The sequence below is a fragment of the Symphalangus syndactylus genome, chromosome 21 (assembly GCF_028878055.3).
Source record: "Symphalangus syndactylus isolate Jambi chromosome 21, NHGRI_mSymSyn1-v2.1_pri, whole genome shotgun sequence".
In the NCBI taxonomy this organism is placed as follows: Eukaryota; Metazoa; Chordata; class Mammalia; order Primates; family Hylobatidae; genus Symphalangus; species Symphalangus syndactylus.
Window position 1 is genome coordinate 17,903,282 of NC_072443.2, and position 144,179 is coordinate 18,047,460.

The 144,179-nt window shown below is 35.5% G+C and overlaps 1 long non-coding RNA gene across 1 annotated transcript; it reads left to right on the top strand.

Moving 5' to 3' along the window:
* The first annotated feature begins 28,509 nt into the window (after positions 1 to 28,509).
* LOC134735468 (uncharacterized) lies at positions 28,510 to 91,813 on the top strand. Its single transcript, XR_010118606.1, has 3 exons — positions 28,510 to 28,903; positions 59,173 to 59,294; positions 91,678 to 91,813. It is a non-coding gene; the product is annotated as an uncharacterized lncRNA (long non-coding RNA).
* The last annotated feature ends 52,366 nt before the right edge of the window (positions 91,814 to 144,179 follow it).

Genomic DNA, 144,179 nt, shown 5'->3' on the forward strand with positions numbered 1-144,179 from the left:
TCCCTTTTAAAACTGAATGCTTTTAACAGCACCCAAGTCACCAAGCAGCACCTCTTTGCTGCTTAGAAGTTTTTTCAGCCAGATACCCTAAATCATTGCTCTCTAGTTCAAAATTCCACAAATCTCTAGGGCAGGGGCAAAATGACTCCAGTCTCTTTATTAAAACATAACAGGGGCCACCTTTACTCCAGTTCCCAAGAAGTTTCTCATCTCCATCTGAGACCACCTCAACCTGGATTTCATTGTCCATAGCATTATTAGCATTTTGGTCAAAGCCATTCAACAAATCTCTAGGGAGTTCTGAACTTTCCCACATTTTCCTGTCTTTTCCTCAGCCTTCCAAACTGTTCCAACCTCTGACTGTTACCCAGTTCCAAAGTTGCTTCCACATTTTTGGCTATCTTTTCAGGAGTGCCCCATTCTACTAGTACCAATTTACTGTATTAGTCTGTTTTCATGCTGCTGAAAGACATACCTGAGACTGGGCAATTTACTAAAGAAAGAGATTTATTGGACTTACAGTTCTACATGGCTGGAGAGGCCTCACAATTATAGGTGAAGGTGAAAGGCATGTCTCACATGGTGGCAGAAAAGAGAAGAGAGTTTGTGCAGGGAAACTCCCCTTTTTAAAACTATCAGATCTCGTGAGACTTATAAGTGATCACGAGAACAGTATGGGAAAGACCTGTCCCCATGATTAAATTACCTCCTACAGGGTGTCTCCTACAACATATGGGAATTCAAGATGAGATTTGGGTTAGGACACAGCCAAACCATGTTATTACTCAATGATAAAACATGGAATCGTGTCTTTTGTAGCAACATGGATTGAATTGGAGGCCATTATCTTAAGTGAAAGAAGTCAGAAACAGAGACAAATACCACATGTTCTCAGTTATAAATGGGAGCCAAATAATGTGTCCACATGAACATAGAGTGTGGAATAATAGACATTGGAGACTCAGGTGGGTGAAGTGGTGCTAGAAGCCAATGATGAGAAATTACTTACACAACCTACATGACTCAAGTGCTGAATACCCTAATAGCCCTGATGTCACACTGTGCAATATATACCTGTAACAAAATTATACAAGTATTTCATACATTTATAGAAATGAAAAAGTAACAAAAGTAATATACATGAATTTATTTTGGATTTCAATGATTGTTTTCATTCATTTTTAAAACACTGTTTCTTAGGAAAATATGATTATGAATTTATTCCTTATGCCAGAAATAACTAACTCATGGGTATCATCTTACATAAATTTCATAAAACATAATTGTCTACTTTAAGTATAGCTACTTTTCTTACACATACAGTACACTTTGTGAGGGTGTTTGCCTTGTGAACCTATGAAGTAATTCTGAAAACTTTGTATAATTAAAACTTTCTAGATGCCTACTTTAAAAAGCATACTATAAATATTTTATATAACATTTCCCCTTTTCTAGCAATGAATTTCACCCACAGAGATATGATTGGAAGAATGCATGGGTAAGCATGAGCATTGGGACGGTACACACTGTAATGGATATGTAGGGATTTATAAATAACCATGTGGGAGCTCTGAATAGAGATGAATTGAAAAACAATCCTGCTTTGTGCTAGCCAACATGAACTATGGCCCAAACAACTAAAAGAAAGACAATATTTATAGTTTTGCTGACCCCAAACTGATATATAACAGAAAATTACTGCTAAATATGATGTAGGCAGAAGCTACCTATAATTTTTTTCAATTGCTTTTTGCTGAAAAATGTCTGTTTTCTCAGATTAAAAACTTAACCCTCAAAATAGTTTTAAAAATCCAGTCCCAATAAATTTTGATTATTACCTGCTAAAGTTTATGAACTCTAACATGGCATTTCATCGCTCATCTTTATTTTTAAAATGGTTATCTTGCAGTCATCTGATTTTTTTATCATTATTATACTTTAAGTTTTAGGGTACATGTGCACAATGTGCAGGTTTGTTACATATGTATCCATGTGCCATGTTGGTGTGCTGCACCCATTAACTCGTCATTTAGCATTAGGTATATCTCCTAATGCTGTCCCTCCCCCCTCCCCCCACCCCACAACAGTCCCCCGAGTGTGATGTTCCCCTTCCTGTGTCCATGTGTTCTCATTGTTCAATTCCCACCTAGGAGTGAGAACATGCAGTGTTTGGTTTTTTGTCCTTGCGATAGTTTACTGAGAATGATGGTTTCCAGTTTCATCCATGTCCCTACAAAGGACATGAACTCATCATTTTTTATGGCTGCATAGTATTCCATGGTGTATATGTGCCACATTTTCTTAATCCAGTCTATCGTTGTTGGACATTTGGGTTGGTTCCAACTCTTTGCTATTGTGAAAAGTGCCGCAATAAATAAAGTGTGCATATGTCTTTATAGCAGCATGATTTATAGACCTTTGGGTATATACCCAGTAATGGGATGGCTGGGTCAAATGGTACTTCTAGCTCTAGATCCCCGAGGAATCGCCACACTGACTTCCACAATGTTTGAACTAGTTGACAGTCCCACCAACAGTGTAAAAGTGTTCCTATTTCTCCACATCCTCTCCAGCACCTGTTGTTTCCTGACTTTTTAATGATGGCCATTCTAACTGGTGTGAGATGGTATCTCATTGTGGTTTTGATTTGCATTTCTCTGATGGCCAGTGATGATGAGCATTTTTTCATGTGTTTTTTGGCTGCATAAATGTCTTCTATTGAGAAGTGTCTGTTCATGTCCTTTGCCCACTTTTTGATGGGGTTGTTTGTCTTTTTCTTGTAAATTTGTTAGAGTTCATTGTAGATTCTGGATATTAGCCTTTTGTCAGATGAGTAGGTTGTGAAAATTTTCTCCCATTCTGTAGGTTGCCTGTTCACTCTGATGGTAGTTTCTTTTGCTGTGCAAAAGCTCTTTAGTTTAATTAGATCTCATTTGTCAACTTTGGCTTTTGTTGCCATTGCTTTTGGTGTTTTAGACATGAATTCCTTGCCCATGCCTGTGTCCTGAATGGTATTGCCTAGATTTTCTTCTAGGGTTTTTATGGTTTTAGGTTTAACATGTAAGTCTTTAATCCATCTTGAATTAATTTTTGTATAAGGTTTAAGGAAGGGGTCCAGTTTCAGCTTTCCACATGTGGCTAGCCAGTTTTCCCAGCACCATTTATTAAATAGGGAATCCTTTCCCCATTTCTTGTTTTTGTCAGGTTTGTCAAAGATCAGATAGTTGTAGATATGTGGCATTATTTCTGAGGGCTCTGTTCTGATGCATTGATCTATGTCTCTGTTGTGGTACCAGTACCATGTTGTTTTGGTTACTGTAGCCTTGTAGTATAGTTTGAAGTCAGGTAGCATGATGCCTCCAGCTTTGTTCTTTTGGCTTAGGATTGACTTGGTGATGCGGGCTCTTTTTTGGTTCCATATGAACTTTAAAGTAGTTTTTTCCAATTCTGTGAAGAAAGTCATTGGTAGCTTGATGGGGATGGCATTGAATCTATAAATTACCTTGGGCAGTATGGCCATTTTCACGATATTGATTCTTCCAACCCATGAACATGGAGTGTTCTTTCATTTGTTTGTATCCTCTTTTATTTCATTGAGCAGTGGTTTGTAGTTCTCCTTGAAGAGGTCCTTCACAACCGTTGTAAGTTGGATTCCTAGGTATTGGATTCTCTTTGACGCAATTGTGAATGGGAGTTCACTCATGATTTGGCTTTCTGTCTGTGATTGGTGTACAAGAATGCTTGTGATTTTTGTACATTGATTTTGTATCCTGAGACTTTGCTGAAGTTGCTTATTAGCTTAAGGTGATTTTGGGCTGAGACAATGGCGTTTTCTAGATATACAATCGTGTCATCTGCAAACAGGGACAATTTGACTTCCTCTTTTCCTAATTGAATGCTCTTTATTTCCTTCTCCTGCCTGATTGCCCTGGCCAGAACTTCCAGCACTATGTTGAATGGGAGTGGTGAGAGAGGGCATCTGTCTCTTGTGCCAGTTTTCAAAGGGAATGATTCCAGTTTTTGCCCATTCAGTATGATATTGGCCGTGGGTTTGTCATAGATAGCTCTTATGATTTTGAGATACGTCCCATCAATACCTAATTTATTGAGAGTTTTTAGCATGAAGTGTTGTTGAATTTTGTCAAAGGCCTTTTCTGCATCTATTGAGATAATCATGTGGTTTTTGTCTTTGGTTCTGTTTATATGCTGGATTACATTTATTGATTTGCGTATGTTGAACCAGCCTTGCATCCCAGGAATGAAGCCCACTTGATCATGGTGTATAAGCTTTTTGATGTGCTGCTGGATTTGGTTTGCCAGTATTTTATTGAGGATGTTTGCATCAATGTTCATCAAGGATATTGGTCTGAAATTCTCTTTTTTGGTTGTGTCTCTGCAGACTTTGGTATCAGGATGATGCTGGCCTCATAAAATGAGTTAGGGAGGATTCCCTCTTCTTCTATCAATTGGAATATTTTCAGAAGGAATGGTACTAGTTCCTCCTTGTACCTCTGGTAGAATTCGGCTGTGAATCCATCAGGTCCTGGACTCTTTTTGGTTGGTAAGTTATTGATTATTGCTGCAATTTCAGAGCCTGTCATTGGTCTATTCAGAGATTCAACTTCTTCCTGTTTTAGTCTTGGGAGGGTGTATTTGTTGAGGAATTTATCCACTTCTTCTAGATTTTCTAGTTTATTTGCATAGAGGTGTTTGTAGTATTCTCTGATGGTAGATTGTACTTCTGTGGGATCAGTGGTGATATCCCCTTTTTCATTTTTATTGTGTCTATTTGATTCTTCTCTCTTTTCTTCTTTATTATTCTTGCTAGCAGTCTGTCAATTTTGTTGATCTTTTCAAAAAACCACCTCCTGGATTCATTAATTTTTTGAAGGATTTTTTGTGTCTCTATTTCCTTCAGTTCTGCTCTGATTTTAGTTGGCCTTCTGCTAGCTTTTAAATGTGTTTGCTCTTGCTTTTCTAGTTTTTCTAATTGTGATGTTAGGGTGTCGACTTTGGATATTTTCCTGCTTTCTCTTGTGGGCATTTAGTGCTATAAGTGTCCCTCTACATGCTGCTTTGAATGTGTCCCAGAGATTCTGGTATGTTGTGTCTTTGTTCTCATTGGTTTCAAAGAACATCTTTATTTCTGCCTTCATTTCATTATGTACCCAGTAGTCATTCAGGAGCAGGTTGTTCAGTTTCCATGTAGTTGAGTGGTTTTGAGTGAGTTTCTTAATCCTGAGTTCTAGTTTGATTGCACTGTGGTCTGAGAGACAGTTTGTTATAATTTCTGTTCTTCTGTATTTGCTGAGGAGTGCTTTACTTCCAACGATGTGGTCAATTTTGGAATAGGTGTGTTGTGGTGCTGGAAAAAATGTATATTCTGTTGATTTCAGGTGGAGAGTTCTGTAGATGTCTATTAGGTCTACTTGGTGCAGAGCTGAGTTCAATTCCTGGGTATCCTTGTTAACTTTCTGTCTCGTTGATCTGTCTAATGTTGACAGTGGGGTGATAAAATCTCCCATTATTATTGTGTGGGTGTCTAAGTCTCTTTGTACGTCACTCAAGACTTGCTTTATGAATCTGGGTGCTCCTGTATTGGGTGCATATATATTTAGGATAGTTAGCTCTTCTTGTTGAATTGATCCCTTTACCATTATGTAATGGCCTTCTTTGTCTCTTTTGATCTTTGTTGGTTTAAAGTCTATTTTATCAGAGACTAGGATTGCAACCCCTGCCTGTTTTTGTTTTCCATTTGCTTGATAGATCTTCCTCCATCCCTTTATTTTGAGATTATGTGTGTCTCTGCACGTGAGATGGGTTTCCTGAATACAGCACACTGATGGGTCTTGACTCCTTATCCAGTTTGCCAGTCTGTGTCTTTTAATTGGAGCATTTAGCCCATTTATGTTTAACGTTAATAGTGTTATGTGTGAATTTGGTCCTGTCATTATGATGTTAGCTGGTTATTTTGCTCATTAGTTGATGCAGTTTCTTCCTAGCCTCGATGGTCTTTACAATTTGGCATGTTTTTGCAGTGGCTGGTACCGGTTGTTCCTTTCCATGTGTAGTGCTTCCTTCAGAAGCTCTTTTAGGGCAGGCCTGGTGGTGACAAAATCTCTCAGCATTTGCTTGTCTGTAAAGGATTTTATTTCTCCTTCACTTTTGAAGCTTAGTTTGGCTGGATATGAAATTCTGGGTTGAAAATTCTTTTCTTTAAGAATGTTGAATATCGGCCCCCACTCTCTTCTGGCTTGTAGAGTTTCTGCCGAGAGATCAGCTATTAGTCTGATGGGCTTCCCTTTGTGGGTAACCCGACCTTTCTCTCTGGCCACCCTTAACATTTGTTCCTTCATTTCAACTTTGGTGAATCTGACAATTATGTGTCTTGGAATTGCTCTTCTCGAGGAGTATCTTTGTGGCGTTCTCTGTATTTCCTGAATGTGAATGTTTGCCTGCCTTACTAGATTGGGGAAGTTCTCCAATATCTTGCAGAGTGTTTTCCAACTTGGTTCCATTCTCCCCATCACTTTCAGGTACACCAATCAGACATAGGTTTGGTCTTTCCTCATAGTCCCATATTTCTTGGAGGCTTTGTTCATTTCTTTTTATTCTTTTTTCTCTAAACTTCCCTTCTTGCTTCATTTCATTCATTTCATCTTCCATCACTGATACCCTTTCTTCCAGTTGATTGCATTGGCTACTGAGGCTTCTGTATTCTTCACGTAGTTCTCGAAACTTGGCTTTCAGCTCCATCAGCTCCTTTAAGCACTTCTCTGCATTGGTCATTTTAGTTATACATTCATCTAATTTTTTTTCAAAGTTTTTATCTTCTTTGCCATTGGTTTGAATTTCCTCCCGTAGCTCGGGGTAGCTTGATCGTCTGAAGCCTTCTTCTCTCAACTCGTCAAAGTAATTCTCCGTCCAGCTTTGTTCCGTTGCTGGTGAGGAACTCCGTTCCTTTGGAGGAGGAGAGGCACTCTGCTATTTAGAGTTTCCAGTTTTTCTGCTCTGTTTCCTCCCCATCTTTATAGGTTTTTCTACTTTTGGTCTTTGATGATGGTGATGTACAGATGGGTTTTTGGTGTGGGTGTCCTTTCTGTTTGTTGGTTTTCCTTCTACCAGACAGGACCCTCAGCTGCAGGTCTGTTGGAGTTTGCTAGAGGTCCACTCCAGACCCTGTTTGCCTGGGTGTCAGCAGCGGTGGCTGCAGAACAGTGGATTTTCGTGAACCGCAAATTCAGCTGTCTGATCATTCCTCTGGAAGTTTTGTCTCAGAGGAGTACCCGGCTGAGTGAGGTGTCAGTTTGTCCCTACTAGGGGGTACCTCCCAGTTAGGCTGCTTGGGGTTCAGGGTCCCACTTTAGGAGGCAGTCTGCCTGTTCTCAGATCTCCAGCTGCATACTGGGAGAACCACTACTCTCTTCAAAGCTGTCAGACAGGGACATTTAAGTCTGTGGAGGTTCCTGCTGACTTTTTGTTTGCCTGTGCCCTGCCCCCAGAGGTGGAGCCTACAGAGGCAGGCAGGCCTCCTTGAGCTGTAGTGGACTCAACCCAGTTCAAGCTTCCTGGCTTTGTTTACCTAAGCAAGCCTGGGCAATGCAGGGCACCCCTCCCCAAGCCTTGCTGCTGCCTTGCAGTTTGATCTCAGACTGCTGTGTTAGCAATCAGTGAGACTCCGTGGGCATAGGACCCTCCGAGCCAGGTGCGGGACACAATCTCCTGGTGTGCCATTTTCCAAGCCCATTGGAAAAGCGCAGTATTAGGGTGGGAGTGACCCAATTTTCCAGGTGCCATCTGTCACCCCTTTCTTTGACTAGGAAAGGGAACTCTCTGACCCCTTGCACTTTCCGAGTGAGGCAATGCCTCGCCCTGCTTCAGCTTGTGCACGGTGTGCTGCACCAACTGTCCTGCACCCACTATTGGCACTCCCTAGTGAGACGAACCCGGTACCTCAGATGGAAATGCAGAAATACCCATCTTCTGCATCACTCACGCTGGGAGCTGTAGACCGGAGCTGTTCCTATTCGGCCATCTTGGCTCCAGCCAGCTTTTTTTTTTAATGAAGTAAGTTTAGGATACTCTTGTTTATTGTTTATCTAGGCTATGCTTTTAAAGTAAATGACTCATTTGTCATTTGAGACCATTTTTAAGCAAGCTAGATTTCAATAATAACAAAAAGCCATTATAGCTAAATTTATTTTTATTTTTTCTTCCTAGTATGCATCATGATGCATGAACTAACCAGATTAATTATCATAGTACAGTATAGAATTTGTCCTTAATGGGTAGACTTCTATAGACCCAGAAGTAGATTGATTCTATGATCTAAAAAAATCTATATGTGAAGAAAAATGCATGAAGGAATTTGCATACTCAACTCAGTCAGCTTTTTATCTTAAGTCTGTAAGGATCTACCACTTGGGATGGAATTTGTTTACCTTAGGGAAACATCTCATGAGTAAATAGTGATTATAAAGTATCATTTAATATGTTATCAATAAATTAAGAGATCTCCCCCAGAGTCCCCAGGTAACAGGTTACATAAAAAGCAATCAATGAGATGTAAACTCATTTGTAAATTTGGAAAATTGACATCTGCTCTGTAACTGGGTTAAAATGAATCAGGGAATAATGTCATTGAGTAAAAGGAGAAAGAAAATAGTACAGATGTTAGTACCAACATTGAGAGTTAAGCCTACAATTCAGAGGGATCTAGCTGACAACTTTCTAGCTGTGTGACACTGGTCAAGTTTCTAAACCTCCCTGAGCTCAACTCCTCTTAGATATAAAACTTAGCTAATAAAATTCTTCTCATTGTGTTGCTACAAGACATAAATGAGGAGTACTTAGATAAGTCTTGGTACACAGTTTGTACTCAATAAATCGAAGTTGTAATTACTATTGTAATTGTTATTAGTATAACATATTAGAGTTGGACATTTTGAAAAAATGAACATTGAACATTTTTTTCACTGTACCTCTAATGATATTCACCATTTCTGACAATGGATAAGTAATTTCAAAGATGAATTTTACAAACATTTTTTTGTCTATGGAGAGTGACTATTCTTTACCTACTTTTTAAAAATCTTATTATTTTACTCTCAGTGGCACTGTTGTCATAGCTTCTTGGATCTCTCTGCTTCCTCTTTTAACCTGTTTGTTCTCTAAAGCGACGGCTTTTTAAAAATTCTTCAATGGCATTCATTACTATGAGGGTAAAGGCAACTCTGTTTATCACAGTGACAAGGCATCCCAGCCTCACATCTTACTTGGTCCCTGCCCCAGGACCGTGCACTTCCTCTGTCTGGAAATCTCTTCCCTCCCACAAACTTTAATCTGAAACCCTAAGGACCACTGTACATGGCTGTGTGCTTAGTGTAACTTCAGTATCTTTAACATCTTCTCCTAAACTCTATATTCTGAAAGTTTTATTTGAAAATATTTATTCGCTGATATTTTTGACAGGAAAGAATTAAAGCCCTCAAACTGTCTTTTCAAGATTACATATTTGATCACATAGGACGCTAGGATTTTCAATTCTTCAGACTCAACATCCATTCCACTCCATCATTTTAGGCAAACTTTAGTTCCTTTTACGCCATATGTCAGAAAGTAAATTTCTATAATCAGTCCCCATATGCTATCAATGAATTTAACAAGTTTTATTTCAGACTTTTTCTGAAGTAAGTTTTATTTCAGACTTTTTCTGAAGGTCTACTTCTGTACACCTGATTATAATTTTTATTCTCCACTCCAGGTCTAACCCAGGAACCGTTTAATCAATTCCCTCCCCACATCCCAAATTTACATCAGTGCCTACCACATCATGCTTCTGGAATAATCTTTCTAGCTTCCAGATCTAATATTGTCTCTCTCTTACTCTTAAAAAACTGAAAGTTTTTTCAAGAAGTACAACATTATCTTCTATCTACAGTTTTAGGGGTAACTAGATAACTCGCTGTATCTCCACTCTCTCCCACCTGACTGCACTAAAGGGCAGGAATTGTATATTGCTCAGTTTTGAACGAACCCACCCCCCTGTAAGTACACACTCAACCAGCCAGCCTCTAGCAACGTGGCACCTACTGAATATTGCTGTTGATAAACTTCATGATCACATAGCACTGTGACGTAAACCATGTTGCTATAGTCAAATTCTAAGGATAAATTTAATGCATATTTAAAAATGGTTCTTTTGTAGGATGTTAGCCTTTAGAAAAAGATATGTATAATCTTAATTCTCATATGAGCTGTAACTCACACTTTTCAAAGAAGCAAACTGAGAATTGTGAACAAAAGAGAAGAAACAGCCTGAACAGGAGCAATTCCTGTGTCCTTTGTCTGAGAAAAAATAGGGAATAAAGCATCAGACAAAATGCCATTTTCAAACAGCAGGTTGAGTCAGAATAAATGAATAATTTAAGGAAACTTATTTTCTGGCTTTAATATCTTTAGTAAAGCATTAAGGTCTGGGCACCCCTCCCCACTCTCCACTGCTGTCCTCACTCACCTTCAACAACAATGGTCAACATCAAAGTGATTTGCTGCTGGGCATTTCAGCATATTAATATGACATTCTAATTAATCCAAACAAGAAGTCTGGTTGCTTTCAGAAGCTAATGATCAGAGGAAAGCCATGATTAGTCATGTCAGGTTAAAAAATTTCATCAGTCTCACCCTTTCTTACATTACCAAATTGTCAGAAAGTGACAGTCCTTGAAAAAGATGACAGCTGTTTACCACTATTTCAGATAGAATCAAAACAAATCCAAACAGCACAAAACAGATAAAGGGAGATGAAGTAAAGGAGCAAGAGTAAAAAAACGAGAAGAAAGGGATTATTTAGCTACTACTTTCCATCATGTAGTAGCAGCTTTCCATTCCAAGTAGAAAAGTCTAAGACATCCAGAAGTTCTCTTCAGCAGTTGGTGACATTGCACCATATGCTCATCTTTCGAGCCTTTTCCTATCACTGGGGTGTAGGACGGAACTAGCCAATCACACCAAATGTGCCTTTCAGAAGGAAGTCAACTAGTTCGCCATGATACAAGCATAACATAATTAAAAGATGATGAGATTGATATAAGTAATTTTCAAATTATACTTAAAAATGTATAGCAAGATTTTATTCAATGATACTTTTGGTAAATATTTTTAAATATGAAAGTTTCATATTTCTTCCTAAGAAATAAAAAAGTTGACATGTGTTACATGGAATGCATAATTTTATTGTGCTAACTGAATTGTTAAGATTTGAAAATGTATTTTTATGTTTTGGCACATTTGGCATTCTAAAATGGTGAACATTAAAGAAATTGATAGTGACATTCACAGAGCAGTACTTAGTTTCTTACAAATTATTTATAGAAGTACATGTGGTGGATGCTAAGAAAGACCCCGTGTACAGTCACGTAATATAAACAAAATTAATTTTTACTACCCAAAATTCCGTTGGAAAAAACGTACTGAAAATAAAATGCAAAACATCTCCATCTAAAGAGCAAACGACTTCCCTTTTAAAGCAGCTTGAAATCACTCCTAACTAGCTCAAAATCAGGAATCACATTACCTAGGATGTCTTGATCCAACTTCTTACAATGAAGATGTCCTCACATAGTTGCAGAATACTCCCTAGTTCAGCAAGTGCTGCCAACAGTCAGCATGTTTAATTTATGGTGGAGAATGGCAACTGTGGTGGTTTTTATAAAATAGCCTCCACAAAGTTTTTAGAACTTTTTTCCTTTTATCAATGGTCTATGTTGCCTACCCACGGAAATCTCAGCAGACTTGGGCTGGCTGAGAAGAAAGTGACACAGCCTGTCACCTGAGGCTCAGTCATAAAAGGCCATGCAGCTTCCAACTGGTTATCCTGGAATGTTTGCTCCCGGAGTGGTTTGTCTCGGGTATGTGCTACTGGGACACAACTGTCATGCTGTAGGAAGCCCAAACCACACAAAGAGAATACATATAGGTGTTCCTGTTTATAGTTCTAGCCTTTGAGTGATTCCAACCTAGGGTCCAGACAAGTTAATGAAGACAACTCTAGACAATTCCACCTACTTAGGTCTTCCCAGCTGAGGCCCCAGAGTTTGTGGGCAGATTAGCCTTCCTCTCTGTACCCCATCTACACCCCTGACCCTCAGAACCATGAGCATCCTAAAATGTTTGCTATTTTATGCCACAAATTTTAAGGTGGCTAATATACATGAATAGATAACCAGGAAACAAAAAACTAATTATCAAGGTAGTTTTATATACTAAATCTGTGTATTTAGAATCCTACATATACTTCATTTAATCTTTACCACAACCTAAGAGACAGATATTTTTAATCTGCTTACACATGGAAAATTGAACTTCAAAGAAGTTAAGCAACTTTCCTGAGAGCATTCTACTTTTAAGTGGCAAGGTTGCAATTACTCATGTCTGAAGTCTATTTTTAAAATGTTATTGAGTTTTTCCAGTCATGTTTATAAAAACTAAAAAAAGAAATGGTCTTCCTAAGTGGTTATTTTAATGTTTCTCAAGCTCAGTATTCCAGATATTGTCAAACATGATTCAAATTAACATCCCATCATTTCAATGAAAAAGCACTTTTACATAACATGATCTGAAAGAAGGGGCAGTTGCTGAGTTCATATTTTAATTAGTCTGATGTCTGACTCTTTCAGTGGATACTTAAACACACTTCTTGAAAAGATGAGTGCATGAACCAGTTCATGTTAACCTTAGAGTTCTTTGAGGAATGTTCTAGCAGATTGCTTGATACTTTCAAAGAAGCGTGCAATAATCTTTCATGATCATATTTGCTTTATCCTGCTCTATTGATTGTAAGATGAGAGTGACAGATATTTATTTCTTTCATTACTTCAAACCAGTAAAATATTTTATTTAAGTGAATACTTAATATTTTTTGATAATGCCTTAAACAAGAAAGTATAGAATGGAGATGCAGAATGAATCAGCATTATTGAGCCATTTCTTCAAAGTGAACTTGAAATTACTGCACAGCAAGAATAGGTGTCTTCCAAATCTCAGAGAAGTGCTACAAGGTTAAAAATGGTAAGACACAGGAAACATTTTTAATGTTTTGGAAGTTAAAATGCTGTTTGTAATAATGTCTCTTATTATCATCATTAAAATATTGCCATCTTTAAAGAAATGATATTAACGTGTTTGTTGAAGACTTTTTTTGATGTTTCTATAATACTAAAAATCAGATAAGTAAAGACAAAAGATTGTAAGCCTCTACAAGTAGTTCAATACATCTTATATTATCATTGCTTAATTATTAGGTTAATGATGCTTTTAAGTGAAAAATATCTTCAGGGAGTCATGGAGGCTAGGAAGGTTAAGCACTTAACTGACAGAAACCTGCCCCTTCATCTCAGATTTATCATGACCCAATCTCATATTGATTTCATTTCATCATGGATTACCTTAGCTTTATAAGATTTCATAGGGGGAAATTTTTCTATAAAGGTATGGGCAAAACATTATTAAAAGACATTTGGACTATATAGGAAAATTCTTAAAAGACACAATTCTGTTACAGAAATATGCAGTTAACAGATGTCTTCTGAAGACCTTTTGCTAATTACAAGTACTACTTGCAAATATAATCCATCAAACTAACAGAGATTAACACATTAATTAAGTAGCTGCAGCTATTTTTAAAAAGTATTTCTGGTTTTAGTTTTTTCTTTGAAAATTACCTACAGTCTAATTGGGGACCCAGATACTAAGCAATCACTCGAACTTCGTTGAGAACAAAGCTTAGAATCCAGCTACATATTGCTGTAAGTGTGTATTTAATAGGACCATTTTACTCATTAAATGAAGTGAGTGGATGTTTACTAAGAAATTGCTATGCTGAATTAAAATGCTGCTTCATCTGTCAGGGCTGAGATTAACTTTACTAATTAAAGCGTTTGAAATTCTTGGGGCACTACCATTTGAGGGTAAACGACGCTGAAAGCCTGTTTTTCTGCTCGTCAAAGTCCTTCCTCCCTGAATCTCATCTCCTTTCTGGGGATCAGTCTTTTCTTAAGATGATTTAAAGAAGAAAATATGATCTGTCCTTAAGATAAATCTTACTCTACACACTACAACTGTATCCCAACTGGCAAGGCCACAAACTCGTGAAATCATACTCATTTAATGAAAACAGGTCTCGTACATCAAGCATCCAGGCCTGGTGAAACTTTGCCATGCTGGGGTTCATTTTTTTTTTTTTTTGAGACAGAGTCTCGCTTTGTCGCCCAGGCTGGAGTGCAGTGGCGTGATCTCGGCTCACTGCAACCTCCACCTCCCGGTTCAAGCTATTCTCCTGCCTCAGCCTCCAGAGTATCTGGGACTACAGGTGGCCACCACCTCGCCCAGCTAATTTTTTTGTATTTTTAGTAGAGATGGGGTTTCACTGTGTTACCCAGGATGGTCTCAATCTCCTGACCTCGTGATCCACCTGCCTCGGCCTCCCAAAGTGCTGGGATTACAGGCGTGAGCCACCGCGCCCAGCCTAATTTCTTACAATCTTTCTACCTGAGAAGGAAGATCAATGCTACATGTCTTGTCTCCAGTGCTCTTTCTCTTCATTCCTTATTTCTAACTAATGACTCTACTTCACAAGTGCTTGAGAACCACCCATAGTTCATCACATCTACTACCACACGAGAACACACTTTCCCCAAAGAAGTTGCAGTATCTATAGAACCATAACTTTTAAAACAATTGAACAGCAATTTGAATTTCCTTCACAGCTGGATTTTTGGATTAAAGTATCCTCAATCAGGATATTCTAGTTTCTCTCAAGATAATGGGTCATATTTGCTTCATATATATGTAAAGAAATGATTGATTTTTACACTTTTCATAAAACCAAGGAATGCTATTTCTTACATTTGAATTTGTGTCCACCTCTTGCTAAACTGAAATAATATATGGCTGTTAAATAGTTGTTTCTGCTCCAGGTACCACTCAACATGGTTCAAAAATTTCAAGGTTGTTAGAGCCAGGACACACTTTGCTATTTACAAAATAATGAATTCTGAATTCTAACAGTGAGGAGGCAAAACTGATGAGCATATTAAAAATTGAGTTCTATGTGGCAATACACCAAGTTACAAAGTACAACTCTGAACTGTAGACTTTTAAGTTACTGTTTGCGTATACGGTTTTTGCATATTGACGGTGGGAGAAATATAAATCAAAATATTAGCTTAGATCATTCATTCTTTACATATTTTTATTTAGACCCCGTAGATAGAAAGATGAATAAGACATTCTTAAGAGTTGATTGGTGGAGAGTTATGTAAATAAAGAAGTATATCAAAAGATCTTTATAGAGTGAGAATGGTATTTCATAGGGGCATTTTACTCATCAAGTATAGAGGTTATGCTGAGTGTACCCAGGTGAGAGCTGATCATTTAACTTGGAACCAAAATTTAAAGGTCATAATAAATTAATTGAGGAAATGTTTTTAGGTGAAATATACATTTTTAAATATGACTGAGTCCTTTTGTAATTATCAACAGTTTAACATTAAGTGCCTCTTTGGTACACTCTTTCTTAATTCTTCACCAGCTTTCCCTGCCACCTGCTACGCATTACGGTTCCCCCAACTACCTTTTGTGCCCTATAAAATGAAACTCATCTTAATTTTACTATGAATAAAACATAATAAGCAGGATGAATCAGCCACCAGAAGCTCACATAATATATTCCAGGAACAAATTATAGTGACATTTGTTTAATAAACTCCTTTTATATCCATGAACTGGCTTGTCTTCATTGAAAGTAAACATTCAAAGCCACTGTGATTGAACTAAAAAGTCAGAGTAACATTTTTGTACTCTCCCAATTTATTCTTGATTAATGACTAAGGTATTAGGTTTCATTTCTTCTCAGTTCCAATAAAAATTAACTTTAGTTACTGCTAATGCCTTTTCATAAAATGTAAAATACTGATTACTAATGATTTTCTTGTGTTGTGTAATTTAAAAAAATAAGATTTAATTTTCCCAGTAATAAGCAGACTTTAAAAATTTTTTTCCACATAAGTTTATCATTCAAAATTTCAGAACTTGCTATAATTGCCCCCAAAAAGTCTCGATGTCACCTCCTCTGAAAACTATTTTAGGCAGAATAGATGGGCCAATCTGAGTCACAAGCAATAACTGTGTCTTGTAACTCTACGTACTATTATCCAGAGATTCTGCTCTGCCACAATGGTGTCTAGAAGAGCAGAAACTCCTTCCTCTGGTGTTCCGTTTAATTAAGAGGGCTCCACGTTGCAGATGAGCTCCCAGTGTTAATTTAGTCAAATTCTTTGAATTCACTTGGCGTTAATTTCCCCAGTACACACCCTGCCAGTAGGATGGTTGGACTAGAAGGGATTGTGGTGTCATTTGTTTTGCATATATCAAACTAAAATTTCTTCTCCATCCAGCTTTTGTGGCAGAGAATTTGTTAACAAATTTGTTCTTTTCCAATTTCTACAATCGGTTCCCTAAGACAACTTATTTTCCTTTGCTCCCAATTGGCCTTGGTCAAGTATCATAGCCTATGTCATCAGCTAAGTTATAGTAACTGTAACCTAAAAAGACACAACAGGTCGTGAGCCCGGGTGGCCATCCCCTCCCTGTGTAAATCTGTGGGCACAAACAGAAATGTGCTCTTACTGAATACAGCATAATCCTATACGTTCTACAAATGTTCTCACTTATTCAGGGAATTATTGACGTTTTGTGGCCTAACACAGCAGTAATTTTCATAATTATGCTATGAATACTTAGGAAATATAGATCCTATAAAGTACAGATTTTACTATATAGCTACTTGATCGTTCTTACTGGTGTTATTATTCCAGGATCATTTCTACTTTATTTACGGGACTTTTTACTTTGTCAGAGGCGATTTCAAGTCTCTCTGTACGGTCATGCTTATTTCACTTTGTATTTCTTGAATTTGTCCAAATTTTATGTATTTCTACAGTATCTTATTTGGGACATAAAGATTTCTAAATATTATATATTTATTATAAATTGTATCTTTCAATATTAAGATTTCCTAACTCTGACACTACAATTTCAATTCCTAGTTTCTTCTCTTGTTTCTTTCCCAGGTTATATTTTTTGCTGTCATTTTACTTTCTGCTTTAGGTACTCTCACTGGGTCTATAGTATACACTTGCTGTGTGTTGTGTGTGCTTTTGTGTTTTCATAACACACTTTAATGATCTGTTTTTCATGTTTTCCCCCAATTTTTGGTTGTAATAGGTATTTTTTCAATTTCTGACATGAAGGTTTTTTCCCCTATTTTTAATAGTTTCTATTTCATTTGACTCCATATTTGTCATATTTTTTATTGCTATGTCATATTTTTTGCTATTTCCCAGTAATTTTAAAAGATTATAGGATTTTAAATATAATTTTAATAATTTTACACTTTTCAATCATATGTTTAAATGCACATTTCTCAGTTTCGTCATACGAATGATCATTATTTGTAAAGTGAAGAAAGCTTATATATACACCTCTTCTTTGCCCCTTAATCGGGTCTAAATACATACTGAAGTCTTGACCACAGATTATTGAGCCTGTCAACTTACGTCCTGTTTTATACCTCTAAGTATAATTTTTCTTTGAAAAGGGACTTAATTCTACTTACCAATACAATATTAACATCAGTACTTTCATCCTAACACATTTATTGTGAGTTATTTATTTTGTGCTGTCAAAATAAAGTCATCTTCTAGTGGACACTTTGAGGGAGAGGGGTACATGGGTAATAGATTTCCAGATATTTTTTTTTTAATTAAGCAATGTTTTTCCACGATCTGGGAATATATAAATGTCAACTGCACTTGGCATAGACTATTTCGTTCTCATATTAAGACTTTGTCAACATCTTTTGATTTGTCTTTTGACATCAAGTATTCTGAAATGAAGCCTAATAAACAATCACTCTGACAAATTTTAGGAAATTTATTAAGTATCACAGTTTAAGAGAGAATCTTAAAAACATTTAGGGAGAAGCATGAGGTCATTAACAAAGGTTTCCACATCCCACTTTTGCTTTCTCACGTATCCAAGTGAATAGTATGTGGTCATTATTTTTGGAGTTTGTATGAGATTGTTTTATTTCCTTGTTTCTTAGTAAAGTTGTTTTCTTGATTTGGTGAATATTTTATTTCATTTTGCTGCCACTCAGGGGAGGATAATCTGTAAACAGGAAATACCACCACATTGTCAAGAGTTGTATCTTCTCCTTTAATAATGGATTGCTAGCTACAAATGCAATAAAATAATCAAGAGATAACAATTTAATTAAGCTAATTACAGAAAAAATAGATCTGTCTGCATCAAGAGTCTTAAAAATAGTACTTCATTGGATTAAAATTCAGCTAATCTGAGCATTTTAATTTTTTAGATGGGCCCATGGTCTAAAGATTTATCTATGTGTTACATCTATTACTTAAATATTTAACAGCAACCCCAGGAATATAACAACGTTTTCCCATTATCGCCCCAGATTTTTATCTATCACTTTATACTGTTCTTAAATATATGTGTGAGCTAATATGGCTGGTAGAATGAAACAGCCACTCTGTTTCAATTATGACTTGAAGATAATTGCAACATGATTACATGGGCCTCTGTGATATACTGTCTTGTACATCCTTTATGAATGAAGGACTGATTTTCCTAGCTGGTGGGAGAACTGTGGCAGAGAGCCCTTAGCTGTCAGCCTTCTATGGGAAATTTCTTGGTTGTAGAAATTCCCGTGGTCATGTTCCTTTACAGGGAAGCCTTTACACAGTGCCTGACTGATGTGTGAGGTACAGAAGCCCACCCTCCATGTCCCAATTCAGACACCTCTGAAGGACTCTATAAGTTTGGCTGAAGAATGTGTTGAGATTGCATCACAGCTAACCTTCCTCTGCCCAATATTGCTTCCTTTTAATCCCAAGGGTATTTCTTAATAAATTTTCAGCATATAAATTTGCATTTTAGTTTACTGGAAAACCCAAACCAACATGGGATAAGGAATAAAAAATAACCCTTTTTTGTACTAATATAGCTGGACATATGTTTATTATATAACATGAATATATTTTCACTTTAAGCATAAGAGTATAAGAGTAAGGGAACATGCCTGCAATTCCCCAAGGTTTGATTTTATCTTACATGCAGTTCATTATCCAGTCAGTAAGTGTTTGTTGTACTCGATCCTGTGCCAAGTGCTGGGAATTGCGGGATGAGGACGAAGGAGTAGAAACTCAGCCTATTGAGATACTATTCAAAAGGCTCTCCTCAGTATAAGTTAGTAATCACATAAATAGACAAGATATTGACATATTATAATATATGCAATGAAGAAAAATCAGATTGAGGATTTCTAAAAGAGGTTGAAGATGAAATGAGATAAGGTGGGATCAAGAAAGGCCAGTTTGAGGAAATTAATCTCAGGCCTGAAAGAGGAGAAGATGACAAGAGAATTCCAGGCAACCAGAAGAACACATGACAAGGCCTTCTTACAGGAGAATGTTCAGCGTGTATGAGTAATAGAAGTCCACGTTGGCCGGAACATAGTAAGTGAGGGATGCATGACATGAGGTTATACATACATTTAGAGTTAGGGGGTCAGAATATGGGGTGTGAGCTTTCTTGCACAAGTATTGGGAAGCTTCTGGAAGATTTTTCTAGGGCAATGACCTGATGTTATTCCTTTCCTGTTTTCTTTTTCTTTTTCTTTTTTTGGTGATTACTCTCTTTGCTTTCTAGAGAACAGATGGTAGAAGGGGGAAGTGGAAATATGCAAACACATTAGGGACCCATCAAAATATTGAACTGAACTGATGGGTTTGGCCGTGGTTTGACCTAGAGTGGTTATTATAGAGAATGAGCAGAATGGATGCATTAGAGAGATTTCTCAAGTTTGAAATGGTTGAGCTACAGATTGGATACAGGTAGGAAGATGGTAAAGGAAGGGATAACATCAGGTATACTTCGAGTTTGGTGTTGACAAGCAGGGTGCATGGTAGAGCTGTTTATGAGAAGGCTTCAGGAGAACAAGGAGACTTGGAAACTATTCAGAAAGGTCAGAGACTGTGTTCTGAATCTCATGGTAGAAACAGGAAGGATTCTATTGTATACAGTAACAGGAAGAAGAATGCAAATGCAACTTTTTTGACCAGCTTTACAGAGTTCAGCCAAACAAGCCATACCTAGTTCAACCTCATGTTAGAGATGAGCAAACTGAACTTCAGAACCAGTAAACAACCTGTCAAAATCAAAAACTAGACAGAAGAATATTTCGCCCATTATATGATACTTTGTTTATTTAAATAGTTATAATTATTTTAGATATTTTACTTTCTTGATTTTATTATTAAGCACAAATAACATTGTACTTAAAGTTTATCTCTATTTTTCACTTTTCTTATTTTATCATAATTTCAGGTAAAAATCAATCAAAAATTATATTGAAATTGAAATACTGAATTTTATACTAAAGACAAGGCATCCAAATGAAAATGAAATTTTCGACGTGAAAATTTCCAAATCATAAATATGTAGGGACAAAAAACTTTATTTATAAAGAAAAAGATAATTCTAATTAATTGATGATTCGAAGATTTACAACTTTAAAAGTAAATATTATCTTTGAAGTAAAGTCCATTTAAATTATTTATGCAGCCAAAATTTTAGTAATTGTATATGTATATCATGTAAACTTTTTCGAGAAAAATGGAATTGGAAATGTTAGAGTATTATGCCGAAAAAATCACCTAAAGGAAAAAATTATCTCCTCATGAAGGATTACTTTAGCCACTTTGACAGGTGTAGATAAAAGAACACTAAATGCACATCAATATGATTAGCAGATGCGAGCTTAGAAATACGTTATCATTGAAAAGAGAATTGTATTATCAGCTTTGCAGGGGCCCTTCTTATCCTTCATATTTATGTAACTTTGTCATCTGTAGAAAGATTATGGGAATTTTAAAAATAGCTGATAGTTAAGAAACATCACCATAACACTGTACTGAATGCATAATAAAACATTTCCCTTCTCTCTAAAAGCCTTTTAAAATTATGTACCATAATCAGCATGGCTAGAGGAGGGTAATTTCCATGTTCAAGTTCCTCTGTTTCTCGAGGTTGAGAATCCTTCTATAGTCTTCTGAGGGTGACACTGTAGTGTTTTCTTAGCCTGATTATTTTTACCTACTTTTTCTGATCCGTTCCTTTGTATATTTACATTTTACATATTGAAAGTTATTTTTTCAAATATTTTATATGCAAGTTTACAAAGTACAACGACTGTACACTAAAATAACTTATTTATGCCATATGGAAGTTTAAATATAATTTTACAATATCTAATATTGATTGTTTAGTTTCTAATCATTGATACTTGACATGATTTTTCCCAGCATACCTCAAAATATTCTTCAAAATCCTGTGAATTAATTCCTGTAACACTTCTGAGGTGTATTAATAAGCTAGACATGTAAAGAAGATTTGCAGAGAAAATTAGGTTCCCAAATTGGAAATTTTGTCCCACTATCAACTAGAAACCTCTTGAAATGATAAAAACAATAATAATGCATGTCATAGAGGAAAACCAGTAAGTCTGCTGCAGCATGACTACCTCTGTGACCTCAGACAAGTTACGTGTGTGTCCGCACTTATTTTCTTCATCTCTAATAAGTATTTGACAAATCTCATTTTCAAAAGTCTTTTAAGGCCTTTCCACCTTTTTTTTTTTTGAGATGGAGTTTCGCTCTCATTGCCCAGGCTGCAGTGCAATGTCATGGTCTCGGCTCACACAACCTCCGACTCCCGGGTTCAAGTGATTCTCCTGCCTCCACTTCCTGAGTAGCTGGGATTACAGGCGCACAACACAACGCCCAGCGAATTTTTTGTATTTTTAGTAGAGATGGGGTTTCACCATGTTGGTCAGGCTGGTCTTGAACTCCCGACCTCAGGTGATCTGCACGCCTCAGCCTCCCAAAGTGCTGGGATTACAGGCATGAGCAACCGCGGCCTGTGAGGGCTTTCTACTTTTAAGATTTCAGGACGTATAGCCTGGGAGGTAAATGGTAGTATATATATATATACACACACACACACACATACACATACTGTATATATATATATATATGGTATATTATATATACATATATACTGAATATTATACTCTATATACACATATCTACTGTATATTATACTGTATATATATATATATACACATACACACATACACACATGAGACAGAAAGAGAGAAGAGATAGACAATTTCATGTGAAAATATAAACTGTTAACATAAAATTTTGCTTCTCTGAGGAATATTTAGCTTTGTTCTCAATCTTCTCTGCAGAATTTAAGCATTTTTCTCAGAACTCACCAGATAGAATGAGGGAGGGGCCATATGATAGGAGCCAGAGATGAAGGGAGAACAATAGAGAGGGTGCTTTGGGAGAAATAGTACAGTAAGGCTAGGGAATACTTCTCTCCAACAAAAAGACCAAGGTCACAGCTATATCTCTTCAGAAGCCAATCTTTCTTTTAAAATGTCAATTTCCATCTATTTCTTGCTTCACAGACATTCCATTCATTGCTGGATTTAAAATAAAGCCTTTCCTTGTGCAACCTTTCTATAGAAAAAGAGAAATATGGGGGACAGTAGAGTCTAAGAAGTGATTAAGAATATCTAGTGGACTTTCCCAGACTGTAAATCTTTACATATATCTGAGCCTAATGAGGTGATTTATTGTGCTATAATGCACAGTGAATTATACAGATGCTTCTTTTTGATCATGCTGCAGAATGGAACTAAATACTAAATACCAAATAGCACTCCCATGATTCTTATAGATGTCATTCATATGGCATATTTATGCTTTTTTATATAGCAATTCTTATTCTTAGCTCTTAGGCAATTATGGAATCTTTTTTGTCATTTTAATAATCATGCTCCATTTGAGTTATGCAAGGTAGAATTTCTAAGTAGAAAGTCTTGTTTTTATTAAACGTTTTTAGTAAACATTTTGGAAAAAGTCTGTTTTTTGATGCTACTTCTGCACTCTTTCTCAACATGATATTACTTGGTATTGTCCTTATTAACCATAGTATACCATATTCTGAAAATATTAGAGAGGGTTAAAAATCGGTCATGTATAAGTAAAGTTAATGGAATAGAAAGGAAACCACATTTAGGAAATGGAAGGCAGAAGCAAATGTATTAACCATGAGTTAGAAACGGTTTAGTCTTTGGAATGAAGCAGCAAGAGTTTAAAAATCTTGTTTGTGATTCACTAGCTTTGTGACCTTGGAGAATTACTTCAGATTTGTGAGTATCAGTTTAGTAGGTGATATCAATTGCAACTTCGCAGAATTATCACAAGTATTAAATAAAGGACTTAGTATCTGGGAAAGCATATAAAATTACTAATAGTTACATTTTTGTTAATATTACCGTTATTATTATCATACGTATAGTATTTTCTTTCACTGACAATGCATTTAGGACATAAGGAGAACCATAGAACAGTGCTTCTCCAACTTAAATGCAGAGCATGAATCACCTGTAGTTTTGTGAAAATGCGAATTCTGTCTCAGTAGTCCTGCAAACTAAGGAACTCTTGGTAATGCTGGCGCTGCTAGTTCACCAACAGACCACACGTTTTGCAACAGCTATATAGAATGTCCTGTTTCTTTTTTTAATCACAAAACATGGCAAGCTCTAAAATAAAGCAGAATAACAGATTTAAATATTAATACTCATGTCCTCAATTTATGATTTCTCCCTCCCTAACAATGGTATAATTCTGATTAAAAATTAGCAAAGAAAAAAATTGAAATTAATCTTCCTATGTTTATTCTTTTAACAAATTCTGGGTGATTACTACTGGGTTACTTGCTGTAGGAAATAGAAAAATTGCTTTGACATAGATCCTTAAGAATCTGTCCCACTACAAGCTTATTTTTGTAGGAAGCTAAAAGATTTATATAAATAACCGTAATTAAAGAGACAAATCAAGAAGTGCAATGAAAGACGTAGGGAAAGTGCTAGAGGAGTTTGGGGTGGAGTAAAATTATCCTAAAATAATATCTGTGCATAACATTATGCTATCTTCCCTAACCAGCGCTTGACCAAATTGTCACAGTGAACTTTGGTCCTTTCTTATATCTTAGTTTTGGTTCCCACATCCTTCTGTTTGGGGAAGTTCTTGTTTTCCTCATGTAATAACAACAACACTTAAACAATGTATACTAGATAAAAGGAACTATATTGCTTGCTTTATTTACATAGTTAATTTAATTTGCACAATGAACTATGAAGTAATCAGCATTATTTCCTTCATTTTACATATGAGAAAATGGAGAATCAGCGACATTGAATCATCTCAAGTTTCTAAAATATCCACTCTCACCAGGCTGTTTACCCTGTTTTTGTCTGTATGCTGCCATAACAAAATGTCACAGATTGAGTAATTTATAAAATACAGAAATGTATTTCTCACAGTTCTGGGGCTGAGAAGTCCAAAATCAAGGCAGCGGAGATTTGGCAGTTGGTCCCGAGGTGGCACCTTCTTGCTTCGTCTTCACCTGACAAAAGTGGGCAAAAACGGACAATGTAAGGACATGGCAGAAGAGACTGAGGAGCCAGGCATTCCTGTAAAGCATCTTTTACGAGGACATTTATCTCATTCATGAGGGTGGATCCTTCTTCACTTAATCACTTAACCAAAAGCCCCATCTATTGATATCATTTTCCTGGGATTTTAGTTTCAACATACAAACTTTGGATGGGCACATAGGTTCAAATCATAGCACCCTCCAAATTATAATGCCTCTCTCACGCCTGTTCTCCTTGAAGTACCCTCTGGTTTTGCTCTCTTCATTCTTGCCATCACAGTTAACCCTTCAGTTCCATTTCTTTAAGTAATCTCTAAATTTGTAAGATGGTTCCATCTTTTTTTTTTTGTATATGGCAGACTCTCAAACATATTTGTCATATGAACTAAGTAGGTAAACATGTAAATGCCTGCTAAATTTTAGTGAATGATATAATGGCCTAAAGATGTATCTACCCTTCAGCCAAATATATTTACTTTTAGTAGCAATCTCCTGCCATATACAAAGTCACGACTCTAGGGGTAAACATTTTAGCCCGTGGGTAAGATGTAAAGCAGTGGTATGTTATAGTGACAACTCACTGTCATAGCACTGGGACATGCTCCTCTATCTGCTACAAATTGAATCAACAAAATATATATGATTTTGTGAGATTTAAATGTATGCTCCTGTTAGTAAAATAAAAGTATGGGAAAACTTTACAGAGTAGATTTAATAGAAATGTTTTCCTGAGTTATCTGCCTTCTTTATTTTTATGTTATGCTTTAAGTCTATGGTCAATGTATAGAGCTATGATTGATGTGCTTTTTCAATTCTGTTCAGAACACACAGGTTAATTTTCTTCTTTTAAATCTTCTTGAATTTTGTCTAACATTTTTTGTTCCAATTTCTTACTAGATTATACTCCCTTCCCTAACTGCTTCATGATTACTTATACACAAACAATATTATGATATTTACACATTGAATTCATTTTAGGTGATGATTTTGGTCATAAACATGAGCAGGTTGTGAAGTGTTTCAGCCATCCCAGGGCATGGCTGTCAGTCCCTTGTCTAATGTTTCAAAAAAAAACTTGAATTTGTGATAATGCTGTGATGGCCCCTCAGATATTCTTACACACATCTTTGCCCCTTGTTCCCTCTAACTTTCCTCTTCTGATAAAAAAGCAAACACTGCCAAGCTCAAATGGAATTACATTTGGATGCATGTGTCACTATGCGATGGTTGCCAATAAAAGTACACAAGGAATTTTATCATGGTGAATTAAAGGCAAACAGACTTCAGAGAAATGAGCACGAACATGAAAATGGCACATGGTATGTGGATCTCACTGGAAAGTCATTCGGTACACAATGTTTTCACTAGAAAAATCCATTAGCTTTAGCTAGAAATTGAAATTACTTTGTAGGAAATCAGAATAAAATATGTGAAAACATTATATTCTGTGCAAGATTAATACCACGCATGGTGTTGAAAGGTTTGTGGTCTTGCTTAGTCGATGCTAAAAGGTCAGAAACCACAAAGATGCATATGTGCTGTCGTTTGCACAGTTACTAATTTTTCTCATTATTTCCATAATGAGATGTGCTGTTTCAACAGAGAAACCCTCTGGAGAGTGGCTTGCACTGTTTTCAGGCAGCTCTTTTGCTTTCATGTTTTGGCCTTGGCCAGGGAGTTCAGACAGACTTTTCATTTATTTTCGACAGGAATGTATTCATTTATTGTTTTAAATAATAATAAATAGATTTTAAAATTATTGTACATTACTGCACTTTAAACTCCATGAGGTCACGGACTCTAAAGTCTGGACATCATTGTATACCCTACATCTTGCACAAGGTTTAGAAAAAATGGCATGGACATCTATTTTTTGAATCAATAAATGAATACATAAAAGAATTCCAAACTCTAGTCCAAGGTTTTAGATTAATAATGTATTAAAATGCGTAAAATTTATAGACATAACTATTCTTATTTAGAAGCTTATTCTTTAGTTGGAGAGATAAAATATATGCACATAAAAGCTTAAGGAAAAATAATAAGGGTTTTGAAGTACTTACTATGTGAAAAATTTAGCATAAACCTTACATCCATTTATTTAACACATTTTATACGTTTCATTATTTATATATAGTGCTGATTGGTAGAATTCATATGTGAACGGAACTATAAAAATTTTGAGGATAAGCACTAGAAACACAGAATAAATAGAGTGTTAACATGCAAAACACAGAAATACTTACATGGACTAGGTGAAAGAAAAGATTTCTGGTTACATGTACACTGATTATTGAGGGATGAGTATGACATTATTATGCCAGAATCAATAAATATTTTAAATAGGGAGAAAACTATAATTATATATCTTTGTGTTCAACAGGAGTGGCAGTATAGATAAAGTAGAAGTTTGTTATACCTTGTTTATAGTCTTTTAAAGTTGTTTATAAATAAAATCTACTCTTAGTTAATTAATGGTTGATATTCATTTAAGTGTTTTAAAATTTTTGACCTCTGAATTGCCTTGTACATATGGAGAAATAAAGCTTGCCTAGCATAATTTCTTGAGTGGAGAATTGAATGATCTGGATAGATTTGTTGACAATAAATATGTCTGTACTTGTTTTATTCTTTAATCTTCATGAAGAAAAATATAAAAGTCATATTCTAGTATTTTATACCATGGAAAAAATATCTTATCCTTTTCCTAAGGAAAAATACATCATGACACAAAAGTAAAGTTAATGAAATTACTTACTTTATTAATTAACTGTCTATTATTTCTATGGGTTGAAGTAAATTTGATACTCAATGCTATTTAATCTAATTCTAAAAGCTTGAATGAGTAATGATTTTTTCATGTAAGGTTAGTTGAAATAAATTATCATTGATTTTCAGATTTAATATTAATTAGCTATTGCACATTCTTAATGGGAAACAAGTGTTTAAAAAGCCCTTTTTGGTTGCAAAAGGACCACGCCCATTGTAGACTTCTTAGAATACATCACATCTGGCCTCTTTTTTAGAGTGGGGAATTCAACTCATAAGTGGTTGGACATTGATTCTGAACATTTTGAACATTATTTGCCTGTCTTTGCCTGTCTTAACTCATACTGGTTGCTGTTCTTTTATAAGTAATCACCATGTTTAGCATGCACTTGAACTATTGTTACTTAGGGTGCTTGACTATTTACAAGTCTCACTAGGATTCTAGGTATTCATTAGTCTCGTGGTGTGTATTTGCTGATGGTCCTACTATCTTTGTTGGTTCAGTTACACAGTACCATCCAAGATGCTGCAACACATTATACACAGGGTATGGGTTGTGGGAGCTACAGATTTCAGTTATTATTCAGGCTCAGAAACTTAGAATCTCTGCAAGGTTGGACATGTTCCTTAGTCTTGTTTTAAGACCGTCTTGTTTTAAAAGTTATTACCAAATTCTTAAAATATAGAATAGGGGTGCTAGTAGTGCTCACAGAATTGTAGTAAAGATCAGCTGGGAAAAAAGAGCCTATTAAACAGAGCCTTGTATTTAATAAGTATCAGCTGCCTTCAATTAGGAATCTGTGTTGTCATGATTAGAAGATTGCTGGTTTATTTTACAGATCTGTAAGTATAGCCAAAACATGTCAAAATAACAACCAGAAAGAATCATATACCGTCCCTTGAACATTTCATCCCTAGAATCTAGCCAGATTAGCATCTCTATACTGACAATACTGTTAACACAGATTGTGCTCAAACCCCTCATTGACTTTTCAGCACCTGTAAATTACTGGAGATTTAGGAAGAAGTCTGGGGTTATGGCTTAGTTAAGCTGAGTTGCCAGAAAGTGTGAGATGCTGGATGCCTCCTCCAGTTCATTTCTCCAGCGGCCGCACCAGGCGTGTCCATAGCTCCGCTCCCGGGAGCTCGTCTCCGGCGTGGGGCGTGTGCGCACCCCTGGCCGGGAGGAGCCTGGAGCCTGCTCATTAGCAGCGCGGGCAGCTCTTGCGCCCGCAGGAGGGAGGCGGAAGCACAGCCCTGCGCCGCCAGCAGGAGGAGGGAGCGCGGCGGCTGCAGGCAGGGGAGGGAGAGGAAAGAACGGAGGGACGGCTCCCGGACAGAGTGGGAGGAATCGGGGAGCGGCCGGTCCGGGGGGAGCTGCTCCGCTGCGCTGCGCTCGTTATTCACAGGACGCGGCGGCGTTTCCCGGGGCCGCTTCCCGGTCCCCTGGGTGGAGGCTGCCGTCTAAACCTGACTCCAGGTGAGTTCCCCAAAGAGGTGAACCGAGGGGTCTCGAACCAGAGACGTGGAACTGGCGAGGCTGCTCGGCTCCCCAAGCGCTGCTGCCTTTACATTTCCCGATTCACGGGAGGTTTTGGGGGCGGCTGCACAGGCTGGAGGGGCGGATGGGCGGTTGCGATCCTCAGCCGGCGTGGGGGCGTTCGGGAGGAATTAGCTTCGGGGAATGGGGTTTTAGGAGATGTCCCCAAGGCACGCGCTATGTATGCGTTTCTAGACGAGCTTTTGAGACAGAAATTTGGCTTCCCGGATGCCCGTTTTGGCCTTCTGTCCTTCCTTTTGCTTGCCTCATGCCCAATTTTCCAAGCCAAGGAAAGGACTGGAAGGGCGTGGAAGTAGGAGGTCTGGGCACAGAATGCGGCAGGGCAGCCCTGGTCTCCAAGTTTGGGGGTGAGGGGTGGGACTCTTTTCCTTTCAGCCTAATTTACCAGGGGAAAACCCGCAGAGCAACTTGAGGTGCCTTTGCTCTGCACCCTCCATCAGCTTATTGGAGGGAACTTCTGGCTCGCTAGACAGCCTGTGACAGGTGACGGCAATTTAGCTTAAAAGCCATGTTGGTTCACTTCGTCTCCTCTTTATCCTTTGTTGCAAAATTGATACCTTTTTGGATTTCTTTAACAGCACAAAGTTTAAGTGGCCGGCTGACAGGAAATATTTCTTTTGAAAATGCTATGAGAAAAGTGATGAGTTAACATTGAGAGAAAGGCAACTTTATTTTCTTGGAAGAACTTTGGGGAAAGAGATTGATAGAGAAATTCTGGGCATGAAATTATGGACATTTCCCACAGAACTTCCTTCATTTATTTATTTTTTTACATTTCCTTCATTTTTTTAATCGTGTGTGTGTGTGTGTGTATCAGAGAGACAAAATTCCTTGGAGGTATTAGGACTTTATTTGGTTTAGAAGTTTCTTTCTTACTAATAGCACTAATTTGTGATCATCATGATTGTAAGAATTTACTAAGTGTTTTGCTTTTAGGTGTTTTGGGTCTGTTTTTTTTAAAAATTCAATACTTACTTTGTGGGCCTTGCTGAATACCTGTCTATAAAATCGGTGGGCATACAGTTAGTCACATGACCCACTGTGGATTTAATAGCAGGTAAGTATACAAATGATAAGTTTAGGAAATAAATGTCAGAATCAACATTTAGGTGTGAAATTGAAATATCTTTCAAATATTTACCAAATTCTCTTTTAGGATCCAATGTCATTTTATGGTCAAGAGAGCTTAAAGGTTTCTCAGATTGAGATATATGTATCTACTTTGTTAATCAAAATGTAATGTTTTATTTTGTTCTTTCTTAATGACTGTTTGAATTCAACAAATAAAACTTGCATAGTTAATGTAAGGTCCTTTCACATATATTACTTCTCCAATTTTTAATATAAATTTAAGGAGAAAAGCAATATTAATTCCATTTTGTAGATGAAGAGACTGTGTCACAGAAGTATTACTTTACCTAGATTTCTGTAATTATTATGTTATAAACTTAGAAACTACATATTATTCTGGAACATATAAAATATATGAATGTTATAAACCATAAGAATTCAGACCTATGCTATTTAACTTCAAGTTTAGTTCTTTACCCAAACAATTGCATGACTACATTGAGACTACTGAAGTAATTATATATGAACATGCTATATGAAAAAATACTTAAAACATTTCTTATTTTTCTCGTTTCTCTTTGATGTAAAATATACTATAATTTTATGGAGTTATATTCCATATTTAGATGCTCCTAACTTCCAAATAACACCTAAACTCCTAAAAACTGACCTGTGTCCTTCTTAATAGAAGTGGCTTGACAGGGAGACTCAATTTTTACTAAGAATATTCTTGGGATAATTTATGTCTTATAATCAAGATAAAGACAGGCCACATTTAGTTGTATTTTTAAACCACTTAGTGTGAACTTGCAACGCAGACATAACTTGCTTTCAGGCTACGCTGCCAGTTTGCAGTGAATAGTCTTTAAGATTCCGTGGAAACATTTGCAGATATAGCTAATGTCTATCTGATGTAGGATTTATGAGAAAAGGAGAGGTAGAAACTGAATGCTCTTATATTTCCTATGTGACCACATTCATAAAACTTTATTGATAAGTACTTTGTTGTCTGACATGGGCTGATACAAATAGGCTTCTTCAAGAGTTGAGGAAGAAAACAAAATCCCTATAATACAGCCTTTTTCCTCCTTTTCTTTCTTAAGCAGTAATAGTTGATCCTAGCTTTTGTGTGTCTATGCATGCTCAACACAGTTAGGGGTATAAGGAGAAGTTAAGCAAGAATATTGAATGCTAGCTAGGAAACTTTTTGGAGTCTCAAATACTTTGAAACGATTTTTCACATTATATACATAAAACTCATAGTTACATTTAGGAACTAAGTATATTATACACAACTTTGCATCTGATTACAGGATTCCCTGTACATTTATAGCTCAGGTATTCTGGAAAGAGTCAAGATAATTAGTTTTATGGCTCTTGCCCGTGTGACCTGTTCCTTTCTGGTCCTGATATTAAAAGGATGACTTAAATTTTCTGCAATGTCAAAATTTTCTCTTCCCTCGGATCCTACAAAATACTTCAAGCAGTGTATGTGTGATACTCGCTGTCATTCCAACATTTCCAATCCTCCTGAGAATGCTAAACAATGCCCTAGATTTCTTCCTTTGTAATCCTTTCCGATAGAGGGTTAGCTGAGTTAGGAAGAAAGGAGAGAGGGAGAGAAAAGACAGATGACATTTTATCCCTCAGGAAAGAACAAGTCCAATTGTATTCCTAATTTAGAAGTATTATTCTACAAACATTCCTGAACAAGAGGGCTTTGCATATACATTAAAGCAGAATACCTAGTCAACTTCTAGTTGTGCCATGTAATGAGATGGAAGTAAGATGAGCAAGCCGAGATCATTTTTGTTGGAGAACTGAGACCACATGAAATCGGTAACAGAGTTACCCCAACTGGGGGGCAAGAGGACTTGAAAGTTTCCTCCATAAATTTGCAGTTAGTACAGGGCTGCTCCAGTAATCAGAGTCATGAATGCCCTAGAGTGTCTGTATAACCCTGTACACAGGCTGAGACAGCTCTAATGGCCCAGAAAAGCCTCTGGACAGAATCACTGCACGCTTGGACATTGTCCGACCGCATGTATGAGAATAGTGAGTGCTGAGGAGTTGTGGGTAGCTCGGTACAGCTCTTGCTAAAGGAGTGTCATCAACATTCATCGCTGAAAGTGAATGTTTTCATTCACATATGTGATGCCTATTAGGTCATGCTTTCTTGGATACAAATTTGTACAAGATATGAATTAATTTTTGAACATCCTTTCTTAAAAGTACCATGTTCATATAGTTGCTCATTTTAATATGAGTAGTTCAGATGGGACATAATACAGTAAGGAGATGATTGAACATCCTAAGATCTAGTGTATATACCTTTGTTCATGATGAGATTCATCCCCTGTCCCCCTTTGTAGTGACACTGATGGCATAAGGGAGTATTAGATGAAATTTAATGCAGAAAACAATGGGATAAATGAATGGTAGATATGGTTGACAACCACCATTTTCACTGAAGTTGTTTCAAAGCAAAGAAATTTGGGATAAATTCATTTTATTTGCTCCTGAAGGGTAATTAGGAATAAGTAGGAATTGTGAAGAGGCTGTAGTGTTGACATTAAGAGAAGTTTTTGATTCTTAAAATAGGATATATTACACAAGAGTGAACAAACAGAAGATACTGAACAAATATTCTGTCATAAGTAAGTGATGGATTATTTGGACTTGTTGAACTATGTTTTTAAATGTATTATTTAAATATTTAAATATTATTAAAACCTTAAATAATATTTAAATATTATAAAAGTTATAGAAAATTGTGTTTTCAATACAAATATACACTTATAAGCTATATTGTAGATATGGGAGTAAACAATGCAATTTTTTTTTACTGAGTGAAAAATTTAGTTTTTTAAAATTCCAGATGGAGCTAACAGCTTAGTGTGATACATATTTTGAATTTCAAAATTTGTAACCAAATAGGACAAATGTGTTGAACTGTACTTTTCTCGAAGAACTGTGATAAGATGAGCGGTGAAAAAATTACAGCATACTTACCAGGGATCAAATACTTGCTTAGGGTTAATAAGAAAAATCTCAGCAAACGCTAGAAATGATGTACACGACCTATCACAGACCCATGATTAAAGTGGTATCTTGTTAGGTATATGAGCTTGAAAAGAAACGGCATAGCTTCACTTTACCTCAGTTGCTTCTTTTGTAAAACGGGGAGACTAAGAGTGTGGTAACTCAAAATCCTTTGTTAATGATTTGCTTCTTAGAACAGTGCCAGGTCCAATTAGGATTAGATTGCTATTTTTATTATTGATATTTGCCCTAGTTCTGCCTTTTATTGACTGTGTGAAATTGCTGAAGATCCCTTTCTAAAGCTTTGTTTCTTACCTACAAGCTGGGAATAGAATACCTGCTATGAAGAGTGGTTGTTAGTACATTAGAAAGGCTGGATATTTGTTTATATAAGGGGCTCAGCGCATGGTAGAAATTTGATAGCATTTTTTTCTTGCCCTCCCATGTATTACTGTGGAGACATCCCACATACTATGTCCAAGTTTTTATTTTCCCCTCAAATGCAATGTCAAGCACAAAACATTCCCATCTCCTAATTCTCTTCTGATGTTCTACAATCATTAAAGTATAGAAAACTAGAATGAGTGTTTTTATAACTTTTGCTGTACTTAAGCATGCGGAGAGAAGAGCGCTAGATCACAGGACACACTTTGATAGGAAAAGGGAAATATTTACACCACAAACAACTTTCTCCTCATGCTTAACAGTTTTATGCTGTCATTCTGTCAGCACCAAGTGAGATTTTTCTATTTAAATAGTTTTCTATTTGTGGTATGATAATTCATGTATGGACTTCCTGTAATTAACATAAATATAATGGATGGTTGAGAAGTGGTTTATTTTTACCAAGAGGAAAAAATTTGTACACGATTTTTTAAAATATTGCTTTGAAAATATTTAAAATTAATTTTGATTCAGTTGGTGGAAGATAGCGTCACAAACTCACTGCTAGTGGTATTCTTGAGAAGTAATGTTTGAATTTTCTAGGTATTGTCCCCAGACTGGCTTAAAAGAATTTAATTTTAGATGTAAATTTTCTGCTTAACATGGAAGATTTTTCCCTGAAAATATTAGCTTCATCAGATACACAGTTGCTTAGGGGTAGCTGCATGGAATTATGGGAAGGGTGAAATAGAAAAAAATTTTCATCTCTAAGTTATACATACTGGTGTAATCATATTGATTGGATGATAATGATAATTACAGCAATAATGTGATTGAAAGGGTAAGCAAGTAACCTATAATACAGTTACTAATATAATCCTGTGATTGAGTTTACCACTTCGTTTCTCTTTTCTGGAATCCCTTAAGTTTGTCACTATTGCACTTTATTTCCTTTGCTTATTGTAGTGGTGTATTAGTTGTATTACTGCTGCTATAACAAATTACCACACATTTACATAACTTAACACATATTTATTGTCTTGCAGTTTCAAAGGTCAGAAGTCCAAAATCACTTTAATTAGGCTAAGTCAATGTGTCTGCAGTGTGGGTTCCTTCTCCCGGTGCTGAGGGGAGAATCCATTCTCTTGCATTTTCTGCTTCTGGTGGCACCTGTCTTCGTTGTCTTTTACCCATTCCTCCATTTTCAAGGTGCGTTGCTTTTATTTCTGTTTCTGTCTCCGCGTTGTCTCCTCCTTTAACTTTGAGTCCTTCTCTCCACTTCATCTAAGGACTCCTGTGATTACTTTGGACTCACATGGATGATCTGGGATAATCACCTTGTCTCCAGATCCTTAACTGAATCGTATCTACAAGTCCCTTTGGCTGTGTCAGGCAGCACATTCCCAGGGCCTGGAGATTAGGTCAAGAACATCTTTTGGGACTATTATGCAGCCTATCACAAGTGGTAATAACACTTTTATGCCTTGAGACCCTGAAATTAATGTACTTGCTTACGCATGGAAAAACAATGTATCTGTGGGGGTAACAGTTTATTTTTGAACCATTAGAAGGTATTGATGGGGAAGTTTTCATCTGACAACAGATATTGATAAATTAAATACCCTTAGATTTGTCAAAACTAGCTTTAGTAAAATATAAGTAAAAGTATTTGCACTGCTAGGGTCAAAAATATTAATTAAACCCATTATTTATCAAGGCCAAGTCCTGGATTAGTTAGGTTTAAATTAACATACAACATTATCTTCCATCGTGCTTATTTGTGAAGCTTAGTTCTTGTTGACAAAACCTCATCCATATAAGAAAGCATGGAAAGGTTGGTGTTTTTTTAACCTTTGCAGAATATAAATTTTCAAAGGGATGTTAGACAGTAGTTCCATCATAATTGATGCAGTTCACAAACATTCATTATGAATATTTTATCTCATGAGTTATATCTATGACACTAATCATAGACTTCTAGAAGAAATTTAGCAATGGTCATGTCAGCCTTTCAAATCTTTCTGTAACCTAGAAGAGGATCATTGCATAAGATAGATTCATTTTCCCCTTTATTCCATTGTTGCCAGAGAGAACTTGAAATGCCCTGTTCAAATTAATTTAATGCAAATGAATTCTTGCTGCCTGACAAGTAGTTTGTCCTTCATTTTTCTTAAAATTATATTGAAAATGGATGTGACGTGCTTTACTGGTTGTTGTGCAGGGAGCATTGTCCTTCCTAAAAGCTCCCTCATTTGTCAAAATGAAGCCATTAAGAGTAAAGTAAATTATGTTATCTGATCATAGTATCACAATTGACCTTAAAACAATAAATTTTATAATGAGTGCAAATTGCTGAATAGTGTTTGCAGTTGTAGAAATTTCAAAGGAAACCCTGGTTGAGATACAAAGCTGCTATAATCATTTTTAAAATCTTTGTTTTTCTTTTGCTTTGGAACAGTAGTGCAGTAAGTACTTTTGCCTTATTGTTCTCTCTGCCTTCCAGAAACCCTCATTCAAATATTCTAAGTTTTTAAGTCTTTTTCATTTCTTTTAATATTGTAACATTTAACAATGTCAAAGGAAGTATAATTTTTCTGGAAATCAAGCTAAAAATAAAGAGAAGCCGATGTAAATGAACATCAAATTAACAAGATTGATTAGGAAAAGTAATTTTTGAAAAGGGCCCAAAATCCCTTTGCACATAAATGCAAAAGAATTTAGTGAAAGAAGGTGAAACTGGAGTAAAGAACTCTACGGATGCGTAAGTAACTCTTAATGAAAATGAGTAACGTACATGCATATCTTTAGCTCCCAGTTTCAGAGATACAGTAGTTGTACAACAAATGGTCCTTTCCTGCTGTTAAGGAAGCCTCTCCTCCTCCAGCCATGCTATTCCTCAGAGCAAGCTCTTCCACTGAGTTTTCAGCAACCATAAGTAAGAAGGATGGTACGATAGGCTGCGTGTACATATGGCCCTCGTTAGCAGGCCAACTGTTCCTTTTGCCCACCCACATCACTGGGGACATATGGCATTACTTTGGCTGTGGAAATGTGTGTGTGGACATATCTTGGTATGTTGATTGTCTTTCTCTTGTCGCTCGTGCAACCGTCTCCTTGTGGAGATCGTATTATCCATAACACTAGATTTGAGGATGATAAATGACGTTGTTATTATTAACTGAATTTGCCTCTCCAGTTTGATCACAAAACCAGTGAATGTTTGCTTATGGAACATGTAAAGCTTATAGAAGATGGAAAGCTTACGGAAAGAAATGATGGCTTTTCTAAGCATAAGAGTCAGGCCTTTTTCAATCAAAAACGAACTCATTCAAAAATTCAAGAGTTATGTAAAACCAGAACAGCAGAGGGTTCAGAAATGCTATTGAGATCATTTATTATAAAATAGCCATTAATGAAATGTAATAGTGAGTCTGTTGTTGTGACTATGTGGAGAAATTAATGAGAAAATATAAGATAGGCTGGAATGAAGAGAGTCATCTGATCCCAGCATAATTCATTTTATATAGTTCACAGTATTGTAACTTTAAAAAAATTATGAATTTTTTCAATACTGTGAATTCTGAATTTGCAATATGAGGCTTTTCAATCCTTGCAACAAGTGTGTATTTTTCAGTGGTTCTAGAATTATCGGGGCTTTCAAGCTGCTTCTGATAAGAAGGCAAGGCTAGAGGACTCGTGTTGAGGTGGCATTTGCACAGGACTTTAGATAACATACATCGATGATGTAGAGAGAAGAGCAGGTGATGTTGCTGAGGATTATAGGGGAGATAATAACACTGAAAGGCACCTTTTGCTCCCTCTGCTGACCTATTTGTGTATTCAGCTGTGTAGCATATTTCTTGAATAATTACATAGTAATTTCACACACTACATTAAGAAAATCTGAACAATTTTTACTAAACTCATGTTTTCTAAATATTAAGTAAATAAAACCAATATTTGGCTAGGTAACATTTATAAAAACAGGATTTCTAGATAGATGATGATAAATTCTCATCTATATCTATAGAGCTGATAAATTTTCAAAACCCTTTGAATATCACTTGTACTACAAAGTCTCGTTTCAGTTTCAGTGCCATAGCACATTGATTAATCACCACTAAAGCGGTACATGAAATATTGGGCAATATAGGTATTTGGTAATGGTGATTGATGCACAGAATACAGCACCATTATTATGCACTGGCCTTGAGAACTTTAGTTTTCATCTTCATTCACCTGATAGAGAGCAAACTAACAGCTTTTTTCTTTCACCTTGCTGGAGAATAAACTAACAACTTCAAATTATCTGATCCATCCAAAAACTTATTTCCTTGAAACTCACTGATTTATTTATTATTTCGGGGGGATCACTATTATTTGCTGTAGTAAAATATCAAATGATCAATGTTTTATACCAACATGGCAGCTCCCATGATAGGCAACACAATGAAAACAAACAGGTTTACTACCAAGAATTATACTATATTGCTTTTATTGACAGAAAAAGCATACAGATAATTTTATTCAGAGATTTTATGTGAATTATTTTGATAAGTGTACACATATATTTATAACTGACCTTTCTTTGTCAAGTGTGTGCCCACACACGTATTCATACTAAATCAATCTTAGAGATCTTATCCAAAGATTGAATTTCTTAAAGTGACTGTTCCAAATATGTATAATTTATGGCAAAAAAGTCACAAAATGGCAATACAAGGAGGGATAAAAGTGAAGATAAAGGGGGAGATGATGGTTAAAAACACCTGTAAATGAATAATTGATTTTGATTTAAATTCTCTTTAGTTCCTAGCTGATGAAATGAATATAAATGAAATCATTATGCAAAACACCTCTATTTGTTGTATATGCATGTACATATATGTGTTACAAATACAAAACTGATAGGATATTAACATATATTCACACTCATAATGTGCATATATGTACATAATGAAAATGAGTGCTTGTTTTATATGTATGTATACACACACATACACATATTGCATACTTTCATTTTTTAAAATTTTACTTTAAGTTCTGGGATACATGTGCTGAACATGCAGGTTTGTTACATAGGTATACTTGTGCCATGGTAATTTGCTGTACCCATCAACCCGTCATCTAGGTTTTAAGCTCCACATGCATTAGCTATTTGTCCTAATGCTCTCCCTCCCCTTTCCCCCCACTCACCAACAGACCCCAGTGTGTGAAGTTCCTCTCCCTGTGTCAACATGTTCTCATTGTTCAGCTCCCACTTATGAGTGAGAACATGCAGTGTTTGGTTTTCTGTTCCTGTGTTAGTTTGCTGAGGATGATGGTTTCCAGCTTCATCCATATCCCTGCAAAGGACGTGAACTCATCCTTTTTTATGGCTGTGTAGTATTCCATGGTGAATATGTGCCACATTTTCTTCATCCAGTCTATCATTGATGGGCATTATGTTGGTTCCAAGTCTTTGCTATTGTAAATAGTGCCATGATAAACATATGTGTACATGTGTCTTTAGAGTAGAATGATTTATAATCCTTTGGGTATATACCCAGTAATGAGATTGCTGGATCAAATGGTATTTCTGGTTTTATATCCTTGAGGAATCACCACATTGTATTCCACCATGGTTGAACTATTTTACAAGCCCACCAACAGTGTAAAAGTGTTCCTATTTCTCTGCATCTTCTCCAGCATCTGCTGTTTCCAGAATTTTTAATGATCACCATTCTAACTGGTGTGAGATGGTATGTCATTTTGGTTTTGATTTGCATTTCTCTAATGACCAGTGATAATGAGATTTTTTCATATGTTTATTTGCCACATACATGTCTTCTTTTGAGAAGTGTCTGTTCATATCCTTTGCCCACTTTTTGATGGGGTTGTTTGTTTTTTTTTTTCTTGTAAATTTGTTTAAGTTCCTTCTAGATTCTGGATATTAGACCTTTGTCAGATGGATAGATTGCAAAAATTTTCTCATATTCTGTAGGTTGCCTGTTCGCTCTTGTGATAGTTTATTTTACTGAGCAGAAGCTCTTTAGTTTAATTAGATTCCATCTGTCAATTTTGGCTGTTGTTTCAAGTGCTGTTGGTGTTTTAGTCATGAAGTCTTTGCCCACACCTATGTCCTGAATCATATTGCCTAGGTTTTCTTCTAGGGTTTTTATAGTTTTAGGTTTTACATTTATGTTTTTAATCCACCTTGAGTTAATTCTTTTATAAGATATAATGAAGTGGTCCAGTTTCCCTTTTCTGCATATGGCTAGCCAGTTTTCCCAGCGCCATTTTTTAAATAAGGAATCCTTTCCCCATTGCTTGCTTTTGTCAGGTTTGTTGAAGATCAGATGGTTGTAGATGTGTGGTGTTATTTCTGAGGCCTCTATTCTGTTTCATTGGTCTATATATCTGTTTTGGTATTAGCACCATGCTGTTTTGGTTACTGTAGCTTTGTAATATAGTTTGAAGTCAGGCAGCGTCATGCCTCCAGCTTTGTTCTTTTTGCTTAGGTTAGTCTTGGCTCCACAGGCTCTTTTTTGCTTCCATATGAAATTTAACATAGTTTTTTTCTAGTTCTGTGAAGAAAGTCAATGGTAGCTTGATGGGAATAGCATTGAATCTATAAATTACTTTGGGCAATATGGCCATTTTCATGATATTGAGTCTTCCTATCCATGAGGATGGAATGTTTCTCTATATGTTTGTGTCCTGTCATTTCCTTGAGCTCTGGTTTGTAGTTCTCCTTGAAGAGGTCCTTCACATCCCTTGTAGGTTGTATTCCTAGGTATTTTGTTTTCTTTATAGCAATTGTGAATGGGAGTTTACTAATGATTTGGCTCTCTGCTTGTCTGTTATTGGTATATAAGAATGATTGTGATTTTTGCACATTAATTTTATAACTTTGCCAAAGTTGCTCATCAGGTTAAGGAATTTTTGGGCTGAGGTGGTGGCATTTTGTAAATATACAATCATGTCATCTGCAAACAGAGACAATTTGATTTCCTCTCTTCCTATTTGCATACTTTTATTTCTTTCTCTTACTCGATTGCCCTGGCCAGAACTTCCAATACTATGTTGATAAGAGTGGGGAGAGAGGGCATCCTTCTCTTGGGCCAGTTTTCAAAGGGAATGCTTCCAGCTTTTGGCCATTTAGCATGATATTAGCTATGCATTTGTCATAAATAGCTCTTATTATTTTGAGATATGTTCCATCAATACCTAATTTATTGAGAGTTTTTAGTATGAGGGGTGTTGAATTTTATTGAAGGCCTTTTCTGCATCTATTGAGATAATCATGAGGTTTTTGTCCTTGGTTCTATGTGATGGATTATGTTTATTGATTTGCATATGTTGAACCAGCCTTGCATGCCAGGCATGAATCCAACTTGATCGTGGTGGATAAGCTTTTTGATGTGCTGCTGGATTCGCTTGCCAGTATTTTATTCAGGATTTTCGCATCGATGTTCATCAGTGATATTGGCCTGAAATTTTCTTTTTCTATTGGTTCTCTGCCAGGTTTTGGAATCAGAGTGATGCTGGCCTCATAAAATGAGTTAGGGAGGAGTCCTTCTTTTTCTATTGTTCAGAATAGTTTCAGAAGGAATGGTACCAGCTCCTCTTTGTACCTCTGGTAGAACTCGGCTGTGAATACATCTGGTCCTGGGCTTTTTTTGGTTGGTAGGCTAGTAATTACTGACTCAATTTCAGAACTTGTTATTGGTCTATTCAGGGATTTGACTTCTTCCTGGTTTAGTCTTGGGAGGGTGTATGTGTCCAGGAATTTATCCATTTCTTCTAGATTTTCTAGTTTATTTGTGTAGAGGTGTTTACAGTATTCTCTGATAATAGTTTGTATTTCTGTGGGATCAGTGGTGATATCCCCTTTATCGTTTTTTAATGTGTCTATTTGATCTTTCTCTCTTTTCTTCCTTGTTAGTCTGGCTACCGGTCTATCTATTTTCTTAATCTTTTCAAAAAACCCACTCCTAGATTCATTGATTTTTTTGGAAGTTTTTTTTGTGTTTCTCTCCCATTCAGTTCTGCTGTGATCTTAGTTATTTCTTGTCTTATACTAGGTTTTTAATGTGTTTTCCATTGCTTCTTTTGATTGTGATGTTAGGGTGTCTATTTTAGATCTTTCCCACTTTCTGATGTGGACATTTAATGCTATAAATTTCCCTCTAAACACTGTTTTACCTGTATCCCAGAGATTCTGGTATGTTATGTCTTTGTTCTCATTGGTTTCAAAGAACTTATTTATTTCTGCCTTAATTTTGCTATTTACCCAGTAGTCATTCAGAAGCAGGTGGTTCAGTTTCCATGTAGTTGTGCAGTTTTGAGTGAGTTTCTTAATTCTGAGTTCTAATTTGATTACACTGTGGTTTGAGAGATTGTTTGTTATGATTTTCATTCTTTTGCATTTGCTGAGGAGTGTTTTACTTCCAATTATGTGGTTGATTTTAGAATAAGTGCTATGTGGTGCTGAGAAGAATGTATATTCTGTTGATTTGGGGTGGAGAGTTCTGTAGGTATCTATTATGTCCACTTGGACCAGAGCTGAGTTCAAGTCTGAATATCCTTGTTAATTTCCTTTCTTGTTGATGTGTCTAATATTGATAGTGGGTTGTTAAAGTTTCCCACTATTATTGTGTGGGAGTCTAAGTCTCCTTGTAGGTCTCTAGGAACTCGTTTTATGAATCCTGGTGCTACTGTATTTGGCATATATATATTTAGGATAGTTAGCTCTTCTTGTTGCATTGATCCCTTTACTACTATGTAATGCCCTTCTTTGTCCTTTTTTATCCTTGTTGGTTTAAAGTCTGTTTTATTAGAGACTAGGATTGCAACCCCTGCTTTTTTTTTCTTTCTTTCCATTTGCTTGGTAAATATTCCTCCATCCCTTTATTTTGAGCCTATGTGTGTCCTTGCAAGTGAGATGTGTCTCCTGAATACAGCACACCTGTGGGTATTGACTCTTTATCCAATTTGCCAGTGTATGTCTTTAATTGGGGCATTTAGCCCATTTATATTTACAGTTAATATTGTTATGTGTGAATTTGATCCTGTCATCATGATGCTAGCTGGTTATTCGGCACATTGGTTGAGGCGGTTTCTTCCTAGTTTCATTGGTTTTTATATTTTGGTGTGTTTTTGCAGTGGCTGGTACTGGGTTTTCCTTTCCATGTTTAGTGCTTCCTTTAGGAGCTCTTGGAAGGCAGGTCTGATGGTGACTAAATCTCTCAGCATCTGCTTGTCTGTAAAGGATTTTATTTCTCATTCACTTATGAAGCTTAGTTTGGCTGGTTATGAAATTTCATATGTACATCATGGAAAAGAGTGCATGTGATACACACACACATAGAAACACACACACACACACACATTGCATACTTTCATTTTTGTGTCCATTTCTTTTCTGATTTCATCAGCAGCCAACTAAAGAAAATAGAAAAAAAAATTGGTAATTTGATCTTTCATGTTCTGCATCTTCCAGCTTCACAACTTATAGTTTTCTATTTTTATTGTTATTGTGATCAGAATGAAAAAGTATACAATAGAATCAGAATCAGGTCAGAATCAACAAATATACTGTAATGTTTGTACATGCTTTCAATACAGTTTGTCTCTGCAAAGGGTGTGTGTGTTTCTATGCACATGTGCATGTACACAAGCGTGTAAATAAGTGTTTTATTCATGATGGAGAAAGGCTGGTCAAAATGATTCTGAATGAGATAGCACCACTACAGCAGATAATTAGGTCTCTAGCAATAAAACAAGTCATTAAACATGTTTCTAAGCATCTACTCAGTATCTGGCACAATGTTAAGTAGTATAAATATAATCATTAGCAAAATTCAGCTTCTACCCTCAATGGTATATGTGTAGAACAAATTGGTAAAGCTGGAGTACGTTTCAGGACCAAAAACAGTTTCTGTGTAGTTTCCACTTCATCAAGACCATGTTGTATACCTCTCATACACTTAAGCCATAGGGAAGCAATTATTCCATCCACCCTTTTACAGGGTAGTGGTGGGGAAGAAGAGCTGACTGTCATGCTTGAATTCACATAATTTCATAATTAAATAATTTCATGTTACATAATCTCAATAAACCTAAAATCCAATATATGATAAAGATAGTGTTTCAAATCAGTGGATAAGTGATAAACAGTTCATAAAATGGTGTTCAGATAATTGGCTATATGTATTTTATAGTTGCACAAAGGTATAATATGTCATTCATAAATACTAATTCCAGAGTGGATGTCAAATACACCTTTTCAAAACATAAAGAAAAAATACCATAGACAAATATCACTTGCAACATTACGGTTAAAATTAAATATCTAAACATAGCCCTAACCAATAGCAGAAAATTTTTTAAAAAAATTTATGGATTGGAATTTGTTAAAATATAAAACTTTTCTTTTTCAGAGGATACCATGAATATGTGTAAAAAGCAAATATCAAATCAGCAACAAGTGCTTGCAATTCACTTGATATATTTAAAATATGAGTAGTTCCAACAAATCATAAATAAATGATTAGTAGTCCAATAAAAAAAGACAAAGTACATTGACAGGAAACTGTATGAAACTCATGAACACTAAATGTATTAGATTCTCTATTGTTAAACAAAATGCAAAAACAATAGAGAACATTATTAATATGGAGTTACTATTTAACAAAATTATTGTATCCAGATTATAAGTAAATATATACATCCAAAAACCCTTATTTTCTCTGAAAGTTGTCACTTATGAGTCTATTTTGAAAATGTTTAAAGAATAGTAATTAATTAACTTTAATAAATAGGTACACCTATTGAGGGAAAGCAGACATTTCCATAATTTTTCTTCCGTTTCTAATATAGTAGATGGTAGGAAAATAATGACAATTGCATGTTCATACCTGGAGAATATGCATTCCATTTCTTTTAAACTTTTGCATTCTCAAAACTATATTGATACCTCAAAGCATACCCTTTGCTGTTGAAAGCAGCCTTTCAAGTATAAAGACACACACATCACTTTCCTTAAATCTTATATAAGGCAAGGGCCTAGATGCCTATCAGAAAATATATTTCAAGAATGCTTTTTTAGTAGTTCCTGTGGCCTTATCTTATAGAGGAAGGTTTTTTTTAAAACATACACACAGTTTTTGATGCACATTTTTATTGGAAAGAGCTTTTATTTCCTTAAATGTTTTGTTGTCTAAGTGTGAAAAGCATCCTGCAGTGGAATTTAGTGGCACAGATGCTTATTGTGATAGATGAGATGAACTTGCTTCCCTAAGCATGCATGGGCATGAAATGCATCTGGCTTCTGTACATAAAAGTCAGTTATGTTCCCAAATGTGTCTCTGCATTTACACAGACGTTTAGGGGCAGACACCCTACTGTTCCCTCAAAAGGCGGCTCTGCTTAATTATGAAGTTCAAGTTAGACCAGAAGTTGGAAAATACTAAATTCCACATTGCAGACAGAGCCTGAGCAGGTGATGTCACCACTGCATTCTAAGGTGGCAAGTCCTCAGAGAAGTCACTTATCACCTTACCATGGAGAAAAATAACCGTCTCCAGAACACAAGAGGATGCTTTAAGGTAGCGTACAATCAAGTGTGCAAACCTGTGCAATACATACCAGATGAAATCCAGTTCAGAGGCTCAGGAAAACAAACAAATGAGGATATGCCTTAAAAAATAGGACTTAATATAAACAGTCGTGAGAGTAAAACTATTGCTAAGCACATAGGAAACCTAAACCAGGCTTTCAGGAAGGAGTTTGGCACATGTGTGCACTGGTAGGAGGTGTAATGTGCAGAAATCCGGCCTTTTGTGGCATAGCAACTAAAGTTCCTTTTCTATTGTCCAGACAACCTTAAATATTCCTTTATACAGTAATATTTTAAAAAGGCCATCTACTGTGCACAATGTGTTAGCATCAAGGACATGAAATTTATCTGGAATATACCAAAACTTTAATCAATAGACTAGGACCAAAGCTTTTAAAAACAGGTTTTTTTAGATAAATCATTATAAGTTATTATTTCCTCGCCATAGGTAAGGCATGATACATAACTTTACTTTTTCTCAGTCACTTAGTGTGTAGGTAGAATAATGACCCTTAGCAGGATGACCTTTTGAATGTGTTGTTAGGCAGCATGGGAGCATTATGGTTAGAGGTGGAATTAAGATTGCTAATCACCTGACCTTAAAATGGAGCAATTTTCCTGAATTATCTAGGTGGGCCCACTGTAGTCACAAAGAACCTTCAGACAGGAAGGCGGAGAGACCAGAGTGAGCAGAAGAGCTTGGGGAAACTGGAGCCGAGGCTGAAGTGATGTGCTGTGTCCATGGAGGCAGAGGCCAAGAGCTCAGGGGTACATGTGACCCCTCAAACCTGGTGAATTCTCTCCTGGGATCTCCAGACAAAATATAGACTTGATGATAACTTGATTTTAGCACACTAAGACCCATTTTGGACTTCTGACCCCCAGAAGTATAAAGAAAAAAAATGTGTTGTTTTAAGCCTCTGAGTTTATGTTAATTTATTGTAACAGCAGTAAGAAACTAACACAGTAAGATGGCTTTTATTTTTATGTGATGTATAGCATTAAATTGGATATTCTAGGAAATATTGGAAATTTATTTATTTATTTTTTTGTCTGAGCTGGAGTCTCACTCTGTCGCCCAGGCTGGAGTGCAGTGGCGCAATCTCGGCTCACTGCAAGCTCCGCCTCCCGGGTTCCCGCCATTCTCCTGCCTCAGCCTCTCCGAGTAGCTGGGACTACAGACGCCGCCACCACGCCCGGCTGATTTTTTTTGTATTTTTAGTAGAGACGGGGTTTCACCGTGGTCTCGATCTCCTGACCTCGTGATCCGCCCGCCTCGGCCTCCCAAAGTGCTGGGATTACAAGCGTGAGCCACCGCGCCCGGCTGGGAATTTATTTTCTTAATATAGTTCTTCATATTAGAATAATGAGAACCATCGAGTAATTAAGTGTTCTAATTCGTGAAGGATGATTATATAAACAGTACGAAGGTTAAAAACCGAGGGGGGCCGGCTGGGCACAGTGGCTCATTCATGTAATCCCAGCACTTTGGGAGGCCGGGGCAGGTGGATCGCTTGAGCCCAGGAGTCTCAGATCAGCCTGGGCAACATGTGAAACCCCATCTCCACAAAAATACAAAAACCAGGCAGACGTGGTGGCGGCGCCTGTGGTCCCAGCCACTCAGGAGGCTGCGGTGGAAGGGTGGGAGCCCGGCAGGTGCTGGCTGCGGAGGACCGTGATTATGCCACTGCGCTCCAGTCTGGGTGACAGAGTGAGACCCTGTCTCCATTAAATAAATAGATAAATAAATATATATATAAGTAAAAGAGGAGGGTGTCTTTTGAAGGCTATTAAAGTCGTCTAAGTGTCCTCTGATTATATGAGGCTGGGATGGTGCATGGAAGGTTGTGTTGAATAACCTGATACTGTCTCTGAAACTATAGAAGCATTAGTAATTTTAGCCTGAGAGTGCTATAATCTGGGATAATTTGGTCCAATACTTCCAGGGAGGGTTGAAGTTTTGAGATAGCTGGAGTTATTTCAGTTGAAGACCAGAATATGAGGCAACTGGATACTCAATTATAATTCAATTTCTACACTTTATATTAGGTAGAAATGGGTAACATGTGGGACACTATGTTAAAAGTAATGCAGCCATAGTGTAGTGGTAGAAGCAGATGAAAAGTACTACAATAGTCGTATAGATGAGGTACTGGAAAGAAGCAGAGTTGAAAAATTGGAGATAAATGTCAGTTTTCCAGAGCCATGGGATGAAAACCAAACAGGATTACAACAGATTCAATTCACTCAAGATGTCTAACTTGGTAATAGGTCAGAAAACTAAATTTGTCGTATTTTCTTAAAAGTAAACAAAAATGTTCCTTTTGCTAAAACACGTGTAGTGCACCTTCGGATTTGATTTTTCTTTATATTCTGTAAACTGCTCACAGTAAAACAGAAAAAAAGTCTGACAAATATGATGGTCCTTAAATCTTGTAGGAGTATGATGCTTCTCCAAAGAATAGAGGTTTTGCTAGGAAGGCCCTAAGCAAGGAATCAAATTTCCTTTTGCAAGAAATAAAATTCTGAAAAGTTCCCTGCACCTTGGAAAGGCTCTGGTTGAAATTAATAGCACAACGTTATTTATTTAAATTTTAACTTTTAAGTTCAGGGGTACAAGTGTAGGTTTGTTACAGAGGTAAGCTTGTGCCATGGGGTTGGTTGTACAGTTTATTTCACCACCCAGGTATGAAGCCTAATATCCATTAGTTGTTTTTCCTGATCCTCATAGCAAATATTACCCCCATAAAGTTTTATGGTTACTTTTTTCTTATCTTCTGATTAATGCCATTAGATTCACAAATTGAAATTATTTTTCAGTAGTTTAATTCCCCCTAGAAGGTTTAAAAAATGTTTCCGAATTTCCTAAGTCTTCTTTGTTAGTCTTCTGAAAAGCTATATTCAATAGAATTCATGTGCTTAGGTACAGTTTCACTGAAAGCGTATCTTCAACATTTGACCTGTTTAAAAGTTCTTAAGGTGTTAAGGAACATTAGGTATCAGAGTTTATGGCATTTGATTAATCTGAATAAATCTTGGCATCAAATTGAATTCAGCAAAAGTAACAGTGATAAATCAGAGAGCAATATTTGAAATGTCTCCATGAAACATTTTAAAACAATGTTTAAGTTCACTAATTTGAGTCATTACACTTGGCCCTAATATAGTAGATTTTAAGTGAAGCTCAGTCGAACCTGGCAGATATCATATACAAACTTTTAATAGTCGTAACAATTCCTGTACCTCATTTGGAAAAAGATTATTTCCAGAGCATCAGTGCTTTGACCAGAAAGGCATTTATTATTCTGTAACACTTTTCTTGAGAAATTAGCATGATTCTTCATTTGAGTACGCTCTCTCAGATAAGATTCTAATATTTGGGTGTGAATAAAACTTCAGGGCATTGAAAGCAGCTGGAAGATAGACAATAGGGCAATCATCCTCTCTTGTCATTCTCTATCAAGGTCCTCTTTAATTGTTGGCCTAAACAGCTATAACTTTATGGTGAAAACAAACCGCTTGGATATAGCGTTAAAGGTTGAAATAATGAATTATACATAAATCTATTTAGTTCAGTTATATTCTGTTGAATTGGGAGAACATCTAATTTTTAAATTTCTCTGCATTTCTTGAAGTTAGGAATAAAAGCTGGGGTGGAGTCTCCTGAAATAATGAGGTCTAGAATAATTTCTGTTAAATTTACTTTTTAGCAGGATAAGTCTACTAAAATCAATATGAATGGAACCTTCAATGTACCACTGAAGATAATTAATCTTTGAGAGGTTAAGTAACCATTACAAGGTTATTTACCTAATTAGCAACTAAACCAACCAATTTTTAGATTCCTTAACTTTAAGACTATTGCTCACATAGTCACGTAAAGTATATCTTCCACATAGTCACAGGCAATCACAAGCTAACACGAGCAGTTAGCACAAAATATATGTTCCACGCAGAATGCAGAACAAAAAAAGACACTTTAAAAATCCTTTTCCCTTTTCCAAATTCATATTTAAAAAGTTTCTTGTGGAATTTCCCAAATGCCAGCATGGCCACATATAATACAGATTGATACTCAGACCTCTAATGAGAAACAGTTAGAATTATGCTAAACAAGGAACATTCTATATTGATTTAACAAATTCTCCTCTTTCCACTTATAGTTTCTCATAAAATGTAACATGTTTGTCTTGTGTGGAGTCTGTATAGAAAAAAGTGTGATAACTGAAGATATAGACACACAGGTGTATGTGTGTCTGTGTGTTCCTGTGTATTATAGCCTTTCTTTAATGGTTTTCTCTTTTTTTATATATATATACTTTAAGTTCTAGGACACATGTGCACAACGTGCAGGTTTGTTACATATGTATACATGTGCCATGTTGGTGTGCTGCACCCACTAACTCATCATTTACATTAGGTATATCTCCAAATGCTGTCCCTCCCCCTCACCCCACCCCATGACAGGCCCTGGAGTGTGATGTTCCCCTTCCTGGGTCCATGTGTTCTCATTGTTCAATTCCCACCTATGAGTGAGAACATGCAGTGTTTGTTTTTTTTTTGTCCTTGTGATAGTTTGCTGAGAATTATGGTTTCCAGCTTCATCTATGTCCCTACAAAGGACATGAACTCATCCTTTTTTATGGCTGCATAGTATTCCATGGTGTATATGTGCTACATTTTCTTAATCCAGTCTATCATTGTTGGACGTTTGGGTTGGTTCCAAGTCTTTGCTATTGTGAATAGTGCCGCAATAAACATACGTGTGCATGTGTCTTTATAGCAGCATGATTTATAATCTTTTGGGTATATATACATATATATATATATAAACTATATATATATTTTTTTTGGGACGGAGTTTCGCTCTGTCACTCAGCTGGAGTGCAGTGGCGTGATCTCGGCTCACTGCAAGCTCCGCCTCCCGGGTTCACACCATTCTCCTGCCTCAGCCTCCAGAGTAGCTGGGACTACAGGTGCCCGCCACCATGCCCGGCTAATTTTTTGCATTTTTAGTACAGACGGGGTTTCACCGTGTTAGCCAGTATGGTCTCGATCTCCTGACCTCATGATCCACCCTCCTCGGCCTCCCAAAGTGCTGGGATTACAGGCATGAGCCACCGCGCCTGGTCTCTATTTAAGTTAGCTCTGTCCAGGGCAAACCAGCATTTCAAAGATACAAACTGTTTTTGCAAAAAGCAGGTATACACCTCTCTATAGTGCAGACATTATGTCTACTTATTTCTCTCTAAATAGATCTTTCATTTTAACAAGTACTTCACCTTCACAAAATTTAGTTGAGTCAGTGAACTCTTATCCAGATGCTATATCTTGGCCAGATTATCAAGAATTAAGCCTCACAGATAGGCTGTTTCCATTTCCTTTAACAAAGTTTATCAGTCCTGGGTTACTTCTTGATTTCTTGCCAGTGGCATATAATGATGACTCAGCCAAGTCAGTTCCCAGAGTTGGACTCTTTTTTTTCTTATACACAGGAAACTTCTTTTCCAAGAATACTTATTCCCGTTGCTCACAATCTTCACAGTTGATGATTATAGAATGATCTATGTACTTTCAATGTACCTTCAAAAATGAGATCTGCAGCTGGATAAGACGTGTGTGTGTGTGTGTGTGTGTGTGTGTCTTAGTAGACTTATACCGTTCATTGAATAAGAAGCCTAGTTGATAGTGTAAGGAGAGAGTTAGAAGAACAGGGAATTATTTGGTTTAAGGAATTGTGAAGAAAGGTGCTATGCCATTAAAATTTTTCTATACTTCAGTGTTAAATCTTAATTTTTTGCAGAATTTACTAAGCTGCTGGAAACTGTCAAAATTGACTGTTGCTAAGTTCCGTATTGCTTTGTAATTATCTTAAAACAAAACTTGGTTGATACCAAAGTACAATTTTTCCTCTAGCTTTCATAAATTGAGACAGGTCTTTTTCTCACCCTCCACATACCTATGGCTGGAAGCCGAGGTGGTTGTTCTTGGTTCCCGTTACAACTTCTAGACTGTTAATTTCTCCGCTCCTTGCAAATTAGACTGTTCCTTTGAAACTCAAACCCCTTGGAAATATCAGCCATGCCCCTTTGGTATTACCATCATCAACAGACCTCCCTCCTGGGCACTCTTGTCTTTTTTTTTTTTTTTTGATATGGAGTCTTGCTCTGTCACCCATGCTGGAGTGTAATGGTGTGATCTCGGCTCACTGCAACCTCCTCCTCACGGTTTCAAGTGATTCTCCTGCCTCAGCTTCCTGAGTAACTGGATACCACCACAGGTGCATACCACCACACCCAGCTAATTTTTGTATTTTTGGTAGAGACGGGGTTTCGCCATGTCGGCCAGGCTGGTCTCGAACTCCTGACCTCAGGTGATCTGCCTGCCTCAGCCCCCCAAAGTGCTGGGATTACAGGCATGAGCCACTGCACCTGGCCTCTTGTCATTTATTTAAGGCTTTAGATCTTTTGCTCAATATCATCTTCAGGCAAGTTCAGCCATCATTTTAGTGGCTCAGCTTTCACGTGAAAGGACCAGTACAAACCTCGGTTCCCCGTTTTCTGACATCTTTATTTCCATTACTTTTTTTCTTTCCTCCACTTTATTGTCATCAAATCTGAAACATTTTCTACAAGGGTATGTACCACCAGGATCTAGATGCAAATATTCTGCCTCCTGGACATCACTCCTTGCCAGCTTATTGGCCCAGATATCCTCATTCCTACAACCCTTCATTTTCACTGAGACTCTCCTTAGGACACAGCTGCTGCTGCTCCCTCACGATCCATCCGTACTCTCTTGCTTTCAGTTTCCAAGTTTTCCTCCTCAAATGCCATAGTTCATTTTTAGCATTCCCTTGCAACTACCCTGAGCTTCATTTTCCCACAATTTATTTGTTTCTATTTCTCTTCCCAAATTTTAAATATTGATGTTTCTAAGGGTTCTGTCCTAATTGCTCTTCTTTTCTCTCCACACACATACTCTCTCTAAGCTCTAAACACTACTAAACAGCTAATAATTTCCAGTTTTAGAGTTTGGCCCAGACTTTTATTCTAGGAGTTGATGATTTACATGACAATAGCACTCGAATAATTCAGAGGTAACATGTCCTGGTTTCCCACATGTCAGTAAGTGGCACTGCCAGCCATGCTAGACGCTTATAAGTCATTTTTGGCCCTTCCTCAATATTCTGACAATATCCAATTCAACATTCATTTCAAAAATATTTTGGTTCCAAATACATCTGTAATTTTCTCCACCTATTTTGATTTCCAATGTCCCCAGCCTAGCCAGAGCCACATATTTTCTTAGCTACGCTTATTTTCTTAGGTCATCCTTAGTCAACCTACTTTAATTCTTAATCTCCTACACCCTGTTAGCTACAGAGAAACCAAAGTGATCTCTTAACATGTCTTTCAGTTTCCAACTCTCCCACTTTTCTGGTGTACTTGGACTAAGACCTATGTTCCTCATCATTACTAATGAAGACCTGTACTGTTTCACATATCCTTGTCTTTCAGCCACGTCTCACATTAGTCTTTCTCCCTTCTGTACTTCATCCAGATTCCTACTTTTCAGTTTTTCATTTCATCCAATTCACAGGTTTCTTCTACATGCCAAGATCTTGCTCATATATTAAGGTCCTTGAACACTGGGGGTTTTTCCTAAAAGACGAACCTTTCTGTATTGTATGAAAAGCTAACTCTTTTTATTCTCAGGTCTTGGCTTAAATATTCTCACTTGAAAGAAGTGGTTAGAATCTGTATAATCCAAATTAATATTTCTTTTTTTTCTTTTTCTTTTGAGACAGGGTCTTGCTGTGTCACCCAGGCTGGAGTGCAGTGGCACAATCTTGGCTCACTGAAACCTCTGCCTCCTGGGTTCAAGCAGTTTTCCTTTCTCAGCCTCCTGAGTAGCTGGGACTACAAGCGCACACCACTACACCCGGCTAACTTTTTTATCTTTAGTAGAGATGGGGTTTTGCCATGTTGATCAGACTGGTCTCAAACTCCTGGACTCAAGTGATCCATCCGCCTTGGCCTCCCAAAATGCTGGGATTACAGGCATAAGCCACCATGCCCGGCCCAAATCAATATATCTATATATAAAAATTGTATGTATGAATCTTATATAATCTGAATTAAGATTATATCTAATGTTCGCCCCAACACCCTTGTTGTATATTCAGTCCCTTGCTTCACTTTGCATGTGAACACATTTTGTAATAATCTCTTCTCTTTGCTCAGTGGGGTTTCTGTGCCTGTCTTCGTCTTCAGAATTGAAACCCTAGGAGTACAGGACTGTGGCTTTCTTATTCACCACTGCAGCTCCGTAACTAAGAGAGCATCTGATACATATGTGTGAAGGGAATTGGTTAAATATAGACCACTAGGTCCAGTGGAGTCCACAGTCTATTCACTTCATGTAGTTTCCAAGAAACAAAGGCTTCTCAACATATATTAATGAATGAGATATGGGCCAGGGTATCTGGTCTGGCTGGAGATGGCTTAACTTTGAGTTCGCTTGAGAGGGTATCAGTGTGAGCAGGAATGCTTTCACTCACTTCAAGAATTGCAGGGTGTTTAGGGGGAAGAATCACCCTGCTTCTCTGGAGAGACATGAGGGCTCTGTGGCTCCTGTGGGCTCTCAAACTGTTGGAAGATGACTGCTAAACCTGAGTTTTCAGGTCTCCTAGTTATATTCATTTAAACTTATAGATGATTTGTCACTATTTTAAGTTGTTTTTCACTGAAAAGTCAGTCTGAATATAGGGCCTTATTTCATTCAGATCAGAAAAACTGGGTTACGGTGAAATCTGTTTATCTATAATTTTTAAGTAAGTACAATTTTATAAACCAGTTATTCCTAACTTGAGAGGCCTGGAGGATTTATTACAATGTGTATTTCAGGGCCACATCTACAGAAGTTTTGATAACTTTCCTTACTAATACCTCTGACAGCACATTTTAGCAGGCATCCTGTGTTATTCAGAAGCAGAACGTTTATGCACTACACTTTGGGAGAGAGAAGTGCATGTTATGTTACCATTTAAAGATGCCTGGTTCTTGTGGGGCAAATTGGCAAATGATTTATCTGAACTAATGGCAGAGTGGAATTTTAATACTTTAGGGTTTTCAGGAATCTTAGAGCTCTTTTCATTTGTCTCATACGTAGAGCCTGAACCTTGAAGACATTAATGGATTTGTCACAGAAATTAAATGGGGTCAAAATTTACATTTCCAACCCATGTCTGTGCTCTTCATTCTAAAGCACAATGGCCTAGAGTCATATTTTAACCTCTAAGTTTTATCTTATTAAAAAATAAAATAAAATAAATAATTGTAAATACATGCATGTATTATACCTATATATACAATTTATATACATTACAATATTAATTTGAATTACACATGACATCACTAGTAAAGGCCAGTTACAGTTTAGACTGAGATAAGCCCTGTGAGAATTTACTAAGGTCAAAAAGACTCCTTTTAATAGTGACTCAGTGGCACCTACTCTAAGGACAAAGGCTCCAGTATGTATCCTAATCTAAGTTATTACTGAATGTGAGTCCTGTGATGGCTTCTAATGAAAATTTTCCATTGAAAAAAATCAATGTTAATAACTGGAACTCGAGAGCTGTAATGGGTTCTGCTGGGTTTTTCGGGCTTAGACTGTGTGCTATAATATGCTAAGAAGAGGAGTTGATGACCTGTGAGCTCTGGTCACTTCCTGATCTCATTTGATTCTTTGGTCTTTAGTTTTAAAAGGGTGATCAGAGAGGTTGCTTTATAATGGAGAAGTTGAACAAAAGGACCATCAACCTGCAGGCTCACTGGCACATAGCAAGTTTCACCGGATAAGCATTTCAGTAAAGAGGACTATTGCCAACAGCAATACTTGCAAGGAAGATTTGTTCCAGAGAAGATTTTTTTTTTTTTAAAGAAGCTGCTAGAAAAACTGACACTAGAAGCTAACTAGAGTCACTCTTTCTAGATATCAATGAAATTGTAAGTCTGAAGACATTACTTACCTAGATACAGAAATGGACTTTATTTAAGAACCAACTTTATACATACCTAATATACCTAGGCTTGTTGATCAAGTTGGCTGGCTGGGGAAGAATAAAACCATCTAGAAGATCCACATGATGAGAGAAAGCATTCGGGGAGGGCAGACAGATAGCTGATGCTGGCCACAGATAGAACCCAGAGACGCTCTGTGATTGAAGTTTTTCTAATACCTGGAAGCTTCGATTTGCTCTTATAACGTGTTCTAAAGCCATTTAATTCAAGACTACCCTTCCTAGTTGGTACCTGTAGATGTAATGCATCTCCTAAGTTATTACTCTAGGCTCCATCGGACAGAACAACTACCTGGAGGTAGGTGGTGGAGCCTCCGGACTCCACGACACATTTCACAGTGCTGTTTACTCCAAAACACTGGCCTAATTGAACTAATGTAGCTGTTGGCTAAGACGAGAAGTAACACACGAACATTCTTAAAGTCTGTTCTCTTTTGCCTTGTGACCTTAAACATTTGAAAGACCAAGATGAACACTATTGAATGGAATTGTGTTTCCATCGTCATAACTAATCTGAAAGCCTAAGTTTTACCACTTTCACTGCACATCCAATCTATTTTATGGGCAGAAGAGCACAATGGGCTCAGCTATCCAGGCTTTAGGAGTTATTTTAATCTTTAAAGAACAATAGACACAAGTAAAAGTACATACATAAAGTAGGTATTTTATATTTAATTTTTATTTTCATATGCATGAAAAGGGTGTTCCAAAAAAAGATTAGAGAAGTCCATGGCATGTCTTTCTGGTTAATGTTACTTTATTTTTTGGTTCATCTACTGTACTGCTTACAAGTTACTTGTTTTTTTTTCATGGAAAATTTTTTTTTAAATGAATTGATTTTACTTTTCATCAGCACAGTTGTTGACTAATACCAAAGTTAGTTAGAAGGTTATGATTTTTATATTTATAGAATGGCAGGGGCAGCATTTAGATAATACATCATAGTATCTTGGCATTCATGAAATATTAGTTTTCCATAAACATGAACTCAGAGAGGAAGGTTACATTTTTTTAAATTATAATAACATTTTGAAAACCATCTGTCCTTTAAAATGTTACTAAAATATATATTGGAACTGGTGTTTTAGATGCCAGTCCTTCCTGAAGAGTGTTTTGAGATTTTTTTCAAATACTGCCTCAGTTCTATATAAAAATAGAAAAAATTCTGCCTTGTAAAATGACTACTGGATGTAGGTAAGAAGAAGTTAAGGAAATATTACATAAAAATAGATTTGCAAAGGTAATTTACTGACGGATTATTTACACTTTGATGAGTGGATCTGGATATTTTGATACTAAGTGAAAGTGGTTCCACTGGAATTAGAAGGGAACAGAAATCTGCAAGCAGGAGTGAAAAGAATGTGTGTAAGCCGGGCACGGTGGCTCATGCCTGACCTCAGGTGAGCCGCCCACCTCAGCCTCCCAAAGTGCTGGGATGACACGCTTGTTAAGTGGTACTCTAATTAATCATAACTTAAAAGAGATTCATTATGTACACAAAATTAATCTTGTGTAATCAAGTGTATAAGTAAAATTAATTGAAGAAATCAAAAAACGCATGGTGGCTGACACCTGTAATCTCAGTGCTTTCGGAAGTCTAGGTGGGAGGATCCCTTGACCTAAGGAGGCTGAGACCAGTCAAGCAACACGGTGGGACCCCATCTCTGTAAAAACATTAGCCGGGGATGGTGGTGCGTGCCTGTAGTCCGAGCTACTTGAGAGGCTGAGGCAAAAGTATCACTTGAGCCTAGGACTTGGAGTCTGCAGTGAGCTATGATCACACCACTGACTCCAGCCAGAGCAACAGAGGGAGACAGTGAGAACACGTGGACACAGGAAGGGGAACATCACACTCTGGGGACTGTTGTGGGGTGGGGGGAGGGGGCAGGGACAGCATTAGGAGATACACCTAATGCTAAATGACGAGTTAAAGGGTGCAGCACACTAACATGGCACATGGATACATATGTAACTAACCTGCACGTTGTGCACATGTACCCCAAAACTCAAAGTATAATAATAATAATAAATCAGAAAACACTTGTAATTCCAAATCCAGATATATAAACCACAGGAATACTTATATAAACACACATTATACACACATATAGTATATGTATGATAAAATATACTTGTATGTTCAACTTGGGAAAGGTTGATGATTTTAGAAACAAACTAATTATTGCCTTGTGCTCTAATGATTTTCAATTTGAAGATGTATTTGGGATCAAATACATGAGGCTCCATATACAAGACATCTTTCTTTGCCCTCTTCTCAGCATCATGTTTTGGCTGATTATTGGACTACAACTGGGAGATCTAGAACTAAATTCCTGCTTAGTGTTTACTTGTTCAGAGCATAGGCTTTGAAATCGTCCTGTTTTGCCTCAGTCTCCACAGTGGTACCTACTAACCTCATGACTAGGGGATCGTGTAGCATTTCTCTAAGCCTTGTTTTCTTAGCTGTGAAGTGGTAAATTTTGGAAGTGCTTTGTTCATAGGATTTCTGTTAAAACTGAATTGGGTAAAGAATGTAAGGCATTTAGCACAGTAAAATAACCTGGATTACAGTAACTTTTCAAGGAGTGTTTATTAGTACTTAAACTGTCATTGTCATCAAAATTCTGTTTTTACATATGAACTTAGAAATGTCATTGTAACCTTCTCAACTCATTTGGTCATTTAAAATGGAGAGGTTGAGTTAGGTGTTTCTTAAATTTCTCTTTAGCTCTGATACTATGAGTCTGACGTTAAGTAATGCAAAGTTGGTAATTAAATCTTCCCCTTTCGTGATGTAGGAGAAAGGGATAAAAAACTTCTGGGTGACCGGATTCCCTTGCAAGTTTATTAGAATTGTAATTACGTAGCATTTTGAATAAAGCGTTCATTCTGGAAATCATTACGTTTACTTTTCTTAACTCCGTATTTTGTCAACTGTGGAAAAATTGGGATTTAGAAGTAAGCTCTGATTTAAAATTCCACCTACCTACCATTTAAATTGTAGTCTTGTAATTTCCTAACTTTGGTCTTGAAGGTGTTTATCATTCTTATGCGTTATTATACTGTATTATATATTTATGCAACATAAAATGTATAGTTTTAACTATTGCACATGTTTACATATGAAAGGTGTAGTTTTGAACTTATCATTATTAAATTTGCTAATTTTGCTTCACTATTCATTTTGGACACTTATCCATATTAGTACATGCAACTCAAGTTTATTCTTTTGAGCTACTGTATATCATTCAAATGTATGAATAAATAACCTTGCTTTCGTGGACATTTAAGTATTTTCATGTATCAGTATGAAAAGCAGTTTCAAAATGAACATTCAAATATACATTGTCACATATGTGTATAATATTTGTATATATGAAGGTTCCTGTGGGTCATATATCTGAAATCAAAATTACAAGGGTTTTGTACCTTCTATAATTAATTTTACTCTCAATTTTCAGTAAACAAGATTAGTTTTTGCACATGATGCATCTCTTTATTCAGTTAAAATTACTGACATAATTAGAATACCACTTAAAACTTGAGAATATTTTCAAGGGTATTTATGCGAAACTTACATAAATGTGTTGAAAAGTCCTTTTGTATATATGTAGAGATTACATGGTATGTTAAATTCATCAATTTGCCTAAATATCAAGCTATACTTAAGTAGTGTCCATACACCATGCTTTTGCTTGACTGAACTCCAATATGTATATCGGGAGTACTTTTTAATATTCATAGGTTAAGTGGCCTGTTTTGGAAAATGATATTAAAAATGTAATTCAGATGAATGCTTAGAGTAAAGATTAAAGATGAATGAGCTTTCGTATTAATCATCAATATGACAACCCTAAAGGGAAACATGATTTTCAAATGTACCTCCTTGTAGGCAGGATAATTCAGAAATGCACAGTGCATATTAGATATGGGATTTGAGTCATAGTGTATTTCTCTGAGAATGTAATTTATTGTACTTTCACATCCACCCCACTGAATATGCAGAGTTTAAGATGCAATGGCCAGAAGACATGAGCGTGTCACTAGGAGGATGTGGACGTGGGCTCCGGGGCTGTTGATGATGACGGTGGTCTTTTGGGGTCATCTGTGGAATGGACAAGGCCAAGGTAAGTGCAAGGATTTTCTAATTCTTTGCGAGTCGGATGCGAATTTCGCTTTGTGATGAAATTATGTTGAGTCTTTGGTTTGATGTTTAAGCAATTTGTTATAATCTTCCGTCAGGTTTTTTTACAGGGCATTGTAATATCTCTGCACCAGTTAAATTGAAATAGAATTAGGTATGAGTAAATGCATCAAAATTGAAGCCATCTTTCTGAAATTGGCTTTTCTCTGTTGTAATTGGTGATATGTATATATATATGTGAGGTATTATGAGGCCATATATATGCGTGTGTCTCTGTTGTAATTGGTGATATGTATATATATGTGAGATATTACGAGGCCATATATATGCGTGTGTGTGTGTTTTGGGTGGGTGGGTGTGTCTGTGTGTTTGTGTGTGTGGTATTTTACAGGAACACATAGCATATAAAGTTGTGATTTTGAAGAAAAGTTTTTGGATGTTTGTCTCTTTAGGGTTTTTATGTTTTTGGATGTTTGTCTCTTTAGGGTTTTTATGTTTTACATTTTAAAATTTCAAGAACCTATTCTTAAAGGATGTGATGTTCTTTAGAAATTAAATGAAAAATGTGACGTTTCTCATTCTTCTGCCAAGTGTATTTAGGGGAAATTAATGATAGAGTGGAGCTGCAAGGTTGTGGCATCCTGAAATGTCTGTTGGAGAGTAGAAAAGGGCCATAGATTTTGTAATAAGGCTTTCAATACTGATTTGATCAATAGCTGTATGGAGTGGTTTGTGCCGAATCTAGCATCTGTGAATGTATTTTGTGATAAATATTGTATTATTTTTGGAGATGTGTTGCCTGCTCAGATACAAATTGCAATTCTGTATTTTATGTGATAAAACATCCTGACACCCCTGAAATTTTCTTTTCCTTTCGGGGCAAGTATATTTGGCATTGATTTTCTGCATTTTCAAGGCTTGAAATGAAACCTGTGAGCAGGAAGTTTACAGAGTTATTTCAAGGGATAGGTATATTTCTCCAGATAAAATTGAAAGTGTGCAGTGTTATTATATAATTGTGATGAAGTTGAGCTTTGCTAGTTTGAAGTATCTAATAAAGTTTAACACTTTTTAAAAGATCCTTCAAAAAGAGCAGTTTTCTTGCCATATGTAATATTGTTTAATGAAGTTTTGAAATGAAATAGATATTTTTCAAAACCACAAATGCATCTGTGCCTTTGTATATGAACAGTTGTATATACATGTAAGCAGATAATACATTTTGTTAATTAAGATCAGCTTTGATTTTAATTTTTCTTTCCTGTCATTCAGAATTTGTATTTGCATCTAATAGAATTCTCATTTTTCTTTTTTGTGATAAAACTAATGTAAAATATATTCAATACACATAGTAGATTTTTTCACCAAAGGTCTAAAACAAGAATATGTAGACAGTAGCTACGTTGGATTTCTGTGGCTATAAGAGTTGTCTATTTCTCTGGTAATGTGTAGAATTACTAAACGCAGCACGACAACTGTTTCTCTGTAATAGTGATCCAACATGACATGTAGTATTACACAGGGTTGCTAAAACCTTCCTCTGACCATCATTTCCAGTAATTGTGGCTTGTTTTAGATGAGGAATAGGTTATTAGATATTTAAAATATTTGAGAAAAATAGATATCTTCTCTCTTATTTACCCAAACCCTTTTATTTACTCAATATTGACGGCTCAAGTATTCTATCTTTCACTAGGGACCATCATTTATTAAAAAATGGCCTGAAATCAATTCCAAGTCTAGCTGTAGTGAAGCTTCTAGTGGGAAATGCAAGTTAAGTAATTTGTTTTCTTTCTAAAAGGATAAATTAAAATAGACAATGATTCAAAGAACAAAACAACTTAATAGAAAACATAATGGAATGCTTTGATATTATGATTCAGGGAATTTTGCTTCCTTTGTGGTAGCTAGATTGAGTGAAGGAGATTGCTTAGGTATAATGAGCAAATCTTATAATTGCAAGTATAACCCAAGCTGCATATCATCATTTAGCTCAATAAGCCTCATTAAATATTAAATATTACCTTTTAACTTTTATGCAATTAAGCAGAATTTAAAAATAAAAGTTTTAAAAATTAAAGTTTTTATTACTAAGTATCTTTTAAAATACAAATCTCACAGCTCCTTATTGTCAAAAGAACACATGAAAATTTATAAATAAGGTTTTCTCTCTATTAAGTTTACAGTCTTGCATTAAATATTGGTTATTGGGACCCACCATGTCCAAGATTATGATTAAGTATCAATGAAGTATGACTCTTGCAGCAAATATGCATGCAAATGTTATAAGATTATTTTCACATTATTTCACATAATTTCTTAAGCATAATAGTATAAGTAAATTATACTTTCTACACAAGCTCTTCATATTTATGAATAGAACATGTTCTAAATGTTTCAGTCATTGGGGAATCCCAATGTCATATTTATGAATGGACCGTGTTCTAAATGTTTCAGTCATTGGGGAATCCCAATGTCATATTTATGAAAGGACCATGTTCTAAATGTTTCAGTCATTGAGGAACATTCCTAGAGAAACCGTGTGAGAAATTGTAGCTAAGCTCAGAAACGGAAGACAAAAATCGATTTAACGAGGAATGTAGATTAATGTCATAGTATTATCGCGACTGTGTGCAACCACTACTTATAAACAATGATATAAGAAATGCAGTCTGAAATCTGAATTCTAAATAGGAATGTAGGGCCATTATCCCTCTGGGACCCTGAGGGTCAAAATAAGAGAAAAGGGATGAATGGTGGGCTGGAAGTAAGTCAGTGATCCTTGTCAATTTTTTGTATCTGTCAAGAAAAGCATCTGCTTGAGGACATCCATTTTCCTACTTCTGAGTTACAGAATAATAGGTACTTATCCTGAATGTGACATTCCCTGACGTGGACTCTGTGTCTTTGCTGCTTAGGTGGTGTGTGCATGAGAAAGTGCTTAACATCTGAAAACGGTGACAATCCTTAGAGAAAGATATATATGAATTTTAAAAGGAAATATACCCACGATGGAAATAAAACAAAAAGCATATATATCTAGCTGTATTTTGTCTTTTTGGTAACTATTACAATATATACATTTTCAAACAACTAAGTTCAGCACTGGCTTTGGGAGAACCTTGATAAAACTGAACTGGCATATAATAAGCATTGGTGTAATTAATAGCACAGCGGGCAGAACCATGGGGGTATTTCCTGAGGAAGAGGGACTATAAAGAGGCAAAAGAAAACCCAGCTCATTCTGGGGAGTGCCAGGAGCAGTTATTATATTCAGAACTGAGAACTTATTTCTAACTCACCAACCCGTAGTTCTGGCTGAAGTGCAGTCGTGCAGTCATAGCTCATTCACAGCCCCAACCTCCTGGGTTCATATGGTCCTCTCATCTCAGCCTCCTGGTAGCTATGACCACAGGTGTGCACTACTTTGTCCAGCCAGTTTATTTTATATTTTATTTTCATTTCATTTGTAAAGACTGGTCTTGCTATGTTGCCCAGGCAGGTCACAAACTCCTATCCTCAAGCAGTCCTCTAACCTAGACCTCCCAAAGTACTGAGATTACAGGCATGAGCCATTGCACCTGGCTCAAAAATATTTCTGTCTTAATGGCTTTAACAAAGAAGTGCCATTTTGGGGATATATACAATGGTGTGCTGTTTGGGAGTGACACAAAAATAATTATAAGAAGAATGGAACGAATATGTCAGTATGTTTTCAAAAGCAAGTTAGCCCAAGTTTTTAAACAAGCATAATTTTAGAGTTTTTGTAACTAACTTAGGGTTTAAATGTAGCAAAAATTTTAAACATTATCATGAATACACAGAAAATTTTAATCAATTTGGTTTCCACGATGAATTTACATGCTTAAATTCCTAATTTCAATTTGCTGCTAGATATGAGAAAGTTTGAGATTTTGAAGAAGCAAGTGGTTCTTACAAATGTAGCAAACTTAAATTTTGAGGACAATTTAATTTAACTTCCATTTTTATGACCTGATTTTGGGTCAGCTGTTAAGCATTCAAAAAATAAAATCTGATAATATCTGGCAATTCCAATTTTCAGTTTTATTGATCTTCACCATGAAATAATATATAAGTTAAGGGGCACAATTTTCGAAAAGCAGATCACTTTGTTGTCCTATTTAGCAGGTTCTCAAATTATGCCATCTTGGAATCATTACAAGTAATTATATGAAGACAATATCTTGTGTTTTGTATTTCATTGTTACACATACAATTGTTCTCTAGAGATATCAGAGAAAACCCACTCAAGAAGGGAAGGTTAGATAAACAGCCCTCTCTCTCTCTCTGTCTGTCTTTGCCTCCATTTGGTTCCTTATATTCATTTCTCAGTGCATTTCAAAGTCACTTTTATTGTTCCCTTCATTTTCTCTTTCATTCCAGAAGTTTAAGTGATTGCATAATTCTTTTGACAGCTGAAGGTAGTATCCGACTTTGAATTAAAGGTTTACAGCTACGGCTTTTCAATTAGAAAATCTCAGATCATGTGATCTATGAGTTTTAACATCTTAGGATCGCGACCAGTAAGGAATAATCACTTTGAAAAACCTTGATGCTACCTAGAGTTTGTGTTTTGTGAGGTTGCTTGGTAAATTATTTTCATTTGATAATTGAATATTGCTTCAAGAGAGGTGAGCTCAGACATTTGGCAATGAATATTGAATGTGTATTCCAAGAGACATGACCTTAAAATATCATCAAGCTAAGTAGTAGTGAAATTGAACTCTGCTGTATAATAGAAGTCAGTGTTTCTTACATCTTTATGATATATAAATATTTTTACATTGTGGTAGATAATAATTTGTATGGGAACATTTAATTGAATTTAATTTATCCTATGGCAGAATTATGTTACATAGGTCATTTTAGTTTTTGATTTAAGCATCTTAAAATTATAAATGCAAATATTCAACACGTAAAACCCACATGAATACACACTCCCAAACATTTGAAATCCTAACAGTCATTTCCAACAGCTTTTTCCTACAAAAGAAGTCAGCTATTCTTAGAGATGACATGCATTCCCATAGCTTGAGAGGTTCACACTATAAGGTAAACAGAGAAAGGATTACAGCAGTTTAAGAATACCAGCGGATTTACTTTAAAGACAATAGACTTTTGAATTACTTGTCTTCAAAATTTGGTTTCTTGAGAAAATTATCTGTGTAGATTAATCATGCATTTCAGATACTTTCCAGACATCTGAATGTTGTTTTCTTAAAAGTAGCCAGCAAGCCTTTTTTATGCAGTCTGCATGGGAAATAGTAAGAGATGTGTATGCTGTATATCTACTAGTAGAGATTTGTTTTTGAGTGCTTCCTTAAAAAATTATTTTTTCTGAAGAAAGGGATTTATTTTTTATAATTTAGATTAGATGATTTTAAATGTTTTTAGGTTTTAACCTCTCTGATCATCAGGGTCATTGCCATGGAAAAAATGCAAGTTATAGCATATTTCATTTTTATAAGGAAAGAAGTTGATAATTTAGACTTTTTTCTTTTACTAAATTGAATTACATCACTCAATATTTGGATGGCATTAATTCACAATAGTAACAAAAAAATCTTACTATTCAACCTAATAAAGTATGATTTCCTTCACATTTAACTTAATTTGTTCTTTAAAACATCTCCTAATGAAGGTTTTCTCATCCTCTGAAGCTGAATTTATTTAGGAAAAAATATTTTAAACACCATCCCAAGTGATATAACTATTTTTATTGAGCTTTGATGTTCTATTTGAACATATTTGAAGACTGTACAAGCACTCAATTTAGAATTAAGATTTTATTTGGAGATTTTGGTTGTATTTGAAATCTGTTGTGGAATTAAACATGAAGAATACGTCAATTTACTAGATGTCATTGTCTATGACACATTTTAGTCTTATCTTTCTGCCTATATGTAAAGAGGAATAGAAATAATTGGTATAAACAGGAAAAAAGAAGTAAAGTGGTAGGATCAGATGTGAGAAATATATAAGCTAAGATACTCTTTTTTTGTTTGTTTGTTTTTTGTTTTTGTGAGACAGAGTCTTGCTCTGTTGCCCAGGCTGGAGTGCAGTGACACAATCTTGGCTCACTGCGGCCTCCACCTCCCGGGCTCAATGCTTCTCCTGCCTCAGCCTCCCACGTAGCTGGGGTTACAGGTACGCATCACCACAACCGGCTAATTTTTGGATTTTTAGTAGAGACTAGGTTTGACCATGTTGGCTAGGCTAGTCTCAAACTCCTGACTTCAAGTGATCCACCCACTTCAGCCTCCCAAAGTGCTGGGATTTCAAGTGTGAGCCACCAGGGCCAGCCTAAGCTAAGATATTCTAGAAGCTAATAATAGTAAAATATAATGTAAATTGTTTAAAATTAATCTGTATATGAAATTTTTTCTAGGACTTTCCTGCCAGAAAAGTAGGAATAGAATGGCAGAAGGAACGAGGTTCCTTCTACAAGCAGGCACACATCCTATTTCACTTTATCCTGTGATCAGTCTCATAACCATCTCCTGGTGTGAAGTGCTAAAACTGTGCTTTAAGAACAACTTAAGTCCTTTATGTACAAACTAAAGTATGAGAGCCTGAACCTTGGAAACCAAGAGATTCCAAAAAGCCTTATTTGTGAGACTGGGGTGCCACAGATATTGGCAGAAATTACTGCTTATTCTTAATTCTTATTGTTCCTTTCTAACACTTCAATTTATAATGCCAATATCTACCTCAGCCTAAAGACAAGCTCTAGAATCACTTGTGTTACTTATTACATTTCTTTTAAAAAACTCATGAATTACACATGAATTTCAAAGTTGCCAACTGAGATTCCAAGGACTTAAAAAAAAAAAACCTGGCACCTTTCCATTATAAAGGCTGTACGCAGTCTTCATAGTGTTTGTCTTTAAGGGACGTGCCTCATCCATCAGCAACTTTTCTTCCTTAAATCATCATATCTTGCCTAAAAATGTTTTCTCAAAAGTTAGGAAGCACTAAGGTTTGCAGATTGTTATATCACATCTTAATCTACGTATGAACTTTAGCATTATCAAAGCATGAACTGTTCTGGGTTTTCATAGTTAATTATGTTTGTCATAATAACTGGGATGCAATTGTTTTTCTTATGATGATTTTGTACTTGCTTTTCTTATGGTAACTTCTGATGCTTGTTTGTAAGATCTTCCTCTCTTTTCTCCATCTGGTTATCTTCTTACCTCCTGTCCTTTAACTCAGATACCACCCACACTGTGTGTCTTTCTGGATTGCTTCTTATTTAACTGTTGCTTCTCATAGTTTACGTACCTCCTCCTATACCACACTATCAATATTTCTCAAACTGCACTATATGCTGTGTTGTGTCTTTATTTATTTATAAGCTCCTTGATAATTCGGACTACATATTTGTATATTCAGAAAATACTTATGAAGTGTTTACTTTGGGTCAGGAATTATTGAGTGAAGGAAATTGACCAAAACTCTGCTATCATGAAGCTTGCATTCTAACTTAGGGAGACAGATAACAGACAATGAGGCACATAAATATGCAAAGTATCGTAAGTTAGATAGTGAAAAGTAATCCTGGATGGGGATCAGATAATTTTGATAGGATAATTTTTAACTGGGTAGTCAAGAAAGGCCACACAGAGAAGATGGCAATTGGAAGAACAAGGTGGTGAGAACTGCTGAGTCTGGAGCAAACACACAATTTGGAGTAGTAGAAGATTCCAGAAGTAACAGAATAGAGGCGAAGAAGTGGGAATTGTGTGGAGTCTTTTACTTGCTGTTGTAATGACCTTGGCTATGCTTTGAAGTGAGGTGGAAAGTTGGTAGGGACCTTAGTTTTCTTTTTAATAATTCATTATGAATTTTGAACAGTCACTATTAAAGACTCAATAATTTTGCTTTATTACTCTTGCAATTGACTACAAAATAGTGTATTGAAGAAATGTTAAATTCTAATTTAAACTGATTGAAATAGGTTTTTATCTTTTTATATTTCTCATCACTGAATATCTCATTTTTAATTCGTTTGAAACATTCTAGGATAGTGAGCCAATGCAATTTAGCATGATGCATAACTTATTATTCATCAGATTTAGGTATTTAACTGAAGATGCTAATTAGGAAAGTAACTTGTTCTGTTGGATGATTTTGATAAAGCTACTTTGAAATGATTATCAAATCCATTGATGTAATATTAAGTTGTGTTTCTGGAAGCCAAATTTAGGCAGTGGTAATGAGTTAATATCTCTAAGTGGATACCTTTTATCTCTACAGTCAAGGATACTTGAAAGTGGAAAAACATACTGGCTTCAAGTCTTGGGAACTAGGACTTACCGGAAATGTGTTTGTTTGTTTTGTTTCCTGGTGGGATTGTCTTCTCGGAAAGATGGTGTTTCCTTTTCAATAGGAAAAAATTGATCCTATGCTGCTTTACTTTAATGCTTTGCTTTTGTCAAAATAGTGTTTTCTTAGGAAAATTAACCTATCATAATATAATGAAAAGAGAAATGCTGAAGACACAAAATGATGTCCATGTTAATATTGAGTAGGAAGCATCAAGGGACATGAGAAGAGGGAAGCGAAGAGAGGGAGAAGAGAAATATATAGTGTAACAAAAATTAGTAAAAAGGATTAGCATATACATGTAGTCAATAAGTCAATAAATGGCTGTTTATAGAAAGCCTACCAGGCACTAGGGGATATAGCAGTGAAGAAGGCAAAGACACAATTGGCTATACTGTAGTGAGGAGGGAAAGAGGACGAAGACATACAAATACCTAAACAAAGCAATGGTGTGAAGGGCTATAAAGTACACTACTACGAAGAAGATTACATGTGATAACATGGCTGAGTAAAACTGGCAAGTAGGAAGGCACTCATCTGGCTATAGGTATTTCAGAGAATTTTTCTCTCTGAGGAGGTAATATTTCATTTGAGAGTTGAGTGAAGACAAATAGGAAGGTACTTTGAAGATCTGGGGTGCTCTGAGCAGAAAGAAGGGCAGATATAAATATTCTGTAATTTAAAAAGAGAGCTTGATAGTTTCTTACAAAGAAAAGAAGGCCGGTTTGGCTGGAATGTCCATGAAGGAAGAGCATGGAGAGAGATTACATGAGTGTTCTCAGGGACAAAATCTAGATCTTATATCAAAGTGTGAATATAAATTAACTACATTGAAAGGTGTATGATGGATGTGTGATACGATGAGGTTAGCTCTTAGGAGGGTGTACTATTGTGGAAGGGTACAGTAGTGAAGGAAGGGGGTTCATTTAGCTGACTATTGCACCTGTCCAGTTGAAGGATGATGGTGGTTGGGATTATGAGTGTAGCAATAAAGTTGGAGAAAATCAGTTGAGATTGGAAGTTGATTTGAAGATGATTGAATTTACTGAGCAAGAATTATATCAAGGTATTTGGATTTAGGGACATGGGGGATTATGGTCACTTTTAGTGATATGGCAAAGTCTTGATGACATGAGGCAGTTTGCAAGTGACAGAGGTGTGGGTAGGTGCGTATGTGTGATTGATTTTACATTTTTTTAATCTTAAATTAAGACGCTAGTTAGAATCCAAGTGGAGACATCAAGTAGGCACTGACAAGCTGACTTGGCTAGAGATGTGAGTTAGATCATCGTAGCCTAAAGATCATGCCTAAAGTCATGAATCTAGGTGAAGGGTTGGCAAACTATTGTAGCCCACGTGCCAGATCTGGTCTGCCGCCTGTTTTTGTATGGCTCATGAGTTATAAGTACGTGTGGCATTTATAAGTCTAAAATGTAAAATACAGGGAAATTTTTCAGCAGGGAAAGTTCCATAAATTTGCCTCTTGGCAACAAAAGGCCTGCAATATTTACTATCTGGCTCTTTGTCAAAAATGTTACTGACTCCTGATCTGGATGAAACCCTGTGAGGAGAGAGTGTTGATAGAAGAGAGAGAAGCATCATAGTGGAAATTAAAATTATGTCAACTGAAGTGTGTAGGGTAGAGAATTTAAGCCTGAATATAACAGTAAGAGATTCAAATAACAGTAAATTCATTATCAGCGTGATCAATGAAACCTTTGGGGGCAAAGAGGAACTATCTTCATCAGACCTTTCACTCACTCATAGAAAGATCTTAGGCAGGAAATATAACTTGTTTGAAGATCTGAGATAAGGCTAATGTAGTTTGGACAAAGAAAGCCAATGGGAGGATGACATTACGTCTGGCCAAAGATTTAGGGAAGAGCCAAATACTTCAGGCTTTTTAAAGTGACCTTTAGATAAAGAGGAGGTCATCAAGGCATTCCGAAGTTGGAAGATCAAATCACATCTGATGGGAAAAAATCTGGCTGTATGTGCATCTAGGATGTAAGGAAGCCAACATGGATGTGAAGTTAAAATTGTCCATTGCAAATAATAAAATGAAGGCCCCAGGTAGCCTTGGCAAGGGCAGATTTGGTACGAAATCCTTATTGGAATGGGCTTAAGCAGTAACGGGAATACGGATCTAGCTGTTGTGTTTAGTGGAATTTTATCAGTCTTTTTGTTGTGTATGATATATAGATGGTCAAAATAAGGAACTTCTACATTTTCGGTTTTTGTTTTATTTTAATTGAGATTTGAATTAAAAATAAGAAACTTTTATTTTCAATATTGGAGACTGTGCTTAAAAAGTATAGAGTAGGGCTAGAAAAAAACATAAAACTCTCCTGATGAGGAGAGTGCTAATCGTGACTCTAATAATAATAAAATACTTTTCTGATAATTTTTTTTACTATTTCATTATTTATATATGTATGGGAAGTTGTACCCTAGCCACATGCCAATTCACCTGGTGAACTTGCTCTTCAACGTGGCACAAATATTTCCTTCTATCTTTAGCCTTCCGGGGTTTCTCACATGGACTATTGGCTCTTCCTACTTGAACCTGCTGGTAGTAACCTGTAGGAGACATGCTACTCCATGACAACAGGCACCACGCTGTAGGGGAATTACCACACCTGTCAATCACTATCTCTAGAATGTGGCCTTTCATGAGCCCTGAGATTTCATACTGTTTCTCTGAGCTGTAACAATATTTATATTGAAAAAATAAACATGTTCTTCTATCTTTAATATTTTATATCTTGTAATTTGAATATCCCATTTTCATTATACTATTTAGCTGCTAAGTTATGTTATAAAAACAAGTTTTAATTATCTGCAAACACCTTCAAATCTAATCCTTACCGGTGAAGACTGATGTCTGGTTAACATCTGCTAGGACATTTATTTCCATAAAGTATTTATAGCACCTTTTTGTTATTGATTGGTATGATAAATGTGTGACTCTTACACAAAGATAAAATTTTTAGATTTTTGTATTTAAAATACTGGTTATCAAAAGAAAAACCCAGATGTTATTTGTTTATGTTTCTGCTTGAGGTACTGAATCTATTTCAAGTCATATTTCTCAGTATTGATATACTTAATTTTGCTGAAATAATAACACACTATCTTTAGCTACTTTTTTTCTCAGTATGTCTCCTTGTCCCTCACCATTTTCGCCTCATCTCACTTCTCATCTTTATTTCTTTTTCTTTGGTCTTCTTTTACTTTAGGGATTCTTTCAATTTAGAAGTGTTCTTGTTTTCTGATAATTACTATTCTTCTTGGATGTACACAGATATCCTTTTCCGTTTCATTTGTGAATTTATCTCAGAGGCATTTTGTGTGTGCCTTTTACTCATAGCTTCTCAGAAGTCCCTTTCGAGGTTACCGATTTAACATCTCATGTACCATAAGGTTTGCATGGCATGGTGGCAGCTGACTTTTGCCTTTACATGGATTGAAATGTTCACTCAACATGGATTGGTAGAATTTTTTTTTTCCTTAAACATTACATCGCCTTGTAAACAAACAAAAGCAAACCCAAGACTCAAAACAGACATTAGTATTGGTGCCCCTGGAAATAGCTGCCTTCTCACTAAAGTAGATTTTGTCATCCAACTTTATGTGTTGTTGAACACACATGGTGCTGTATGAGCACTCACTCACTAGTCTAGAAAACATTGCTGTGACCAGTTACCAGAAAAATCAATTCAGATTGCTCTTCACATGCCACAGATGACCCTTCTGAAGGCCATTTGAATTCATTATAAATTATAGTTATATTAGTATGACTTTAATTCATTTGTAATCCGAACTTTATGTGCAATGCATTTTTTCTCGTGTTTAATCATTTTTGAATGCTAAATCATTTGCAAACAAATGGCTTGTCCTTGAGAAAGAATTTAAGGCTGAAAGTACATTAAGTACCATCTGGGTATCTGTGTCAATGGTTTTGTCACTACGTGTGTGTGTGTGTGTGCATATCACCTACTTTATCACATTTATTTGATAAAATTGATATGCAATCTCTAAATCATTGTGTCTCCAACTTGTGTTATCCCACAAATACAAATTTTTGTCCTAAAATTGGTGGTACCCTTTGTAAAACTAGAAGTTCTCATTTGTGCAAAGGAAGAAAAATAAAACAAAAAAATTCAATAAAAAAATTAAAGGTCAGATTTCTTTTATAGCTGCTGAGTTCCTTTCTTTCCTTTCCATCATCTTCACATTCCCAAATCTCAACAAAGTTAAGAAATTAAAACACACATCATGAGATCATATGTTCACGTTGTTCAGGAACTGAGGGATTATATATACAAGACTATACCTTAATAAATAGAGGGAGAAATATGAAGATATAAATAAAATATGAAAATTTATTATAATGCAGTTCTATTCTAAAGTGTTTCCTAGGCAGGCTAAGAGTATGTTGCCAGGAAATTTTAAGAGACCCACTCCATTATATAGAAGAGGATGTGTGTAGATCTCTTAATTCTGAAATGTTTAGAACTGAGTACAACAGGTCTTCGAATAACGACGTTTCATTCAATGTCATTTCATTATAATGTTGATGAGAAAAATCAAATTGATTCCAGCTGGGGTTCACTGTCTGTGTAGAGCTTATGTATTCTCCCCATGTCTGCATGGATATTCTCTGGATGCTCCACTTTCCTCTCACTTCCCAAGGCTGTGCATGTGAGGTTGATTGACGTGTCTATGTGGTCCCAGTCTGAGTAACTGTGGGTATGTGTGAGTGCACCTGCAATGCGATGGCGTCCTGTCCACGGCTGGTTCCCACATTGCGTCCTGAGCTGACAGGATAGCCTGCAGTCAACTGCAACCCTAAACTGAAATAAGTAGGTAAATAATGATTTTATTAGCTTTTATTAATCTTAAATGTATGAATAGCTGAAATTTATTTCAGCATTTAATATTAGAAGTGTTTTGATCTTTATTTACAAGTTTGTTGACGTTTTAATTACCAAAAGCCATAGAAGCTTAACTCTTTTGATGTCAACCTATGGTAAAATCGGTTTCGCTTACTGTATTTTTGTACCAATTAACCATCCCCAATTTATCCCCCCGTATACGTGTATCAAAACATCACGTGACCGTAAATCTATATACCTATGACCAGTTTTCAAGCACCTGTCGATGATGTTAAGTGAAGACTTATTGTAGTCCTTTTTTGGCATAACAAAGATGTGTGTGTTTTGTTCAAGATTGGAAAACTTCTTTCTGTAAAGAACTAGACAGTAAATATTATAGGCTTTGCTGGCCATATGTAGTCTCTGTCTCTCCTTCATCTACTCATTCTTCTTCTCCCCTTCCTTCTCCTTCTTTAAACACTTCAAAAATGCCAAAACAATTTTTAGCTCTCAGCCATATGAAGCAAGCCATTGATTAAATTTGGCTTGTAGGCCCATAATGTGTGAATTCCTTTACATCATCAGAATGCCACATATATATGAAATGTTATCTATGAGAAATTAATGGTGCTCCCAGCAGAGAGAAATTAGCCTAAGTTAAGTTTGGGCTTTGGAATTCAGGGGAATGCCATGCACAAAAATGCTCTGCTTTTAAAACTAGTTACTAACAGTCCATTTCTGATATCAGAAATACATGAAAAGTACCAATTGAACGGACATTATTCACTACTTTAGTGCTGCTACTCATGTGTGGTGGAAAAAGAATCCAGAAAGTTTTCCTTTCCGTTTGAACATTCATGCAATAAAAATTTCCAAATCTTTTTTTGAACAAATTTTTATCTGATAGCTGTCTTGTGTACTTTATAAGTACCTTTTGCTGCTTATTCTCAGTAACTGTATTGAAACAATCTGTTTTCCTTTATCAATCAAAATAAAATAAGAAATTTAGCTTAATACTAATATTAAGCTGAAGTGCAAGATATATGAAAAAGAGAGAAAAGAAGCAGGATAAACTGACCTTTTGATAACTGCAGAGGACAGCAGATCAAAGACTGGACTTTAACGTCTTACATTTTCAGAATCTATCACAGTAAGTCCACTGGGTCCAGAAATAGGTTTTAATCCTAGATTGAAATGACTCACAATGCTGTCATGACATTGAGTTTGATGGAAAAAGTGAAGTTAATGTTTTCCTCAATATTTTTTTTAAATCAATGATTGATTTAACTATAAAATGGACTGATTCTGAAGAACTCATTCTGACACTGGAAGTGAAAATGCTTTTACTCTAATCATTAAAATCAATTTCTCTAGATATCTGACTTTATTCTGCTTTATAACATGAAGAATGAAACTATATTTATTAATGAAGTGTAATCTAGCAAAGTGGCATAAGCATAATTATCAGTCACTTACTAAAATTGTGTGTTTTTTTCCATTGCATGAAAACCCTGCCTTGTTTTAATTTGTATTGACTTTTTAAAAGCAATTTTAGGTTTGTAGAAAGAAGTGAATAAGCATTCACACATCATCCTCAGCCTCTACCCCAATTTCCCCGATTTTTAACATCTTGCAATAGTGTGGTACATTTGTTATAGTTGATGAGTCAATATTGGTACATTATTATTGACTAAAGTATGTAGTTTATATTAGAGTTTACTCCTTGTCTTATGAATTCTATAGGTTTTGTCAAATGGGTAATGACAAATAATCCTCACTACAGTGTCACACAGAATAATGGATTCACTCTCCTAAAATTCTTCCTTGCTCCATCCGTTCATCGCTTCCTCTACTAATTTCTGTAGAAGATAAATTAGTAGATTGAGATGATGGTTATAGGAGTTTAAAGCACAGATAGAAAACTAGATTGTCCTACCTACCCAGACTGTTCTTCTCACTCTCACTGTGCCCTTTCTTAACCTTTGGAAACACTTTTATTCACATATAAAATAGGCTATAACTTCATATAGTTGTATTACAAAAAGTTAACGCACAGAAAAAGACTTGTGCTACGTATATGGTTTCTTCTCAGTTAAATGGAAGCCATTGCGTGTGTTTGTCAATAGAATTCATCATACTTTGTCTCACATATCTTTACGTCATTGTTGGCACATGACATGTTTAGACTGCACAAATCTCCTCCAAATCCCTAATAGCCACTGATCTCTTTACTGTCTCCATAGTTTCGCTTTCTCCAGAAGGTCATGTAGTTGAATCATACAGTATGTAGACTTTTCAGACTGGCTTCTTTCACTTGGCAGTATGCATTTAAAGGCTCCTGTGTGTCTTCTGTAGCTTGACAGAATAATATTCCATTGCCTGGATATACCACAGTTTATTTTTCCATTCACTTCCTGAAGGACATTTCGATTTTAGTGATCATGAATAAGGCTCCTGTAACATTCATGGGAAGAAGGTTTTTGTGTGCATGTAAGTTTTCAAATCCTTTAAGTAAATACCAGGGAATGTAATTGCTGGGTTGTGTGGTAGGAGTATGTTTAGTTTTATAAGAAACTGCCAAACTGACTCCCAAAGTAGCTGTACTATTCTGCATTCTCACCAGCAATGAATAAAAGTTCCTGTTTCTCCTCACATTTGCCAGCTTTTGGTATTATCAGACTTTTGGATATTGGTCATTTTAATAGTCATGTAATAATATCTCACGGTTGCTGTGACTTGCAGTCCCCTAATGATACATGACTAGTAACTTCAGTATCCCTATTTGACAGCTGTATTTAGACCTTTGGCCTATTTTTTAAATGAGTTGTTTTCTTTCTTATTTTCGAGTTCTTTGTATATTTTAAATACCACTAATTTATCTGATATGTTTTGAATATGTTTTGAAAAGATTTTCTCCCAACCTGTGGCTTTTCTTTTCATTCTAAGCACAGTTTGAATAACAAAGGTCTTTAATTTTAATGATGCTCAATTTCTCAATTTTTTCTTTGTCTAACCCAATAAATCAGAAAGATTTTTATCATTTCACATGACTTAATATTCAGGCAAGGTCTATATAGGCCCCTTTCAAACAGTCATAATGTTTAGAAGCTCTCACTTCACAAACAATAACAACAACAACATAGAAACAAAAATGACAGCTTTTGATGTTGTCTCAGTAATTTCTCAATTCAAGAACAGATTACTGAGCTTTATAATCAATACGTATAGATATCAATTTCACAATAAAATACCTTATGATATTTATCAAATCACCTTAGTTTTGGTCACTTATTACTATTAGACTAAAATGTAATTTGTCAGACATGAGAAATCTTTTTGTAGTATTTTTTAGAGAACCAAGTATTTATTTTAGCCTTTTCAGTTCTTCCCTTGCTGTTTCTCCAGTATAGTGATTCCAATTTTCTCTATAGATGTATTAATACCAGGTAGATAATAAACACAATTATCTCCCACGTGTACCCCAACCCCCTTCCCTGTTCATGCAGTCAACATAAAGGAAGCAGGTCAAAAGGAAGCAGGTCATGTACCCTGTGATGTGCTGGGTTGTAAGGAAAGGTACACAATTAATTTACCATGTCTGAGTTTTCTTCTTCTCTGTATTTGTTCCATTTAATGCATGTATATTTTTTATTCCTCAGGCCTCTCCAGTCCTAACACACTCAGGGATACTTGATACAGCTATAAGGCTGTGTCTTTATCAGGTACCTTTGGGTTACCCCCAGCCAGGTGTGAGAAATAGAGGAAGTGAATGTCTGTATCCTCATTATGTATCACACAGAGCAGAAACATAAAGAAGCCTGTGCCATGAATGGGTCTCTTCTTTCTCCAAAAACCACCTACCCCTTCAACTCCCACTGCTTAAAGGAAAATCTTGTATTAGTCTCCCCATTTTCTCCTCAAACTTGCTTTAGCAAAGCAGTTCCTAAACCTCTGTTAATGCATGTCCCCACCCCTAACTCAACACACAGTCTTATGTCACATCACAGAAAAGAAGTTCAAAACAAAACAAAACAAAGCCACAGTCTTATAAGAAAAATAGGCAAGTTTTACAAAAGTTGTGTACTGTATCTCTGCTTTGAATTTTGTCATTGGCCAAGGATAGTAAAACTCCTGGTAAACTATAAAACAGGAACTTACTTAATATGTTTTACCCAAGATTTTTCAAACATGTTTGGAAGGATACTTATTAACATCTTGCAGAGGTAATGTTACATGAAAAACTTAGCATAAGACCAATCAGGTATTCTATGCAATAATGCAGATATATGAAAAAATAATATAATGAAATAAATGACTTTTCAAAAGGTATTGATCCTAGATCCACATTCATTTTTTGGTTCAGGTGAGGCAATTAGAATGTGAAAAAAAGAAGCATAGAACAACTGTCTAATGAGAGGGACGAATGCTCCTGGGTGGAAAGTTATTAGAAGATAAATTAGTAGATTGACCTTTTTGCTGTCTATGTAGGTTTTTTTTTTTTTGCTAGTACCAATAGAAACAAATTCATTTTATGGTTTGTGTCACTGGAAATGTACAACTTAGTGGTAGCTATATAGCAAACTTTCAATATGTAATAATAAGAGATTAGATGTAGATTTAATATCATTATTTAATTTATTTGCTTGAATACCAGTGAGGAATTTCCACTTAAGCTCTCGTTTTCAAGATGAGTGTTTAATTGAATTCCAGATTCATTTTGAAATAGAACTTTGTGTAGAATATGAATTTCTTTGCAAGAAAAATCATTTGTACACTTGGGTTTGAGAGCAGTTTAATGTCAATATAACTTCTTTCCAGGCTTTCATTTCCTACTTTTTGATATGGGAATAATCTGATGGCGTGATTGTGAAAGTCTTAAAAGATAATGTTTGGGGTGAGGGGAAGGGATAGCATTAGGAAATATACCTAATGTTAAATGATGAGTTAATGGGTGCAGCACACCAACATGGCACATGTATACATATGTAACAAACCTCCACGCTGTGCACATGTACCCTAAAACTTAAAGTATAACGAAAAAAAGATAATGTTTGGAAAGCTACTCTGTGCACTCAAAGCGTGCTCTATGATCTTCATTGCCGTTCACATTTTGGGTTTATGAGGCTTCCATTTGCTGGCAATTGAAATGTGACTCTGAGTTAGATGCCGTGGTGTGGGAGATGATGTTTATTGGAGTTTAAAGCACAGATAGACAACTAGATTGTCCTGCCCACCCAGACTGTGCTTCTCACTCTCACCGTGCCCTTTCTTAACCTTTGGAAACACTTTTATTTATATATAAAATAGTTTCATATACTATTTTATACTATATACTTCATATAGTTGTATTATGAAAAGTTAATACACAGAAAAAGACTTGTGCTAGGTATACGGTTTCTTCTCAATTAAATGGAAGCTATTGCCTGTATTTGTCAATAGAATTCATCATACTTTATCTCACATATTCAGTGCTTTACATCATTTTTGGCACATGGTATATTTAGACTGCGCAAGGATTAATTACACCAAATTTATCTATCTACAGTAAATATAGCCCAAGGTACCTTGTTTAGCTGAGCCAAAGTTTGCATTTATTAAAAATGTAAATTTTATCTTGAAATGATGCCTGATCTCACAGAACTATGGGTTCCAATCTCTAAATCACTGTGATCAGTAGTAAAACTATGTACTCTGTGTCTGTCCTACTAGCTATATTGCCGGGATCTGGAGCATGACTTTTGGGTCTTTCTGTAATGCCTTACCTCTCGTCAAAATTCACAAAATTCACAAGATCTGCTCTCTGGATTGTGAGACTTTTGCATTACAAAGAAAAAGGTGCTGTCCTAATGGCATTCCTAGGCCATTTGAAATGAGTTGCTTTCGTTTCCAGGGAGTCATTTTTATGTTGGTTATCATTACTTTACCATTACCTTTTAATTTGGAAATGTTAAAATCCATTGCCATGCTCCTTGGAATATAAAGATCATATAGGGTCATTGAGATGAGTCTGAAAGTATCAGTCACTGGAGACCTTCTAGTGGGATAATGTTGTTAATATTGCTGGTATTCTATTCTTCACGTTTCCTCCAGTAAAATGTAAAGTGACCAAAATATAAGCGTCACACAGGCAAAGATTCTTTTATTTGTTCAACGAACATTGCCTTCACATAGTAGTCAGTTAATATTCACTACTAGAATGCATGTTGAATGGCAGCTCTTTTATTTGCCATTAGCGTTCTCCCACTTTATAGCAGTTGGACAAAAAAACTGGACAAAGTGTGTTGATCTTTTATGAAAAAATAGATATCTTTCTTTCTTTCATTGTTGCGTTTTCTGTGGGCAAGTTGATAGACACTGTAGTCCTGATGTTATTTTAGGGCATACAGTTGAAGTTACTAGATCCTTTAGAGTTTATTTAATTATAATATGAAGCTTTGAGTTTCTGTTTCATTATTAAATAATTTATTTTATGATAGTGTTGCTTAACTTAGTGTGCAAGGCCTACAAATAAACCTAATAAATATCTTACAAACTACCTTAAAATAAATCTAACATTTTTTACTGAAATATTTTTAAACATGTTGAAGTTGGAATGCCAGGTAATTGTATACACACACACACAAAACACACACACACACACACATTAGGTTTTCATTTGGTTTCTTTGTTCCTATTATTGAAATTCCTATGCTAATAACCATATCAATTTATGAAACTCATTTTGAGAAAAAAGGCCTAAAATATAACTCATTTTTAAAAGGATTTTCTCTTAATTTATGATGTAATACTTTAATAAAATATGGTAGGGCAATTTTGTATAAATATTTATGCTAAGTTTTCTACATAAGTTACTGCATATAGTCTAGTTTTTAATAGAAGGGTTTTTTTTTTTACTTCAGTATCCACTTTAAAGTCAATGACATTTAGTGTTTTTTACTTCATAGTTCTAAGTTACTTACGCTTAAAAAGTCATCTGACTTTTAAGTTAATGTCCAACTTGATTGTTATCTCTCTGTATCTTATCGATGTGTTCTTGAAAGTAGTTAGATTTTGAAAAACATTACTAAGAGGGCTTTTTTTCATCTTTGGAAAGTAACTTGGGATAAATGGTTGTCTTTCGTCTTTGTCCTCCTCTCTACCCACAACTCCCATTCCAGATCATTAGCTGAACTTGTGTGCTCAGGTTAATGTTCTGTTTTACCTTTCTTGTCAAATTGCTAGATACAACTCTCTTCAGTTATATACTGTACACACAGAATCTCATCTTAACTTTTTAATCTCTCTCTTTTAAACAAATGTATTCACCCTCAGATTTGTTGTGATTTAGAACAGGACTTCCTATTAGAAATATAAGAATTTTCCTTCATGTGGAATCTTCAATACAAAAAAACCCAGAAAAACACGTATCAATGGTTTGCATGTGTCATGCTGATAGTTGGGGGGCAGCTGATATTAGAAAAAGTGACACTATATTTCTGAACACAAACCTTGTTTCATCTCAGAATTTGGTGTTGAACCAATTTTGTACCTCATTGCTATAAACCTTATGTATCTAATGAGATGTTAATATGTGATTAACTGCCTTGGCCAAACTCAAAATCTTATTCACACATACAATACACACAGAGAACTTATTTTTATTTGTTCAGTCACTCCTTTAGTCCTTCATTTATTTCACAAGCATTCATTGACACTTACGTGGCAGCACTCTTGTAAGAATAGAATATACTCTGTTAAATCAGACATGATACTTGCTTTTGTGGAGCTTATGCTTTATTGGAGAAACAGAAAGTCAAGCAAAAACTCAAACTATATAACTTTAAATTGGATATGTGCTAATGAAGGAAAATGTGGCACTGTAAGAAAAAATAATATGGAGTTAAAGGATAAATAAGAGTTTGGTGGATGAAACTTATGCAGGGCTGAAGATTTCAAACAAATGAAACTGATGCAGGAGGGTGCAGCTTTGGAGTCAAGAATGAAGTTCTAGGAGATAGCAAGGAAATGGTAGGAGAGGAGGTCAAAGTAGGTAGGATTTTATATATTATCAATGGGAAAATATTGAACAACCCTAAGCAGAAGGGCAATGATATATGTTCATCTTCATTACAAATTCTTCTATCTTTAGTAGACCTGTTTTCAGGCAAAATTTCATGAGAGAATAGTAACAAAGAGAAAAAAAGCGGTGTTCTCAGATTATCTCTAACTCACCTGATGACTTTAAGTTAAATGACCTCAATATTTTGTGAGGCTTTTCCTTCTTATAAAGTAAGGAGTTTAGATGAGGTGAGGTGTCCAATTTCATTTAGCTTCAATGTCCTGTAATTTGACAGCTGTCAAGTCATGCTTTGATTTCTTCTGTTTTTGAGCCAGAGTAACTTTAAGGCAGTATATTAACTAGGAGAACAATTTCTTTACTTTTAAACTTCAAAATTATGATGACATAAGTATTTTAAAGAGCATTTAGAAAGTAGACAAATGAAAAATTTTTAACATTTTGGAATGCTGCTTTTATTTCTTTTTGAAACCTAGGTTTTTGGTGGTAGTGGTGATATTTATTTTTGCCAAACTAACCATTCCATGTAATTTGGTAGCATTTTGGGTTGATGACCACCGTAAGTCTAGTTTTCCCATATGTGTTAAAATTTATCTTTACAATTAATATATTTTCACTGAATTATTTAATTAAAAATTAAACTACGATTTCTAATACATGTTCAGTGAGATTTTATTAGGCATTACCTGAAAGGGATTTCTGGAGAAAGAAAGAATTTCTGGTTAAAAAGAGTTGAGCAGGTTTTCCTAGAGCGATTCTCTTGGTCTCTAGAATGGAGCTACAGCATAAAATATCCTCCAAATTTACTTCACAAATTAGCCCTTAGATTTCATGAATTACTTATAATTTTTTTTGTAGACCACAGTTTCTTTGCTCTTCAGTATTACACTTGCTTATGTGAGTTTCTAAAACTAAGTTTAATTTTGGAAATTCTTAATTTTATGTTTATATTTTGAATTGTGTTTAAAATTAAGTTTAGTAAAAAGCTATGTTTTTATTTCTACCTACAAATTCAGTGTCCCGTCAATAGAAAAAAAATTCTCAATAATATTTTGAAGTTACTTTAGTATTTGTCATTAAAGAATAAAAATTTACCAGGCAGAAATGCCCCAGAAGCTACCTATGGAGGAAATATAAATATTATTATTACCTACTAATATTAATATACAAAATAATCAATTATATGTATAGAAGTTAAATATATATAAAAGTTAAATATTTATAAATGATACAGGACTCACATATTTGTATGCTCTGACTGCTGTGCAGTCACAGTCTGATAAATTGATAAACAGTGTTTGCAGTAAAGAAGGAGTTTAATGATTGCAGGACAGCTGAGTGAGGAGATGCGAGCACCCTCAAATCTGTCTTTCCAGAGAGTACTTGGTTGGGGTGAAGGGATTGTAGAGGACCACGGGCTGGATAAATGGGGTCACTGACTGGTTTGGGTTAGGGGGATTAAATCACCAGGATGTGGAAACTTTGCCCTTTAGTGAGTCAGCTTCTCCTGGAGCCCTTTGGAGTAGCTGATGTCAGTAGTTTCACTGGTATGTAGAATCTGAAAGAATACCTCAGAGAGAAAACTTAACATTTCACAATGCTCAAGTTGTTATCTATGAGTAGTTAAGTTTAACTATAATCTTGTGACAGGATATAAATGATTGTGGGGCTGTACCTAATAAACAATTATGAGGAAGCAGGACAGATAGCAAATTAACTTAATGTTTAAGGCTGGATGTGCTGGAAGCTTCTTTTTATTTCATCCCCTCCCTCCTTTCCCAAATAATTTTATAAAGATTATAGGGGTGGTTTCATTATATATATATATATATATATATATATATATATATATATATATACATATATATATATATATATATATATATACATATATATAACTTCTCATATTTTATCAGTTAATAAAAGCTCACATTTTCTAGACATTTTTGTTGATTAAGCCAATAAGATGGCTTTTACCAATGGATCTTGAAATGTGGTATGCTAAATGAATTTGTTTTCAAAAATAATTGTGCATGATCAATAATTCACTAAAACAGTAGGCAAGTAAACTATATCACTAAGACACTAGGCAAGTAAACCATATTTTTAAATTTACTAGTGGTGCAATCTTGTGCAAGTCACCTGACACTTTATGCCTTAATTTCTAAAAGAAAAAAGATAACTTCCTAAATTACAGAGTTGGGTTCAAATATGAATGAGAAATATAAATATGAAGGTATTGGAAATATTAGAAATAGGAATATGAAGGTATCTGCTATAGTGTTAGTGACTGACATGTACTTAACTATCATTGACAAAATTATTATTCTTTTCTTTTTTGAAATTATGGAGACATAGTAGAGAAGATTTTGTTAATTTCAGGTGTTTTAACTGTTTATTCAGTAAGTTCTTTGTAAAAATTTATAGGAAGAACTGAAGGGATATAAAGGATTCATAATAAACACAGCAGATGATTTCTGATCCTTAAATCCAGAAACTGGGCCCTAGTCTATTTTACTTTCTTATTTCTAGCAAACTACCTAGAAAAAGTTGGAGAATGGCACTATTTTTTTTTTATTGATCTCAGCTTCAAAAATTTCAAAATGTAGTTTTTCATTAGTAGTAGTAATTCAAGCTAGAACATATAATATATTCAACATTACACTAAGTGATTTACTTTTATATAAGTTATTTCATTTAACCTTAAGAATACTTCATGGATATATTTATATTTATTTTTACAGATTAATAGATTGTTATTAGCAGAGGTTGTGTAACTTGCCGAACTCTGATACATTGCTAAGGAGTGATTGACCTATAATTGAGCCAGGTTTCTTCTAAATACTATGCTCCACTGTAAATACATGAGATTACAGGTTAAAGTTTGAGAATTACTTCTAAGTAATAAATAGCTCACTCAATTTTAATATCGATTCTGGTAAAATTCTTTATAAAGGGTTTAGCATTCTTTATAATGTTTGGGGTTGGGTCAGGGAGAAGATAATGAAAAGAGAACAGAGCAGATAAGAAACATTTTGCACATCTGACTTCCAAACTGATCCTCTAAATAGATTTTTTTATGCTATCTCATCAAATTGAAACTTTTTGATGGATATAGAAACAAAAAATATTGTATTAAAAATATTGAGAAAGATTGAGGAGAAAGAAAATTTTTTTCAAGAGAATTAAACTATATTATTTAAGGTATATTTCTGTGTGAATCTTGAAAGTAGGGAAAGAAATATGTCAGCAAAAATACTAGAAGTAATTTATTATTTGATTGTCACAAAAACATTAATTGATTGATTAATATGTAGCAATCACTAATCTAGGATGCTCTTGCTCTGACTTATATTCCTTTCCCAAATATTCCAAACCATGACCTTGTATTAATAAAAGAAGACATTAAAGTAGTATATTGATAGTTTACAAGCACTTAGAATGTATATTTTGAAATTTTGTGGTGATCTGACGAGTGACTTTGAGTCTCAAAATTAGAGAAGTTTCTAATAATTCTGGATTAAACAAAATGTGAAGGGAGTTAATTTTGAAACAAAAGGAAAAGAACTCATCCGTACAAGGAAACGACTTTGTGATTAACATCTGACTTTTCATCAGAAACAATGATAGTCAGAACACAATGGGATAGCACATCCAAAGTGCTGAAAGAAAGAAGTGTCTTGTTCTGTTTATGTTACCAAAGTTGTAATGTGCATAAGATTTATATTTAAAGGGGAAAAACTTTAAGAGGAATTAGACATAGTCAATGGAAAGAATATGACTAATAATGTGTTCTAGATCTGGCTTGGTTAGATATATCGCGTTTAACTTTGGATAATTCAGGAATCCTTTGCAAATCTTTGTTTCTTTGCCTCCAATATAACTGGGCTGGACTCAACACTAAAAAGCTTGAACTCTCAATATTGTGTATATCTGTTATTTCAAGTTATCTTTGCCTCCGATATAACTGGGCTGGAGTCAACACTAAAAAGCTTGAACTCTCAATATTGTGTATATCTGTTATTTCAAGTTATCTTTGCCTCCGATATAACTGGGCTGGAGTCAACACTAAAAGGCTTGAACTCTCAATATTGTGTATATCTGTTATTTCAAGTTAGTATATTTTATGTTTCCTTCTTGATGGAAGCTTGTCTTATTTTGTTCTCTACAGTCTGTATTTTTTTCTTTTCATAGTTCTGTAGCAATTGTTTTCCAAATATAAAAATAATTCTTTTGTGCTGTGTGAAAATATGCATCCTTTTATTTAAGCTGCCAGACAGATGTGTTATTTCAAGTGGGAGACTATGATTTTTCTCTATAGATGATGGGTAGGGTTTTGTTGTTGTTGTTGCCATTTGTTTGTTTGTCTAACTTTACTAGTAGGTAGATTGTTTGAATGACTGATCTGATTAACCATCATTCCTTCTAAATCTGTCTCCTTTCCTTCAGGTCTCTTATCTGAACACATTAGAAATTCTCAGTACAGTTGGTATTGTGCCCAGCTAAATCCATCTGATTTTTATTTTTAAAAATGGCAAGTTGATGTAACATTTCATCATACTATATAAAATAGAAAAATCAGAACAAAATGTAATTGACAGTTTTCTGAGATTATTTCAGTCTTAAGTTTTGAAATTGTTTTTGTCTATTTTTATTTAGGGTCTCACTCTGTCACCCAGGGTGGAGTGCAGTGGTGCAATTATGGCTCACTGTACTCTTGATCTCCTGGGCTCAAGCAGTCCTCCCAACTCAGCCCCCAAGTAGCTAGAACTACAGGTGTGTGCCACCACACCCAGCTTTATTTTTTATTAAAGAAAAAAATTGGAGACCTTAGCTTTCATTACGTTGCTCTGGCTGGTCTTGAACTTCCAACCCCAAGTTATCCTCCCAACTTTGCCTCCCAAAGTGCTGGGATTAAAAGTGTGAACCACCTCACGAAACTTTTTTTTTAAATTATCATTATAGTACTTGATAAAATAAACTAAAACAAACATCTGAAAATGATGCGGACATAGTTGGGTGCTGGCTTTAAAAAGTCCGTTATGTCCGTTTTCTAAGGTGGCACTTAAACACATGCACACACGCACAGACTGGGTGGCTTAAACAACAGATATTTATTTTCTCACAGTTCTAGAGGCTGTAAATCCAAGGTCAAAGTGCTCCTCTGAGGACCATGATGGAAGGATCTGTTTTAGGCCTCTCTTCTTGTCTTGTAGGTGTCTGCCTTCATGCAGATGTACTTCTGTGCATGCATGTAGCTGATTTTTACCCCTTTCCAAATTTTATTTTATATGGACATCATTTTTGTTGGATTGGGACCCACCCCGAGGGCCTCATTTTAACTGAATTCTTATTTAAAACATCCAAATATGGTTACTTTCAGAAATACTAGGCTTTAGAATTTCACCATATGAATTTGGAGAGAGGGGAGCACAGTTCAGCCCATAACTAACACACGGTAAGTAACTATTGACCAAGTTACTAATGTTACTCAAAAGAGATAATTCACTTTGTTTTTGTTTTGTTTTTTTTTTTTTTTTTTTTTTTTTTTTTTTTTTTTTGAGACGGAGTCTTGCTCTGTCGCCCAGGCTGGAGTGCAGTGGCACGATCTCGGCTCACTGCAAGCTCCGCCTCCCGGGTTCCCGCCATTCTCCTGCCTCAGCCTCTCCGAGTAGCTGGGACTACAGGTGCCGCCACCACGCCCGGCTAATTTTTTTTGTATTTTTAGTAGAGATGGGGTTTCACCGTGGTCTCGATCTGCTGACCTTGTGATCCGCCCGCCTCAGCCTCCCAAAGTGCTGGGATTACAAGTGTGAGCCACCGCGCCTGGCCCACTTTGTTAATAAAGCAATTTTTTTCCTCAGTAGGTGTAAGAGTGTGTCAAACAGAAGTAGCATTTTAACATATAAGATACGTAGCTGAGCTCTAAATGTAGGAGATAGTATGATAATTTTTACATTTCAAATTCTCTGCCTGCATTAGAATATTTTTGCAGAATGTGTAAAACAATCTAATGAATTGATTGGAATGTGTGGGAACAAGAAATATGGTTGTGGTTTTTACATAAAGCTTTTATATTGTTCCTTTAAAAATATAATTCTCATTTACCAATTTCCCTAAGGCAATGGGTATATTTTGTTTTACTATTTTTGATCCCTTGATTTTTCTGACTGTGGTTCACAAAAAAACCATGATAAAGTACCATCCTGTACCTTATTTTCATGCAACAGTTTTTTTCTGCTAAATTAATATTTTGTATATTTTTATTTTGTATATATTTGGTATAATTCTGTTAATATTTTATATATTTTGCTTATTTGTATATGAGATGCAGATGCCTTAGACAACGTGAAAATATCTTTGAACATCCCTATTTTACCAAGGAAGAAAGATAAGCAAAGCACATGATTTAATAGATTTTAGAATTAACTGGTAAGTTACACGAGTTTCAATTTCCCAGAACCCTAATATATATCCCTGCATTCTTATCATGAAATATAAAGAAAACACCATTTTGTTGCCTATTGTTACATTTATTTATATTGTACACATAATCTCAAAGACTATATTTTGCCACCATTTATGCATGAATTTTTCATGACAAATATTCCTAAGTATTCCCATTATAGGTATATGTTTCCCAAAATAGTGGTTTCAGGAAGTCGTACTATTATCCAACTGTCAATTTACTTATTTATTTATTTTATTTATTTTTTCTGTTTATTTTTAAGGCTAAGTGCGAGTGGAAAAGAAAACAAGAAATCTGTAACTGGTTGTGATTAATTAGTTTTGAACACCACTACATTTGGACTAGCCTGCTAATTAATTTTTCATCTACACTTACCTCATCAGCACTCCCTAATTCTTGCTTATCTTAAGCAATTGAAATTTTCACCCAAGTTTTAACCTAGTTAGAAATATATTTTTCTAAAATTCAAACTCCATACTGTTAAGGTCATACCTTTCTGAAATGTAGTAATATTTTCACTACTGTTTAAATCCAAACATTTCTAACTCTGTTTTGCAGATATGGATATGAAGAGGCCTACTGCTACAAGTTTATATAGGCTGGCTATTTTGCACTTTAGTGACTGATTACTGTTTCTTTAGGAATGGACATATTTGTCTTGTTCTATAGTTACCATTCATTGAATTGTTAAATGTGCGGTCAATATTGTATATGAGCTATTCAGATATGTGTGATGTGCACGTGCACAGGGATCTTTGTCCTTTGTGATTAGTATAACTGTGCATACCCATCTTTTTGTGAGTCTCTTGGTCATTCAAACTCAGCTACTCATCCTGTACTTTATCTTCATGCAACAGTTTTTTTTCTGCTAAATTAATATTTTGTATATTTTTATTTTGTATATATTTGGCATAATTCTGTTAATATTTTATATATTTTGTATATTTTCATATGAGATGCAGATGCTTTAGACAACATGAAAATATCTTTGAACATCCCTATTTTACCAAGGAAGAAAGATAAGCAAAGCACATGATTAATAGATTTTAGAATTAACTGGTAAGTTACACAAGTTTCAATTTCCCAGAACTCTAATATATATCCCTGCATTCTTATCGTGAAATATACAGTAACAAAGAATGAAATTAATGTATTAAAGTATCTTAATCTATCCAATTAAATGGTATTTTGAAAAGGACATTAATGCTCTTTTGACATTGAAATAAAGTGAGTTTATCTTGAGATTCCATAAGATAATGAAGAGCTGGTAATTACATCTTTACATTTTATTGCTCTTTAAATGGCACAATCTTCATTATTTCTGCAAGAGATCACAAGCATGTTCATCTTAACTTGACTGTTATACTAATAAGGCTTTATTAATACATCTATAGAAGTAGCCAAATCATTCATTCCATGACTAGGCAATTAAGTAATCCTGTTAAGCTAAGGAAGTAATGACTCAAATGTGTTGGGTAAAACTGTAAGACACAGTGTCAGCAAGGTGAAGTGACTTCTCTTTAGCACTTTGCCTAAATAATGTTTTTTTTAAAGAGACATATGCAAAAAAACATGAATGTATCATGAATTACTTTGTGCATGGTTTCCCTATAAAATAGTCACAGTAGCAACCACAATTATGGTAAATTATCCACGATAAGGTGCTGATTTTTCTTTTAAGGAGTATACCAATATAACTATTTAAACTTGGAACTATTAAGCTATCTTTTTTCTCTTTTTTGTAAGTATCTCAAGCTGAAATGACTGTCAGCATGATGAGGAACATGCCAGTATATGCTGCCAATTTGAGATAGTTCATATCCCAGGACTTTTTTAGAATTGTCTATATGCCAATCTTGAGAAAATTTCAGTTACTTGCAGAGTTTTCCTTTGTGCAGAAGTGAACTCAGTTCAGATATTTTGACTTCACTACTAAAAGTGTGTAAGTCAGTTTTCTATAACTGGAGACAACTGACTCAACATTTAAAATAATTCTAGGTGTCTCTAGGATTACTATATATTAACGCAAAAAGGGTTATAACCACATACTACAATAACTACAATAATTAAAATAACATAAAATTACAAACAAATTCATGGCACTCAGATTTAGTAGGTATGTATGGCCCTTACACATTTATTTATCCTAATAATTTGTTCTGATGGCAAAAATGTACCCAAGTAGGAAGAATAATGTTAGAAGGCATGGAGTAATCTTGCATTTTTCATTATAATTTCATATATAATTTCATTTTTCATATATAATTTTGTTTTTAATGCATAGTTACCATGCATTAAAAACCAACCTTCTTTTTAGCCTCTTTAAATAAACACAGTTAACACAATCAAGATGACAGAGATTTTCAGGGATCACCTTATCAAGTTGCCCATTTCTAAGAGTATTTGGAAGCAGATATTACTAAAAACAGTTGTTAGGGTGCCATAATTGCCTTAAGGTAATATTGATTGTAAGTATCTTCAGTGTCCAGAAGTTTTCCCGAAAAATAACTTCAAATATAAACTTCACGTGATAATTTATTTTTTTAATTTACAATAGTTTATTTTTGTTTTGTTGTTTTCGAAAATGGTTGCGATCAAGGTGACACATGCATACGTGATCAGAGAGGCAGTTAATTAGGACGATAGATGCCTGAATCAAGATTTGCTGTTCTGTTTGTGTTTCATATGTTGCAAAAATAATATATTCACAGCAAAGTTTTTGATGGTTTGGCTGTCAACGCTATGGATATTATAACTGTCCCTCAGGCTTTGCTGATGAGTCTACATGTATCAGGTTGTCTCCTTCCTCTACTTATCTTCCCTCATTGCCGCTCTAATAGGATCGAAGTAATTGTAAATCTCTCCCATTGAGTTATTTTTTCAAGTTTTGAAATTTTTAGTGTATAAATTGTTAAGTTTTGATAACCTACATTTTAGTTTATTTACTTATTTTCATGGTACATATTTAAGGCATACATATATGCCATGAAATTATTACTACAATCAAGCCAATTAACATATCCATCACCTTTCATAGTTTTATTTTTATGTGATTGGCAAGAGCACCTAAAAAATATACTTTTAGAAAATTTTCAGTATAGAATATGATATTATTGACTATTGGTATCATACTATACTTTAGATACAACTTACTCATCCTACATGACTGCCAGTTTGTACCCTTTGATCTGCTTTTTTTCGTTTCCTCTTAATCCTTATCCCTGATGACCACCATTCTACTGTTTCTGTATACTTGGCTTGTTTTTAGATAGCACATAGAAGTGAGATCATGAAGCATTTTTCTTTCCATGTCTGGTTTTATTTTACTTAGCATAATGCCATCCAGGTTCATCCATATCATCAAAAATGGCAATTTTAATGTTTTTTAAGATTGAATACTATATACATAATATTTATATTATTATTACAGAGTTTATAAGATTATAATATATATATTATAACTATATATCATAATTTGTTTATCCAATTGTTTTCATAGCTTGGCTATTGTGAACTATACTGCAATAAACATGGGAATACAGATATATCTTTCATACACTGATTTCAGTTCCTTTGGGTGTATACCCAGCAGGGGGATTGCGGAGTCATACAGTAACTCTATTTTAAATTTTTGAGGAACCCTCATACCGTTTCCCAAAATGGATGTATCAGTTTACATTCCCACCAGCAGTGAACATGGGTTTCCTTTTTCCACACCCTCATCACACTTCTCTCTTTTTTATATAATAACCATCCTAACAGTTGTGAAATGATATATTTGTTTTGATTAACATTTTTCTGATTAATGATGTTGAGCACCTTTTCATACACTTGTTGCCCTTCATATATCTTTTTTAAATAACGTCTATTCAGATACTTTGGCTATTTATCAGTCGGATTGTTTTTTGACATTGAGTTGTGTGAGATTTTTATTTCACATGTCAACCCTTATCTGACATATGGTTTGTAAATATTCTCTCCCATTCTGCAGGCTGTCTTTTCATTTTGTTGAGTGTTTGCTGTGCAGAAGCTTTTTATGCACTGCATTTTGATGCAATCTCACTTGTTTATTTTTGCTTTTGTTGCCTGAGCTTTTGGTGTGATAGCCAAAAAACCATTGTCAAGGCCCGTATCAAGGAGTTGTTTTCTCTGTGTTTTCTTCTGGGAATTTTATACTTTCAGGTCTTACACATAGGCTTTTAATCCACCTTGAGTTGGTTTTGTTCACAGTCTAAGATAAGGGTCCAGTTTTATTCTTTTATATGTAGATAACCAGACTCTCACTGTTGCTTCTTCACAGGAACCATTCTTTGCCCCAGTTTTGGCCAAGTACCTTCTACACCACCTTCAAGTCTAAGTGCAACAGAAAATGTACCTTTCTCAGGAAAGACATTTATTGTTCACTCATAATTCGGTCTTTAATAGACATATCCAATAGAATATACAGTTCGCAAGATTAAAAACAAGGTTTCTATTGCTTCATAAGGAGCAAGCACATTTTTGAAGCACAGGGTAATTCTTGACAATGAAACCTGCAACTCATTATGATTTTTAAGTTGTGTGATGTGGATACCCAGCATTCTCATGATGGGGCTGTGCTTTCTTACATTTTCAGTGATGAAGAAGACATGCCAACAGAGGGTTAGTTCCAGATAAAATGAAATGTTCCAAACAGTATGTATTGTTTATTTGAATCATCTGTGGGGGAAGGAAAGATAATTTTCCAAAGGACATTCCTCCTAAATTCTGTCTTAAAGTTGTTTGTAAGTAGAAGATTGAGTTTATATTACAAGACTATAATGTCTTTATTAAATTCACTGTGCCATCTTTAATCAAATAAGTAAATGCATTATTTATTTCCAAGTTTGAAGCACACATTCTCTTCAGCTGAAATGCCAATTCTGGAGGAAAACATATCCAATAATAAATGAAACTGAAGGTAATTTTTACTTTTTATTATTCTTGTAGCATTTAAAGGCCATAAGCCGGTCTTATATCTAGTTGCATGTTGTCAGGAAATATGCTTTTTGAAACTATTCTCATGAATATGAAATTAACCTCAATAAATAATTTATTTTTGAACTGTTATTTCTTGCTAATTAAATATCTTTGGCCAAAACATTTTTAATCCTCCTCTTTGTTCTTTGAGAAATTTTGACAATAAATTCAAAACTTTTAATGGAGAATATTTAAAAGGTCTTCTTAGAATAAAAAAAAATTTTACTTTTTTTTCATCAAAGTTGTATATCCCTATATTTCTAATGTTTAGGACATAAACAATTAGATGTGATTATGACCACTAAATAACTAAGAACAATATACATTTTTAGATTTCAGGCTTTAAAAGTAAAACACTTGTTAGAATTTTATGGTTAAATCATGTTGTTTGTAACATGAAAGAAAAGAAAATCATCGTGTTAGATATCAAAATATAATAATGATGTATCATCTCTTTCAGAGATCTCTGAACAACATCATAAAACCTGAACATGTTACTTTTCAGTAATATTTGAGTGATGAAGGCATCAAAAACTTGGAACAAAATAAGATTAAAGCAGAATAATTGCTTAAAAATTAGGTCTAAATTCTAGTTCTCTTGCTTGTGGGAAAGCTTTGGTCAAGTAAGTAACCTCTGATTTCTCATTTTCTTCATCTATAAAGACAGAAAAATTCAATTCATCCTACTTTGTTAAACTCTGTGAGAAAGCTGCATAACTTTGAAATTTTGTGGTAGCATAGAATTTTTTAACCATCTAGATTATTAAAAATTCATTTAAAAATTAGCTATTTTTTGAAGTACAAATTCTAATAAATTCTATAACTTTGAAAAAATAATTTTTCAAATTTGGAAAACTTCAGGCTACATGGCTAAATCAGAGGGCAATACAGCATATATACACCAATATATATCAAATTTTTCTTGTAAAATTTTAGAGATTCTTAAGTTTTACAGAAGCTTATTCACAAAAAGGGTTGCTACAAATTCAGAAATATATCTTTCAGCCTCTTTCATTAATTGGAAAACATTATATAATCAGAGTCCCACCTGTCCAAAGTACATGATAAAATATAGCATCCTGAAATAAGTATTTGTTATTTTTATTGCTTATGTTGTGAAATCGAAGCTTATTGCAAAGTAAATCAAATAAATTATTCTGTTCTGTGCTTATAAAAGTGAGATTTCAGACCCAATTGTAGATAATTCGCCATCATCATGGAAACAGATAAGGTTGCTAAGTCAGTTATTTGTTCTTTCTTTCCCTTCTCCTGGGAGTCCAGTAAATGATTATTGAAAAAAGTGCTTATCAAAAAACTATTTTGAGCAACATAATTTAGAAGCAATATTATTAAGACACAAGCATTTTTAAGAGAGTTATGAAATATGCATAGAAATGATCAATAAAATCAAAATGTGTGAAATACCACACAACAGTATACGTGATTGTTATGGGGGTGCAAAGTTCAAGTATTCTAAGGTGAATGTGAAGTTCTGGAAAGTACTTTTTGGCCATTGACGAGGACTTTGTTTCAATGAAGGAAGCAAGAAGGGAGTGGTGAGGCAGGGACACTGGGCATCATGTTGAACAAATAGTAAAGACCAAAGACAGATTCTGGAAAATGGATGGCTTCTTGAGAGAAAAATTATGTTTGTGCTACCAGCTTGACTTATTACTCTTATATAAGCAACTTCTAAATAAATGAAACCAAATTTGATTATGTTAGGTATTGCCTGGACAGAGACTTGGATTTTGGAGAAATTCAGGGCATAATTTTCTTGAATTCAAATCATGTAGATCATTGATTCTCAAAGAGTGGTCTTTGATCCAACAACATCGGTGTTACATTGAGACGTCAATTCTTGGACCCCCAGATCTGTTGAATCAGAAACTCAGGAAATCTCAGCGGTCTCTTTTGCAGCACGTCCCCTGGGTGACTCCATTGCACAGTGGAGTTTGAAAACCACTGCTGTGGACAAACAACCGAAGTCCCTCTAAGGCCGTCTGGCACTAGCTGTGGCAGCCCGTTAAGTGTGGCTCCTGCAGGACCATCCCTTGTTCACTCTATTAAAGTTTAGTGGTAGATGGAAAGATAACAAACGATAGGGTACAATTTTGTGTCTAAACCATAATCCGCGAAATAATCTATTTTCAATCTTCTAACTAGAAGGTACTTCACTCAAATTTAAGCTATTCTAAATAACAACATTTTTCTGAATTAAGAAGACATAGAGTCAAAGGACCAGGCAATCAATTACTAATTAGTGGTTAGTTAACAAGAAATAAATAAAACTACTATCAGAATGTCATTTACATAGGCAAAGCATAGCCAGGTAGGTAGATCATATTAGAAGGATTATAAGATGAATAACTACAAATCTATTCTGTAACACTAGAGACTATAAAAATGACAAAAATTTAATTATCAAATAAACAAATATTGTAAGATTCCTTCACAGTGGTTTATCTTCATTATTGGAAGAGTGCTTTAGTACAAACTTTCTAGGCTCAGTTTGCAGAATTTATCAAGAATTTTAAAAATATGGCCATTGACACATTAATATGGTTAAACAATCATCTTAAGGGAATAGAAATCTAAGCCAAGCACTAAAGAACCAGGAACTGAAAAGGCAAAAGGGACTAAGTGATGGAAAGAGCAAGAGGGAGAGATGTGAGACCTTGCACCAAAGATAAAACTACAACAATGAAAAGTGTAGATAGACTCTGTTATCTGAATATGAACATAAAGGAAAAGTAACAGTCAAAATTTTGTCTGGAATAATAGAAATTTTGTAAAAACAGGAGAGTAAGAAAAGGAAACTGATTTCATAGAATGTTAAGTTTGATTTTGGATTACTCTCTGATACAGAGAGCTCATCATAGTACTGACAAATAATTGTGTGTGTGTGTATACCTAAATTGCCAAAAATCAGAACAATTTATTTTATGGCCAGATGATGCCATAATATATAGACATAAAACTATGAAATCATAAAGCATGAAATGAAATTATACATGGAATTGTCAACTTTGTCAAAATAAAAACATGCATAGAAAAAATGAAAAGTTAATTCAGCAAAACAATGCATAAGGCTGATTATCTCACATTGGCAGATTCATTGGTAATTACATAATAATAAATATTATTATTATCATTATTGATTTGCAGCATAGTGTTTAACAGAGCACTCTCTAGAGCCTGACTAACTCATATGAACCTTGATCCTGTCACTTTGTGTGAACTCAGGTAATTTAGCCTCTCAGAACCTCAGTTTTTCCATCTCTAAAATAGTGATAAGGTAATGCCTATCTTTAATCAGGGCTAAATGGACAAATTATTTATAGGGCTTGGGAAGGTGCTTGGTGTTTTAATTACTCAATAAATAAGATATCCAATAATTTTTTTAAAATAAAAGTATAAAAATTATGTAAGGTTTATAATCATAAAAATACTCGAATCCAGGCCGGGCGCAGTGGCTCACGCTTGTAATCCCAGCACTTTGGGAGGCCGAGGCGGGCGGATCATGAGGTGAGGAGATCGAGACCACGGTGAAACCCCGTCTCTACTAAAAATACAAAAAATTAGCTGGGCGTGGTGGCGGGTGCCTGTAGTCCCAGCTACTCGGGAGGCTGAGGCAGGAGAATGGCGGGAACCCAGGATGTGGAGCTTGAAGTGAGCCGAGATTGCACCACTGCACTCCAGCCTGGGCGACAGAGCGAGACTCCGTCTCAAAAAAAAAAAAAAAAAAAATACTCGAATCCAAAGATATTTACAAGACAATGATGTATTCTTTTAAAAAAATACAAACATGTAGGTTAGCTAATATTTGATATCCTATATATGAATAACAACAACATAAGGCTACATGTGAAAGAACCAAGTGGATGTCCACTTCAATAAGAGTGAGGCTTCAGAGGAAGGTAAGTTTGTGCTTCGTGATAAATAGTGTTGCACGGAGGCAAGTTCAGGGACGTTTCTTGGAGGAAGTAATTTGGGCTTTATGGAAGACTAATTGTAAAGTAAGGCTGAGAGCAATGGTATTCGAATGCTGAAATATGATCCATGCAAAGTATGAGAATGTAAAGGGTTGTCCAGGTGGCAATGTGCAGAGTTGTGGCCATTTATGATGGCAGATATGGTTTTGTTTGCCATCTCTAGTTGAGTCTAGAACAGCTGTTTTTGGCCAGACTACCCAGGAATTTGATGATCCAAATTAATGAATCTGGTGTCGGAATATAAAGATAGAATTAGGCTTTTAGGAAGACTAGCGTGGCAATAGTGTGTGTTATGAGCGACAGGAAAGAGGAATTGCACTACAGAAGGCCTAAAAGCCCAGAAACTAAAAAGGCAAGGAATAGTGATGGAAGGAGCAAGAGGGAGAGATGTGAGACCTCGCACCAAAAATAAAAATTAAAACAACAAAAAAGTATAGATAGACTCTGTTACCTGAAAGCAACAGTGAAAATTTTGTCTGGAATAATAGAAATTTTGAAAAAAACAGGAGAGTAAGAAAAGGAAACTAATTTTATAGAAAGAATGTTAATTTGATTTTGGATTACTGAAATGATAGCAGGCCATGGAAATGAAAGGTGCTAAGTATCAGAGGGAGTTGGTGATACGAAGTTTTAGATGGAGTGGCTTCCGATTCATCAAATATAAATAATAGTTGAGATTTCAGAGGTAGAAGAATAGAGAAAATTTGAAGGCAGAAGATTAAAACTAATTACCCAGGGTTAGAAAATATCATAAAAAAGAAGCCAGTAAAGACGGTGGGATAGGGCTCATGAGTAGTTAAGGTACGGATGAGGGAGGAGAAAAACCATGGTAATGTGGTTATATAACATAAGTATGATATGGAAGGAAGGGGTAATTATTTTAAAGAAGAAAGTGAAGGAAAACAGCAATAGGTAATGGTGAGGACCAAATACTGCGAACAGCTTACAGTTTGCTGAAACTGAAGGGACATTGGGATTGACCATCGTGAGGTCATTATGATTGCTAAATATAGTGCATTTGGTGAATACAAAATGTAGAGGGTGAAAGAAGCAATGTATGAAAATATTTAAACGCAAGAAAGAATAGATTCAGGCATTTGGTAAATGTAAAATATAGTAGGCAAAAAATGTATAGCAGTGCATAGAAACAGATAGATAAGTATTAATTTTTTGTTCAGAGGCACTCAGTTACAAAAGAAATTATGTTTGCTGTTGCAATTATTATCAGCATAATAGGAGGAAATTTTATGCACCCTGTATTTTGAAAGACAGGTGCATTTGAACAGTTGAGAGTAGCTATACTTCAAAGTAGCTATCATGGGAATGTTTCGGGGGTTAAAATCCATTAATTAAGTAAAATTTATCAAAAATTTGCCAAGTATTGTTGGCATCAACACACAATTTAATTTTATGAATGATGGCCTGTCTTGTAGTTCTGTGTACTGTTTCAAATGTAAATTTGGCTAAACAATGTTTCAGATTTTACTGTTAGCAGTTATTCTCTAATGTTAGGTAAACATTTATAATGTTTTCAATTATTTGAGTTTAATTTTGCAAGAGATTTATTGAAAAGTTTAGTGTGTTGTAAATTTCCGTATTGCACAATAAGAGGCAGTTTTGAGAGGCTAAAATATGTAGATACATTTACTTTCACAACTTTTTAGACTTAAGTCACATTATATTTATTCGATGGCAGAAGGAAAATAGTTTGGTGATGCCATGTAAAACATAGAGAGATGTGTGTTTATACAGATAGTATTTTTGATAAATTGATGAGCTTTATTTTGTTTTTGTCGGGCTATAACATATTTTTAACCTGTCCTCAAAATATAAATAATAACAAGTAAAATGAACTTGTTAACAAGTATAATAATCTTTTTCACAATGGCTGAAAAAAATTGAATTATTTTTGAGATTCATAATGTATGCTTAAAATTTGGAAGAAGATACATACTTTGGGATTAGAATTGGATAGATATAAAATAGTTGGCAGATATCTAGACAATTATCACTGTCGTATATTGGTTTATTTTGTAATTGGGTACAATACATGAATATTGGCAAATTGGGTAAATAAGGTCTTCCACAGATACAAATTTAAACATATTTGTACCAATTTAATAGTTTGTTGGCCTCTTTATAGGTACTTTTGCAAGGCCAAATTCTTTATCAAATTATTTATATAAAAATGAATAATTTTTATAAATGACTAAGATATTTGAATATTTGAAGAGCAATTTCGTCTACCCTTTATTTATATGTACTAATATATTTTGGTAGCCTCTGTTTAGATCAATTTCATCTACTCTTTATATATACTCTTTATATATATATACTTTATATATATTCTTTATTTATATATACTTTATTTATATATATATTAAATATACTTTATATATATATAAACTCTTTTTTTCCCATTATTTGGCTATCACTAGTTACCAATGTTTATTTTTTCAAGTAATATGATCCTTGATATCAACAATTATGACATTCAATCAACAATGTGGTTGATAGAAGCCTTAAGAAAATTACCTGCTCTGATTACTTCTCAGAAAACAGGAGATGCTAACATGAGCATATAGAAATAGTGTGTGAGAATTAAATCAAAGATTATGTGTGAATCTGTGATCTATAATTTATTAGCATAAAATCACTAAACAGCAAAATCCCATCTGGCTATAATTGGGAGAGATACTCACTAATGGAAGACAGGAAGTAGTATTAATCTGATTTCTACAGGACTGGGGGGCTTTTTATTGGTCGAGCCTAAGTTGGAGACTGTTGTATTCCCATCAAATCCCAAGGAGTTGGGACCATAGAACTCCAGTCACTGCCATGAAATTCTGAAATTCATTGAATAGCAACTCTCAATGTACATGAAGCAGAAGTCCCATTGCCAGGTAATAGAGGTCTTTGGCTTGTGCCTATGAGCTTTCATTGGAGAGGAGAGAATAGTGTCAATATCCATGCAGATGGGAACAGCAGAAGGACAAGTTATAAAACTTAATTAAAAAGAAACTCTGCCAAAAGTTTACATGTGACTATGCATATACCATGACCCAGAAACTCAATAAAAATGTGTACATGTGTTTAAAAAACGGTACTGAAATATTTGTGTTAGGAGTATTCAAAATAGCCACACACTGGAGATCACTCAAATGCCCAGAAAATGTAGAAGAGTTAAAATAATTATTGCACATTCATGCAGTGTAATACTATTAAGCAATAAGATTGAACTACAACCGTGGGCTGTAGTTAAATGACTCTCCAAAATACAGTGTTGAGTGAAGAAATCTAGACACAGAAGATACATACTGTATAATTCCACTTACACAAAGTAGAAAGGAGGGAAGTTTTTTGTGACTCTTGGAGTGGAAGAGACGAACTTCAAAGACATTAGCAATATTTCTTATCTGATTTGACTATTGGCTACGTGGGTATTAACGTATAATACATTCTCCAAATGTATTACATGTTAATAAAAGTTTAAAAATCAATTTTTCGTTGTCACAAAGAAAGAATGTTTATTTTCAATAATTCATATTAAAAACCCAAATCTAAGGAAGTTCCATTGTGACACAGAGCATTGTAAGACAAGGAGGATGTAATATACGGAAGAGGAATTAGAAACAAAAAGAAGACTCGGAGGAAATAAAAGGGAGAGAAATCCACTTATGAATGGCACATACCATGTTTCTTTGCCACACGTCTGTGGGAAGGGTTACTCCATACCATAGAATGGAATAATTAAAGACTCATTATCTATGTGGTGTGTTTTATTTTTAGCTGGTTGCCTCTAAGGTTACGTTACCTATCAAGGAAATGGCTTAGTGTTTGCTTTCCATTATGTAGCTTAGGTATTCTCAATTATCCCTCCGTTCTTTATAATGTGTTGTGTTGGATCACTCTTTCATATAGTATCAAAGAATTGCAAAATAATATTTTTGTGCATAGAGTTCTACAATATGATTAAAAGCAACCATTTCAGGAAAACATGCTAATTAACAGATCATACACTTAACCAAAGGAATTCTCGCCTGGCCTTACTCTGTCTCACAAATGTGCCTGGCAACGTAATAGACACTTGATAGGTTCTGATACGACTAGAGCACAGATCACAAGAAAGGTCCAAACATACACCAAACACATAGCTGAAAAGTAAAGTTGAAAAAAAATTCATGGTCTGTGCTTGGTAGAATGGATTATCTCAAACTACTACTACTTGTCGGAAATATCTAACTTAAAGGTCAAATAGCTAATGTAGACATAAAAAAGTTGCGTCTCCATATTTGGTTTTCAGTTGATTCAATGGACAATAATTTTATTTTTGAATCCATAAAGTTGAAAACCCTTCCTTTTTGAAAATGCTTAAAAAGGTTTTTCTGCCACAAGCAACTCTTTCTACATGCCATATCTTATACTAGTTAGAGCCATTATTTGAGTTTACTTAAAATATAAGGAAATGAATTTAGCTAAATAAATGAGTAGGGGTATGCTAGTTGCAATTTAACTAGGATGGATCAATGTTCATGATAAGGAAATTTGAAAAGCGTGAACTTCCATATTGATACATACACATCAGCATGTACTTCGTACTCAAAGATCCAGAAAAGGTAGAGTGACAAAGATAAATTGCACTATACATTATTTTCTGCTATTGATTATTTTCACTATTTACAACTTGTGGTCTTTTGGATAACAATGAGACATTCTTGTATACCACATGAACAATTTTGAAAACAATGAGTAAATTATTATAGCTGTAACATTTTCGCATTGAACTTGTCAATTTAGAGACACTATCCTGAAACCAGCTCTATGGAAAGATGTTATAATGTAAAGGAAGTTAAATTAGCAAGAAGTAATACAACGTTAGTTAAAATATGTCCTAGTTTTTCAAAATAGTGATATATTACACATAAAAACAGTTTTTAAAGCTATATCTGAAAAAATCAGCAATAGTAGTTTTCTGTAGATATTAAATTTTACCGTCATAAATATGGTGTAGAGAATTATAGTTCAGAGTAACTTGAATTAGAGTCATGGTGTCTCCACTTAAAAACTGGTTGGCTTTTGTTAAACATTTCACTTCTTTGTTTTTCTGTTTTTTCATAAGTCTAGTGAATATAATAATGGGCTCTCCTTTTGCAGGGTTTTGTAGAGCAGTCAATAATTTTAAAAAAGTACTTACAATGCCAAAGTTATTCAATAGGTTTCAGTTATTATTTTATTAATATTTTATGTTAGCTAGTATTTCAAACTTCAAGATCTTTTATTTTTAATTTAATATGCAATTGATGGTGTTCAACAAAATTTTACCTATGTTTTACAAAAACAAAATATTTTCTAAATGCTTCACAATTTTAAAATAAAGCAAAATATTTAAAAAATTGATTAAATGAAGTGAGACAAAAAAGTAAAATGCTGTCTGAAAATTTTAAAATTACTGTAGTTATATATATTTAATATGAAGTATTTGGTATTCAGCTTATTAACTGATATCAGTCCTGAAGAGTTAATAATTGATCTGAATTCTCAACGGTAGTAAAACTGCAGTGTTATGGTAAAGACACATGCAAGTTCCATGATAATTTTACCAACCAAGTGAATAACCTTACAGAATAAATAGACACAGTTATTTATACCAGTAATCTCTTTAAAGTGAGGTTTTGCTACAAAACTATGACATTTTATTGGCAAGCTCACATCTTGTTATTGAGTATCACTGGAATGGAGCAGAGTACATGTAGGATGGAGCGTGAGTAAGTGCTTGTGCATTTTTGCTTCCTCACTGGCTCCTCTCCCTCCACCATGAGATCATACCTGGGTTAGTATGCTAAAGAATGAGAGATTAGAACACAAGTGAATACTTTCAGCTGAGGACAAACTATGTCAACCAATGTCTGCCTGACCCACCAGCTGAAAACCGATGCATGTGTAAGATCCACTGCTCCCAGCTCAGATAGGCAGAACCACTTAACTTATCTATAGACATTTGAAAAATAATAAGTGATTGTTTTAAGCCATTAAATTTGGAGGTGGTATGTTATAGAAAGTTATGGCAGTGATAACTAACAGATGCTCTATCATACTAGGATGGCATGATAAATATATGTGGGACAGTAACTGGAGAAGGATAAAGGGATGAGTGAACCTTACATTTTTAAAGTAAGGGAATATACACACATATACAGAGAGAGATAATAATAGACTTGCTTATTTAATTGTATACTAATTATCTTATCCAAGACAGGCAAGGAAAGTGCTGTACAATGTCTTGAATAGGCAGGAGAGAATAGGATGAGCCCCAGTGGATAGTGTTGAAACCCACAAGAATGGATAAGTTTATCTAGTAAGTGATTACATTGGAAAAATGGTTCCGAGGACAGGTTTTTTTCACACTCTAACCTATCGGGAGCACATGGAAATTCTCTTCTGGCACATAATTTTTAGAGTTGTTAATGTAGATTTAGGACATAACATGCATTAAAATGCCTTGTCTACTGCTGTCCAAAATAAGTTGAGTGCTTTGTGTGTTTCTTGTGTCCCTTCAATGTCTATATAAACTTCTTAAGAGCCTCAGCATCCTGAAATTCAGATAAAGACCAGTAAAACACAACCTTTATTTCTTCTAAGCCTGAAAGTTACACATTGTTTTAGTTAATTCTTAATTTCTTCCAAAGTATAAATTTTGTAGAGATAATGTTGATATCCTTTAATCCAATATTTAAGAAGTATGCCATTTAATTTTATGTAAGTTGCTTAGTTTATTTTCTCACACTGTTTTTTCAAGAAATTCCATTTCCTAAAAAATACCCATGGGAGCCTTGGATAAGGATGAAAATGCTAAATTATATGCCTAATACAAAATTAAAAATCAGTAAGTGGCATTTTTCAAGTTATATAAACTTGTCTTACATTTGTAGTAGGTGTTTCGTGTTACTATTAGCTGGATGAGTAGTAATACCGGTTGAAGTCCACACGTTCCACATTTCCAAGTGATACAGGGCAAAGTATTTTGCCATCATGGACTTCAGATTTCATAAAGAAAGTGCTTACATTTCTCTTATTAAATGAATTCTCTGAACTCCTAAAATGTATAAACTTTATGAGTATGTGGAACATGAGCCTCCCTCTCTGCCTTCTGCTTTCAGAATGATGTCAGTGCCTGAAAACGGAGAACAGTTCAGTGTCTTTAGGGGTTCCTGATCCAACAATTACTTATTCCATTCATCTTCTATAGAAGCATTTCTGATGATGTTTGAATTTGACTTTCAGTCTGAGCGAAATGTATATGGCTTTTTTTTCTGCTTAGTATTCATTGTCACACTTACTCTTGAAATTATAAAAAACTGTTGTGAAGCAAACAGAAGTGAGTAAGTTACCTCAAATCTTTTCATGCATCAGCATCCATGACTGTGGAAGAGGCAGCAGTTTATTTTCGCATGAAATATGTCAAGTTTCTGTAGTCAAACTATACAAAGCTGGGCTGCACCTAATTATTGGTATAAATTACATAAGGCATCTAAACAGTGATAATTTAGAAGACTCAAAGCATTGCTATGCACTTAAATCTGAAGAGGATCTGACTGGACACATGTATCTCTGACAAAAAGTCCGAGTGCCATGTAGATGTTTATGTTGGCTTTCCTTGATTCTCGGCCAGTAACTTCTCCCCACCACTTCTCTCACTATTTTCTGAAGAATACACTGTTAAGTGCAGGAACAAACATTATTAATAAGATAGGGAATAATAAACATGTATTATAAGATACACATTGATGTTAAAATTAATATTTACACTTCTATGTAGAAAATATTTTTGCAACTATTTTTACCATGTGAAGTATTCAAATAAAGTATTATTTTGTGCAACAGAAACAAGATAGTTAATGCTTTTTATATGATAACATTACAACTAGCTCAAATATTAGCCAAGCATTTCTATTTTAATATCAGAAATGAATAAACAGATTATATTTGCCATAATATAACATCATTTTCTGTATTATGCAAGATCAATGAAGACAAGGGCCCGTGTGTTTTTTCAGCAATATTGTAGAGCGTTAGCATTCACAGTGGTGAAGAAATTGGGCAAAATGATTACACAACCTTATATTTTATTCCTTGTTCTGCCGTTTAATTGCTGGAACTAATTATTTAACTATTCAGTTCCCCAAGTTTTCCATTTGTACAAAGGAATTATCTATGTCCTATATTCTATATCTACATCATAGGGTTGTTGTGAGGAATAAAGTAGGATATTCGTATATCTTGAAAGACAGTGTTAATTATATAGTATGTATTAAATGTTAGTTTTTGATTATTATTATTCACAAAAAATAACTGATATGACTATGTTGAATGCCTACTATGTGTGAGAGATGTGGGTTGCAGTTTATATAAATATTTTAATTAATTATTAAATATTAATATTTGTATTGATATTACACAAGTACTGTAAAACTGTAATATATATTTAAATTGTTTTTTATTTTTATTATTTTTAAATTTTTTGTAGGTCCATAGTAGGTGTGTATATTTATGGGGTACATGAGACATTTTGATACAAGCATGCAACGTGAAATGAGTACATCATGGAGAATGGGGTATCCATTCCCTAAGCATTTATCCTTTGAGTTACAAACAATCCAGTTACACTCTTTAGGTGAATTTGAAATATACAATTAAGTTATTATTGACTATAGTCACCCTATTGTGCTATCAAGTAGTAGGTCTCATTCATTCTATTTTTTGTACCTATTAACAATCTCCACCCTCCGCCCCCTCCCAAAAACCCACTACCCTTCCCAGCCTCTGGTAACCACCCTTCTACTTTCTATGTCCATGAATTCAACTGTTTTGATTTTTAGATCCCACAAATAATTGAGAACATGAGATGTTTGTCCTTCTGTGCCTGGCCTGTTTCCAGTAACCTAATGATCTCCAGTTCCATCCATATTGTTGCAAATGACCGACTCTCATTCTTTTTTATGGCTGCATAGTACTCCATTGTGTATATGAACCACATTTTCTTCATCCATTCTTCTGTTGATGGACACTTAGCTTTCTTCCAAATCTTAGCTATTGTAAACAGTGCTGCAATAAACAAAGGAGTGCAGATATCTCTTTGATTTACTCATTTTTTTCTCTTTGGTATATACTCACCAGTGGGATTGCTGGATGATGTGGTAGCTCAATTTTTAGTTTTTTGAGGAACTGCCAAACTGTTCTCCGTCGTGGGTGGTTGTACAAATTTACATTCCCGCCAACAGTGTACAAATGTTTCCTTTTCTCCACACCCTTCTCAGCATTTGTTACTGCCTGTCTTTTGGATAAAAGCCATTTTAACTGGGGTAAGATAATATCTATTGTAGCTTTGGTTTGCATTTCTCTGGTGATCAGTGATGTTGAACATCTTTTCATAGGCTTGTTTGCTATTCTTAATGTGTTCTTTTAATAATATATTTAAATTTTTAAAGCCCCGATTTTTCAGTAGAAGAAAATAAGTCCCAGGATTCTGTCTTCCATTTGTGATTTCAATCACATCTTTGTTTTACCTAATAAATCACTGCTGTTGTCTTCTTCCTAGGATGAATGCAAAAGTTTGCTAACACTTTTGACACTTGACTGTGGCAGTTGTCTGCTAGTCACCCTTCAACCTTGCCAGCAAATCCAATCAGCTTAAGAGCGTTTTAATGTACCTATGCAAGTCCTCAGCATTTAAGATTAGGAAAGAAAGCAGGTCTTGTGACCTTCATAAGTGGTATTGAATGGTTCCTCTGGAAATGATAAAATTAGCTTAATTTCAGCTGCAATTTGATGGAAATGTTTTCCAATTTTAAATTGGACACTCTACCAGCACCCACGATGTGAGGAAGGTTCTATGCTGTGCATTTCTAATGCAGTAGAAATGCAGTTGAGTCCAACAAAATCATTTGCCATCAGTAGTCAGGAAAAGGTTGCCCTAGACGTTTTACATCCCAATTTTAATTTAACAAGAAAGCTTAAGTGTACAGTAGGATAGAGTATGTTTGACTCAGCTCTTTTTCCTTAGAAGAAAAGTGCAATATTTTACTTCATTCTGACCTTGAGTCAAAAGCTTTAGAAGTATGGGAAGAATCTGATTCTGAGTGGATTGAGGGTAAGCTGAAATGAAAAAGAAGGAAGAACTGCTTTTAACATAACCAGATGGTAATTTTTACTAGTTGGCAGTGTACTGAAAGCACATTTTCTGAAAGGGAAGTATACATTATAGACTGGCACAATGAAATGTGTAAAACCATTCCCAAAATAGATTTAAAATATTCTTTAGTTTTAAAGTAAAGTTATGATAAACTTGTGTGGTGTATGTTTCTCTTTAAGGTAAAGATAGTAACAGAGGAACTGTACAGTCAGAAGTCCTGTTGAAATTAGAATTGATTTGATGGTATTTAACATTTGACATTATGTTCTAAAAAGCTGAATTGTGCCCCTTACATTGCCAGCTTCAGGATAAATAATAAACTGTGTATAATAATTGAATATTGACTGTTTCCTTGTTCCACTGAGATCCTGGCCAGTCTCACTAACCCACATCCTGGTTTTCCTAACTAAGTTTCTGATGTCAACTGCAGTCATCACAGGATAGACATTTTGAAGTCTGCATTTGAACAGCTTATTTCATTCCTTTTTGCACATTCATAGAGTTGGCATGACGTTATCTGAAAACTATTAAAACTCACTTGTCAAAAGTCTGGAAAACACAGACATTTAATTACTTATTCATAATTAGTTTCGTTTGTCTTATTTTTGGCATGGCCAAGCTGGTTAGACACAATCGCTCTGCCTGATCCTTTGCTCACTAATTCGGTTTATCTGTGTGCTCCTTGAGAAATAATAGCAATCTTCAAACCTTTCCAGTAGGGGGATACCTAAATATTCCCATCTGGAAGTGACTGAAACATCGTTACAACACACCACTGCAAGTGGAGGCTGGAAAACGCCCACGTTTCCATAAAGGCCACTGTCAAACCTTAATATCACTGAACAGGTCAATGTGTTATTCAGAGATGTACAGTTAGAAGAATAATAGAGTACCTTGTTGAGCAGCCACATTTGTGTTAATTAAAAACTCACTGCTTTAAAGGAGTTACTAGACTGATCACTAAGTTGATTTGCCTTTCACTTTAGCTTTTGAAATAACCAGTATGGTTAGAGTAAAATGTCCGTGATGGTACTTTATTTCCCTTGTTTTTTAACTGTAAAAAACACAGAGTGATATTTATTCTTTGTTTGAGTTTTCAGAGGCAAGCTTGGAAAATGACTGTAACACAGATTCGGATCTCTGGATAAACCAGTAATTAGCATTTGATAAAAAGAACTGAGAGCATTCGAATACTCAGTACTATGAGATAAGCGTAAATATTTAAAATAAATTTGTAGCATAAATTTAAATTTTTATACTATAGTCATTAACTGGAATGAACACAAATAGCCGAATAGCATAATAACAATACAAAAACCAGTATTTTTCTGCATGCTGTGTACATGCAGACATCTATAAGTACATGTATTCGCATACTGAATTCTTGACAGAAATTTATGAGGAATGGAGAAGTTAACGCTAATGGTTAATCACACAACTGGTGAGTGATAGAAGACCTGAAAATCCAACCCGGAAAACCTGGCTTAGGGGTCTATTTCTGATCACTATATAATTCTGGCTTTCTTAGATAATTAGAAGAATTTGGTTTCAATTTAATAGTAGCATATTTTGTATAATGTATTGGTTTATTTTACAAGCATGATATACACTTGGAACATAAGGGTAATACTCTTTTATTTAAATGGACATCAATTCTACCAAAGCTTTCTAATCCCTATTAGTATCTGCATGTTTCCTTGGAGATCTTTATTCTAATCATATAAAATATACACACATATGTCATTTTTATTTAGATTTATCTAAATAGAATAATGTTGCATATACTCTTCTAAAAATTGTTATTCTTCATGTAATAATGAATGACCGTTCTTATGCATCGGATCTTGACAGTAAATTCTGTCAAACTCTCACTGCCCCACCTAACAAACTTTCCTACTCATTTTGTTATCATGGCTCTCACCTGCTTCAGACTTTGGCCAATATCCGTAAGTGAAGACAGAGATGGTAACTTTGCAAAATAAAATACACTTAATGTGAAATTTATTATCTTAATTATTTTAAAGTAGACCATGCATCACTTAAAAGACAGTGATACATTGTGTCCATAGGTTACAAACCTGTAAAGCATGTTACTGTACTGAATATTACAGATAATTGTAAGACAATGTTAAATATTTGTGTATCTAAACATAGAAAAGGCAATGCATTGATGCATTGTACTATGACATGATAGCTTCAATTTCACTAGGGAATAGGAATTTTTCAGCTGCATAACAAACTTATGGCAACAATGACCTGTAAGTGGTCTGTTGTTGACAGAAACATCATTATGTGGTGTATGGCTATATATAGGCCAGTGATACTAAGTACATTTATATTGTGCAATAATCATAACAGTCCATCTCCAGAGCTCTTTAGTCTTGTGAAACCGAAGCTTTCGACCCATTAATCAATATATATCTCTGGAAACTACCGTTGTTTTTGTCTGTGATTTTGACTATTCTAAGAACCTCATACAAATGAAATCATACAGCATTTGTCTTTTGTTATTGGCTTATTTAATTTAGCATAATGACCTCCATTTCATCCTATTGTAGAATATGTCAGACTTGTATTCATTTTTAAGGCTGAATAATATTCTTTTGTTTGTGTACACTACATTTTGCTTATCCATTAACCCACTGACAGACACTTGGATTGCTTCCATTTTAGCTATTTTGAATAATATTGCTGTGAACATGTGTGTACAAATATCTCTTCAAGACCTTGCTTTAAATTCTCTTGGGTATATTCCTGGATTGGGGTTGCTGGATTATATGTACTTATATTTTTAATCTTTAAAAGAACTGACATACTGCTTTCTACAGTGGCTGTATCATTTTACGTCCTCACCAACAGTGCACAAGTGTTACAGTTTCCCACATTCTTGCCAACAGTTTTTATTTTCTGTTTTTTTAATAGTAACTATCATAATGGGTATGAGGTGTTATGTTATTGTAGCTTTGATTTGCTAATTGATTAATTATGTTGATTAGTGATTAATTATGTTGAGGCTCCTTTGATGTCCTTATTGACCATTTCTATTCTTTGGAGAAAAGTTCTTTGCCCATTTTTGAATCAGGCTATTTGTTTTCTTTTGTTGATGAGTTTTTAAAATTCCCCATCTATTCTGGATCTCAGTCCCTTGTCAAATATCATTCGCAAATTTTTTTTTCATTCTCTGGGTTGCCGTTTTATTCTGATGATAGTATTTTTTGAATGCAGTTTTTAAAAAAAGTTTAACTACAATTTTTAAATTTTTTTCTTTTGTTGCCTGTGCCTTTGATGTCACATCTCAGAAATTATTGCCAACTCCAATGTTGTGAAGCTTTTGTTCTGTGATTTCTTCTCAGAGTTTTATAGTATTTTTTGTATTACATTTAGGTCTTTGATTAATTTTGAGTCAATTTTTCCACATAGAGTTATACAAGGGTCCAACTTCATTATTTTATGTGTGATTTTTCAGTTGTTCCACCATCATCCCACCATTTTTTTTTTTTTTTTTAAGATTGTTCTTTCCCGCATAGAATGGTCTTGGACCCATGGTCAAAAATCATTTCACCATATATATGAAGATTTATTTCTGGGATCTCGATTTTACTTCATTGGCCTGTAAGTCTGTCTTTATGCCTGTGGCACCCTGTTTTGATTACTGAAGCTTTGTAATAAATTTTGAAACCAGGAAGTGTGAGTTCTCCAGCTTTGTTCTTTTTCAAGGTTGTTTTGGCTATTTGGTGTCCCTTGGTTTTTCCATATACATTTCAGAGTAGATTATTTCTTTCTATAAAAATTGCTGAAGTTTTGAAAGGCATAGTATTTAATGTTAAGATTGCTTTGGGTAGTGTTAACATCTTAAAAATATTAAGTCTTCCAACACATGGACATGGAATATCTTTCTGTTTATTTAAGTCTTCCATAGTTTTCGTTTTACAAGTCTTTCATATCCCTGGCTAAGTTGATAAGTATTTCATTCTTTTTGATGCTATAATCAATGGAATTATTTTGTTAACTTTCTTTTCTGATTGTTCATTGTTAGTAAGTAAAAATGAAACTAATGTTTATGTGTTGCTTTTGTATCCTACTGCTTTCCTAAATTTGTTTATTAGTTTTAACTATGTGTGTGTGCATGTGAGTGTGTGTGTGATCTTTAGAGTTTTATACCCAAAGTATTATGCTGTGTACAAACAGAGATAATTGTACTTCTTCCTTTCCAATTTGGGTGCCTTCTATGTCTTTTCCTTGCCCGATTTCACTGGTTAGGACTTTCAGTATTTTGTTGAATACAAGTGGCAATGTATGCGTCATTGTCTTGTTCCTGATCTTAGAGGTAAAACTTTCAGTCTTTTAACAGTGAGTGTGATGTTGGCTATTGAATATTTATATATGGATTTTATTATGTTAAGGTAGTTTTCTTCAGTTCCTAGTTTGTTGAGTGTTTTTGATATGAAGGATGTTGAATTTTACCAAATGCATAATTGAGACCATTATGCTTATTTTTTCCCTTCTGTTAATATGGGGTATTACATTGATCAATTTTCGTGTGTTGAACCATGCTTAGATTCCAGGAATAAATCCCACTTTGTCATTCTAATATGCTGCTGAATTTGGTTTGCTAGTATTTTGTGGAGGATTTTTGCGTTGATGTTCATAATAGATATTAGTCTGTTGTGTTTTCCTGTTTTTTGTTTTTTTGCAACGTCTTTGTCTGGTTTTGGTAGTATGGTGATGCTGGCCTCACATGAAGTATTCCTCCTCTTTAAATTTTTGGAAATGTTTATGAAGGACTGGCATTATTATAGTTCTTCTTTAAGTGTTTAGTATAATTCAGCAGTGAAGCTGTCAGGTCCAGGAATTTTCTTTGTTGCTAGATTTTTTATTACAGATCCATAATCCTAACTAAGTATAGATCTATTCAGATTTTCTATTTTTCATGATTTAGTCTTGGTATGTTGCATATTTCTAGGAATTTGTCGATTTCATCTGGTACATGCAATTTTTGACATATAATTTTTCATAGTACTCTTATAATACTTTTTATTTATGCAGAGTAAGTAATAATGTTCTCACTTTCATTTGTGATTTTGGTGATTTGAGCCTTCTTTATTTTAAGTCAATCTAGCTAAAGGTTTTTCACATTGATTTTTTTTTGAAGAATCAACTTTTGATTTCATTGATTTTTCTCTACATTTTAAATTCTCTACATCTGCTGCCTTTGGGTTTTCTTTGTTCTTCTTTTTCTAGTTGTACAAATGGGTTCTTGAATTAAGATCTGCATTCTGTTTAAATGGAAGCTTTTTAAATATAACTTTTCTCCTTAGCACTTATTTTACTATGTCCCATAATGTTTGTTTTGTTTTTGTTTTTATTCATCTCTAAGTATTTTCTAATTTCTTTTTATGATTTCTGTAATGATCCATTAGTTGTTTAGAGAGTGTTTTTAATTCTCAGAAATTGAAGTTTTCTAGTTCTCTGTTACTGATTTCTAACTTCATCCTCTGGTGGTTGGAGAGTATATTTTGTATGATGTTTATATATTAAAATCTGATGATATATAATTTATTATGTCAGTTCTATTTTAACTGAAATATTATAAAACATTACTATTAATATAAATTTAAAATCTTATATTGGATTTTTTATAAATCAGATGTGTAAGACTGATTTTTCTTGGATTTGTTTTATAAAGATACTTCACGTTAATATATATGTTAATTTTAAAAATGGGTTTTCGCTACTCTATTTTTCCATGAAGTATTGCATTATTAAATATTCGTTTTGTTGTTGTTGTTGTTGTTTTGTTTGTTTGTTTGTTTTTGAGATGGAGTCTTGCTCTGTTGACCAGGCTGGAGTGCAATGGTGCGATCTGGCTCACTGCAACCTTCACCACCCAGGTTCAAGCAATTCTCCTGCCTCAGCCTCCCAAGTAGCTGGGACTACAGGAGCATGCCACCATGCCTGGCTAATTTTTGTACATTTACTAGAGATGAGGTTTCACCACGTTGGCCAGGCTGGTCTCGAACTCTTGACCTCATGATCAACCTGCCTCAGCCTCCCAAAGTGCTGGGATTACAGGCAAAAGCCACTGTGCGTGGCCAAATATTCTTAAAGGGGCTCTATGTTTTAGGAGCATTTAAAATTGGTTAACCCAACAAAGTGTTCTTGCTTCTCAAACACAGCTCAAAAATGACTGTTTTCCAGTAATACCTGGTGGATATTAAGCTACTTTATAATTTACAACAAGAAAAAATAGAAGTTAGTAACTTCTTAGGAGTTGCAGGTTTTAAAAGAACACATTAAAGAAGTATGGAGATTACCAAAAAAAGATTTGTCTCTCAGGTTTGTCTGTTCTCACTTCAGCTTTGCTAGAACCGTGTTAATATAAGAATGATGTCAATACAAAATAAAATTTGAAGCTGGCCTACAAAATTCACAGAGATATCAGAGGGGCTGTGGACAGAGAAACAGACAAACTGATGAGAAGTTGTAGAAGTATGTGCTAAGGATGCGTAACACACATTCTGTGATTCGTGGCAGTTTTGCGTGTCAGCAACTGCAGGCCTATTTTTGGCGATGTTTCTGCCACACTGTTACTGATCACAGCTAGGAATTTCCTTTTAATTGGCATGTGTGTTTTTTTCTTCAAATTAATAATTGATTTCTCAAGGTATAAAAAATCCCTCAATTGTATTCATTACACAATTTCTAAACTAACTTTTCTTAAAACCATTGTTAAAATCCTTTTAAAATTAAATAAGCTTATCAATTATGTTTCTAGAAACACACTTAACATCTTCAAGGCATAAAGTATTTCTCAACTGTATTTATTACAGAATTACTAAACTTTAACTTTTCTAGAAACTATAATTAAAATCCTTTTAAAAACAAGCTTATAAGGTATGTTTTTAATACTTTGGTTTATCTCTCGATCACATGATTTCCTGAAAACTCCGCTTAAGGGCTCACAGAATTATAGAGATTAGACTTCATAGGGGATATAATTTGTTTTGGGTCACCTGTCTTTGGGTTTTATCCACACATTTGTTGGGGACTGGCTCTGGAACAATAAAGGGGAAACTTAGGGATGACTAGGCTTTTGTGAAACGCATTTATAGAGTTGGCCTCTAAAAGTGGCTTATTTTTTGCTCCAGGATAGATTGAGGTGGAGTGCATTAATGCTCAATTTAATTTTGCCAATAGTTCAATAACAAAATGGTGATTTTTTTTCTAATAAATTACTGAAAGATAGACTAACCTTTTGTAGTCCATTGCTAAAATGGAAATAAGTAATTTAATTGTGAGCTTAAAAAATAACACTCAGCTAGAATTACCACCATTGGAAGGTAAGGTAAGAGTTGTATTTATGCTTTAAACTAAAAATAGCCAGGTGCGGTGGCTCACCCTTGTAATCCCAGCACTTTGGGAGGCCAAGGCAGGTGGATCACCTGAGATTGGGAGTTTGAGATCACCCTGACCAACGTGGAGAAACCCCGTCTCTACTAAAAATACAAAATTAGCTGGGTGTGGTGGCCTGTAATCTCAGCTGCTCGGGAGGCTGAGGCAGGAGAATCGCTTGAACCCAGGAGGCGGAGGTTGTGGTGAGCCGGAGATCATGCCATTGCACTCTAGCCTGGGCAACAAGAGCAAAGCTCCATCTCAAAACAAACAAAAAAAAACAAAATACAAACTAAAAATAAAATATGCATTAATCTTTTTGTTCTTTATCTAGTCCTTATCTTTTTCACGAAATATTTAATTTTTTTGTGTTAACTTTATTCACCTAAGGAATACCTAGGGAGTTGGTAAGACATTATTTATGAGTGTGTCTGTGAGGATCTTTCCATAAGAGAGTAGTACTTGAATCAGTAAACTGAGTGAAGAAGATCTGCCCTAATAAATGTGAACAGGCCGCTACTAATCCACTGAGGTCCTAAATAGAACAAAAAAGTAGACTACATGTGAATTTGCTCTAACTGGGACATTCATCCATGATGACTTTAAACATTGGCACTCCTGGTTCTTTGACCTTTAAACTGAGGGTGAGTTATATATAGTACCTGCTTTCCTGTTTCCTAGCTTTCAGACATCAGATGGTGGGACTGGTGGGTCTCCCTAGCCTTGTGAGCCAAGTCCCATAATAAATCTCTTCATCTGTGTGTGTATGTATGTATGTATGTATGTATGTATCTATTTATTATTGGTCAATTTCTCTAAAGAACCCTGACTAGTACAATAATTATAATAAGGAAAAGATACAAGATGACAGTTGATATGGTTTGGCTGTGTCCGCACCCAAATCTCATTTTGAATTGTAACTCCTACAATTCACATGTCATGGGAGGAATCCAGTGAGAGGTAATTGAATTATGGGGTCAGGTCTTTCCCACACTGTTCTTGTGATTGTGAATAAGTCTCACGAGATCTGATGGTTATAAAACACAAGTTCCCTGCACAAGCTCTCTCTTTGCCTGTTGCCATCCATGTAAGAAGTGATCTTCCCCTCCTTACCTTACACCATGATTGTGAGGCCTCCCAAGGCATGTGGAACAGTAAATCTATTAAAATTTTTTTCTTCCCAGTCTCAAATATGTCTTCATGAGCAGCATGAAAGCAAACTAATATAGTAAATTGGTACCAGTAGAGTGGAGTGTTGCTGAAAAGATACCCCAAAATGTGGAATCAACTTTGGAATTGGGTAACAAGCAGAGGTTGGAAGGGCTCAAAAGTCAGGACAATGTGGGAAAGTTTGGAACTCCCTAGAGACTTGTTGAATGGCTTTGACTAAAATGCTGATAATGATACAGAAAATAATATCCAGGTGGGGGAAGTCTGAGATGGAGATGAGGAACTAGACTCGTTTGGGAAAAGGTTACTCTTGTTATGCTTTAGCAAAGAGACTGGTGACATTTTGCCCCATCCTAGAGATTTGTGGAACTTTGAACTTCAGAGAAATGATTTGGAGTATCTGGTGGAAGAAATTTCTAAGCAGCAAAGCATTCAAGAAGTGACAGGTGCTGTTAAAGGAAGTCAGTTTTAAAAGAGACACAGAACATAAAAGTTTGGAACATTTGCAGCCTGTCAATGAGATAGAAAAGAAAATCCCATTTTCTGAGGAGAAATTCAAGCCAGCTACAAAATTTGCATAATAAACCAGGAGCTGAATGTTAATCACCAAGAAAATGGGGAAAATGTCTCTAGGGCATATGAAAGGTCTTTGTGGTAGCCTTTCCCATCACAGGCCCAGAGGTTTAGGAGAAATAAATGGTTTCATGGGTGGAGCTCAGGGTCCCCCTCTTGTGTGCAGTCTAGGGACTTGGTGCCCTGTATCTCAGTCACACCAGCCATGACTAACAGAGGCCAAGCTCAGCCCATTGCTTCTGAGGGTGGAGCCCCCAAGCCTTGGCATCTCCCACATGGTGTTGAGCCTGCAGGTGCACAAAAGTCAAGAGTTGAGGTGGGGGAACCTCCATCTAGATTTCAGAGGATGTATGGAAACATCTGTATGCCCAGGCAGAAGTTTGCTGCATGGGTGGGGCCCTCAGGGAGAACCTCTGCTAGGAAAGTGCAGAAGGGAAACGTGGAGTTGGAGCCCCCGCAGAGAGTCCTGGGATACCACCTAGTGGAGCTATGAGAAGAGGGCCACCATCCTCCAGAACTCAGAATCATAGATCCACTGAAAGCTTGCAACATGCACCTGGAAAAGCCACAGGCACTCAATGGCAGCCTGTGAATGCAGCCAGGTGATGGGCTAAACCCTGCAAAGCCACAGGGGCAGAGCTGCCCAAGACCATGCTAATCCACCTCTTCCATCAGCATGACATGGATGTGAGACATGAAGTCAAAGGAGATCTTTTTGGCACTTTAAGTTTTAACTGCCGTGCTGGATTTTGGACCTGCATGGGGCCTTTAGCCCCTTTGTTATGGCCAATGTTGTATTTACACAATACCTGTACCCCGTTGTATCTAGGAAGTAACTAGCTTGATTTTGATTTTACAACCTCATAGGCAAAAGTGGCCTGCCTTGTCTCACAGGAAACTTCGGACTGTGGACTTTTGGGTTAATGCTGAAATGAATTAAGACTTTGGGGGCTGTTGGGAAGGCATGATGGGTTTTGAAATGTGAGGACATGAGATTTGGGAGGGTCCAGGGGTGGAATGGTATGGTTTGGCTGTGTCCCCACCCAAATCTCATCTGAAGTTGGAACTTTCATAATTCCTGTGTGTCATGGGAGGGACCCAGTGGGAAGTAATTGAATCATGGGGGTGGATCTTTCTTGTGCTGTTCTCATAATAGTGAATAAGTCTTATGAGATCTGATGGTTTTAAAAAGAAGTGTTCCCCTGCACAAGCCCTCTCTCTCTTTTTGCCTGCTGCCATGCATGTAAGATATGACTTACTCCTGCTTTTCTTCTGCCATGAATGTGAGGCCTCCCCAGCCATGTGGACTTGTAAGTCCATTAAACCTCTTTTTCTTCCCAGTCTCAGGTATGTCTTTATTAGAAGCAAGAAAATGGACTAATAAAGCAGTAAATTAATTTCTAGGACTAGTCCCTTAACTATCTAAGCCCCTTTCAGTTTTTTTAATTCTGCAATTTTAGGTGGAAACTGTACCAGCTTGCTTGTTAACTATACCTTTTCACTTCCTGTAGAGTTTCTTGTCATTAAGCAGTGGTGGTAGGCAGAGAAGGTGTGGCAATGCAGACTTCTGACCTCTTGACTTAATACATTGAACCACCTCATGACAATGAGAAGAAATGACTGGTGGTCATGATATCCAAAAACACACAGGCTTCCAGAGGCCTGTTGATTTACCAGCTATTTTCTTTCTCATATGTTCTTGCTCGTGTTCACAAACTACTCCCAGTCCCAACCCCTCCACCAAAGTTACATTAGGAGCGTGTATGCTGCTTTGTTTATCAATACTATTTACTTTATTTACAGGTTGCTTTTTTCATTCTATTCCTTTTAAAGCACAGGGCCAGCTGTGGTAATATCTAGAGTGCTTTTAAAAAATATATTAAGAATATAAAGAAAAGGACAGCCAAGCACAAAACCAATGCAGGAACCTTCTAAGTATAGGGCTCTGTGGGAACTGTACAGGTTACATGTTCATAAGCACGATCCAATTAACATTAGGGGTTCATGCCAAATTTAATCTGGAGTTTCATCAGAGCAGCTTTTTCCTGAGATGGGCTTTTTGCTTCATTTATTCAAACTCCACCTTTGAAGGTGCCTTATTTCATTCTTATAATTTCAAAATTGTCATCACTCTGCAGACTTTTTCAACACTTACACAAAAAAATTGATATGCTTTGGCTGTGGCCCAACCCAAATGAATTTTAATTCCCATAATCCCATGTCATGGGAGAGACCCAGTGGGAGGTAATTGAATCAGGAGGGTGGTTTTCCACCATGCTGTTCTCATGATAGTGAGTGAGTTCTCACAAGATATGACGGTTTTATAAGCATTTGGCCTTTCCCCTTCTGGCACTCATTTTCTCTGTTCACCCTTTGAAGAAGTGGCTTCCACCATGATTGTAAGTTTCCTGAGGCTTCCTCAGCCATGTGTAGTTAATGAAACATCTTTTCTTTACAAATTATCCAGTGTCAGGTATTTCCTTATAGCAATGTAAAAATGGACTAATACAGTAAATTGGCACCAGGAGTCGGGTACTGCTATAAGGATACCTGAAAATATGAAAGCAGCTTTGGAACTGAGTAATAGGCAGAAGTTGGTACAGTTTGGGGTGCTCAGCAGACAGGAAGAGATGAGATAGCTTGGAACTTCCTAGAGACTTGTTGAATGGCTTTGTCCAAAATGTCGATAGCAATATGGACAATGAAGTCTAGGCTGAGGTGCTATCAGATGGAGATGAGGAAATTGTTGGGAAATGGAAAGCTTTAGTAAAAAGACTGGCAGCATTTTGTCCCTGCCCTAGAGATCTATGGAACTTTGAACTAGAGAGAGATGATTTCAGGTATCTGGCAGAAGAAATTTCTAAGCATTCAAGAGGTGACAAAGCATAAAAGTTTGGAAAATTTGCAGCCTGACAATGTGATAGACAAGAAAAACTTATTGGGGAGAAATTAAAGCCAGCTGCAGAAATTTGCATAAGTAATGAGGAGCTAAATGCTAATCACCAAGAGAGTAGGGAAAATGTCTCCAGGGAAAATGTCAGAGGTCTTCACAGCAGCCCCTCCCATCACAGGCCTGGAAGTCTAGAAGGAAAAAATGCTGTCCAGGGCCAGGTCCAGGACCTTGCTGCTGTGTGCAGTCTCAGGGCTTGGTGCTCTGCATCCCAGCTGTAGCTAAAATGGGCCAATATAAAGCTCAGGCCATTGCTTCAGAGGGCACAAGCCCCAAGCCTTGGCAACTTACATGTGATGTTGGGCCCATAGGTACACATAAGTTAAAAACTGAGGTTTGGGAACCTCTGCCTAGATTTCAGAAGATGTGTGGAAACACCAGAATGTCTAGGCAGAAGTCTGCTGCAGGGGTGGAGCCCTCATGGAGAACCTCTGCTAGGGAAGTGCAGAAGGGAAATGTGGGGTTGGAGCCCCCACAGAGAGTCCCTACTGGTGCACTGCCTAGTGGAGCTGTGAGAAGAGGTCTACAATCTTCCAGACCCCAGAATGGTAGATCCACTGATAGCTTGCACTGTGCCCCAGGAAAAGCTGCAGATACTGAAAGCCAGCCCACAAAACATTTGGGAGAGGGGTTGTACCCTGAAAAGCCTCATGGGCAGAGTTACCAAGGCTGTGGAAGCCCACTTCTTGCATCAGTGTGTCCTAGATGTGAGACATGGAGTTGAAGGAGATTATTCTGGAGCTTTAAGATTTAATTATTACCTCACTGGATTTTGGACTTGCGTGGGCCTGTATCCCTTTTGTTTTGGCCAATTTCTCCCTTTTGGAATGGGTGCATTTACTCAATGCTTATAACCACTTTGTATCATGGGAGCAACTAACTTGATGTGATGTTACAAGCTCCTAGGTGGAAGGGAACTGCCTTGTCTCAGGTAAGACTTTGGACTTGGACTTTTAGGTTAATTCTAGAAGGAGTTAGGACTTTGGGGGACTGTTGGGAAGGTATGGTTTGTTTTGAAACGTGAGGACATCAGATTTTGGAGAAGACAGGGGCAGAATGATATGGTTTGTATGCCCACCTAAATCTCATCTTGAATTTTAATTCCTATAATCTCTACATGTCATGGGAGGGACCTAGTGGGAGGTAATTGAATAGTGTGGGTGGTTTCTCTCATGCTGTTCTCATGACAGTGAGTGAGTTCTGATGAGCTCACATGGTTTCATAAGCGTCTGGCATTTCCCCTCCTGGCACTCATTCTCTCTCCTGATGCCCCGTGAAGAGGTGACTTCCTCCATGATTGTAAGATTCCTGAGGTCTCCCCAGACATGTGGAACTGTGAGTCAATTAAACGTCTTTCATTTATAAATTACCCAGGCTCTGTTAGTTCCTTATAGCAATGTGAGAATTAGCTAATAATAGATCTCAGTGACTAAGACATCCTCATAAATTCATTAATTTAGGACCCTCCGTATCTATATCATGAGATGTATAAGATTTAAAAGTATTTGTAATTATTTGATTATAACTTTATTCTCTAATAGTGTACACTGTACAAATATTTCTTAATAATTTACCTTTCCCTCCTAAAGTAATGAATATTCTGATATATGTAAGTCATCAATTCTGATATATGTAAATCATCTATTCTGATATATGTAAATCATCAGTTCTGATATATGTAAATAATCTATTCTGATATATGTAAATCATCTATTTGGATATATGTAAATCATCACTACTCACTATGCTGCATGATCCTTGACAAATTTTCTGATTTCCTTGTATTATTAAGTAATAGCTGCATTCTTTGAGGATACTATTTCATGATCAGCACTCTTCCTTCAGGCTCTACTTAAAAATTATATAAGACTACTAAATCAATTTATGATCTAATTATGTCATTTCTTTATTTGTCTATTCTTTGCCCCTGTAACTCAATTGTTCAAAGATTCAATGTAGGAATCATATAATTCAGCCTGTTTAATATACGTATTTGCTCTAAATGACATTGGAAATACCTATATCCATTATAGCTCATTTTAGCACATATGATAATATTTCTGTTGCAGGATTCACTCAGTTATATCCTCATTAAATGTTGGTACAGTTCGAAGATATCAAATGATATCAAATCAGCAATACTGAGCAGCTAGCTACATTTATGAATTTCTTATTTGCTAGTGGAAGTTACTTATATTTGTTAAAATCTGGGAAGCTCTTAAAAATATAATTATGCCTTTAAATATATCTCTGCAAGAAAAACTTTTGGAAAGAATTTCTTTGGTGTCTCTGAGAACTATGAAGTCTTAAGTCTGAATGGAATTAAAGGCATTTGTATTGTTCGTCCATTTTTTTTTTTTTTTTCCTGAGACAGAGTCTTGCTCTGTCGCCCAGGCTGGAGTGCAGTGGTGCGATGTCGGCTCACTGCAAGCTCCGCCTCCTGGGTTCACACGATTCTCCTGACTCAGCCTCCTGAGTAGCTGGGACTACAGGCGTCCGCCACCACACCCGGCTAATGTTTTTTTGCATTTTTAGTAGAGACGGGGTTTCACCCTGTTAGCCAGGATGGTCTCGATCTCTGACCTCGTGATCTGCCCGCCTCGGCCTCCCAAAGTGCTGGGATTACAGGCCTGAGCCACCGCACCTGGCAAGTGGTATGCTTTCACTTAGTTTAAGTTTATTCAGTGACGAGGATATGAATATTTTTCTAATTGGCATTCACTTCCATAACTGTGAACTCTACCCAGTGACCAGTATCTGTAATGGTATTAAGTACCACCTGTTCAAGCTATTTATGTGTTGTAAATTAGTCCCTAATACCCCCTGTTTCCAAAGTCTTATGACATCTAAGATGAAATGATAATAGATTATTTCATTAATTTATAAAACTCTGACTGAAGTTGGGAGAAAGATCTCTAAACTAATTCTTTAGGTTATATTTATCAAGAACCAGATTCTAATAATTCTATATCTACATAAAATATATTGAATTAGATTTCTCTTCTAATCTTTACAATAAATGCTATATGAGCTTGTGTGTTTATTTAGCTCCTGGAAAATGTTAGCTCTCATCTCCCCTATTTCATGCTATTTATGTTTTAAACCTCGTTTCTGAATGTTTTGTTAATTTGAATTTTATTGGCCTAAAGCAATTTTTTATTATAATAAACATAAATTACATCGCCATAACTCATATGAAGTTTTCTTCCCTCCCTCAGAAAGTTGTGACCAAACAGGATTTTAATACATTGCGGTTTTTGTAGAACTCCTCTACCAACAATTTCATAGCTAGTTAACTGTTTAAATGCACACTTACTGTGCTAATGGTTGGAGAATAAGGGGTCAAGATGGTGGCTTTTACAAGGAACACATATTTCTGAGCATATGGCCTGCAAAGCTAAGATAAATTTTAAGAGAGAGAAAAATATCCTAAGTATTTATATATTTAATTATGTTATATTTGAAATCACATATTTAGGAAATGAAAGTAGGTGTTTTCAAACAATGTCAGTTTCTGTCAGCATGCAGCAGGCTTATCCCTCTCCAAGCACAGATGCACAGAAACGAGAGAAAAATTAAGTACTAAATTCTAGTGGCTATTATAGGATGATGCAAGTTTCAAGACGTGAAAGAAAACAAAAACTAAAATAATTAGTGAGGACTCTGATGTCCGATAAGGCAAGCAATGAATTCTCTCTTAGCCTCATCTTCTTCATTTGTAAAATTGTTAAATATTTTGCATGACTTCTTCACACTCAGACTTTAATTGTGGTTGGCTTAGAACTCTTTCTCTTTCAATATTGTCTTCATTTCTCCACCGTTTTACTAAACCTTAGTCGTGACTGTTGATATGTCCTCAAGTATCATATACGCACCACGTTCCTTGGAGGTGGTAGAGTGTAGTGAATGGTCAAACAGGTTCTGGGTTTAAATCCTGCATCCTCTGCTTTCTAGCTGTGTGATTTGGGTCAGGCTAGTTGCTATCTGAGCCTCATTTTCCTCATCTGATTGTTTTAAAGACAAAATAGTATATAAGACAAAAGAGTTAAACAGTATGTGAAAATATTCCAGCCTCGGAAACATCGAAATTCTCGAGAAATATTTACTGTTCTCAGAACAATATTCTACTCACAATAACAATTGTTACAATTTTTATGCCTGTTCTAAGCTAAAATCTCTACAAGTCCAAGGGTTAATCAAGAAACGTTAAATATCCCCCAAATAATTATTTCTATTTAACCTACTTTAATTTTAAAACAGTTTTAGGTTCACAGCAAAACTGAGCATTGAAGTGTAAAAGCTTTAAGATAATTTTTTGCCCTTTCAGTATTTAATTTATTTTATTTAGACCTGATCAATTATAAAATTATTTTTCCTTAGCCATGGGAATTCAATATTACGTTATAAAGATATTTCAACTGGAAAGCATTTTTTTTTTTTTTTTGAGACCGAGTCTGTCTCTGTCGCCCAGGCTGGAGTGCAGGGGCACGATCTTGGCTCTCTGCAAGATCCGCCTCCCGGGTCCACCCTGTTCTCCTGCCTCAGCCTCCCTAGTAGCTGGGACTACAGGTGCCTGCCACCACGCCCGGCTAATTTTTTGTATTTTTAGTAGAGACGGGATTTCACCATGTTAGCCAGGATGGTCTCGATCTCCTGACCTCGTGATCCACCCACCTCGGGCTCCCAAAGTTAATTTTTGAATATATTTCAGATTTTACTCTGGCATATTTAATGAGATATCAATATCACTACACAATCTAAATTTTGGCATGATATATCATTTTATATCCCTCAGCGTTTAAAAATCCTTTGTCATTATAGCTTGTACTCTCTGTCTTTTAATAGTGAAATTAATCTATTCATACTAAATATGATTTTGACACATATGGATCTATTTCTGCATCTTTAAGAAAATTTCACTGTATTTTTACTTCTTTACTTTTTTCGTTTGTTTTCTGCTTTTCATTGACTTGATTGCATATTTTGGGGGGGTGTGTTGTTTGTTTGTATATTTGCTTTTCCATTTAATCTGTGTCGCTTTTCATTACTCTTTATTTATTCTTAAATGTTGAACAAAGTGCATTAGCACTAATGAAGGACAAGATTGCATTAACAAAGTACAACTTGAATCAATCATCTCCTTCTACCTGAACAATTTAAGGGCTATAGAAAATTTTAGATATGATCATCTCTTCCAGTTTTTATGTTATTACAATTTGTAAATATAATTATGTATTGTTTTTAAATTCCAAGCTAAATAGTCATTATCCTTAATGTTATTATTGCTGTTACTTTGGTTATTGATTATTTAGATACACCAACGTGTTTTCAAGTTTCTGTATAACTCAGTGCCACTTAGATCTCACTCTTTTCTTCTCATTGAAGCATATGTTTTGGTGCTCTTTGGTATGTAAACTCAATCATTTATTTGAATGTGTGTGTGTGTGTGTGTGTGTGTGTGTGTGTATGTGCGTGTGTGTGTCTGTGGCAGGGTCTCAGGCTGTCACCCAGGCTGCAGTGCTGTGGTGCAATCATGGTTCACTGCAGCCTTGACTATCTGGGCTCAAGCAGGTCTCCCACCTCAGCCTCTTGGGTAACTGGGACTACAGGCATTTGCCACCATGCCCACACCAGGCTAATTGTTTGTATTTTTAGTAGAAATGAAGTTTCGCCATCTTGTCCAGGCTGGTCTTGAACTCTTGAGCTCAAGCAGTCTGCTCTCCCGAGCCTCCCAAAGTGCTGAGATTACAGGCATGAACAACCATGGCTGTCCTGAAAATTATTTTATGTATCTTACTCTTAATAATTTAGAAAGGTTTAAAATAATAGATTGATGGATATTTTCTCTTAGCACTTTGAAGAGTTTAAAATCATAGGTTGATGGAAATTTTCTCTTAGCACTATTGTCTTTTATAATTTCAAGATACTTTCATTGTAAATTATGAGTGGAAAACAGAAATTACCTAAAAGGGCACAATTACTAGACTGACAGTGTTATGGGTTGAATTGTGTACCTTCAGCAAATAATGAGGTGGTAATTCCGGTAGCTGTGAATGTGACCTTGTATGGAAATACAGACTTTGCAGATGACCAAGTCAGGATGAGGTCATTAGGATGGGCCCAATCCAATATGACTCTGTCCCTACAAAAAGGAGAAATGTGGACACAGGGAAAGATAGGCATGCAGAGAAGGCGATGTGAAGACACAGGAAGAATGCCATTGATAAGCCAAGCGATATGGTCTGGCTTAGCTCCCATAACTCCCATGTGTTGTGGGAGGGATCTGGGGGAGGTAATTGAATCATGGTTGTAGCTTCCGTAACTCCCATGTGTTGTGGGAGGGATCTGGTGAGAGATCATTGAATCACGGGGTGGTTTTCCCCATACCGTTCTTGTGGTGGTGAATGAGTCTCACAAGATCTGTTGGTTTGATAAGGGGTCTCCTCTTTGCTTGGTTCTCATTCTCTCTTGCCTGCCGCCATGTGAAATGAGCCTTTCGTCTTCTGCCATGACTATGAGGCCTTCCCAGCACATGGAACTGTGAGTTCATTAAACCTCTTTTTCTGTATAAATTACCCAGTCTCTGGTATGTCTTCATGAGCAGCAGGAGAACAGACTAAAACACCAAGAAACACCCAAAGCTGCAAGACATTAGGAGAGAGACTTCTCTGGAATAGCTTTTTCCTTGTGGCTCTCAGAAGAAGCCACCTTTTCAACACCATGATTTTAGACTTGTGCCCTCTAGAACTCTGAGACGGTACACTTCTGATTAAGCCACCCACTGTGCGCTGTTTTGTTAGGGCAGTCCCAGGAAAGTACTACAGATACAAATCGTAAACAGAAACAAGAGCCAGGAGAAACCAGAACCTTCAACCCTCCATGCAGTACTCTATCCTTTCTTTCTGGAGGTTTTCAGAAGGCATTTCAAGGATTCAGCAGGGGGTTGGTAGACCATGCTGGGCCCACTGTGTCCCATTCCTGCCAGATTCCTGCAGGAACTGCACGGTTTACTAGGTTACACTTTCTTTTCTGTTTATGGCTTCTCAGGATGCACACTTGACCCTACGCCCTCTCTTAATCCTGGCAGCTCCCCATACTCTGCCTAAATAAATACCAGTGGACATAACTACCGACATGCCAAAGTCCTCAACATATCATATTCCATGCAGGAGTACGTAGACAGGCTCTTTAAATTTATACTGTCATAGATTATACCAGCCGGGTATCCAAGTGATATCAACAGGGCCCCAATGTTTTTTAGACATTTTAATAAAAATTCCTTTTTAAAAAATCAGATTTTGCTATAAAGTCAGGCTTATAATCCCTATGTTCTGTTCTTGACAGTATGTTTTTCCAAAAGAATCCTCAGCCATCCACATAAAAACAGTTTCCATATATGCAAACTGGAAATTTTTATAACTGGTAGAAACAGACTAAAAACTGGACTTTCAAAAAATACAGTTGGCCTTTCGTGTACGAGCTCCACATTCACAGATTCAACCAACTGTGGATAGAAAATACAGTATTCCCAGATTGGGCAGCCCAAGGATGCAGAGGGCTCACTTTTAATTTTCCCAGGTTATACAGGACCAATGTTGGAATTTTAGCAGTTCTGGATTTTGGCATCCATCAGGGTTCTAGAACTAATCCCTCATGGAGAACGTGGAACCACTGTACATACCAATGGCAAATAAGCAGTGAAAATTTGCTTAACGCCATTAGTCATTAGGAAAATGCAATTAAAACTGCAATGAGATGCCCTATACAGCTACTAGGATGACTATAATAAAATCACAGAAGACGGAGTACTGATGAGGATATGTAGAAACGTCAGTGGTATAGTTGGTTTGGAAAACAATAGGGAAGTTTCTTTTAAATTGAAATATACATTTATCACATGACTCAACTATCAATTCCTGGATGTTTACCCAAGAGAAATAAAAGCAGGTTCATACAGAGACCCATTTGCTAATGTTTATAGCAACTTTATTTGCATGGCCTTAAACTAGAAGTAATCCAGAGGCCTATGTATTAGTAAAGGTATAATCAAATGGAACACTAGTTCACAATAAAAAATACAATATAGACATATGTAACAGCATGAATAAATCTCCAACGCATTAAGTAAACTCAATAAAAAACAATCAAGGCTACATAGTATATGATTCAATTTTTGTGACATTATTTAATAGCCAAAACTGTAGCCACCCAAATCTGAGTGGGGTAGACAGGGGCTAGGTGTCAGGTTGGGGGCGAGGACTGATTACAAAGGGGCACTAGGTAACATAGTACTTTAGGTTGCTGTAACAGAATATCATAGACTGGGTAGTTTATAAACAACCAAAATTTATTTTTCACAGTTTTGGAGACTAGAAGTTCAAATTCACGTTACTGACAGATTCAGTGCCTGGTAATGACTCACTTCCTGATTCAGAGGTGGCTGTCATTCTTTTGTCTCCTCACATTGTAGAAGGACGGGATATCTCCAGGGTCTCTTATGAAAAGCACTAACTCCTTTGATTAAGTCTCTGTTCTTATGACCTAATCACCTTCCAAAGCTTCCAACTCCCAATACCATTATATTGGGTATTAGATTTCAGCATAAAACTTCAGAAGAATATAAAAATTGAATCTATAGAACAAGGGAATTTTTAGAATGAAACGTCTCCATTGAAGTGGTTGTTACACTACTGTAAACATTTGTCAAAATTCATCAAAATGAACACTTAGAAAATGCTGTTATATATCATTATCGTTTGGCTGTGTCCCTCCAAAAGGCATGTGTTGGAACATAATCCAATGAAGCACTGTTGGGAGGTGGGGCCCAATGGGAGGTGTTTAGGTCATGAAGGCTGAAGCCTTGTGAACAGATTCATGCTGATTTAAAATAACTTAAGGCTGGGAGTTCAATCTCTTGCTGTCTCACCTTCCACCATGAGATGACACAGAAAGAAGGTCCTCACCAGACACTTGCCTTTGCATCTTGGATTTTCCAGTTTCCATGAACCATGAAGAATCTCTACAAATTGCCCAGTCTCTTATATTCCATTATAGCAGCACAGACTGAATGGAACTATACATGTATTGCATTTGAATGAATATTAGTAAGAAATTAAACATTCACCACAATAAAGGGATCTTTGAATGAACACTGGGTCCCTCTGAGCAAGGACATGGACAGATGTTATGTAAGAGAAAGGACTGGATCAGAACTTTGAGAGCAGAAAGCATCAAATATTCTACAGCTTGAGCCTTCTGTAATGGTAGCAGTAGGAACTGAAGATTCCTATGTTTTTGTTATCTTAGATGGTGAATTGGACTCCACTAATGGAGGGGCTTAAGATATGAGCAGCCATTTATTTTGTATAAACAGTTGTGCAAAATGAATGTGCCAATAAACCATAACAAAATAAATTGGGAGAGCTTCAAATCTAATCCACCTTTTAGGAAGTCTATGATGGATAGACTTGACCTACAGAATCTATGCACACTTTTGATAAGCCAATAATTTCCTCTCTATATAGATACCCCTAATTCAGGCTTCAGGGGCTAAAAAGTGTTTCCAGAGTTGCAACAAAATGATCAATACTTGAACAATATAACACACACTACAAGATTCCTTACTTTGAATGTTGAATATGTGTAGATATAGAGATACTAACAGAAGAAATTAAGGTTTGGCAGCTTTTGAAAATATAGTCATTCAAATATGTAAGGCACTGTTTGATGACACAACCAAAAATAAAGTTTTCATATTTCTTTTTTCAGTATTTTACATAATCTAGGGAGATATAAACTTCTGGCTAACAACAAAATAAATGTTTGCTTAGGAAACAAAAGACTCCCAGACTTAAAAATCGTTACAAAAATACATATGTGACCAGCTATGTTTGGTTTCTCCGTTGTCTTTTGGTTGCACTCTAATTTTTCCAGCTTGAAGTATCTTGTCCTTACGCATTTTTAGACATCCAATACAGAGGTAATATTTATTTATTCAGTATTTTTTACTTTGAGAGTACTATGTTTTCTCAGATGTGAATCATCAAGTTGTTCTTGAATATTATACATTTCAGTTTCAGGGTAGGATAAACTTTATACTGATTATATTTGAATTTGTTACTTGAAGTAGAAATTGTATGTGATAGAAGAAAGGCTGAGTGCTTTGAAATGAGTAATACTGGATAGTGAAATATTGGTTTAAATTCTGGATCTGCCAGTGATAGCTGCCATCAAGGACACATTTCTTATCATTTTTAGCCTTAAATCACTCACTTTGAACATGGAAATAATAAACACATTTTACAAAGTTATACTGGTGTGATGAGATCAGCATTCAGTAAAGGGAAGCTGATACGACTGTCAGTCAACGGATTCATCTAGCTATTTACCTACCCTTCTTTTGTTTTCCTCTCTGCAGCCAAAAGATTTAAGTTCAAATTCTGGATTGATAGTTTATTACATCTGTGACTTTTAGCAAGTTATGTACTTTGCAGTCTAAAATTTCACATTTATAAAGTATGATATTAATATTAAAGAGTCTATAAGAATCCAGTTTAGTGCCTGAAATATAGTAGGTGCTCATTTAATGACAGCTACTGCTATTTCAACTTTTAGACATCACTATTACTACAAAACTGGCTTTGATATTTTACCTTTCTAAAATTTATTTTTTTGCTTCCTAAAATGCAGACTATCCTGCATCCAAACTATATTTGAATTTAAATATTTTAATGGAAAATAAAAATCACTCACAGGTCAAGTAAGTTATAGTGGTTTTGAACAAAAGGCATACAATTTCTTTTTAAAAAAATATAAAAAGTATTAAAGCTATGTTCAACACGAATATACTTATATGTGTATTATATACATGCTGGAAATATCAGTTTTTAAGGTACTACATAGCAGCTGCATGTTTTGATAATTGACATTATTCAGCAAATTTTTCTAATACATGAAGTATGTCAAATGATGAGTTCAGTATAACATTTTTATCTGCATTGCTTTGTTACTTTTGTGCATTACTATTAAATGCATTGTTATATGTTGCTGTAAGTTGTATTATTGCATATTAAAATCATTCTTAGATAAAATAAAAATCAACAAGGTCATTTGCACAGCTCGAGAAAATGTTTTTATCATACAGAGATTACGCATTTTTCTTTTAGCACTTTTTTTGCATGAAATCAATTATTTCAGGGTTTTTCTTAAAAAAAAACATCTTCCAGGTAAAGTAAATATTTTCACTTTTAGTTACACATGGATATCCTCCATTATTTATGTTGTCATATACTTAGTAAAAGTTTTGCCTAAAAATAACTGCTTATCCAAAGTGTACTTAAGTGTAGATATATTTTGAGTAGATAAAAAGCAGGTATTTTTTTCAGAGATAATCTTAAAAATGCTTTTTCATGAGTCTTGAGATTAAATAACTGGAAATGAAATCCAGAAGTAAATGATACCACTTGTAAACATACCTCTGACATTAGGAGTATACAGGAAATTATGACAAGTGTCTGTTATCATAGATAAGTAAGGGTATCCCATGGGTAACTAAAAATGAGCATATTTAATGGGAGCCAAATTTCATATTTTTAAAAGACATGGAGAAATTTATTTCATAAGAAAAATCTGTTTAAAATGGAAAATCTTTGTAAAGAAACTACTCTTTTTAAAATCCTTTGCTAATGGCCTTCTTGAACTTTATCTTAATGTATATAAGAATTCTTCAAAAATCACATTATATAATTAATTAAGGATATTAGAGAAAATTAGAAAGATACTGCAATGTGTCATCAATGTTTAGAACTGATGTTAAATAGTCTGGGCGCAGTGCCTCACTCCTGTAATCCCGGCACTTTGGTAGGCGGGTCACCTGAGGTCAGGAGTTCAAGACCAGCCTGGCTAACATGGTGATACCCCAACTCTACTAAAAATATGCAAATTACCTGGGTGTGGTGGTGGATACCTCTAGTTACAACTACTCTGGGAGGCTGAGGCAGGAGAATTGCTTGAACCTGGGAGGTGGAGGTTACAGTGAGCCGAGATCACGCCACTGCACTCCAGCCTGAGAGACGGAGCAAGACTCTGTTAAAACAAAAAAGAAAAAAAAAATCGCTGCTAAATACATTTCTGGCCATTACTAATTTCTATTTGTGAGGGTCTAATTTGTGCTTTTCTTTTTAATAAAGACTTGTTTTTTAAAAGAAAGCACAGTGATCTGGATGATGTCTTATGGTAAAGCCTCGGGGTAAACTCCAAAGGGTAAGTATTAGCAGTGTCCATGCCACCTCATTACAGTAACCACAATACCACATTTAAAGTGAAAAAAAAATCAGACTTTTGTGAAGTGTCTTGCAAATTCAAATCCTTTCTATGATGGCAAATAAAACAGGAATTTGGAGCACCAAACTTGCCCCTTCCTCTGCAATAACCTAAACACAAAAGTTTCAAACATGTTTTAGAATGAATTCCGAATTTTATACATCAAATGACCACCCTCTCATCACATTGAATACCTATGGTAAGAAATTAGAATTCTCTCTCTCGTCCTTCCTTGTTAGTGTAGAGTAGAAGGGATTTTTTTTTCTCATGCATCACTAGGTTCATGGCTGAAGCACCTATAACAAAAGACAGTTTAACAACAGAAAAGCATACATATTTATTTGATGTAAATTTTATGTGACATGTGGACCTTCAGAAATGAAGACCCAAAGAAATGGGGAAATCTATGTATATTTATGCTGAGGTTGGATGGGGAGTAGACAGTCATGAGGAAGCATGATTGAACAGAGGGAGTATGATCTAATGGTAATAAGCTGGGGGAACTTAGCAAGGCCTGTTTGTTCAGATTACTTTCTGTGTCCCAGTGTGACATTCCTTGTCTCCAGATATGAGGCACATGAGGCTCTTATCACATACTTCAGAGGAAGATCGGATTCTTTTTTTTTTTTTTTTTTCTTAAGACAGAGTCTCGCTCTGTCTCCCAGGCTGGAGTGCAGTGGCGCGATCTCGGCTCACTGCAAGCTCCACCTCCTGGGCTCACACCGTTTTCCTGCCTCAGCCTCCCGAGTAGCTGGGACTACAAGCGCCGCCACCACACCCGGATAATTTTTTGTATTTTTAGTAGAGACGGGGTTTCACCATGTTAGCCAGGATAGTCTCGATTTCCTGACCTCATGATCCACCCACCTCGGCCTCCCAAAGTGCTGGGATTACAGGCGTGAGCCACCGCACCCAGCTGAAGATCAGATTCTTTTACAGCTTGCTTCAGAGAAGAAGGATTGGAGAAGGTCAGAGACCTTTGTCCTCTGTGATTGTCTCAAATGCGAAGGTGCCATCTTCTGGGGTAGCACATTCTGAACCCAATGCTCTGGGGTAGCGTGTTTTTATTTGTAGTTATCAAGAGAATGGTGTTGCATCTTTCAGAAAACCCAGTCTAGAAAATCTTAGGAATGAAATATACAACCTAATTTTATACATTTTACTAATTTCTATTTATGGTTAATATTTGAAGAAACATTCCCTCATGCATATATAGTTTTAGTTTAATGTAAGTGGATAAGATACATAATAATGCTGGTTGCAAAGATTTTGTGTTCCAGAAGAGTTCAATAATATTTTCCTTAAAGGTTGGCGTGTAAGAAGAAAATTTATTTCCTACATTTTAATCTTTGACTCTGCATTAGCCATTTTCAAGCAGATAAATTAATTTTTTTCACTTGAGTTATTTACTGAAAATTGGTGAACTTAATTACTGAAAAGCTTTAGCTTTTGCTGTTTTATTTTTCGCTGATCATTGATTCAGTGATTACTATTTCTTTTCTATTTCCTTTATATGTACTGTAATTTCTCAGTGACATTCAAGAAACCCTGGAAAGCACATTGAAAGTGGAATTATTTGAGCTGGACATCTGTAGATACTTGTGCATTAAAAAATTCTTGAAATATGTCTTTAAAACTTAATTAAAAATGTCAACTTAGAAACTTAATGTGCCTGGGGCTTAGTCCAGAGGACAGTGGTATCAGCTCAAACAGGAAGATAATGGAAGGGGATTTGAACATTATGATAAGGACTCCTGGTCAGTTTAAGAAAGACAATGACAGGATCATAATATACCTTACTGCCTGCTGTGTATATGCAGCAATAGTGGTTATACCTGGTTCTTTGTCTCCAAATCAGAGCACAGGCCCAACATGAACAATCCTCGGTCCACTTATGAGGGAGGCTTATCCACTCAGTTGGTGGTATGGTTTCCCTGCATATTGCTGCCAACTTCCTGTCACTGCCCCAGAGGTTTAGAATTAGCATTCATGACCTTCAAACAGCTTAATTTCCCCAGAGTCATTGAACACAGCTAGTTGTCCCTACTAGGCTGAAAGCCATATGGCATCAATTGTAAATGCTTTGTTACCATTTCCCAACATAACCACCTGCGTGATTTACTGTTTGCTGGATGCTCACCTTGAATGTGAATATGTACACATAATTTTTTTCTTTAAATTAAGAAATGTAGTTTAAAATTATGATTCATTTTATCCTATTAAGATGTTGAAGGGGGATGCTGAAGAAGATTCACATTGTCAGTTTTGTATAAATCCACTTGTTGGAGAAAAGTGTTGAAATTAACAAAACCATCATATAAATATAAACGTGTAGATTGTTAAAATTACAGTTTTAGGAAATTTGCAACATAAAGTACAAGGTAAATAAATATCTCATTTTGAACTCACATATTTAGTACAAAATATTGCCCAAAATACATCCTAGGGCTTGGGGATATTTTGAAAAGAGAACACCCCCAGAGCTATAAATCATTAAAAAACCAGATAGCTTAACTTCCAAATGCATTTTATTTTTTTTAATCTTGGGTTTCAAGATAAAACCTTGAAGAAAACTGCAGAAGCCTTTTCTCTTAGCCATAAAATAGACTCCATATCCCTCCCTTTCCTACCATGTATACTCCCTTCACATTTATCTAATTGTATGCTATCGTCTATATGCCTTCTTAGAAGTTGCAGGGGCTAATCTTGAGTCTGACAAAAGAAGCTTGGAGACTCAGCTGCAAAATTCCCAAGATTACTTCAAGGTGGCTGGCTAGTCAACAACCCTGCCATTGTTGAGATGCTGCCAGCTCGTGATTCAGGAGGACTGAGACACAAAATAGCCACCAGAGAAAGACACACATTGTTCTCAGCACAATTCTTGCGCGCCTTCCTTATCAATTTTTCCACACTTAAACCCCTACCCTTACCCCCAAAATTGAAGTGGTTGGTTTGGATGGGAACCTGGCCACATCCCCTTTACTAGTTTTGGTTAGTAAAATCACTTTCTTTCTACCAGACCTCACTCTTGTGAATTGGACTCTGCAAGTGGTAAGCATTCAGATCTGTATTCAGTTACAACGAAGTGATCTCTCTGCAATGGATACAGAAAAGACAGGTTCAAGGGGAAATATAGGGGAAGAGGGAGGGGGAACTTAAATATTGGGGATAAATGAATTTGGGATAATTAAAAGCAGACATAGAGAAAATTCTGAAGGGAAACTGGTAATAGTGTATATGGAGACATTGTGCTCCTCAACGGAAATTTTGAGGGTACGATATTGTTTCCATGCATCTCCCTTTCAGTAAATCAGCCCAGTGACTTGATGCAATGACATCACCAGTTCTCTTCTGAGGAAACAGTTTTAGACATTCAAAGTCCAGTTTTTCAGTGTAGCCGAGATTCTTTAATTTCTATTTCAGCTAATTAGTAGCAATACAAACTCTTGCCAAACAAGAAATGTGAATTCTTAAAGATTAAATTTTATTTTATCTCTATCTAGAGGTAGGAAACCAATCTTTTGGGAGGCACAAATTAGGATGACAGCCAACATTCATTTCTTCATTCCAAAATAAAGCCTTTATGTGTAATGAATTATTTTTCATAATTCTAGGAAGTGGCATGTTCCAGCAATTATAATTATAAAGTGTACTGTTTTTGGAGGGTAAAATAGTAAGTCACATCATTAAGGTCAAAATGATGTTTAAAGCAAAACTATAAATATGCCTTTAGTATATTAAAATTAGATAATATTTTATACATCTGTCCCTGCAAAATAAAACACTTTTCATATGTTTTCTTTGGCTCACACACAACTAAATTTGGTGAGATAAAATATACAAATATTTGACAGGGTCAATTTCCTTTTCAAGTTGGATTTTAATTAATTCAATAAGCATGTATTGATGACCTACTGTCTGTATGCAATACATTTGGCTAAATTTAGTATATCTGATTTGGCTCTATAATCATGGATCGTGATGTTTGTGACGGGGGATCTTTGTGATTGGAAGCTTTTTTTTCCCATTAGCCAAATAAATAAGTAGGTAAATGCTTAAAGATTTTTTAAAAAATCCACGTGGTGTTATTTGGAGAGGTATAGAATTTGTCTAAGCTCCAGTTCCTTCCATTGGAAAAATGCGTATTTAAATGAGGTAATATGTATAAAGGCAATGGCGGCTGGGCACGGTGGCTTGTGTGTGTAATCCCCGCACTTTGGGAGGCCCAGGTGGGACGATCGCTTTAGCCCGGGAGTTCAAGATCAGCCTGGGCAACAGGGAAAGACCCAGTTTCTACAAAATATTTTTAAAGTTAGCTGGGTTCAGTGGCACGTGCCTGTAGTCCCAGCTACTTGGGAGGCTGTAGCAGAAGGATTGCTTAGGCCTGGGAGGTTGAGGTTGCAGTGAGCTGTGATCGTGCTACTGCACTCCAATCTGAACCACAGAGTGAGACCCTGTCTCTAAAAATAAATAAATACAGAAATACATAAATAAACACATACATACATACATACAGAAAAAATAAAGGCAAAGAGTAGGCCCTCAATAACATGCGCTAATATCAATCTGTATTTCCATAAATTGGTATCATTCTATGTATTCATAGCCTCCAAACCTGTTATAGTCCAGTCTTCGGCTCCTTTTCCTGTGGCTTTAAAAATTTATATTAGATAAGGAAAAGAATCACACTATATACTTACCCTTTACTCTTTTATAGTTATTTTCAGATTTACATTTCCTGTGGTTACCAAATTAAAAATGGCTACATGTAAAAACATACCTTTCTGGAGATCTTAGTTTCTCAAAGTTCAGAGGAACTCATATGCACTTACATGTAAAAATTATATAAAATATGCATATGTTAACTTGTCATATATACTTGAAAGATACCTAACAAAATTGAGAGTTCGCAATGGCGTTACACACATATTTGAAGTTGCAAATAGAAACAAACAGATATCCAGAAATCAGGCTGAGTTTATAACCTAGAGTTATTTGCAATTCCTCCATAATAAAGTGACAAAATTTGTGACTTTGAAGCTAAAAATTATGTCTAACTACATTTTACACAATTTTAGCCATCAACAACTTATATTAACACCTAAATTAAGTTATACATCAAGCCAGAAAAGATAGCAAATTTCTTATGTTCTGGTGTGGGAAGAAGAAAGGCATTTTTAGTTTAAAATTTAGTATGCGACACAAAATGGCCAGATGGTGTACACAATCCATTTGTTGCAGGGCTTCTAGTTCTTTCTGTGCATTGGAAGAAAACCAGGTGACAAGTTAGGCAGCAGTTTTTATGTAGGACATTTCCAAATTGCATATAATCAGAGAATAAGGATCTAGAAGATAACTTCCAACTAAAACAAGCCATTCTGCCTCAAAGTCACAAGAATTCAGTCTTAATAATCACAAATGCTTTCTGTTCTCAAGCTTAAAAATCTATTCTCTATTTTCTTTGGACTCTCAGTGTCTTAGAATTTTTGCACACATAGTCTTTTCTTTTTTTTTTTTTTTACTTTTTTTTTTTTTTTATTATACTTTAGGGTTTTAGGGTACATGTGCACAATGTGCAGGTTTGTTACATATGTATCCATGTGCCATGTTGATTTCCTGCACCCATTAACTCGTCATTTAACATTAGGTGTATCTCCTAATGCTGTCCCTCCCCCCTTCCCCCACCCCACAACAGTCCCCGGAGCGTGATGTTCCCCTTCCTGTGTCCATGAGTTCTCATTGTTCAATTCCCACCTATGAGTGAGAACATGCGGTGTTTGGTTTTTTGTCCTTGCGATAGTTTACTGAGAATGATGTTTTCCAGTTTCATCCATGTCCCTACAAAGGACACGAGCTCATCATTTTTTATGGCTGCATAGTATTCCATGGTGTATATGTGCCACATTTTCTTAATCCAGTCTATCGTTGTTGGACATTTGGGTTGGTTCCAACTCTTTGCTATTGTGAATAGTGCCACAATAAACATACGTGTGCATGTGTCTTTATACCAGCATGATTTATAGTCCTTTGGGTATATACCCAGTAATGGGATGGCTGGGTCAAATGGTATTTCTAGTTCTAGATCCCTGAGGAATCGCCACACTGACTTCCACAATGGTTGAACTAGTTTACAGTCCCACCAACAGTGTAAAAGTGTTCCTATTTCTCCACATCCTCTCCAGCACCTGTTGTTTCCTGATTTTTTAATGATGGCCATTCTAACTGGTGTGAGATGGTATCTCACTGTGGTTTTGATTTGCATTTCTCTGATGGCCAGTGATGATGAGCATTTCTTCATGTGTTTTTTGGCTGCATAAATGTCTTCTTTTGAGAAGTGTCTGTTCATGTCCTCTGCCCACTTTTTGATGGGGTTGTTTGTTTTTTTCTTGTAAATTTGTTTGAGTTCATTGTAGATTCTGGATATTAGCCCTTTGTCAGATGAGTAGGTTGCAAAAATTTTCTCCCATTGTGTAGGTTGCCTGTTCACTCTGATGGTAGTTTGTTTTGCTGTGCAGAAGCTCTTTAGTTTAATGAGATCCCATTTGTCGATTTTGGCTTTTGTTGCCATTGCTTTTGGTGTTTTAGACATGAAGTCCTTGCCCACGCCTATGTCCTGAATGGTATTGCCTAGGTTTTCTTGTAGGATTTTAATGGTTTTAGGTCTAACATATAAGTCTTTAATCCATCTTGAATTAATTTTTGTATAAGGTGTAAGGAAGGGATCCAGTTGCAGCTTTCTACATATGGCTAGCCAGTTTTCCCAGCACCATTTATTAAATAGGGAATCCTTTCCCCATTTCTTGTTTTTGTCAGGTTTGTCAAAGATCAGATAGTTGTAGCTATGTGGCATCATTTCTGAGGGCTCTGTTCTGTTCCATTGATCTATGTCTCTGTTGTGGTACCAGTACCATGCTGTTTTGGTTACTGTAGCCTTGTAGTATAGTTTAAAGTCAGGTAGCGTGATGCCTCCAGCTTTGTTCTTTTGGCTTAGGATTGACTTGGCGATGCGGGCTCTTTTTTGGTTCCATATGAACTTTAAAGTAGTTTTTTCCAATTCTGTGAAGAAAGTCATTGGTAGCTTGATGGGGATGGCATTGAATGTATAAATTACCTTGGGCAGTATGGCCATTTTCACGATATTGATTCTTCCAACCCATGAGCATGAAATGTTCTTCCATTTGTTTGTATCCTCTTTTATTTCATTGAGCAGTGGTTTGTAGTTCTCCTTGAAGAGGCTTCACATTCCTTGTAAGTTGGATTCCTAGGTATTTTATTCTCTTTGAAGCAATTGTGAATGGGAGTTCACTCATGATTTGGCTCTCTGTTTGTCTGTTATTGGTGTACAAGAATGCTTGTGATTTTTGTACATTAATTTTGTATCCTGAGACTTTGCTGAAGTTGCTAATCAGCTTAAGGAGATTTTGGGCTGAGACAATGGGGTTTTCTAGATATACAATCATGTCATCTGCAAACACGGACAATTTGACTTCCTCTTTTCCTAATTGAATACCCTTTATTTCCTTCTCCTGCCTGATTGCTCTGGCCAGAACTTCCAGCACTATGTTGAATAGGAGCGGTGAGAGAGGGCATCCCTGTCTTGTGCCAGTTTTCAGAGGGAATGCTTCCAGTTTTTGCCCATTCAGTATGATATTGGCTGTGGGTTTGTTGTAGATAGCTCTTATTATTTTGAGATACGTCCCATCAATACCTAATTTATTGAGAGTTTTTAGCATGAAGGGTTGTTGAATTTTGTCAAAGGCCTTTTCTGCATCTATTGAGATAATCATGTGGTTTTTGTCTTTGGTTCTGTTTATATGCTGGATTACATTTATTGATTTGCGTATGTTGAACCAGCCTTGCATCCCAGGGATGAAGCCCACTTGATCATGGTGGATAAGCTTTTTGATGTGCTGCTGGATTCAGTTTGCCAGTATTTTATTGAGGATTTTTGCATCAATGTTCATCAAGGATATTGGTCTGAAATTCTCTTTTTTGGTTATGTCTCTGCCAGGTTTTGGTATCAGGACGATGCTGGCTTCGTAAAATGTGTTAGGGAGGATTCCCTCTTTTTCTATCGATTGGAATAGTTTCAAAAGGAATGGTACCAGTTCCTCCTTGTACCTCTGGTAGAATTCAGCTGTGAATCCATCAGGTCCTGGACTCTTTTTGGTTGGTAAGCTATTGATTATTGCCACAATTTCAGAACCTGTTATTGGTCTATTCAGAGATTCAACTTCTTCCTGGTTTAGTCTTGGGAGGGTGTATTTGTCGAGGAATTTATCCATTTCTTCTAGATTTTCTAGTTTATTTGCATAGAGGTGTTTGTAGTATACTCTGATGGTAGATTGTATTTCTGTGGGATCGGTGGTGATATCCCCTTTTTCGTTTTTTATTGCATCTATTTGATTCTTCTCTCTTTTCTTCTTTATTAGTCTTGCTAGCGGCCCATCAATTTTGTTGATCTTTTCAAAAAACCAGCTCCTGGATTCATTAATTTTTTGAAGGGTTTTTTGTGTCTCTATTTCCTTCAGTTCTGCTCTGATTTTAGTTATTTCTAGCCTTCTGCTAGCTTTTGAATGTGTTTGCTCTTGCTTTTCTAGTTCTTTTAATTGTGATGTTAGGGTGTCAATTTTGGATCTTTCCTGCTTTCTCTTGTGGGCATTTAGTGCTATAAATTTCCCTCTACACACTGCTTTAACGTGTCCCAGGGATTCTGGTATGTTGTGTCTTTGTTCTCATTGGTTTCAAAGAACATCTTTATTTCTGCCTTCATTTCATTATGTACCCAATAGTCATTCAGGAGCAGGTTGTTCAGTTTCCATGTAGTTGAGCGGTTTTGGCTGAGTTTCTTAATCCTGAGTTCTAGTTTGATTGCACTGTGGTCTGAGAGACAGTTTGTTATAATCTCTGTTCTTTTACATTTGCTGAGAAGAGCTTTACTTCCAACTATGTGGTCAATTTTGGAATAGGTGTGGTGTGGTGCTGAAAAAAATGTATATTCTGTTGATTTGGGGTGGAGAGTTCTGTAGATGTCTATTAGGTCCACTTTATGTAGAGCTGAGTTCAATTCCTGGATATCCTTGTTAACTTTCTGTCTTCGTTGATCTGTCTAATGCTGACAGTGGGGTGTTAAAATCTCCCATTATTATTGTGTGGGAGTTTAAGTCCCTTTGTAGGTCACTGAGGACTTGCTTTATGAATCTGGGTGCTCCTGTGTTGGGTGCATATATATTTAGGATAGTTACCTCTTCTTGTTGAATTGATCCCTTTACCATTATGTAATGGCCTTCTTTGTCTCTTTTGATCTTTGTTGGTTTAAAGTCTATTTTATCAGAGACTAGGATTGCAACCCCTGCCTTTTTTTGTTTTCCAGTTGCTTGATAGATCTTCCTCCATCCCGTTATTTTGAGTCTATGTGTGTCTCTGCACGTGAGATGGGTTTCCTGAATACAGCACACTGATGGGTCCTGACTCCTTATCCAGTTTGCCAGTCTGTGTCTTTTGATTGGAGCATTTAGCCCATTTACATTTAACGTGAATATTGTTATGGCACACATAGTCTTACATTTTCCTCTTCACAGAATGGGATTGGCAGAAAAAATGAGAGAACTTTTTGCAGTTAGTGATTTTTTCCAAGATCACAGAGCTAGTCAATACACCATGTGATTCACATAAAACATGAGAATAGCCAGTATGGGGTACCTAGAAATGAGGACCATTGCAATTATAATACAAACAAAAATTATACCCCATTTTACTAGTTTGAATCATTACCACAATAAACATGGATTCATATGTAAGGCGGTGATAGAACCAAAGGAAGACATTTATGTGATTTTTTTTTAATGGCATGCATCTGCTCGGGACAGGCTGTGCTTTTTAGAGGAACAACTTTATCCTTCAGTAAAAAATTCTGGAGAAGTGTGATATCAAAGCTCAATTAAACTTGATATTTAAAGTCTTTGTACCAAAATAATGAATCTATTCATGAACAATACAAGAATGAGATTTGGCATGAAAGCTATGTCAGTATATCTCATATCAGTGCCTAGCTAGGATGCTAATTTACAAGAAAAAATATTGTCATTCTCCAATGTCAGACAGTTATTTGAAGCCTGTCTGCTTTTTTTGGTAAAGATACTTTAAATAAGGAACCTGGGGAAAGAGTTACAGATATCTACTGGCATGAAGAGGAAGACTGTTTACTGAATATAATTGAATGGATATTTTTATGAGTATTGGTATTATTTCAATTTTCAATTAAAAAAATAAACTGGTATATGCAAAATCTTCATGCTGTGGGCCATATTGAAAGATAGTAAATAATTGAAATAAAATGCCGAGATATTGGTGGGGACCCGTCTGCACCTACTAGGGTCTTGATGTTACCTGAGCCCCCTTAGGTATTTTAAATATGTGCCAGAAGACAGTGCTTCTCAGGACAGGATTTTTCTATTCCTAAAAATAAGTTACAGGAAAAATAGACAAATGAAGACTAAATGTTTCAAGAGGGAACCCATATAATGGGTTAAATGAGGCATAGGATAGCAGTGTGTGAGGCACTTTGTATTAGAGCTCATTTAAAATACCATCGGTTACACGAGGTTTCAGAAAAAAAGAAAACAGCCTGTGTTCTGCATAAACAACTGTATGCAATGTATTGTAAAACGGGTATGAGGAATTAAGGAAAGAATGCCTTTTCTTCTGGTGTTCATCTTCCTCCTGGTTCCTAGCCAACTACAACAATTTGTTTTATAATCTTGCTTATGGCACCTTCCATGGCAACAGGTGCTTACTCATTTTGACAAATGTCACTTTATTAACAATCGTGATGTATGCAAAGAGGACTAACAATCCCTCTAGTTATGCAAAGGACAGGCACAGTACCTGCTGGGGATCAGAGCCTACCAACTTTGTGACAGCTCACAGTATATTTTCACTATTGAAGCCAATGGAGTATATATTGAATATACACGTTGTTGAAGGATTGGTCCTGCTTTACGCTTGAGGCTTATTTTATTTTCAATGTGTCCTGATTTATTAAACTAGTTTTATGATGGGCACACCTAAAGAGCATCTGTCTCCTATACAAGAAATGGCCATGTTATAGTGACAAACTTGGCAATGTAGAAATAAACTTAGAAATGTAGGCAAATATGAGATGATACCTGAACATCATCTCAGCCACACCACAGTTATTGAGATATTGCTTTCTAAGGCTGAGGTCCAAACACTTTATCATATTTTTATATCTTGCATGTAGTAGATAATTTATATACATACCAATCACACACACACACACACACACACACACACACACACACACACTCAATGTCATAGCAATCTAATTAGAAATAAAAGTTTCTAAATTTCAAATAATGTGGAGCAAAACTATAAAATATTGTCTTAAGTTTTACAATTTTTTTAAAAAGATGATTCACAGAATTATGGAGGATATTGATCCAATTGAATAAAACATAAAGCCCTGAATACTTCTCCACTCTTCCATTTTTATAGAAACTAAGAAGCAATTTAAGGATTTCTTTTTTAATGTGAAGAAAAATGTTTTGTTAGATTTTCTGCTAAATGCCATTTAAATAATCAATTTGCCAACATTTAGGGAAATTGAGTATGCCACTTCTCTAAAAAGCTTGTGATTTCTCTTTAGGGTAACGTGTAACAGATGCATAGGAAAATTCAGGGATGTGCTTTGAAATACTATTAGTAGATAGCAAATGGGGGATAGATGGATAAAAATTTAATCTATATATTACTGGGCAATAGTTAAAAGGAATAAAGTATCTCTCTATATACATGGGTCTCAAAATTGGCCTCAAAAATGATACTGAGTTAAAAAACACTAAGTGAAACACGGTGAATATCACATTTCCCTGTGTAAATATAAAAATAGAAAAAATATAACAATCATTGTTGATATATATTTAGGAAAGAAAGGATTAATAGTTTAATATTGAGAGTAGATTAGACACACACGTATATTAAGTATATAAGAATTAGCCTTTGGATTTGTTAATCTTTTTGTTTTAATCTGCTGTATCTCTATTTAGTATTTCATTCATTATTATTGTTGGTTTTTATAATTGCATTTCTTCTGTTTGGGTTTCTTATTTTTTCCCTAATATCTTAAGTTAACTGTTGAATTTATCTGTTTTCAGACTTTATTGCTTTCCTGTATGTTTTAAATATGCTTTCCTATTTCCAAATCTACAAATTTTAAAAAAAAAAAATTGTTTTTTTCTGACTTTGAACTTTGTTGTGCTTAGAGAAGTATATCTGTCTGATAATTCCTTGGAATTGGCTGATATGTGCATTTTGTCTTCCCCACGTGGTTCGGCTTTCCCTGAAGTTCCGTGCGTACCTGAGAACAGTGTGTATTCCTTGGTATGATGGGTGTGTTGACTTCTTTATATGTTTTGAGGCAAGTTATTAGAGGCATCAAAGTTGAAATGAGTGTATAATTATCATTGTTTTATGATGTTTTCCATTCTATGTGATGCTTTGTGCCTTAAAGACTTCACTCTATAATATTAATATAGATACACCAGCTTTCCTTTGACTAATATTTAAGCTGCCTAATTTTTTATCCTTTGTGTATCAGTTTTCCCACGTTTTTATTTTCATGTGTGGTTCTTGGATAGTATAATCCTGGATCTTATGTTTTATTGAATTTAACCTTTAACTAGAAAGTTAATTTATTTACATTTATTAGGATTGCTGTTATATTTGGATTCATTACCATCCTATTGCTTGTTTTGTATGTTCCTCTTTTGCTTCATCGCTTTTACTTTTTATCACTTTTTCTGCATCCTTTACATGAAGTTTTTATTTAAATTCTATTTCCCTCTTTATTCTTTTAATAGTTACCATGAAATTTTAACAGATTTATTTACTTAAAGTCTACATTAATCATTTTCTTTATTCCTTCTTTATATAACATAGGAACCTTCGAATTATAAAAATCAAATCACCTGCTATTTAGTCTTACTTATTGTCCCATATTTTAATTATATCCTTTCTTTATTCCCAAATTTAATATTTTTGTTTTTTCACACAGACTCTGTGGTTTATCTACATGCTTTCCACATTCTTCACTCAACATTTCTTCTTGTATCTCCAGCTTTCCTTTTGTGGTTATTTTCCATCTTGCTGACATATCGTCAAAAGTTTGTTGAAGTGTGATCTATTCACTTTTAGGTTTCCTAAAGGGAGTTTTAGTTTTTCTTTTAGGTTTACTTACATCTTACTTTTGAATTATTTCAAACATGACAAAATATGTGAGAGGAGTACAAATATTAATAATTCCTATATACCTTGCGCCCACATCCTTTACTTGTTTATGTTTTACTGAATGCACTTTATCATTCTCTCTCTTTCTTCATCCTCAGTGTTCATTTTATTACCATGTTGACAGGAAGAGTCGTTATTGATATTAAGTAAGGATTTTAAAATCAGCTTATTATCACTGCAAATTTCCAAAAGAGAGAAAGAAGGGTAACAGTGTTAATCTC